Genomic DNA, 144,179 nt, shown 5'->3' on the forward strand with positions numbered 1-144,179 from the left:
CCCTGATGACAATAGCTGTCTCCAAGAGAAATATCCTCACTTATTAACTCTCTTTTCTTGCATCTCATTTTTATAGAGCTACTCATCCTTATTTGGAAAAACCAACAACAAAAAAGGCTTTTAGAAAATGGTTGTAAATCTGACTTCTTTGCAAGTAACTGTATATTGTAAATAGGTATAAAAGGCCTTTTTTCTAAATAAGGACTTAACTGCCTGTAACATGAAACTTCAAACTAAACCACTAACTCAATGAACTACTTATGGTTTGTCTGACATCCCTCACTTACCAATTAATTATAAATATGTTTTTTTAAATCCCCAAAGACATTATCTGTGGTCTTTTTTTCCTTTCAAGCTCAGCCTGTGTGCCTGATGTCATTTCTTTCAAGTTGCCCACAGTATCTCCACTTAAACTAGGCTAGTAACCAAAATAATGTGGACCTTCTTTAGGAACCAGCGTGGGAGAATAGGAGTCCAGCCGTAAGATAAACTGGAAATATTTGGGTGTCTTGTTCCTGGCTATGCACCACCTCAGTGTTGTTCCTACATAAACAAGGCCCCTTTTAAACTTGTATGTGGACTGCTGTTTGGTCAAAGAATACCTTGTTAGCATTGCAGAAAGGTGGTCAGATGACCAATGCAGTTCAGGAAACAGCCCTGTCTCAACTAATGGAAATATATTTGCATGTAACCCAAAATTAGCTTATCTTGCATAGAACATAATAAGTATGTGTCTTTCGTGACACGGATGTTCTGCTATAGCTTATTTTCAAAAAAGGGGTAAAAAAAGGAAAGAAAAAAGTGTACAGAATTAACATATAAACTTTGTTGTAAAACTGAATCATGTCAGAACTGCTTAAAATTAACCTTTACCATTTAATGTCATCTACCTGAAAACAGTGAGATTTATACTGTATCAATGTCTATTTTTTTGTTTTTGCTATGAATATAATTACAGTATTTTAATATTTAGTTATTTAATTTGTTCTACTAGTTGGATACAGAACACACAAATCCAGGGGGATTAAAGCTGGAAGGGGCTAAGAGATTAGTTTACAGAGAAAAGGCTTGGTGGTGGGATTTTTTTAAATGTGTGTTATGTACATATATATATAAATATTAAAAAATGAAACAGTTAATCTAGATTTTAACATTTTCAGAAACTTAGTGATAATATTATGAACAACTCTAAAAGCCCTGTGATTTGAAAAATGTAGAATCATTAATGGCCCAAGATAGGCCTTCACACCCTCACAGGTGCGAAAGGAAAGGCCTTCACATCCTCGCAGAGGTGTCATGCAAAGGACAGCGGCTTTGGCTTTTCCAACTTTCCGTCTTTAGGCCCTGGTGAGAGGCACACTTATGCACTAAAATGCACATATATGCACATGCATTCAAAAATAGGCATTTGGTACAATGGTGATCTTGTACCTGATGGGCTGAAACCAGCTTAAGAACAAATTTGTTCTTCCTGATACGATAACTAGGTCTCCAAGAGAAAATATAAAGGCTGCTTTAGTGCCTTACGCTTACTAAATTTAAATCTTTATTTACCTGGGTTTGAGCCTACAGACTATTTATGATTACATATCAAAATTGATTAAAACACTTCCATTTCTAAAAGTTCAAATATACTTGTTAATAAAAGGATTATCGGCATTAATACTTTAACTTAAAGAAAAGTTGTGTTCTGTTTTCCTTTCTGTGTCTTACTCCCCCCACACTGTCCCTCCCCCATCACCATCTTCAATTCTAATAAATAATGCTGATGTTCAACAGTTGCAGAAATTGTGCTATCACGTAACTGTGGGCCTTGCCCCTGTGTGGCCCTCTAGATGAGTTGTAGCAGTGTTATTCTACACTTTTTAAAAGAAGCGTCCTCCTTTTGTCCATGAATCATGTTTACCCCATACCCAGTGGCAGAGGTGTTCTTTAAAGACTTGAATATATGAATGTGTGTGTGTTGTTACTTAAAGGTTATTCCTCTTTGTAATAGGAAACTATATGAGATGAACACTTTTAAACTTTCCGACACAACTTTCATTACTAACTTTCTGACACGACTTCCATAACTAGAAGGTGGAAACCAAAACCCTCATGGTAGTATTTCCTCTGGCAGCTGGTGCTGTGGGCAACTGTTTTGTTCAATCGGGTTTCTTTTCTTTTTGACTCTAATGCAGAAATCAACAGAATCACTCACACATACAAGTACACTCACATAAACTAATTATTTCTCTGGATATCGTTCTGTGTTCCATGTAAATTTATTTACCAACATCTATTGTCAACATGTACATCTACCTTAGTGTGGTCTGCATTCTTTCTCTGAGAGTACCTCACAGGGCTCCTGCCTGATCTTCGTAGTTTGTTCATTCATCCATCCACCTGTTCATTTGTTCATCCATGTATTCTAACATTTGTGTGTAGTGTGCAACTGTAATGTCATGCTTTTGAAGAAGAGAATAGCTGCCCATAGCAGCCATCCGTCTGGATAATAGCAAAACACTCTATAGATAAGTTATTTTGCACTTTCTTATGTATAAAGTTGGTAGAAACTTATTTTTGCTTTGTATCATTTAAATACATTTTGTTTTGGTAAATGAACTGTGTATAAAATATTTATGCCGTTAAAACTGTTTTTAGAAAGTATTTTTAATTTCAGCAAGTTTGGTTACTTGTTGCATGACTATTAACACAGCTGACTTTTTGTGTCAGTGCAATGTATATTTTTTGTCCTGTTATTAACTTGTAAGCCCTAGTAATGGCCAATTATTTGTACAGCAACAGAAGTAAATTGAAGATACTGGCTAAGACTGGATTGATTGTGGACTTTTATACTATATTGCAGAAACCAATATGTTTCTTGGTTATGTAAAAGACCTGAAGAATTACTATCTAGTGTGCAATCTGTGATATCTGAATGTTCATTGTATATTTGTCTCTGAAGCAAAAAGGTAGAGTAACACAATTACAATACATGATTAAATGCAATAGTCCAGGTACTTAAGTAATTTTTTTTCATTTCAAATAAATACCCACTATTTACCACCAAAAGAAAGAAAAAGAAAAGTTGTTAAGTCAGTTATTCAGGGAAGGAAAAAAAAACAGAGATCTAATAACTCCCTAAACTTTATGTAGTTCTTTTCTAGTTGTAAATACTTCAGAAGCACCTGCATAAGATTGCAGAAGTATTGGCTGTTAAGGTTCCAGTTCCAGTTCTAGTTTGACCCATCCTTAAAAATCAGGCTTTCTGCAGTCTGAGCTTCTCAATTGTGCTGGATTCCCAGGGCTAATGAGTGTATGTGGGTGGCAGTAAGGAGAAGCAAGCCCCTTCTGGGAGATGTGATCCTCAAATTTGACTGGACCTGTAGAAAAAGACAGGTCTGCATGGTTTTTGCTCTTTTTTCCTGAGCTTTATTCTCTAGCCAAAATATGGTGAAAAGTAAGTAACAGTGTGTGTGTATATATATATATGTGTGTGTGTGTGTGTGTGTGTGTGTCTCTTGCACCCATACTATAGTCACAAAAGGAATATTCCAGTGTCCCCCCTCACCTGGAACTACAGCAGCCGCTGTTAGCAGCTAGTCTTTCCAGTTCAGCCTTCAGTCTGAGAGTGTTAGAACTCACAATCCATTGTTCTTGTTATCAGCTTGTTTGGTTTTAAAATAGCCTTTCCGTAAAGAAGAGTTTTTAAGTTTATTTAGGCTGTTTTGATGATTGTACTTTTTCTAAAGATGCTAAATTCATTTTAAGCTTGAATAGCAGAGCCCCAAATTTGAATATATTTTGCTTATTACAAATTTTACCTTAGTGCAACTCCACTTGAGTGGCAGAAGATGAAGGAATGTGAAGAACTAAAACAATACCAATTTCTTTAAAATTTTTTTTTACAAATGGTAAAAGAGAAAGCTTAGAGCAGTTCCCATATTATTAATGCTTTATTACTTACAGTTCTAGTGATGGGTTGCAGTCAAGGATGGGCACTGCAGAATTCTCAGATGCAGAAATTCAGAGTTTAAAAGAACAACCATGTAAATGATTTTCAGTGAGTCCCTTGTCAGCCATTTGCTTCTCATCTTCAACAAAATTTTCCCTACACACCTCACTTTTGACCATTTGATGGAATTGGCCCAGCACTTGGTTAGTTTTTTGCTTTATGAATATTCTCATTTCCTCCCACCTATTATAAAGCTCTTTTATTTTCTTTTACTTTTGCTAGAGACAGCATCAAGCCAAGCTACCACAATAACATGGTGTTTTGGAGATCCCTGAATAGGAATTACCACTGAGGCTTCAGTTCTAACCAGCTTGGGAATGTAGAAAGCCTCTTGTTTTAGCGCTCGCTCTCTCCAAAGGGTTTTCCTTTATCAGTAGCTGCCTGTGAGGATGGGAATGGTCTAAGATGGTGCTTCTTTAAACTTTTTGGTCTGAGAATTCTTTGATCCTTAAAAATTTTCAAGGACCCCGAACAGCTTTTGCTTATTTGGTTTATATCTATCAGTAGTCATTGTATTAGAAATTAAAACTGAGATTTAAAATATATATGTCAACTCATTTAAAAATAACAATGATAAGAGCATGATGTATTAACATAAATTATATATTTCTATAAAAAGTCTTTTCTAGCCGAGTGCAGTGGCTCACACCTGTAATCCCAGCACTTTGGGAGGCCGAGGTGGGCGGATCACCTGAGGTCAGGAGTTCAAGACTAGCCTGGCCAACATGGCAAAACCCCGTCTCTACTACAAACATACAAAAATTAGCCAGGCGTGGTGGTGCGCGCCTGTAATCCCAGCTACCTGGGAGGCTGAGGCAGGAGAATGACTTGAACCCGGGAGGTGGAGGTTGCAGTGAGCTGAGATCTCACCACTGTACTCCAGCCTGGGTGACACAGTGAGACTCCGTCTCCAAAAAAAAAAAAAAAAAAAAAATCTTTTCCAAACCAAATTTTTTGCAAATCTCTTTAATGTCTGGCTCAATAGAAGACAGGTGGATTCTCAAGTCTGCTTCTGCATTCCATCTGTTGTGATACTTTGTTTTGACTGGATTTTTGGGAAAAGACACATCTGCGTGGCTTTGGCTCGTTTCCTGAGCTTTATTCTCCAGCTATCATATTGTGAAAAGTGTGTCTATCGCACCCCTACTATAGTCACATCAGGAATATACTTTGTTTTGGTTGAAGCATGAAGAAAATCCAACCTCACACATGTATTGGTTGAAAAGGGGGTGAATATTTTTAATTTTTATGGGCTCATAAGTATATATTTATGAGGTACATGTTATGTTTTAATACAGGCATACAATGTATAATAGTCACTTCGAAGTTAATAGAGTATTTACCACCTCAAGCATTTATCATCCCTTTGTGTTAGGGACATTCCAGTTCCACTCTTTTGGCTATTATAAAATATGCAGTAAATTGTTGATTAGAGTCACCCTGTTGTGCTATCAAATACTAGATCTTATTCATTCTATGTGACTATATTTTTGTACCCACTAAACATCTCCACTTTCCACCCTCCTCCCTACTACTCTTTCTAGCCTCTCATAACCATCATTCTACTCTCTGTCTCCATGAGTTCACTTGTTTTAATCTTTGACTCCCACAAATGAGTGAGCACATGCAAAATGTCTTTTTTTGTATTTGCCTGGCTTGTTTCACTTAACATAATGTCCTCTAATCCATCCATGTTGTTGTAAATGACAGTATTTCATTTTTTTTATGGCTGAATAGTATTCCATTGTGTATATGTGCCACATTTTCTGTATCCATTCATCTGTTGATAGACTCAGGTTGAGTTCAAATCTTGGTTATTGCGAATAGTACTGCAGTAAACATGGGAGGGCAGGTATCTCTTTGATATACTGACTTCCTCTCTTTTGTGTGTATGCCTAGTGGGATTGCTGGGTCATATGGCAGTTCTATTTTTAGTTTTTTTAGGAACCTCCATACTGTTCTCCATAGTATGGAGAATTTATATGGAGAATCCATACTATATATTATACTCCATAGTATGGAGAATATGGTTGTACTAATTTACGTTCCCACCAACAGTGTAGGAGGGTTCCCCTTTCTCTATCCTCACCAGCATTTGTTCTTGCCTGTCTCTTGGATAACAGCCATTCTAACTTGGGTGAGAGGATATCTCCTTGTGGTTTTGGTTTGCATTTCTCTGATGATTTGTGATGTTGAGCATTTTTTTATATACCTGTTTGACATTTGTATGTCTTCTTTTGAGAAATGCCTATTCAGATCATTTGCCCATTTTTTAATAGGATTATTAGATTTTTTTTTTTCCTGTCAAGTTGTTTGAGCTCCTTATATATTCTGGTTATTAACCACCCTTGTCAGATGGGTGGTTTGCAAATATTTTCTTCTATTCTGTGGGTTGCCTCTTCACTTGTTGATCATTTCCTTTGCTGTACAGAAGCTTTTTAACTTGATGTGATCCCACTGTCCATTTTTGCTTTGGTTATCCGTGCTTTTGAGGTCTTAGCCAAAAAATCTTTGCCCTGACCAAAGTCCTGGAGAGTTTCCCCAGTGGTTTCTTCTAGCAGTTTCATAGTTTCAGGTCTTAGAATTAAATATTTAATCCACTTTGATTTGATGTTTGTATATGGTGAGAGATAGGGAGTCTAGCTTCATTCTTCCGCATATGGATATCTAGTTTCCACGACAGGATTTATTGAATGGATTGTCCTTTCCTCAATGTATGTTCTTGGCACTTTTGTCAAAAATGAGTTCACTGTAGATATATGGTTTTATTTCTGGATTCTTTATTCTGTTCCATTGGTCTATGGCTATTTAGACTATTGTTTTTACACCAGTACCAGGCTGTTTTGGTTACTATAGCTCTGTAGTGTAATTTGAAGTCAGGTAATATGATTCCTCCAGTTTTGTTCCTTTTGTTCACAGTGGCTTTGGCTATTCTGGGTACTTTGTGATTCCACATAAATTTTAGGATTATTTTTTCTATTTCTGTGAAGAATGTCATTGATATTTTGATAGGAATTGCATTTAATCTGTAGATTGCTTTGGGTAGTATGGACATTTTAACAACATTGATTCTTCCAATCCATGAACATGGAATATATTTCCATTTTTTGTGTGTTCTCTTTAGCTTCTTTCATCAGTCTTTTACAGTTTTCATTATAGAGATCTTTCATTCCTTTGGTTAAATTTATTCCTAGGTATATTACTTTATTTGTAGCCATTGTAAATGGGATTACTTTCTTGATTTCTTTTTCATATTGTTCACTGTTGGCATGTAGAAATGCTCCTGATTAGGCCGGGCGCGGTGGCTCAAGCCTGTAATCCCAGCACTTTGGGAGGCCGAGACGGGTGGATCACGAGGTCAGGAGATCGAGACCATCCTGGCTAACACAGTGAAACCCCGTCTCTACTAAAAAATACAAAAAAAAATAGCCGGGCGAGGTGGCGGGCGCCTGTAGTCCCACCTACTCGGGAGGCTGAGGCAGGAGAATGGCGCAAACCCGGGAGGCGGAGCTTGCAGTGAGCTGAGATCCGGCCACTGCACTCCAGCCTGGGCGACAGCGTGAGACTCCGTCTCAAAAAAAAAAAAAAAAAAAAGAGAAATGCTCCTGATTTTTGTATGTTGATTTTGTATGCTGCAATTTTACGGAATTTATCAGTTCTAATTTTAGGTTTTTCCCAAATATAAGATCATACCATCTTCAAACAAGAATAATTTGACTACTTCTGTTCCAATTAGATGCCTTTTCTTTCTCTTTTCTGATTGCTCCAGCTAGGACACTATGTTGAGTAACAGTGAAAATGGGCATCCTTGTCTTATTCCAGATCTTAAAGGAAAGGCTTTCAGTTTTTCGAGCTAGAATATTATAATTGCTTTTTCAGATCATTGCTTCTTAAGTCGTAGTTTTAAGTTTTTTAATAGTTTAAGTTTCTTAAAGATTAATTACTATGTGGACTCTGAAATGATGCCAATGAACTTCTTATATTATTATGACATTAAAATCCGTGGATCTGTCTTGCACTTTGAATTTATTTTTTTACCCATCCATAATTTTACAGCATCATGCATTGATCATTTAGAAAATTATTTTTAAATCTTGATTCAAGCACCAGAGACAGAAACAGTATATGTAGAACTTCTAAATGTTGACGTATATCATTAGATAATACCAAGAAATCACATTATCATATACATTAAAATACCACCAGCTGTATCAGAAAATTTTAAGTCATAGTGACAGACACAAATTCTACAAAAAATTCTTATTTTTGCTTAAAACCTAAATTGTTATCATTGGCAATAAATACTGTCTGCTGTTTTCTTTGAAGGGACAGGCTCACTTTGTTAATATTTGAGAACATACCATCCATAGAACTGTAGCTTGTCAATTGTTCTTTCAATAAAAATAGTACTCCATGAGAAAGGAAGAGAGTTCAGCTCACAATTCAGTCACACAAGTGCTTCTCTTTGAGACAAATGTTGTTCTTCAGTATGCAGGTTCTTTATGGGTACTTCTCATCTTGTGTCACTCTACTTAAGGGCCAAGATTTAATAAAAGTAATAATTTTTATTGCTTCTCCAAGGTCATTCTTAAGTCAAAGAGGCACTTGTGTTTTTACTGCAAGTGTTTGATTATGAAGAATATGATCATTACTACTAGTGGTTTGGTGCCACCATACTAAGGTTCCAGCAGTTCTACCCACCACTGCTTTTGTACCTCAATAAAAATATCAATGCAGCGAAAGGGTAAATAGTGTTTTAGTAGTACTGTGAAAACCTTGCAGACCCTCTGAAAGGGTCTCAGGTTTCCTGGGGGCCTGGAAACCCCTTGAGAACCACTGGTCCAAGAAGACATGAGATGAGGCTACCTAAATTGTAAAGTAGCATGCATGCAATCTCATTCAGTAATGATATTCCTAATCACTAATCCAGTGCTTCAACTGGGCTCCCATTGAAACCTCCCAAGAGCAAGACAAGGCCCTATCACATTGAAGTGTTTTGGCGGCCACCCCCAGCTACTGGGATACAACCTCTACAGCTCAAAAGCAGTTGGGGTTTCAAATAAGGACTTTTGAAATGACATTATTCAAGGCACTAAAATTTTGATAATGTAAAAGAAACTGCTAATACTAATCTTTTAATATTAGATACAGTTCTAACTAGTATAATAAACTATCAGGAGAGTCAGTCTGGCGGCTAAGCTCCCATTGTACCACTTACTGTGTAACCTCAGGTGAGTGACTTAACCACTCTAGGTCTGAGTTTCCTTATATGGAAAATTTGTATTAGGATACCTGCCGCCAGAGAATTGTTATAAGGATTCGATGTGGTAATATATATAGGAAGGGTAGTGCCTGACAAATACGTTGTCAGTACATTCCAGTGTTAACTCGGAAATACAAACATAAAAGGGATGATGCACTGAAACATCTGAATGCCAAATGAACGCCAATGGCAGGGAGTTAACCTTCAGTCAGATATACAGGAGGCAGAATGCTAGAATAGGAAGGGCTCTTCAAAGTCATCAAGTCCAAACCCTCATTTAGCACGAGAGGGAAGGGGTTCATACAGGTGTTTAGTGTTCCCAAAGCCAGGCTGCTTTTTAGGTAGAATTCCCAGCTCTGCTCCTAAGCATCTGACACCCAGGCCAAGGCTCTTTACAAACAGCTCCCAGTTAGTATTTCCCAATTTTCTTTTAGGTGATTACAGTGCAAGTGTACTTTGGATGTTATTTCAATATTATCCGTGCATAATTATGCCCTTCTTTATCAAGAAGATAGAGCATCCGAACTTCAACCTTGGCCTTCAGCTATCATGCTTCCTGCTCAACAAAGGCAAAGAAGAGTTGCAAGCTGCATTCCAGTACAGAGGACAGAGTTAAAGAAAAACAACTTGTTTAGGGTCTTGCCCTCAGGCCCTACTACAAACTTCAAACAAAAGCTATATCCTAAAAATGTTATTTCCCTGCATAAAGTTTCCCTTCATAAAAGGAAGCCACTCCTTTGCAAACTGACTCAAGAAATTCACCATGGAGCAAAGGTGAACTAAGCAGTCTTTGGTTATAAACTTGAGGATCCTTTGAGTCTGCTGCTGGCCGATTCTGCCAAGAGGAAAAAAGAAACCAAGTTCTCCTAAAGCAATGTTATCAAGTGTGCTGTGGTTCAAGCTCCAATCTGCGAATGTTGATGTCTTTTTCCTTCTAAGGTAGCAAATCTGTGTTTGTGCTAATACATACGTAGCTGGGCCTTGAAGATGATTTTTTACAATGATGTAAGTACCCTCTCCAAGAACTTTTTGGCCTATAAATGAGAGGCTTGCCTTCATGCAGGTTATCTGTAGATTTTCAGTAAGTGTATTCCATTCCTTACTGTTTCTAATTCAGTAATACTCTCTTCCACAATATGTTTTCTTTGCTCTGCACTCCCCATTTTCATATCATTGTTATCTGATCTTTGTCCTTTTTTGAATTATTGTATGATACCAGGCCTTCCTGGGAGGTCCTCCCCTATTCCCCCTTGTTCACTCCACTGCCCCCACCCCGTGACCCGCCACTGCATTCCTGGTCTTTTGCAAACTTTTGTCCTGCCTTCTTGCCTGCCTGCCTTTTACATAGGTGTCATGCCATTGATTTTCCTCTTCCTCTTTTAAACGTGGACTCCTGTCCAGCCTTTATGTTTGCTGTGATATACTGTGAGTGAATTCTCCTTAACATCATTCCCCCCTTAGTTTGAGGATTGGGTGTTGTGATTGGGTTTTGTGACACAGCAGTCACCGTGTGTGTGCTGCAATTGCCCATTCCGTGTCAAGCCCTGCAGGGCTCCTCACCTTCTTCTTACCCCTCACACCCTCTTCTATGTCCTGGGCTAGGGCCTCCTCCGCCACAGGGCCATGCCCTGACTCTGCCCTCTGCCTGCAAGGATCCTACTCCAGGTGTGCTCCTCTTCCTCCCTCACCTCCAAGTCTTTCCTCAAATGTCACCTTCTAAGTGAGGCCTCCCCTGACCAACCTACAGTATTTACAATTGCAATTTCCCTCCCTCTGACTTCCTCATAATCACCCTTCTCTGAGACCCTCTACAACATGCTATACTACTAGTTCTTTGTGTCTCTCTAGCAAAGGGTAAGCTACATGACCGCAGATACTTTTGTCCGTTTCACTCACTGCTGCAGGGAGTTCTAAAACTGTATCTGACAGAGTGGCTACTCAATAAATGTGTTGAATGAAGGAATTAGAGGCAGCCCTCGATTTGCCCTCAATGGTAATGCAATCTGTTTTTGTAAATATCTTACATCATCTTTCTTGTGTTGAATTTGAGCTTTCGAATACCACATGCCTGAACACATGTGCTTGAAATGCTCACTAGGGTTTGGTTTTTATTATTCTTTATTTTTTCAGACAGGGTCTCTCTCACCCAGGCTGGAGTGCAGTGGCGCTATCATAGCTCACTGCAGCCTTGACCTCTCAGGCTTAAGCCATCCTCCTGCCTCATCCTCCTGAGTAGCTGGAACCACAGGTTCAGGCCGCCCAGCTAATTTTTTTTTTTTAATAGATGAGGTCTCATTATATTGCCCAGGCTGGTCTGAAACTCCTGGGCTCAAGTGATCCTCCCACCTTGGCCTCCCAAAGTGCTGGAATTACTGGTATGAGCCACCACACCCAGCCTAGGGTTTGGTCTTAAACATTCAAAGTTTCTCATTCTTTGAAGATACCTTGAGCAAGGCACCCTCTGCCTATGAGAATCACCCACCCAGCACCCCAGGATAGAAGCCACAGGGTCTTTGTAGCAGTGCCAGAGAAGAAAGCCTCTTCCCCTCCTTTTCCTAGTCCAGCCTAACTGGGGAGGACGATATATTTCAGGGCAGCCCCCACCCCTCAACCCTGCCCAGCAGATGGATCCAGGAGGGGCTACTGGACCCATTGTGGGGTTCCCATTTGGGGTCAGCTGGCAGCCCTTCCCTGTCCCATACCCAGTCCTAGAATACTCCCCCATCCCACCCCTGCCTTTTCACCATATCCCATCATTCAGATTCTCCAATCAGCTTTTTTTAACAACTTCAATACATAATTAACATACTGTAAAAATCATCAAGTCTACAATTCAGTATGTTTTGGTATATTCAGAGTTTTGCCACCTGATATGGTTTGGCTGTGTTCCCACCTAAATCTCAACTTGAATTGTATCTCCCAAAATTCCCACGTGTTGTGGGAGGGACCCAGGGGGAGTAATTCAATCATGCGGGCCAGTCTTTCCCATGCTATTCTCATGTGTGAATAAGTCCCACAAGATCTGATGGGTTTATCAGGGGTTTCCGCTTTTGCTTCTCTCATTTTCTCTTGCCGCCGCCACGTAAGACGTGCCTTTCACCTCCTGCCATGATTCTGAGGACTCCCCAGCCATGTGGAACTGTAAGTCCAATTAGACCTCTTTCTCTTTTCAGTTTCCAGTATGTCTTTATCAGCAGCATGAAAACAGACTAATATAGTAAATTGGTACCAGTAGAGTGGGGCGTTGCTGAAAAGATACACAAAATATGTGGAAACTATTTTGGAACTGGGCAAGAGGCAGAGGCTGGAACAGTTTGGAGGGCTCAGAAGAAGCAGGAGAATGTGGGAAAGTTTGGAATTTCCTGGAGACTTGTTCAATGGCTTAGCCCAAAATGCTGATAGCAATATGGACAATAAAGTCCAGGCTGAGGTGTTCTCAGACAGAGATGAGGAAAGTGTTGGGAACTGGAGTAAAGGTGACTCTTGTTACGTTTTAGCAAAGAGAGTGGCGGCATTCTGCCCCTGCCCTAGAGATCTGTGAAACTTTGAACTTGAGAAAGATGATTTAGGGTATCTGGCAGAAATTTCTAGGCAGCAAAGCATTCAAAACATGACTTGGGTACTGTTAAAGGCATTCAGTTTTATAAGGGAAGCGGAGCATAAAAGTGTGGAAAAAATGCAACCCAACTATGTAATAGAAAAGAAAAACCCATTTTCTGGGGAGAAATTCAAGCTAGCTACAGAAATTTGTATAAGTAGCAGAAGCCTAATGTTAATCCCCAAGACAATGGGGAAAATGGCTCCAGGCCATATCAGAGACCTTCACAGCAACCCCTCCCATCACAGGCCTGGAGGCCTAGGAGGAAAAAGTGGTTTCATGGGCCAGACCCAGGGTCCCCATGCTGTATGCAGCCCAGGGACTTGGTGCCCTGTGTCCAACTTGCTCCAGTTGTGGCTGAAAGGGGCCAATGTACACCTCGGGCTGTGGCTTCAGAGGGTGGATGCTCCAAGCCTTGGCAGCTTCCACGTGATGTTGAGCCTCTGGGTGCACAGAAGTCAAGAATGGAATTTGGGAACCTCTGCCCAGATTTCAGAAGATGTATGGAAACACCTGGATGCCCCAGCAAAAGTTTGCTGCAGGGGTGGGACCCTCATGGAGAACCTCTGCTAGGGCAGTGCAGAAGGAAAATGTGGGATCAGAGCCCCCACACAGACTCCCTACTGGGGCCCTGCCTAGTGGAGCTGTGAGAAGAGGGCCACCATCCTCCAGACCCCAGAATGGTAGATCCACTAACTAACAGTTTGCACCATGCACCTGAAAAAGCCACAGACACTCAACACCAGCCTGTGAAAGCAGCCAGGAGGGAGGCTGTACCCTGCCAAGCCACAAGGGCAGGGCTGCCCAAGACCATGGGAACCCACCTCTTGAATCAGCATGACCTGGATGTGAGACACAGAGTCAAAGGAGATCATCTTGGAGCTTTAAAACTTGACTGCCAGACAGGTGTGGTGGCTCATGCCTGTAATCTCAGCACTTTGGGAGGCCGAGGCAGATGGATCACCTGAGGTCAGGTGTTTGAGACCAGCCTGGTCAACATGGTGAAACTTCGTTTCTACTAAAAATACAAAAAATTAGCTGGACATGGTGGTGGACGGCTGTAATCCCAGCTACTCAGGGGGCTGAGGCAAGATAATTGCTTGAGTCTGGGAGGTAGAGGTTGCAGTGAGCCGAGATCGTGCCATTGCATTCCAGCTTGGGCAACAAGAGCGAAACTCTGTCTCAAAAACAAACAAAAACAAAAACACAAAGAAACAAACTTGACTGCCCCGCTGGATTTCAGACTTGCATGGGCTCTGTAACCCCTTTTTTTTGGCCAATTTCTTCCATTTGGAATGGCTGTTATTTACTCAATGCCTGTACCCATTGTATCTAGGAAGTAACTAGCTTGCTATTGATTTTACAAGCTCATAGGCAGAAGGAACTTGCCTTGTCTCAAATCAGACTTTGGACTGTTGACTTTTGGGTTAATGGTGAAATAAGACTTTGGGGGACTGTTGGGAAGGCATGATTGGTTTTATAATGTGAGGACATGAGATTTGGAGGGGTCGGGGTGGAATGATATGGTTTGGCTATGTCTTCACCCAAATCTCAACTTGAATTGTATCTCCCAGAATTCTCATGTGTTGTGGGAGGGCCCCGGGGGAAGGTAAGTGAATCATGGGGGCCAGTCTTTCCCATGCTATTCTCGTAAGTCTCACGAGATCTGATGGGTTTATCTAGGGTTTCCACTTTCATTTCTCTCTCATTTTCTCTTGCCACCACTATGTAAGAAGTGCCTTTCACCTCCTGCCATGATTCTGAGGCCTCCCCAGTCAGGTGGAACTGTAAGTCCAATTACACCTCTTTTTCGTCGCAGTCTCGGGTTTATCAGCAGCACGAAAACAGACTAATTAATACACCACCATTGTCACAATCTAATTTCAGAATATTTTCATCACCCAAAAAGAAACCCCTTACCATTAGCAGTTACTCCCTATTCTCCTCCTCCTGCCCCCAGCCTCTGCCAACACACTAATCTACTTTGTCTATTTGCCCAATCTGAACATTTTATCTCATGGAATGATGCAATATGTGGTCTTTTGTGAATGGTTTATTTCACTTAACATTTTTGAGCTTCATCTATATCACAGCATGTATCAGTGTTTCATGCCTCTTGATTTCCAAGTAGTAGCCCATTGTATGGATAGACTACATCTTATTTATCCATTCAGCACATGGTGTTTAGCTTGTTTCCACATTTTTACTATTGTGAATCATGCTGCTGTAAACATTCATGTTCAGGTTTTTGTATGGATGAATGCTTACATTTCTCTTAGGTATATACCAAGAAATGGAATTGTTGGCTCATATGGTAACTCCATGTTTTACATTTCGAGCAGCTCTCAGACTGTTTTCCAAAGCTATTGCACCATTTTACATTCACACTAGCAATGTATCCAATCAGTTTTTATTCTCAGGGAACAGCACCAACCAACCTGTACTCCCTCTGTGCCCCCTTCAAGTGCTCATTAAAATGTAAGTCACTCTGATCTGGGGACAGGTCACTTTCCAATATACTTTCAAGAATGTATCTGGTGAGAAAGTAGTGACAGTGACAGCCTCTTCTAGCAGCCTCAGAATGCGCTGGGGTCTCTGATCCCGCCTGGGCTTTTCCTACCACCTTGCCTCACTCCCTGCTAGCTCCAGCCCAAGTCAGAGCTCCAACCCTTCCTGAGGTGACCACAATCACAGCACCTTCTACAATGTTTCTCCAGCTAATCTGCACATTCTTTTGAGGGAATTGGACATATTTAGTTATTTCAAATACTAAAATGATGTCTCATTCAAATATGGTTCTATATCCATGTTTAGTGGATATATGATATCCATCATTTAGTGAATGACTGAGGTTCTGGGGGTGGTGGTAATAAATACTCTTAGCAGTATATATTACATTCAAAGAAAAGGTACCCTCTTGAAATTCTTGAAAGCTGTATCTTAGAACTGAGTCGCCCTTCAGCGTGCCGACAATTGTGAGAAAGATGGAGGGGGGCCATGATTAGTAGGAAGGCCTCTTCTTGCCTTTGCCTTCCTGGGGGCCAGAGCTCAATGGGGCATGGGAGCAAACTGCCCCTTCCTTCAGTGAGGGCTCTCACTTAGAACTTCCATAAGTTATTTTGGCGTCGCTCTTAATATTAGTGCATACACTTGGTCACTACTCCTCAGCAGAGGAGAAGTAGTGTCGTCATACTTGGATTTGGATTAAGATCTGTTCCTTCTCTTCCTGCTATCAAGTAGAATTGTCAAGGTGGGACTTCCAGCTATGTCTGAGTTAGGGGGTGGCAAATCCTCTCCCCAAAAAAGCATCTATTAAAAGCTGGAGAAAATTTATATTTCCACACTCTAGAAATTGAACAAAGGTATACACTACGAAAAATGTTTATGCTTGAAAAACTAGGGCACAGTGGGTGTTTGTGGAATCCTTCCCAAGGGCTGCATGCATGCCCCCACCAGCTCAGCTGGGTTACAGCTTTAGTCAGGGCAGGACAGACTCTGAGGACTCCGACAGTCCAGTGGGACTTGTTCAATTTGCAACAGTGGACAATACTCATACCCAGAGAAGTCAGTGGAAGTGACAATCTCAGAGGATGAGAAGGGAGGGCTAATGGTACCACAAGCTGGGAATTGTGTGGTTGGGCCAAGCGCTTTCCTAGATGAGGCTGCACACGGGTGCAGAGGATACCTGGAGAGGGTCTGGGCAATACTTCCACTACTGGCTGCCCCTGAACACAGGAGCCTCAAGAGGCAAAGACGACTAATTGGATATCATTAAATTTAAAAGATGTTAAACTTCAAAAGACACTGTTAAGAAAATAAAAGATAAGCCAAAGCCTGAGAGAAAATATTTGCAAATTATATATCTGATAAGGTACTTCTATCCAGAATATATAAAGATTTCTTAAACTCAATAATAAGGAAAATAATGCCATTTAAAAATGGGCAAAAGAGGATGGATGCAGTGGCTCATGCCTGTAATCCCAGCAGTTTGGGAGGTCAAAGCAGGTGGATCACTTGAGCCCAGGAGTTTGAGACCACCCTGGCCAACATGGCAAATCCCATCTCTACAAAAAATACGAAAATTAAATGGGCATGGTGGTGGGCACCTGTAATCCCAGCTACTCAGGAGGCTGAAGAGGATCTCTTGAGCCTGGGAGGCAGAAGTTGCACCACTGCACTCCAGCCTGGGCGACAGAGCGAGACTCCATCTCAATAAATAAATAATAAATAATAAAAATTAAAAAAAATTAAAAATGGGCAAAAAGATACGAATATTTTTGTCAAATAAGATATATAGAAGGGAAATAAAGCACATGAAAAGACACACCACCACTAGCCATTAGAGAAATGCAAATGAAAATCACAATGAAATACCTTTATACATCAGCTAGAATGTCTATAATTTAAAAGACAGGTGATGGCAGGTTTGGGTAAAGATGCAGATAAACTACAACCATTGCAGATCACAAGTAAGAATGTAAGATTGTACAGCTACTTTAGAAAACAATTTGTTTTCTTTTTCTTTTTTGAGCCAGAGTCTTGCTCTGTCACCCAGGCTGGGGTGAAATGGCGCAATCTTGGCTCACTGCAACTTCTGCCTCCCAAGCGATTCTTCTGCCTCAGCCTCCCAAATAGCCGGGATTACAGGAGCATGCCACCATGCCCAGATGATTTTTGTATTTTTAGTAGAGACGGGATCTCGCCATGTTAGCCAGGCTGGTCTTGAACTCCTGACCCCAGGTGATCCACCTGCCTAGGCCTCCCAGCAGGCCTGAGCCACTGTGTCCGGCAAGTTATTTCTTTAAAAGAAACTTACCATACAATTAAGCAATTCCTCCCCTAGCCATCTACCCGAGAGAAATGAAGAAATTTCTGCACAGACATGTATGTCTACTCACATTCATAGTAACATTCTTCATAAGGGCCCCAAACTGGAAATAACCCAAATGTTCATCAACTGATGAGTTAGCAAAACATATGAATAAGGGGAGAGAAGTGCTAATACATGCAAAAACATGCCAGGAGCAAAACATACTATATAATTCAATTTATGTGAAATATCACACAGACAGGAAGCAGATCAGTGGTTGCCAAAGGCTGAGACTTGGAGTGAGGATTAACTGCAAATGGGCACCAGGAAACTTTTTGGAAGATCATGAAAGTGCTCTCAAACTGGATTTGGTGGTGGTGGCACAATGTTATGGTATGTAAATTATATCTCAGTAAAACTGTTGGGGGAAAAAACAAATGGAATTTCTGACAATTCAAATGTATAGGTCTTACCTGGACTAGCTGAAGCCTCTGTTTCCTTTTCTTCACAACTTTTTGAGATTTACTAAAACCAATGAAAAATATATTTAATAGATTACTCAAGAATATTCCCCAAACTCATCACTTGCCTAGGCCTCATCTGAAGCTTGAATTGTTGAACAGAAAATCACCCAGACCAGGTGCAGCGGCTCATGCTTGTAATCCCAGTACTTTGGGAGGCAGAGGCAGGCGGCTCTTTTGAGGTCAAAAATTGGAGTATACATATGTAACAAACCTGCACGTTATGCACATGTACCCTAGAACTTAAAAAAAAAAAAAAAAAAAATTGGAGACCAGCCTGGGCAATATGGTGAAATCCCATCTCTACCCCAAAAAAAAAAAAAAAAAAAAAATTAGCCAAGCATGGTGGCATGTGCCTGTAGTCCCTCCCAGCTACTCAGGAGGCTAAAAGATGATGATTGCTTGAGCCTGGGAGGTTGAGACTGCAATGAGCAGTCATCACGCCACTGCACACCAGCCTGGGGCAACAGAGCGAGACCCTGTCTCAAGAAAGAAAGAAAAGAAAGAAAAAGAAAAGAAAAAAGAAAATCATCTGGACACATTAAACTCAAGTCAGATGCACAGCAGAAAGTCTGAGAGTTAAACTCCAAGTCCTATACCCTGTTCATGTTACAAGTTGAGAGACAGCAGTTTTAAATTTCACTTTCACTAGAGGACAATGCGATCCTTAAGGTGCACTCTCCCTCAATAATTCTTCGGCTCTCTTGAGTGACAAGACTCTTGCTTCACCAGCCTTATCTTTTGTACACAGTAGAGAACAGGCTGGATTCTCTCCATTCCTTCTGGAAACTCACTTTGCCATCATCAGGAAATGCTCATCAACTTTTACTAAATGATGACTGATGCGTATCTGATGATTTAAGAAGGTTCTCCGTTTCTGTACAGGAAAACGATGAGATTAAGGTAGGAATGGCTTCTGATTTTGGCTAAATTATCTAGACCTGATTTTTCTTTGCAGCTACTAAAGATTCCCAAATCTCCACAGCCCCTCTTCAAGGAGTGAATTTTAAACTTTATAAGCTTCAAGAGGGGGGCAGAAAGATCTGGCTATAGACTATGGTCAGGAAAGACAGGTCTTATGGAGGTCAGATGGTGGTCACCTGTGTTCCCACACACCTGGTTTATATATCTGTCATCACTCTGATCAATATCCACTTCAAATGACATTCACTTCTGTCCCTGTCTGTTTCTGTGACTAGGCAGAAAACTACTAGTTCTAAGGTTTTTCGTCATGTGAGAACAAAGCATAGTGCTGGGTCAGGTAGTCATTTCGGGTTTGCTGAAGTGGATCAATGGTTTTTCTATCAGTCATGGAACACTTCCGTTACCCACCAGCTGAAGCAGACGTGGCCAAAGCGGTGGTTACTTTTCCGCTCAGTCCTATAACCTGTCGTTTCCTACTGCAGACAGGCAATGGAAGAGGAGCAGACAGGAAGGAGGGAAGGAAACTAAGAATTGCTAATCAGCTATTCAATGCTGGACAATATGAGTTTTCACTGAATCCTTAAAACAACCCTATTAGCTAGGAATAATGAGGCCCACCTTAGAACTCTGCAAAATAAAAGGTCTGGGGAAGGGGATAGGAGGTGTCCTAGAGACAAGAGGGAATGTGTATAGCTGGGTCTTTAGACCAAGCTCCAAGCTTGTGCATTTCAGAAGCTGGAGAGCCTACAGAGAGCAGGCATCATGCCAGACACTGGGTATGCAGTGGCCAACCCAAACCGACTTCATCTGGCCTCTGTATAGCTTAAAGCTCTAGTAAGGGACACACATTATTCAGAGATTCACAAAAATACACGTGTAATTACAAACTGTGCTAATACCATAAAAGTTCAGTACTCTTTGTATTAAGAGGACATTGCCTCTCAACAAATACAGATGTTTGGTAATCACCAGAACTTATTTTATCCCAGCCCTGAAGATGTCACTGTAGGTGCTGGTGATGGAATAGACACGATACAATACTTACATATATCCGTCATTATTCTGTAAATACTGGTTGCATATTTCTTCTCCAATGAGAAAATGGCACAACAAAGTCGAATATGATTTGTTTCAGTTTTATTTTCCTATCTCAGTTTCAGTAAAAGATTCAGAGAACTGATTGACACATATCATAAGCTATCACCCATATACCCTAAATATACACTGTTTATGCTTTTTCTTTTTCATGGAACAAGGTGACACTATCTTTGTTCAAACCAAAGTGAAAAGGAAGAGATACTATTAATTTTAAAAAGAGGGGCATGTATGGTCTTTTACTCTCAGATAGTGAACATACGTCACCACCAAAAGGAAAAAGCGTTGAGGAAGAATGTGCATCCCACAGGTCAGAGAGTCAAGCAGGAAGTACCAGTAGAGCACCTCCAAATATAGCAAATTTGGAACAATTAGGCATTACTGTGAAAGAACTTCCCAGTTTTTCATTTTTCTACCAGCATATTGCTACATTGGAATTTAAGCCCTCTTCACAGTGCAAACATCAAAATGAGCCAAGTCAAGAGTTTTATGGCAACCTTTTGCTAAAATATATTCTATTTCAATATACATGCTATAAAAGTATGCTGAAAAGGTCAATCGAGAGCTCCGTTAAAATTAAGAATTTGCTTTTTTACATATAGGATAACGTACATTCAACTCTAAAAGTATATTTGTGAAAAGCTATTACTGTGATCCCAAATATTTCTAGCTCCATATTTTGTTTATAATATTGACTTTATAACACACATATTCAGTAATGCTTTCTTATAATTCTGTATCTCAATGCCTCACCAATTATTTTAAATACAAATGTGGGGGGAATCTGTGTATCTCAAGGAGTTCTTACTCATGCAAACTACTGAGTTTTTAATGTACGTTCTTATCACAAAATTTTCATTTCATTCTTTAAACTTTAGTAGCTTAAATTTTTTTTTATGACCAACATTTGAAGCTGTAATGGGACAAATAAAAACATGAGATGTTGAAAATTAAACTTGTAAGTGGCCTGATTTTAAATGTGATCAATGCCTCCTCTACTAACATTGCCAGTACCAGTTTTAGATTTACACGGATAGTGTGAGATACACTGGCTGAACGCATGCAGTGATGATGAATCAATGGAGTGTATGCTGGACCATAAAATGCACTCTTGGTACTGAGTGCACCTATGTCTAATCACGTGTGCATGTGATGAGGCTGCTAGCTGACTGCATCAGTGGAACCCGGGTATAGCGGCAATCTTTTGTTTTAGGTATAGTAGTCAGACGGAAATATAAAATAATGGAAAGTTTTTGCTGATTTAAACAAAAATATTTACTCTTTTCATTAGCAAAACATTATTTAAAATATATCTATTTCTCCCCTCTGAACATTTAACTAGGAGCACTGGGCAAGTTTTGAAGGTTTAGTGCTGATTGTTTAATACAATAAATATGGCTGTGGAGAGCACACAGCAGCAGTAGCTTACATACGTCCACGGATAAGAAATTTACTCTCATCTGGTTAGTGTCCAGTCCACCAAAGGAAAGGTTTGGCATTCGTGTGCTTTTTTTTCCTTGTAGGAATCAATTCTGCTTGATTTTCATTCTTGGAAGAAAAAATAATCAGCTGATATCCTCAAATTTTATGACATGATGCAAAAGAGCAATGGGACAAAGATGACCTACGACCAAAAAGCTGGACTGGGATCAGGTCTCCAGGCAGATCTTCCTTCTTGCGAGGTCAGTCTACAAAGGGCTGCAGTAGAAGCCAGGAGTGAGGCAGCAGGGACACGGGGGCGGGTCACTCCCACTCGGGCAAGCATCTTCTGCTCTGCTGCAGCCACAACCCCGACTCACTACCCTACAGAACCATGGAAGCCAGTTCACAGGGCAACAAGGAAAAGTGAAACACATGACCAAGAGATGGCCCAGGCCACAGGTCACTGTTTGACGCTGCCTCCTGGGCTACTGTCCTCTGTTGAGATAATCTGCGGAGGATCCGTACACTGTGTTCTTCACAGCAGAATTCTTGTTTGTTGCTCTTGAAAAGTTTTTGCGAGGTCGTGATCTTCCAATCAATTTTATCAGAAGTAGTTTGACGCCTGCTCTAACAAACCAATCATGGCAAAAATTTCAGGCTCCCTCCCCTGAATTTTGAAACTACCTAAAAGCAGAATGTTTTCCCCTGGCAAATGGTTACTTCTTTGAAAAGCAGACAAACTTTTTTTTTTTTTTTAATCCAACTAAGCCCTTTAGAAAGTACTCCAGACTACATGAGGAGGAAGTGCAGGAGAACTGACTTCCTATTGTGCCTTGCATAAAACATTTTGCTAAAATTAAGAGCAGCTCCAAGTGCAGAAGTAAATATTTGTGCAAAAAGGCACAGTGCCAGGTGCAATCTTAAAACATCCTCAACTTACTCATTTTATGGTGTTTGACTCTTTTAAATACCAGTCTTTAAATTATGAAACCTAGCAAGTAAGGGGAAGGAAGTTCACATCAGAAAATACACTTTAGAAAAGGTACAAGACATTTTGCTGGCAATTTGCTACTTATTTCATAACATAGATCAAGTAAGTGTTTGTTAAATATTCACAGTAATTTCAGAGAGAAACATATCTCCAAAACTTCAATCTATTGCATTTTTAACTATTTTTCTGTACAATTTACAAAACATCTGTCAGTGTTTTTCTGAAGAATTCCTTCTTGTCAGTCCTTCCCTCTCTGGATCAAATTATACCTTCAAGGCGGGTTGCAGGATTCCTTTCTCAATGAGATGAGTCTTCAGGGTTTTATATATATTTAACTGCTGTTCTGGTTGAAGCACCAACAACTGCTGTAGCACTTTGCTGGGATTTGGGCCCCTAATTATAAGGCAAAGAAGACAGGTTTGTGTTATTTTAATAGGGATAAGTGAAGCGTATACCCCCAATTTAAAACAAACCATTCCTTTCAGTGTAGAGTAGCTGTTATTAAAGTGATAACAGCTCACTTTAATGTGCAGTGTTAGTGTCAAGGGGATAAACAGCCAGAACTATTCTGCTTTGAGAAGCATACAGCAGAGAGGGAGAAAGAATGCACAAACACAAAACACAAGAGCAATATAAGGCAACTGAAGGTGTGCAGATCTAAGTTCTACAAAAGTTCTTGAAAGGGCAACCAAAGTTAAAGGTGGGGATAAATGGCAAATCTTGAGATTGAATGAGACACAAAAACTATTCTCTAAGGAAAGGAGCCTGGTGAACACAGGACAAACCAAAAAGAGGGCATGAAAATATAATTGAAAATTTTAACTTCAAAGAAACTTCAGATGATGAAAGGTACTTTGTTGAAAAATATCTCCAAGGAGCTATGAATGTTCAAAGAGTCAGAACACAAAAGTTCTGAGCCTAGCACTGAAGCCCCTTACCAGTGATATAGGTGCCACGGTCTTTGTTCAAAGACAGTCCTAGGTAAACTCCAATAAAAAAAAAAAAACAAAATAAAAGATCTGCTTTAAAATCCAATGGGAAAAAGCAACATACAAGTAATGTACACGGATGGCACAGAATTCTAAGACAGACATTTATGTGGGTAAATGTATGACTTACAATAAAGATTGTTCACATAGAATTATAGGAAGTAGAAATTCCAGCAACAAAGAAATGTCTATTTAGTGTTACCACAATGAGGATGAGCAGAGGAACTATTTACTCTGAAAATCTTCGACTTAACAAATTGCACAAGAGCCCAGATGAGCCATCCCACCATGGGTCATCTTCACGCATGTGGCTCAACTCATCTGTCAAAAAACTGCAGCCATATGCCTTTCACACTCAGATCAGGACACTGTTCATCTTATTTCATTTCTTTAAAAGAGTCAGCAACTTCACAGCATAAACCCCGAGAAGTGACCCACAGAGAAAAGGAAGGCTGCTTTAGCAAGTTCAGCTAAATGCAAAATTGTGTCAGCAGGTGCTCCCAGCGAGTTGCATCCTGGCACTCTCACTGTCTTCTAACAGTCTAAATAGCTGCTTTCAAATGGTGGACAACATGGCTCAGCATGACATCTCCCTACTGAGAGAACAGCATTTTTTTTTGTTTTAAAAGAAAGCATATGAGTTAATGCCCTAAAAAGCTGCCATATTCTGAAAACAAAGTTCTAAGGATTTAACCACTAATTACCAATACCCAAATAGATCAATAAATAATATGCAAATAAGTTAAATAGTCCCATTAAAAGGATAAAGACTGTCAACTGTCTTATAAATAAAACAGGGGAAAAAATCAGCTATATGCTTACTAGAAAAAAGAAACACATATTAAATATGAGGAAAAGGGAATGTTAAAAATAAAAGGAGAGACAAAGAAATACCATGCAAACACTGACCAAAAGAAAGCTGATATTGCTATTCTAATATTCAACAAAATAGACTTTAAGGCAAGCAGTAAAGACAGACATTATATACTGACAAAAGGATCAATTCAATGGAGAGATATGATAATCCTAAATTTGTATATACCTAATGCAACCTCAAAATATATAAAGCAAATATTTGTAGAACTACAAATAAAAATAGATACATTTACAATCACAATGAGAGACTTTAACAAAGCTCTGTTAGTAAGTGATACAACAAGCAGACCAAACAAACAGAAAAACAAATAAACAAAAATCAGTACCGAAGATTTAATTAAACCTCACCTAACTGACACAGACAAAACTACAACCCAAAACTACAGAATACACCTTTGCACATGGAGCATGTACCAGAAAATAGATAACACGCTGCACCACAAAGTAGATTGCAAAAATTATAAAATACTCAAACCACAGAGTATGTTTTCCGACCACAGTGGAATTAAGGGAGGAAAGTGAGAAAATCTCCATTTGTTTGAAAACTAATGAATATGCTTCTAAATAACCCATGTGTTAAAGAAGATATAATACTGGAAATCAGAAAACATATGTAACTAAATAATGAAAACACAAATATCACAACTTGTAGGAAGAGGATAAAGCAATACTTAATAGTCTTCAATGGATAAATTAGACAAGAAGGCTAAAAATCAATAATCTAAGCTCATCTCCAGAATTAAAAAAAGAACAGCAAATTGAACATTTTAAAAAGGCAAAGGAATGAGATGAGAGGAGAAATCAATGAAGTAAAAAATTTACAGTAGAGAAAATTAACAAAGCCAGGAGTTGATATTTTTGAAAAGATTAATGAAACTGATAAACTCCTATCAAGACTGTCTCTCAAAAATAGTTAATATGAAAATTCTCACACTACTGTGGTACATATTTAAAATGTGTATTTAGGGTTCGCTAAATATGAATTTCCTTCCAAGTACTATGAAGGAAATCCATGTTTTCTATGGCTCAGGCACTATTATTAATAAGTGTTCCGCCTTCTGGGCCCCCAGTAGAGACCACAGAAAATAAAGTTAACATGCAGTCGATGTTAAGCCTTCACACCCCAGTTGGTATTTCAAGGCAGATCCAAAACATTAAGGTTTAATAACAAGAATAAACCACCCTTTACAAAATGGCAATATTCATCCACTCACCCAGCAGCCAGCCCCTACACACACAAGCATGATCCCCTCGGCCTGCGTTGTTTTTCTGTGTGACACTTAATACCATCTAACAAACTATATTTATTTGTTTATTGTCTCTTTCTCATCATTCTTCTTTCAACCTCCAAACAAGAAGCTATGGGGGCAGAGATTTGGTTTGTTTTGTCCTCTGCCATATTTGTCCCTAGAACATTCTACAATATGGCAGGCACTCAAGTAATAATTGGTAGACTGGATGCATTTCATTGTCTTCCTTTGTAATTTTTAGTATTCATGATCATTGCAATGCCCACAGTTAGGAAATTAAATCTCCTCAAGTTTCAAATCCTATACCATCCACATTAATTCGGTCTTTAACGTGGTCCAGGACCATAACAAATACTATCTTTTTTTAAGTTGTTCAAGTGTAGGTAAAATGATTACAAGTTAACCATCCTGCTCAAGACTCTAATTCCAGTAGCCACCACTTGCTTTAATATTGTAGATTACCACTGATGGAAAAAGTTACTAACTTACTCAAACTAATGTTGATGGAAATGAGAACTCAAAGAAATAATCTAAAAAATGTGTTAAATGTAAAAGTACCTTATAAAACTTGTGATGTACACATGTACAAAAGTTGCCATCAAATACTGACAATCAAATCTGTCCATTATCCCACCATGTCCAGGAATGGTATTTGCAAAATCCTTTAGAAACAAACAAATATATTAATAAATTTTCAAAAAATCACCTGCTACAAAATTCCTATCTGTGTCTCTTTGGCATCATGGACTCACTCTAACGAAAATACATTACTATTGGATTTTTTTCCCTAAACAAAAACTTATTAGAACACATCCAGCAGATTAAAACCACGACTTCCAAATACATGCTTCTTTTAGAATGATTTCTGAATTGACCCACAGCATTCATTCATTAAACATTAATTAAATCTAGCACTTACTTTTGTTAATAAAACTTCTAAATAAAAATTCTATTAGCTATTACTAATCTAATTTTGTTATAGCCTAGTTTTCTTTTTAACCATAAGCTGTTTGGGGAGCATTTTAGTGTTGTTAAAAGATGTACAACTGGTTCTAACTTGTTTATCCCAATAGTTCTTACTCTGAAATAAACATTTTACTACTATGATAAATATTTCTTCTTTTTTTAAGTGTTAGAGTAAAAAATAAAATTACAGTGAGCCCATCTGGGACGCATTAGTCCGTTAAATGGCCACCCTGAGGGAATGGGTAGTAAGCCTCTGCAAATTGCCCCTGTACAGGTAGGTTCCCATATCTGGGTGCCTGGGAAACAGACACGACTAACTGCTCTTCTAGTTCACTCGGGCACCCTAAAAATATTTAAACTACAACAGCAATAGCTGCTTGGTTTCCAACATGCAAAAAAAAATCTCACCATTTAACAAAAACCTTGGATTGGAGACCATTAAAGAAAATACCATTCTTAATTTAATATTTTTCTTTTTAAAACAATTACTGAAAAAGTCTTTGGTTAATTTTTGCCAACCCATTTCCCTCCTTCTCTTCCTTACTAGTCAAAGCATAAGAGAGCCACAGTAACCCAATGCCACTTTGCTGTTACAGCCTTTGCAAGATACTCATCCTGCACAGCTGTTGCTGTAGTTCTCTGGGGATGTGTATTATCTTCCCTAGTAGGAGGTGAACATCTTTAGAACAGGAACAACATCTTGTATGTTTTTGTATACTGCATTGCATCTTACATAGTAGCTTCCCACTGGCAAACGCTCGCTGAGTTCACTCATTCCCTGACCTGTAGGCCACGTGTGATCTGGCCCCACCAAACTCTGTGGTCTCATCTCCTGCTCTCAACCACAGCCACACTGTTCTTGCTCACCTTCAAACAGGCTAACCTCCTCCACTCCTCGGTACGCTCTGGAACTCTCTTCTTAGTTTTCTCTGCAGGACTTCTCTCAAATCTCACCTCCTCAGAAAGGCTTTCCCTGACCACCCCACTTTCCATAGCCACTCTCTAACCCCAGATGGTGCTTCAGCCATGTGAGGGAGGCTGAGATAAAATTGCTGAGATAACATGTCACTTTATGATGATCTAACCTAATACACAGGGATAATTTTAGGTATCTGGAACAGGGGTCAGAAAAGTATGTCCCATAGATCAGATCCAGGCCACGACCTATTTTTATAAATAAAGTTGCATTAAATGCAGCCATGCCCATTCATTGACATATTGTCCATGGGGGGCTTTCTGACTGCAACAGCAGGGTTCAGGATTGAGACGCTGTGATAGAATATATGGTCTGCACATCCTAATAAACTTATTGTTTGCCATTTACAGAAAGAGTGTGATGACACCTGACTTAGCAGAATGGACGGTTACACAGCCAAAGGTTCTTCTGTGTGTCCCTTCAAGTGAGACTGTAGTAAAACACTAAACTTCAGATGATTCATGGCTGGATTCTTGGGTGAGCACTTGAAAGACCAAGATTCTGGGTCTATTCCAACACTAAAGGACACATGCCATTTCTATAAAGGAAACTGACATGACACTTAAAATGTATTAACATAGTATCACAAACCTAACAAGAAAGAATACATTCAGATCAGCGTGGCAGCATTTCTGTGAGGTCCAAACAAACAGGATACAAAAGTTGTTGCCTAGGGGCTTAATGTAGATCATGAGCTAACCAAATTTCAACTAGGTTACATTCTCTAATTAGATTCTCTAATAATATAACACAGAATCTAAACACACACCTTGATTTTGAAGGCTCTTTTGAATCCACTGGCAAAGAAGCCTCCAAACGGGCCAATTAAAGATGCAAAGGTTGAGAGAGCAATGCTGTGGATCTGGAAAGGGTACAAGCTCACTCTTTCCTAAAGAGAGAGAAGAAGGGGAGGAGAGGGGCTAATTTCATTGAAATTGTATTTGAACATGCCACCTGATCTAAGAACCATTGTAAAAATAGTAAGTCACAGCATGTACCACATTTTTGTTAATTTTTCAAACTTTAAGGATCATAGAAGAAAAGTCTATTGTAAGCCTTCTGTACCATCCTCTACTTAGCCAGCACTTTCCCTTCTCTCTGTAAGCATAATGACAGGCAACTGGCACACTGAAATCTTGCAGCTTGGTAGTCTACCTTCCAGGTTGTCTAGGAACTTTACTTCTTACCAAGAATCAGCTGTGTTATTTTCCAAATTTTTTTAAACCAGTAATGTTTTGTTTCTGTAATTATATAATTTAACATTGTATTTCATTTCACTTTAATTTTATATGATAAAATAAGGGAAAAGTTGGACTTTTCTCTAAAACTATGACGAATGCTGTGGAAAAACACAAAAATAAGTTGCTTAAAGAAGATTATCAAAATGAGCATCAGTGAGACAATCACTAAAGATTTGGGGAGACAATCATAAAAAGAATTTTGTAGTCAAATTATCTTGCAAATTTGTAGTTCTTGCTCCTTTTTAAATAATCTGAAACTACAATTTATAGACAGTGCAAAATGGGTGTGGTTGAAGAAAGATTTTGAGACACCAAATTTTTTTTTTTTTTTTTTTGAAGTGGAGTTTCGCTCTTATTGCCCAGGCTAGAGTGCAATGGTGCAATCTCAGCTCACTGCAACATCTACCTCCCAGGTTCAAGTGATTCTCCTGCCTCAGCTTCCCAAGTAGCTGGAATTACAGGTGTATGCCACCACGTCTGCCTAATTTTTTATGTTTAGTAGAGATGGGGTTTCACCTTTTGGTCAGGCTGGTCTGGAACTCCTGATCTCAGGAGATCCACCTGCCTCGGCCTCCCAAAGTGCTGGTATTGCAGGTGTAAGCCACTGTGCCCGGCGGAGACATCAATTTTTTGACCTGTTCTCAAAGCAATAGCCTTGCTCCTAATCAAACACCAGCAGTATAAAAAGTTTTATAACAAGTAACAGATGGCTTGGACATTCAAAAAGTTCTTGGAAACCATGTACTGAGCACTCAGAGAGAGAAATAATTTGTTAAGTCGCTTCTCAAAAATTATGGATTTTACTTTACAAACGTGTACCTGTGTGCACACAAAGATACAAACACACATGCTATTATTTGATTCCTCACTTTAACCAGCCACTCACCAGACCTGATGACACAGATCAGGAGGGTTCTACTAGAGAGCATGTCGACATCCTCCAGTGCAAGGCCTCCAAGATACCTTTAAATGAAGGCACTGTGTGTTTGGAAGGAAAACTGATTTGCAGAAGCAGCAACTTTCTATCCATAATAAATATCCTCTAAAAATCATGGACTCGGTAAACTGGTGAATTTTAAGTTTTAAATTGAGTCAATTGATGTCAGTGATATGAGAAACACATTCAAAACCATTGGATCCATTTGATTTGTAAGTCGTTCTCATCCATTTGATTTAAGTTAACACTAAAACCACTGCTATATCAAGGAATTAAAAATTTTACAGAAGTCAGTTTCTTGTACAAATCTGAATCCCACTTTTAAAGAAAGCTTAATCTTCAGGCCAGGCACAAATGGCTCACGCTTGTAATCCCAGCACCTTGGGAGGCTAAGCAGGTGGATCACTTGAGGTCAGGAGTTTGAGACCAGATTGGCCAACATGGCGACACTTGTCTCTACTTAAAATACAAAAGTTAACCAGGTGTGGTGGTGAATGCCTGTAATCCCAGCTACTCAGGAGGCTGAGGCATAAGAATCGCCTGAGCCTGGTAGGCAAAGGTTGCAGTAAGCTGAGATTATGCCACTATACTCCAGCCTGGGCAACAGAGGGAAATTCTGTCTCAAAAAAAAAAACAAATTAAATAAATAAATAAATAATAAAAGAAGCTTAATCTTCAGAGTGAAAGATCTCTAACTATGTTTATCTTGAACTTTTACTCTACCTGTCTCAACACTGCCTTTAGAAAGGGTGGAAGGGAATAAGTCTGAAGCTGGAAAAGTTCTGAGGGCTCACATTCCGTCACGAAGGAGTTTACATCACTTCGGTATTCCACTGGGCAGACAAAGTACTGGTATTTGGATAACACATAGGCAGCCTGGTGTTCAAAACAAAACAAAACAAAAAACAAAGCAACAGTTCATGACACACTGACTAAATATATATCTTTTAAGGTATACATCAGAAGGGCCAGAGATAGAATGCCAGAATTTCTGTCTTAATATTTTGCTATGTATTTTCAAAGTTAAATGATCATAATTATCCTAGTAAAAGACTTAAAAGACCATTAGAAAAAAAGTTTTTTTGAAACCAATAAGATTGTAATCTCTGCATAATCACAATTATATGGTACAGAATAAAGAACTGAAGTATACTGCACAAAAGTTTATATTAATTTAATCAGCTAATAATTAACCAGTAATTCAACATTACATTGAAAATAGTACACAATACTACAGGTGAAAAACACCACTGTTCTTAGCCAGCCCAGAAAACTTTGACCAAATTATTTTTTCCCTGGCCACACCACTGCAATTTTTAAAACTAGATGTCCTCAGCCTTGGAAGTAAGATACATAAAATAAAATATCCTGTTATAAATTTAAATTGCTAGACAACAGCTTATTCTCTTTTTCTTGCAGCCATTCACCCTGTTATTCTGCTCGAGAATGATTAATAGAAATTCAAGACACTAGGAATGAATATAAACTGATTTTGCTTCCAAACAACCAGTTTATTTTATATATAAAATATATATTATATATATTATGTATATATAGTTTCTTATAGATGTGAAATTTCCTTCCCCATTATTTTGTCATGCTTATGAGGTAGCTCCTACTTTTCTTCCAATGATATGGCTATTCCTGTGGTATTTTTAAGATAGTCTTTGATAATAACAAATTCTTACACTATTTAACTTCATAATGTTTAATTATTCTCACTTTGTGATGTAAACACATTGGATGAGATTGGATCCTTTTGCATTCTTCTATCTGTCAATTATTATCTCATCAATATTCTACCACAAAAACATTGGAACAATTTTATCACATTTTATTAAAATTTTCATTGCAAATGAACTAAATTTATAAATTAAATGGAGGAATTCTGGTGGTTCCCCCATCCAGGATCATGGCACACTTCCATTTATTTGTATATTCACTCTCTCCATGCTTCATGTTGTTACTAGGTACTCTAGATTTGGATACAGAATGTAACTACAGCTGTCAGAAACAAGGAAAAATTAAGCTTCCTGACAGTACTTTTTTGTATATTTATCTTATATCCAGCTATGGTACTACACTCTCATTCTCACTGGACACCTTTTAATAAAAATCTAAATCCTATAACTGTAAACTAATTTGTAAAACATAAACAATAGCTATTTAACATGCTAAAAGCGAACATTAATAATTTATAGTTAACAGACTGTTTTTGCATGTTGGGTCCACAACAGTAACCACCCACTGAGCCAAGTGGCCACCATGTGTTTAAGAAGGCAGAGCTTTTCAACAGTATTTGCATACTCTGCTATTACTCAAGGCCACCACCACCTGTCCCAGTACTTGTGCCCCACACCTAAGGCAGAATAGCTGTTAGAAACTACCAAACACAACAGCACAACAGCATGGATGGCCATTAGAATTACCTGGGGGTGTTAATTGGCCTGGGATAAGGTTGAGACACAGATTTTGTTTAAGCTTCTCAGGTGATTCTATATGTAGCCAGGATAAGGGCTACTGAGGTACAGTACTGGTTCTTTTTAGTAGGTTTCAATAAATACATTATTAGCATTTTGTGGTTTAATTTTTCTAGGTTTAAAGTAGACTAATAAGCTTCATATCATATTTCAAAATGTATATAAAATAAAAATCTTAGTAATACTCACAATGAATCCAAACACAACTGTGGAAAAGAAACCACCAATGAATCCTTCCCACGTCTTTTTAGGAGACAACTAAAAAAGGGCAAATAAAATTAAAAAGCATTACTGCACTCACAAAACTCACATTATATATACATACAAACTCTGTTCAAGGAGTTTCCTCAATAACCTGTACATCTCTTCTTTCTTTTTCTCTTACTGGAATAGTTTAAAACCCTTTTTCCTTTTCTCTGATCTTGATTTACTACTGAAAATCTCTCTAATAATATTTAAACACATAGTAGACCCTCAAATATTTGACGCTGTGAATATGTGTTTGTTCATGTTAAATGACCTAAATTTGTTTTGTCTCTTAAAAGACTATAAACTCTATACTAAAATAACTGTCCCATGACTTTTATGCTAATTTAAAACCCGATAATAGTTGGTGTAAGTTCTTTGAATAAGAATGAGATATATTCGTTCCAAGTACACACAGTCAATATTGACCCGCTATTGGCCAAAAATAGAATGAGTACAACGAAACATGGACATTTTAGCACATATAATTTTCACATATTCCTAATATGCTATATAAACACAGACTTCCTTCTGATATGGCAAAATACTCCAGAACCCCAGATACTGTATTTGCTCAAGTATTCACATATCCTTCTCTTTTTTTTCACAACCTATGTCCATCTCCAAGAAGATAGGAACATGTACTTCAAAGAAGAGATATTGTTTGTGTTGGATTCAGGCTATTGCGGCCCAGTCAATGGACCATTCATGGAGAGAAATCCGGAAAAAAATCTAGAAGTTAGTGGTGTCGGGGCAGAAGGAAAAGATTCAGGAGTAGAAGGTGAAAGTTGTTGCCCAGGGGAGATAAAGAGATGTGTGGGGGGATTTGGTTATCAGGTCATTAATGAGGGACAGAAACCAAATATCAGAATGAAGTCTCTGGAGATTAAAATGAGTTATGGGTTAACCTATAGGAGCTCTTCACAGACTTCTTGTCCTGATATTCATAGAGCCCCAAACCAAATCAGTTGGCAGAAATCGTTTCCTGACAAATCTGACAACAATTCTGCCACAGAGAAAGGACAGACATACCTTCTCCTAGGGTAATTCACTATCACTGCCATGCAGGAGGAGCAGACTCAAATTCAAAAGTGCTGATTACTGTAAAGATAGCTTATCAAATTAAATTGATGCCTATCATATAGATTTAGGGGTTAATTGTTCAATTATCTAAGTATATTATACGACTAACCCAGCCTGATAAATTCACTGGAAGGCTGTGTTCAAAATCAGTTGCTAAGATTCTTCCACAGCTATAACAGCCTTTTTGAAGGCTTCTGATATGGTTTGGATCTGTGTCTCCACCCAAATGTCATGTCAACTTGTAATCCTCAGTGTCAGAGGTGGGGCCTGGTGGGAGGTGACTGGATCAGGGAAGCGGTTTCTAATGGTTAAGCACCATTCTCCTACTGCTGTCCCATGAGTTCTCATGATATCTGGTTGTCGAAAAGTTTGTGGCACCTCCTCACTCTCCCTCTTTCTCCTGCTCTGACCATGTAAGATGTGCCTGCTTCCCCTTCCACCAAGATTGTTAAGTTTCCTGAGGCCTCCCCAGCCATGCTTCCTGTACAGCCTGCAGAACCATGAGTGACTTAAAGCTCAGGCATTTCTTTATAGCAGTGTGAGAATGAACTAATACAGCTTCCCTAGCCGAAAAATTCTCAGTCTGGGTATAACTCTTGAATACATAAATCATGTGTTCTGGAGTAGCTTTAGAAACGTTTTAAAAATATACAGCTTGCTTACCAGTATCCTTATACAGCTCAGCCCAACGCTCTCTGTGTGCTGATGCTCTTAGCAGATGCTCTCTGTGAGCTCCTCCCCAAGAAGGGTAGAGTTTACAGAGGTTTTTGGAAGAACAGGCAGTCCACAAATTCCTCTGGTAATACAAAACTACCCTCATACCACTCTGAACAAACAGAAGGCTTTATATCTGAACAATTGTCTCAGTCCTTCCAAAACTGCCTTCATATAATAATATCAAAACAGCCAAGTAATAATATGTCTGTCAGAACATTATTAAAAACTTTGACCAATAATGTGAATTGTGTGAATCTTATCTGAAACTCCAACATGAAACGCTCTTTTAGGCCAGGTGTGGTGGCTCATGCCTGTAATCCCAGCACTTTGGGAGGTCAAGGTGGGCAGATCACTCGAGGTCAGGAGTTCTAGACCAGCCTGGCCAACATGGTGAAACCCTGTCTCTACTAAAAATACTAAAATTAGCCAGGCATAGTGGCAGACGCCTGTAATCCCAGATACTTGAGAGGCTGAGGCAGGAGAATCACTTGAAGCCAGGAGGTGGAGGTTGCAGTGAACCCAGATTGCACCACTGCACTCCAGCCTGGGTGACAGGGCGAGATTCTGTCTCCAAAAACAAATAAAAACAAAAAATAAAAATAAATAAGAGCTCTTTTAGAAGAAATCAGTTCTAGAAAATGATTTGATTTCCATGAAGAATTAGTTTATTTCTTCTCCCGAATGAGAACTATATAATTTAGTTCATTTCCTTCTTTACCTCCATTGCCCATAAATAGAACCAATTCCATAGCAAAACAACATGGCCTACTCAGGTGTATTTTCCTTTCCCTTTCATTATTATTTGTATTTTATTGTAGGGCCCCAAAATCTTTTGATATGAGTTTGGATATAAAAAGTCCCACAAATGGATATGAGGATGTGAAGGTGGTATTATATAATCTCTTTTAGAAAGTTTGGTAAAGAAGGGGACAGGTGAGGCTACAGGTTGAAGGGAGAGGAGAGTCAAGGAAAAGGCTTGTGTATAGGCCTGCTGGAAAGGAAGATGAAGAACTGCACCAATGGCCGAGAAAAAGAAGCCACAGAGCCGAGGGGCGGTGGCTCAGGCCTTTCATCCCAGTACTTTGGGGGGCTGGAATGGGCAGACAGCTTGAGCCCAGGAGTTTGAGACAAGCCCGAACAACATGGCAAGACTCTATCTCTACAAAAAATACAAAAATTAGCCGGGTGTGGTGGCATGAACCTGAAGCCCCAGCTACCCAGGAGGCTGAGGTGGGGGGATGGCTAGAGCCTAGGAGGTGGAAGCTTCAGTGAACCATGATAACACCACTGTACTCCAGCCTGGGTGGCAAAGCAAGGCCCCATCTCCTGAAAAGAAAAGAAGCCACATGAAGAAAGAAAAGAAAGACAGAAAGGAGGGAAGGAGGGAAGGAAGGAAAGAAGGAAGGAAGGACAACTGATGGAGTCATGCCCTTACTGAGGAGCCAACAGAAGAACCGATGAAGAACCCAGAAGGAAGTACTGAGAAATACGGCTTGCTGCTTTTGTACCATGCAGCTAAGGAAAATCAAAGCACCTCGGAAATAAAAGATGCACAACAGCACAAGTTGTTGGAAATGTCCTCCAGTGGCTAATCTTTAAGGTTATATAGTGGCTTGCTTATAAAATTTTTCCATTACCTTAATTAATGGAGTTCTCCCAAAAAAAAATCCAAAAAGGTAAGCAGTTATGTCATTGCAGATAACACTTGATATTGGAACAAGGAACCTGTTTTTTTTTAAAAAAAAAAAAAAAAAAAAGTCAGCAGGAAAAAGTTCACGTGAGTAAGTGGCAAATATTCGCACAGATTACGATTCATAATGAGGTATCAGAATAACCCTTTGGATTGCACTGCAGCCTAGCCAGAACATAACACTTGCCAAAACAGTAGAAATGAGAAATATCAACCAAATTTGCCCACTTACCAATTTAAACAGAGCAAAATCTAAAAATAAACTAACACGCTAGGAAAATACTGCTAAGGAAAATATTAAATTATTGATTTCTACAGTTATGGATGTTTTCATTTTAGCTTTATGAGGAACATGTTATAATAAAAAATAAAAGGCAGGCTGAAAGCTAATCTTAAGAAAACCAGCCTTTTAATATGAAAATGAGTCATTTCTTTAGACAGAGCATAACCTGATAAATTTATATCGAGTTCTTAATACATATTCTCAATTATTTTTAATTATATCTTAGCTTATGATTTCAGTAAACCCTACTGAATGTGCAGAACCTACTTACTTCAGTAACTGCCCCATCAATGAAAAGTCTGCATAATACATTAAAGACAATCTTAAAATGATTCCAATTACTTACACACACACATATACACACAGAGACACACAGACATACAGACACACCCACACCCTTGGTAAAAAGGCATAAAGCTGTCAAGGGAATACAATTTATCTTGACAAACCCCATCAACTGTAAAAGATTTTAATTAATGAGTTTTAAATGAGTGTAGGAAAAATATGGTCACTTTTTCTAAATCTTAAGCTTTTTCTCCATTCCAACTAATTTTTAAGTAATAAATTTTATGATTTTTACCTAACAAAAATGCATTCTGACTATGCAAGCCACTGCCATAGAGCAATTAACTTCTACAATCTGGAAACCCACTCCTACATAGGAGCAAAGGAAAAAACCTACCTACCTTTCACCTAGAAAAACATGCATTTCTTCACAGTAGTTACTAACAGGCAAAGTTTTATATTTTTTGGCATTCTATGTAAATAATATCTTAATAAATATTATATTTAAAGTCTATCTTTTGTGAAAAGTCACATTAGGATTTATTAACACCTGAAAATGTAATTAATTGTTTGGGTCTTTTATGGAAACTTCCTATATTTGGAACCTGAATAAGAATGGTATCCAGTTGTTAATGAAGCATTTTGTCTTTAGATGTCAAATAGTAAGCAAAACTCAGTAAGATAGTTTAATGGAATAGGAACAACAAACAGCATATTTTAGTAGAAATCTGCAAGACATTGTCCAATGTTAAAGAGCTATAAAAGTGCTAAGACATAATTATTAAGCAGCATAATTCTGTTGCCTTACCATATCATGCCTTCAAACAGATTTTGGATGACAAGGTGTGACTGAGTGACAGTTATCAATAAAGTGACATGAGTCCATGCGAACTGTTAATAGCCCAACAATACAAAAATTAGTGAACATAACTGATCAGTGCAGCTGAAGAAGCAACAGCGATTTTGAAACGCAAATTTCTACCATGACTTTTGGTCAAAATGCATACGTTAGAGTCATATAAAATAAACACCGTTAGTAAATTATGTTCCTTTTGTTGCCTACTGGAACCTTAAAATAATGAAAACATTTAACAGAGTAACCTTAATTTACATACAAATAGAATTCTAATAATAGATATAGTACTAAATTTTAAAACATATAAAACATAAACCATTATCTTGAATCATTAGATTTAAGTGATAATGAGAGATTTCTGTTGTTTTAGCATTTAAAGGGGAGCATTTTACTCTGGCTGCATTCTGCGGTTATTAAAAAATGCTAAAAATTCCTTTTCTTTCAGAGTTTATTATGGTAACTTTTTCCCATAAAGAGTTATTTCCAACTTTAAATTATTCAAACCAGCAGGGTTCAACTGCCCTTAAACTCTATCTTTCATACTTGAAGGGTGATCGCAACAGGTCTGTTCAATGACAGTATTCAATTGCAAATTTTTAAAGACCTTTGTGTTTTACCAATTCTAGCTAGCCTGAAAGATGGCCACTTTTAACACAATCAACAATATGGGTAGAATATAAACAAAAGAAGCCAAGGTTTCCATGTACTAGTCTTATAATTTTGATTGAAATTCATAAAATTACTTTTAAAAATTCTTAAAGAGTTTGATTTATTCTCCCCGGACCCCTGCCCTTGAGACAGGGTCTCACTCTGTCACCCAGGCTGGCGTGCAGTGGTGTGATCACAGCTCACTGCAGCCTTGACCTCTCAGGTTCAAGTGATCCTTCTGCCTCAGCCTCCCCAGTAGCTGGGACTACAGGTGCGTGCCACCATGCCCGTCTGATTTTCATACTTTTTGTAGAAATGGGGTTTTGCCATGTTGCCCAGACTGGTCTCAAACTCCTGGGCTCAAGGCATCTGCCTGCCTTGGCCTCCCAAAGTGTTGGGATCACAGGCATGAGCCATCGGTGCTTGGCCTTTTGATTTATTCTTAATAAACCTGTTTCCCATTTAAGCAACCATATTATAATGGTTGCTTTATTTTATTCGATTTTTATCTGCTTAAAAGATCCAATTCTCTTTTACCCTGATTGCTTAAAAATGCATAATTAATTTTTTTTCCAACAGATGCCATTTATATTTTCACTGGATATTCTATTACTTTTACTTGTCTTGTTTCTACATAAAATTCACTCAGAATTTTACTCTTCATGCTCAGATCCCCTGAAATAAGAACTATAAGAAACACAATTTCCCAGCAATTATGTTCAGCAGAATGTCTTAATGGAGAAAAGCTAAGCATAAAGAACAGAAAATATATTCCAAGTCCAAAATAAGCCTATTACATGAATTTACAGATCTGAATACTACATTGCATTGCACAGTCTTACTAGCTACAGTTTAAGAAAATAAGAAAAGTTCATATGTAAAGTGATACATTTCTTAAGACAGGCTTTGGTACATTGAACAAAATATCTTATGCCAGAAAGAATTACACAATTCTATGACTAACCATGACCACCAAGATCATACATGCTCTGCTGCTTTATGCTCACGCCAAGTGCAAGTAAACATAGTTACTTTCATAGAACAATATGACAGATGCTTCCCAGACTTCGTAACTGTCCAGGAGTAAGAAATTCTTCAAATTTCTACATATTTAAGGAACCCAAAAACTTTAATTTTATACCATTTGAAATTATTCAAAGAAAAAGTTCTCAGTAAACTTTGAAAACAGTTAAAATTTAAAAATCCTCACAAACTGCTCAACTTTAATAGTTTACATTTAATGATCATCTGAAATCCAAATATCCCTCACATTCATGCAAAACAACAGCTAGTAGATTAGACTGTATCTTCTCACTACAGAAAAAAAAAGTTAAGGGTTTTTATCACAGATAATGACTAAGGAATAATAGTTAATACACACCATATAAAACTGCAGACGATAATGTTTCTTCACCAAACTGAGTACAAACATGCAGAAACCTGTTCAAGAACAAAAAACACGTGCTCGTAGTACAATTTGGTACAAAGGGTTAAGATTCCCTGAGCCCAAATAAACCAATGTCCTATATCACAGCTACGCGTATTTTAGCCACTTACTCAGATGCCATCTCTCCTACTATCTTATATTAAGCATTTTAAGTAAGTTTTTTGAGGGAAACAATCTTGTACTCTCCAAAGTGCCTAATATATATTCCGTGGCACAAATTCAATAAACATCCTCTGCATTAATTTAATTAATTAATCCCTTGTTAATATGTGGGCATGGAAAACAGATCTTAAATTTAAATTAAATAGTATTTATTTGCTATAACAATGCATCAAGTATATGTACAGAATGTTTTCAATCTCTACATAATAGAAAAATGAATAATAACTATTATAGCAGCTGAAGTCTGTTGAATGCTTACTATTTCTAGGCTCTTATCTAAGCATTTAATCATTAATGATAATTAATCCTTTATTATCAATCCTTTCCAAATCCCTATAACATACTCATTATTAGCTCCATTTTACAGATGAGGAAAAATGCAAAAAAGGCTTTATTAATTTACTGAAGATCACAGGGCTAGAAAATAAACACTCAAATACTATTGACCCCTAAGAGTCCCATGGTTCCATAAACCAAAATCAGCAAAATTCAGGTTAAGAGCAATTTGCAATTTCTCAAAAGCACACAATAATTATAGTAAAATGTAATACTCTTAATAATGCAAAGATTTACAAACAGTATTTGTATTTATGTTTACATTTTACAAATTTATTACAATGAAAATTTATTAAATTCTAATCAATTAAGTGAAATCTAATAATCACACACTAAAATAATGGGAGGCAATATGAATCACTTCTTGCCAAAAATACCAGTAAACTTCTAAAGATAGGTTTATTTTACAGAGGTGGATATCGAAAAATACATAAACCAAATTTAATTTCAGATAAACGGCTATGTATGCATTCTATTCTGCAACATCTCTTTTTTCTTTTTTGAGTCAAGGTATCGCTCTGTGGCCCAGCCTGGAGTGCAATGGCACAATCACAGCTCACTGCAGCCTTGAACTCCTGGCCTCAAGTGATCCTCCCACCTTGGCCTCCCAAAGTATCAAGATTACAAGTGTGAGCCACTGTACCTAGCCTCTGCAGTATCTTTAAAGAGTGAGTTCTCCAAGAGAGAAATTGAATTTTCAGTTGATCAATTCTACATAAAATAAATACTAGACTTTGTACATCCAAGTTATACTTACCAAGGCAATTCTACCAGTAGAGTAAACAAGGGTACTACTACTCTTACCAAGCAAAGAATTCAACAGCAGCTGCCTTTCACTACTTTCGATGATCAATTTGAAATGTCAAAGCAGAAAGGACCATGACAAAATGAAGAGAACGAATACTGAGCCCCATCTCACCTCCTATTTGTCATCTATGAGGTAATCCAACTAACTGGCCTGCACAAGCAATATGGACACATTTTCTGAGTGGAGGCACAAATGAAAGCCAATATGTCACTTTATTGAGAGAAAGAAGAAAAGAGGGAAAGAATGAGAGAGAGAGATACTAAAACATGAAATTAATGGCATCAAAATTGCCAATTGTATAAAAGATTCCTTTAAAAATTCCTGCTTTTGAGTTGTTCTTCTACAGCAGATAAACTTATCTTGAAGCTCAAGTAATGACTTCTATGCTGTTTTGTGCCACTGATCCATAGTTAAAGGTGAACGTGGACTGGACTCAGTTCAAAGGCCAATGGGTAAGGGCAAAGCAGAGACACAAGACAGGAACAGTGTTTTCTGTCCAAACAGACCCCTTGACTCTCCCAGCACAGTCTTGGGAACTTCCCAATATCATTAACTATAAATTATCTATTCACAAATACTACTCCAAAATATATGATTTTCTCTTTCTTGAAATTATAACACCATTCACCCTTACTTACATTTCTTCAAACACAATTACCGGTAGAATCATTTAACATTTTCCTAATGGACATTTTATCCAGGACAACCTTGGCAACTCACGTTTACCTGATCCAGTTTTGCCTATGTGATAGAATTGTCTGACTCCTAGATACAGTAAGGTAATATAGTTCTCTGACTTGGAGGAAGGGGGAGGTATACAGTGTTTTCCTAGCATAGCTAAGGCTAACTATAGTCATCTCTCATTATCCCTGGGTGATTGGCTGCAGGATCCCCAAAGGACAAAAATCCATGGATGCTCAAGTCTCTTCTATAAAATGCTATAGTATTTGCATCTAACCTACTTACATCCTCCTGTGCATCTTAAATCATTTCTACATTACTTATAATTCCTAATACAATGTAAATTCTATATAAATAGTTGTTAGACTGTATTTTTCAGGGAATGATGACAAGAAACAAGTCTATACATGTTCAGTAAAGACACAATTATCCATTGTGTTGCTTTTTTTTTTCCCAGAATATTTGCGATCCACAGTTGGTTGACTCCAGGGATGCAAAACCCATAGATATAGGAGGGCCAACTGTACTAATTTTTAGAGAAAAACATTGTAAAAAAGAAACATATGAACTTAATCTTTCTCATTCACAACTATATGGACATATTAACATTTTATGTTTCAATACTTAAAAATATATTTATATTTTAATAAATCTGTGGAAAGGATCACTTTTTGTACACTTGGATCCATAGTTTCATTTTTTTCCCCTGATTGTTAACAAAGAATGCTTGCATGACTATTTCTTTTTTTTTTTTTTTTTTGGAGACAGAGTCTCACTCTGTCGCCCAGGCTGGAGTGCAGTGGCGCGATCTAGGCTCACAGCAAGCTCCGCCTCCCAGGTTCACGCCATTCTCCTGCCTCAGTCTCCTGAGTAGCTGGGACTACAGGTGCCTGCCAGCAAGTCTGGCTAATTTTTTGTATTTTTAGTAGAGACAGAGTTTCACCGTGTTAGCCAGGATGGTCTCGATCTCCTGACCTTGTGATCCGCCTGCCTCGGCCTCCCAAAGTGCTGGGATTACAGGTGTGAGCCACTGCGCCCGGCCTGTATATTTCTAAATTAAAATCACAGAATGTGTTATAGTACTATAAATAAAAGTACTGAAAAGGCATCCTAATATATAGTTCTTTATATAGAAGTTATACTTATTATTTATCTACATAGTATTGTGCCTGGTGTTCTCAATACAAAGATACGTATATCTCGTTGCCCAGCAACAAAGAGTTCTCCAGCGATTAAGCAGAACCAGTTACCCAACAAACTAAAGAGAGGTATATCCCAAAAGAACAAGAGGCGAGGCGTGGTGGCTCATGCCTGTAATCCCAGCACTTTGGGAGGCCGAGGCGGGTGGATCACGAGGTCAGGAGATCGAGGCCATCCTGGCTAACAGTGTGAAACCCCGTCTCTACTAAAAAATACAAAACAAAATTAGCCGGGTGTGGTGGCGGGTGCCTGTAGTCCCGCCTACTGGGGAAGCTGAGGCAGGAGAATGGCGTGAACCCAGGAGGCAGAGCTTGCAGTGAGCCGAGATCGCGCCACTGCACTCCAGCCTGGGCGACACAGCGAGACTCCGTCTCAAAAAAAAAAAAAAAAAAAAAAAAACAAGAGAATCCAGGTGCAGTGTCCTATGCCTTTAATCCCAACACCCTGGGAGGCCAAGGAAGGAGGACGGCTTGAGGCCATGAGTTCAAGACCAGCCTGTGCAACACAGCAGGATCCTGTCTCTATGAAATAAAAGTAAAAATTACCTGGGCAGGACGGCACATACCTACAGTCCCAGCTACTTGGGAGGCTGAGGCTGGAGGATCACTTGAGCCCAGGAGTTTAAGACTGCAGTGAGCTATGATCAAGCTACTATACTCCATCCAGCCTGGACCACAGAGCAAGTCACCATCTCTTAAAAAATTTATTTAAAAAAGAAAAAGAGGATGAAGATTTTTAAGGGGGTCAGGAAAAGTAAAGGAAAAAACACAAGATACTGAAAAGCCCAACAGATGAGACAGAGGGAATTTCAGAAAAATAGATAAAAAATATTTATTAAGCACCTTTGATATGCCAGAAACAAGATGCAAAAATGAATAAGATAGGCACTGCCATTCAGGAGCTCTTACTCTTGTTGAAGACACCGAAAACAAATGAAAATAAAGTTGTTTTTTAAATTTACCATTGATGATTAGTCAAAATTTAGTAAACATATAGCCCTTAATTCAAAAAACAGACAGTAGGATGGGCCCAAGATTGAATACTAGAGCTTCCGACTCATCCTCCATTCTTTCACTTGGTTATATTCTTCATTATACTTGCCTAAACCATCAAAACTTTCTAGCATCAAATTAAAAAAGCATTGTGTGCCTTTATTCAGACACCAGGCTACAACTGAGTTGTTCTGAAAAAGTTTTAAACGAATATGCATTGTAGAGATTACCATACAAACCAATCATCATATTGGTTAAACATTTTAAAAAGTTTTCTATTAATCTGAATGGTTAGTCTAAGGTTTAGAACCAGGACTAGCATGTATATAGAGTTTAGTAGTCTTTAATTCAGAAATTTTAAGTAGTTTTGGAGACACAGTCTTTTGTGAATTATTTGTGACATTTTTCTAAAGATTTCATTAATATCCTCTGATATAAAAGAAACTCAGGATGTTTGGGGAAAATATCTTAATTATGCATTAATATTGGCTATAACTTAGTTTTGTATGTCCATCAATTTTCTTGAACTGAAAGCATTACATTCAAGTCATATTATCTCCCTAAGAATTTTAAAGAAATCAAAATAGCTATGCATGCACAAATACAAGCAAAAAATAATTTATTAAACGTAATATGCACATCACTATAGTTGAATAAAGAAATGTAAGGTGATGATATTAAGGGTCAAATACCTTAAGTTTGTCGACATATCACTGCTAACCATGTAATTGCATGACATGAGGGGTCAGAATTGGAGATACCTATATTTTATTTAAATAAAATTCAATGTCAATGAAGTAGTTTGAACTGTCTCTGCTTTTTAAATCTGGTAAGACATACATTTTCTGAAGTCACTTGACCACTATAATAGAACTAAAATTTTCACAGGGCCCTTGGAATATTGTTTAACAAAAAGACTTCCAAAGATATCCACAGCATAATTTGAAAGAAAGGTACAAATATCTCAATGTTAGCACACTCTCTGTTTCCATAGTCCTGTTTCAAAGCTTAACTCCATTTGCTGGACTACGCTCACAAATGTTGCTAAGCACTTCAAAAGTAGCCACTAAGGCCTCAAGACTCAGCAAACAAAACACTGATACTAAGAAAATATCATTAAGAAGCACTGTGTGTGGATGTGCATGTTCTCAGCCTTTTAATCCTTTATCCAACAAATACAGAGTCGGACCCTCTGCACTGCGCTCTGGGAATTAAACGAACAAGAGAGGTACACCATGGGTACTTTTGGTCTAACCGAGCCATTTTTAGGCCACCCTTAAAATGATAATAGACATATAGTATTCAAGTATTCTATGCCTGTTTTATACTGGAAGTTACACCATTTAACTGAGTAGCTCCTAGCTTACTATGAGGCTGCATTTTTAAAGTATACCTATAGAGCGGGGCATGGTAATACACGCCTGTAATCCCAGCTACCCAGGAATCTGAGGCAGAAAGGTAAGTTGAGTCCAGGAATTCAAGACCAGCCTGGGAAAACAGTGACATCCTATCTCAAAATAACAAACAAAAAGTACATTTGTGTGACTATAATGATGTCAATATCCTGGTGTGATGTACTATAGTTTTGCAAAATACTATTATTGATGATAACCGAGCAAAGTGTAAAAAGATCTCTTATTTCTTACAACTGCATGTGAACATGCAATTATCTCAACAAAGATGTGCATTTTAAGCCAATAACCTGTGATATATAAACAACTTTTCATAGACTGTCATAAAATAGCAGTTGGGTTCTACGATCAGCCTGTGGTATTTTTATTTTCTAACTTATTACTCATTTAGTATTAACTACACACCGGAAGAGTTTAGGTCCTTACTACATTTAGTAGCTTCCTATCTAGTCTGCCTGATAATGTCTCCCAACCTACTTCATTTAATTACAAATCTGGTTACATCATTTCTTAGCTTAAAATCCTCCAATGTTTTCCCAGATATAAAGTCCAAATCCTTCCTATGACATAAAATTTTCTCAAGATGTGGCTCCTGCCTACCTTCCATGCCTCCATGAACCCAAAACATGCAATCCTTTCTCATTCTCATGCCTGCACAGCTGTTCCTCTGCCTGGAATGGACTTTTCTACTATCTGATACCTGGCAACTGCCTGCTTGCTCTTTCCTTTTAATGAAACCTGTCATCTCTTCTCAAAGGCCCTCCATGGCCTTCCTTCCTCTTCTTCATGCTCCTGCCAGAACTTGTTCACATTTCAGCAATGAACTAGAAGACTCACATCTCACCAGCTTCAAGACCCTGGAACGCACACAATCGCTTCATTTCCCTTTATATCCTCAACATCATTCACAGTACCTAGCATTTGAAAAACACTCAAATGTTTGCTCAAAGAATGACTTTAAAGACTTTCAGTAAGTTTCTGTGATTCTGAGTGTAAAATAAGAAATGGTAAAATATGTCTATGGTAGAAATAAGTATACTGTTAGAAAAATGAAGAAATACCAGGCCAGACATGGTGGCTCATGACCATAACCCCAGCACTTTGGGAGACCAAGGCAGGAGGATCACTTGAGCCCAGGAGTTAGACACCAACCTGAGCAACATAGTGAAACTCCATCTCTACTAAAAACACAAAAATTAGCCAGGTGCAGTACCACATGCCTGTAGTCCCAGTTACTTGGGAGGCTGAGGCAGGAGAATCATCTGAACCCAGGAGGCGGAGGTTGCCATGAGCCGAGATAGTGCCACTGCACTCCAGCCTGGGCAACAGAGTGAGACTCTGTTTCAAAAAAAAAAAAAAAGATGAAACACAGATTGTATTTTTATAGAAGTAGAGTCCCAAAGTCATACATGAAACAAAGAATTACTAAAAAGGGGCTGGCTGGGAGGCGATAATCAAAGACAAAATATATAAAGAAACAACAAAGAAAATGAATTACACTATTGGTCCACACTCAATTGAGATGTTATTCTCAAGCATAAATTATAGCAAAACAAAGGGGAAAACAGTAATCACCTTATATGCCGACATTCTACCTCTCAGCTATTGCTGTATATCAATATAGATGTAACTGCAGATATGGATACAATGATAGGTGTAGATGTGCCAATATAAATCCATCTATAAGCTATTAATGTATGAAGTGAAAAATGGTACAGAAGAGATACTCTTACTTGTATAAGAAAAAGGGAAGGGGGATGTACACATAAAAGCTGGAATACTCAGACAATTTCTGGAATAACAGTAGTAAGCCTCCAGATATTGTAAGTAAGGCCCTGAGGTGGAGAAAAGTTTCATCAAATACTCCTTTCTAGTCTAAATTTTTATCATGGGCATATATTTTCATTAAAAAACAAAAACAAAACAAAACAAAACACTAGTTTAGGCCTCTTGAAACACCTGGCTCCTGGCATGCTCCCCATTCAGAACCCAGGGTGCCTGTCCCCCCATCCCAGCCACATGGAGGGGCCACAGGTCAGTGCCCAAGTCAGCAAGCGGCACGAACTGCAGTCATGAAAAGGAGCCATCTTTGATGTCCAGCACACTTAAGACATGAGCACCGGCCTCTGTCTCACGGCAACCACGTGAGAGGCCTGGGGTTAGAACTGCTCAGTTAAGCCTGCCAAGCCGCAGGACTGTGAGCAAAAATAACAAATTGTTCTAAGCCAAGGGAAAAACAAAACTAGTTAAGGCTTTTTGTTTTTAAATGACAGTTTGTATTCTATCCTGGTGTCCCTGCAAAATAACATTAAAAGAAATTAAGGGGAAGCCCCACAAGAACAGAGAAAACTGAAGAAATGTCAAGGAGAAAAGAAGACACATGTCTACAAAATTTGGAAGCTAGAAAACAGATAGAAAACTGTTAGTAGACCTAAGAAATTACAAGTGCCTAAACATATTTTCTAGAGAAACTAAGGAGAAAAGGCCTGGTGGAAGGCAAGACTGAGGCCTAGGCTTCTGACTTGGATTATTAAGTAAAAGTCTAACAATAAGTGTGAGCCCTAGCCAAAGCAATCAGCTGTGAGAACAGACCAAAGGTATCTTTAGAAATGCACAAACATAAGACATCTACCTTCTACACATCATTTCATAAGAAACTACAGCAGGCCATGCCTCAGCAAAGTGAGGGTGTTAACCAAGAGATGGAAGACCTGGGATGGAAGAAATGGGCTCAAATCATGAGCACAGCTCAGCAGTGGGCCCAAATGCAGCCAGCTCACACAGGAACCGGAATGCAGAGGTCTCTCGCATAGAAGTCTCCAGGAAAAAAGGCAACTGATATACTATCTGACTTGTGTAAACATCTGAAAATACTACCAACAGACATGGGGCAAACCTGAAGGAAAAATTAAAGATCTCTACACTAGCAAATTAAAGATTTCTACACTAGAAATTAGCAAATATGGGAAAGAGAAGGTGAGGCAGTTACTCAGTTCAGGAAAAAAAAAAAAAAAAAAAAAAAAAAAAGGAAATGTAATCATAGATACTATTTGGTTCTATAGGAAGTGATATTTTAAGTACCTACTTAATGCAAACTGTGACTATAAAAAAACTGAGTATGAAGAAGTGAGGTAGGTTATAACAGGAAGTCAATAGATAATGCCTAAACTAAACTAAGAAATAGGCCTATTACTTAGAAAAAAGGAAAAAATCTCAAAGCGGTGTGGTGCAGGGTTGCTGTTTACATCATAATTCTTTTGAAATTCAGTTTGAAAACTAATATGCATATATTAATGACATAAATGATTTATGTTTTAATTAACCACAATTGTTCTTTTTTTATTATTATTTTCAGATGGAGTCTCGCACTGTCGCCCAGGCTGCAGTGCAGCGTCATGATTCTTCATGTTGGTCAGGATGGTCTCAAACTCCCGACCTCGGGTGTTCCGCCCACTTCAGCCTTCCAAAGTACTGGCATTACAGGTGTGAACCACAGAGTCCGGCCGGAAGTGATTCTTAATAAGCACTTTTTAAACCCACTATAAGGGAGTAATTGCTATTTAAGAACATGATGAAAGAAATAGCTTTTAGGGCCGGGCGCGGTGGCTCAAGCCTGTAATCCCAGCACTTTGGGAGGCCGAGACGGGCGGATCACAAGGTCAGGAGATCGAGACCATCCTGGCTAACACGGTGAAACCCCGTCTCTACTAAAAAATGCAAAAAACTAGCCGGGCGCGGTGGCGGGCGCCTGTAGTCCCAGCTACTCGGGAGGCTGAGGCAGGAGAATGGCGTGAACCCGGGAGGCGGAGCTTGCAGTGAGCTGAGATCCGGCCACTGCACTCCAGCCTGGGCGGCAGAGCGAGACTCCGTCTCAAAAAAAAAAAAAAAAAAAGAAAGAAATAGCTTTATACATGAGAAACAATGAAAAAGAGAGGCTGGAATAAAATGTAACCAAAAAATTACGAATTTAAATAATAGAAATAAAAATAAACATGGAAAATGTGTTAGCTACATATCAATACAGAATATTCCTTAACTTACCTGCCAGATAGAGGGCAAATGATATAAATCTGTGGTAGCGAATGAGGAACTGAAGTTGTTCTTCTCTTTGAACAAATGTAGCAAAATAATCAGCTACAGTCTCTCCATAGAAAAAGTAGTTGACACACAATAGAAAGTACCTATAATTTAAAAACAATTAGCTTTTCTATATTTGAAGCTTTCCTTCCCCTCAAATTCAACAAAATTATTTTCTACATTCTGATGACACAAAGATCAAAACCAGGCCGGGCGCGGTGGCTCAAGCCTGTAATCCCAGCACTTTGGGAGGCCGAGGCGGGTGGATCACGAGGTCAGGAGATCGAGACCATCCTGGCTAACACGGTGAAACCCCATCTCTACTAAAAATACAAAAAACTAGCCGGGCGTGGTGGCGGGCGCCTGTAGTCCCAGCTACTCGGAGGCTGAGGCGGGAGAATGGCGTGAACCCGGGAGGTGGAGCTTGCAGTGAGCCGAGATCGCGCCACCGCACTCCAGCCTGGGCGACAGAGCGAGACTCCGTCTCAAAAAAAAAAAAAAAAAAAAAAAAACAAAGATCAAAACCAAGTTCAGAAGACCAATTCAAGATATATTTCACTAAAATGCTATTTTCCTGTTTTAAACTTAATTTCAAATTTATCGATTAGCAAAAATTTACCGAATATAAATCATACCTTTATTTAGCTGAAAATCTAATGCCAGAGATAATTAGGAAACAATGTAGAAAATACTACATACACACAATCCTTCACCCTTGGGAGGTGGGAGCAGTGCGTGTGTGTGTGTATAAATTTAATACTTTGTGTGTAGTATAATGTGTGTGTGTGTGTATGATTTTAATACTTTGTATATATGTATAATGTGTGGGTGTATATATTGAGGTATTAAGTTCATAATGAAAATTAACTCCTAACTACTCATAGCTCTAATGCTTTTTAATAGTAGAAGTCCTAAGACAAATCCCCACCTGTCCTCAGGAAGATTAAGAAGGAAAGAAAGAAGAGGTAATTCAACCTGTCTCCCCACTGCCCTGCACGCACTGGCATCTCCCCTCTTCTAATGCTCCTAGTGGACTCTAAATGAGCTGGGATTCTTCCTCTGTAAGGCAATCAAGGCCTAACCTGGTCTACCAATCCAACTATTTACCCACTATCCGCTAAACAATACCCTCTGCTCAGAAGGGCCAGGAATATCTCATCAGCGGTAGTATAAATACGTTTGTCCCACATCTAGAAACTGATGGGTGCTACATCCCCAACCAGAAAACTCTTCTTCATCCAAAACTTGTCTTCATTTCAAATACCAGTTTATCTTTTACCTCTTGTTTGACACCTTCTACAATCACCGGAGCCCATCCTTATTTATCTTCTCTTTTTTTTAATACTTAGAATCAATACTGCATGATTTTACATTTATTTATTCTCCAATTTCTTTATCTATCTAACATTTCCTATATACTTTGCCACTCATGAACAAACCTGCTACAAGGAAAAATCAGCTCTCACCAAAATCAAGACACTTCTTTCTGACCATCCTAAACCCCATCTGCTATAATGAGACACTGACTACCTGGTTGATATTAATCAAATATATTAAAAAGGATGGCTACTTGGGTTAAATATGAACTATAACGTTATCATGTTTCCTAGCCAAGGTTCTGATAGCAATGATTTATACATGAAAAGTTTTAAAAGATGTAAAATTTTGAATGTTAATATCATTTGGTGATTTGTCACTAACTTTACATGCATTTGTGTGTATACAATATGTTGTATATTATCACGTCAACTGAGGGGAAATGAAGAAAAATGAAGGAAAAGATTATATGCAAATATTTTGCTAAAATTATTATTGTAAAAGATACAAAAATGTTTCCAACACAATGTTTAGTTTTTTATTTTAGAAAAAGGACAAGAATGGTATATATATTCAACACATATTAGATATCTCTACAAAGACTAAAATATGAGATCTGAAAGAAGTTGTATCGGAGTGGGAAAGACAAAGGTCATCTTCTTTTCAAAATTCAACTATATTATTTTTATTTATCTTTCTCTAAAATCAATCTAGAGGGTAAATTGAGTGGATACTGACTGATCAAAATGCTTCCTTTACAAACTTCAGAAATTAACTTTTCATATCTGAAATAGTTTCAAGCTTACTTACCAACTCAGTGTTCTAAACCATGGTAGATCATAGGAGTGATAGACTCTATAACCTATAGTGATAATTTCATGGAAGCATTTCACTTGGATGCCCAGAACCTGAAACCAAGAGAAAACATTAACATACATTTCTCAATGTTTACATTTGTGCTTAATCATTCAATAAAGCAGTTTGTCATATGTATTTGAAAAATCTTAATCTACCAATTTTTAATTATTCTAAATGTCAGTTAAAAAAATGCAATATTCCATGTCTCTAAAATCAAGTGATGCCTCAAAGGGGTGGACAAAATAATGTTTTACTCAAAAAGGCTTGGAAGATCCTTCCTGGGGTGGGGAATGGCACTGGAGTTTAAAGGTTGAGGGATATAATCTGGTTGGCCACAGTTGACTAGGATTTATCCCTCATTACTATTTCATTATTGAGACTGTCCTTCTCAAGATGGAGAATCTTTTTGTCCAATCTGTCCATTATGTTTCTTGAGATACCCTAAGAAAATCATACATGAAAGTTTGCTTGTAACTATGCATTGTTATACTTGCAAGTAATAAAGATACTGTCAGGACAAACAGTTAAAACACTTTCTACCCAGTCACCCTGGAATGGCCTTTTCATCCTCCCAGCTGTGTCAGCCCTTCCATAGCCAGCTACTCACTGGTCAATCGAAGCTGGGCTACCTTAGCAAAGTATAAGCAACCTTCCACATTTGAAGCCACTTTGGCCAGTCAACTGAGTTTATGCATTTCTGTTTCCACAGTGTCCTGACTGCACACCTATTAAATGGGTTTACATTTATAAATCCCTTTTTGATGTACTATTTTGTAGTCCTTCAAACGGCTTCATTCAGCAACCTGGATGAAGGTAATTTCTCAAGATGTAGCATCACACCCAGTGCTTGACCTGTCAATTTCAAGACTCAAAGAGCAAATGGCAAGTCGAACACTTATTATCATGAATTAAGAGGTAAAAATCTTTGTGAATATGGCAGACTAGCTTTTCTGTCTAGAGAGCACTCTCCAGGGGCTTGCTTTTATGCTGTCCTTGAGCTAAGAATGGATTTTATATTTTTTAAAGAGTTATTTTAAAATCAAAGATTATGTGACTGAAACATATGCAGCCCCTTAAAGCCTAAAATATTACTATCTGGTCCTTTAACAGAAAAACCAAACTCTGTCAGAGGATATATTTTGGAATTTCCTTTTAAGATTTCCACAGGTTAGTTTTCCAAAACCTACCATTCAGGGTATTCTTAAGCTATTTTTTCCCATTATACTGATTACATGTCCAATCACATACTTTAAAAACTAAATGTCTCTTTTCAGCCACATGATAAAGAAATGTATGTGAAACCATAAACAGTACTTTTAGCGAAAAGTCATAAATGTGTTATAAAGACAGGAGGAAATCTAAGGGTCCTTCTTCAAATAACATTTGTATATAATATCAAGTCATTTCTAACAAAAATAAAGAACGGAGACAATGTTTAGTATTAAGATAAAACAGTAAAGCAAAGTTAGTCAGATCCGAAGGGCTTTTTTTAAAAATTATTATTATTATTTTTATTTTATTTTATTTTATTTTACTATTATACTTTAAGTTCTAGGGTACATGTGCATAACGTGCAGGTTTGTTACGTATGTATACTTGTGCCATGCTGGTGTGCTGCACCCATCAACTCGTCAGCACCCATCAACTCATCATTTACATCAGGTATAACTCCCAATGCAATGCCTCCCCTCTCCCCCCTCCCCCCTCCCCCCTCCCCATGATAGGCCCCAGTGTGTGATATTCCCCTTCCCAAGTTCAAGTGATCTCATTGTTCAGTTCCCACCTATGAGTGAGAACATGCGGTGTTTGGTTTTCTGTTCTTGTGATAGTTTGCTGAGAATGATGGTTTCCAGCTGCATCCATGTCCCTACAAAGGACACAAACTCATCCTTTTTTATGGCTGCATAGTATTCCATGGTGTATATGTGCCACATTTTCTTAATCCAGTCTGTCACTGATGGACATTTGGGTTGATTCCAAGTCTTTGCTATTGTGAATAGTGCTGCAATAAACATACATGTGCATGTGTCTTTATAGCAGCATGATTTATAATCCTTTGGGTATATACCCAGTAAAGGGATGGCTGGGTCATATGGTACTTCTAGTTCTAGATCCTTGAGGAATTGCCATACTGTTTTCCATAATGGTTGAACTAGTTTACAATCCCACCAACAGTGTAAAAGTGTTCCTATTTCTCCACATCCTCTCCAGTACCTGTTGTTTCCTGACTTTTGAATGATCGCCATTCTAACTGGTGTGAGATGGTATCTCATTGTGGTTTTGATTTGCATGTCTCTGATGGCCAGTGATGATGAGCATTTTTTCATGTGTCTGTTGGCTGTATGAATGTCTTCTTTGGAGAAATGTCTGTTCATATCCTTTGCCCACTTTTTGATGGGGTTGTTTGTTTTTTTCTTGTAAATTTGTTTGAGTTCTTTGTAGGTTCTGGATATTAGCCCTTTGTCAGATGAGTACATTGCAAAAACGTTCTCCCATTCTGTAGGCAGCCTGTTCACTCTGACGGTAGTTTCTTTTGCTGTGCAGAAGTTCTTTAGTTTAATTAGATCCCATTTGTCAATTTTGGCTTTTGCTGCCGTTGCTTTTGGTGTTTTAGACATGAAGTCCTTGCCCATGCCTATGTCCTGAATGGTATTACCTAGGTTTTCTTCTAGGGTTTTTATGGTATTAGGTCTAACGTTTAAGTCTCTAATCCATCTTGAATTAATTTTCGTATAAGGAGTAAGGAAAGGATCCAGTTTCAGCTTTCTACTTATGGCTAGCCAATTTTCCCAGCACCATTTATTAAATAGGGAATCCTTTCCCCATTTCTTGTTTTTCTCAGGTTTATCAAAAATCAGATGGCTGTAGATGTGTGGTATTATTTCTGAGGACTTTGTTCTGTTCCATTGGTCTATAGCTCTGTTTTGGTACCAGTACCATGCTGTTTTGGTTACTGTAGCCTTGTAGTATAGTTTGAAGTCAGGTAGCATGATGCCTCCAGCTTTGTTCTTTTGACTTAGGATTGTCTTGGCAATGCGGGCTCTTTTTTGGTTCCATATGAACTTTAAAGCAGTTTTTTCCAATTCTGTGAAGAAACTCACTGGTAGCTTGATGGGGATGGCATTGAATCTATAAATTACCTTGGGCAGTATGGCCATTTTCACATTATTGATTCTTCCTATCCATGAGCATGGTATGTTCTTCCATTTGTTTGTGTCCTCTTTTATTTCACTGAGCAGTGGTTTGTAGTTCTCCTTGAAGAGGTCCTTTAAATCCCTTGTAAGTTAGATTCCTAGGTATTTCATTCTCTTTGAAGCAATTGTGAATGGAAGTTCATTCATAATTTGGCTCTCTGTTTGTCTGTTACTAGTGTATAAGAATGATTGTGATTTTTGCACATTGATTTTGTATCCTGAGACTTTGCTGAAGTTGCTTATCAGCTTAAGGAGATTTTGGGCTGAGACAATGGGGTTTTCTAAATATACAATCATATCACCTGCAAACAGGGACAATTTAACTTCTTCTTTTCCTAACTGAATACCCTTGATTTCTTTCTCTTGCCTGATTGCCCTAGCCAGAAATTCCAACAATATGTTGAATAGGAGTGGTAAGAGAGGGCATCCCTGTCTTGTGTCAGTTTTCAAAGGGAATTTTTTCAGTTTTTGCCCATTCAGTATGATATTAGCTGTGGGTTTGTCATGAATAGCTCTTATTGAGATACGTTCCATCAATACCAAATTTATTGAGCGTTTTTAGCATGAAGGGCTGTTGAATTTTGTGAAAGGCCTTTTCTGCATCTATTGAGATAATCATGTGGTTCTTGTCTTTGGTTCTGTTTATATGCTGGATTATGTTTATTGATTTGCGTATGTTGAACCAGCCTTGCATCCCAGGGACGAAGCTCACTTGATCATGGTGGATAAGCTTTTTGATGTGCTGCTGGATTCGGTTTGCCAGTATTTTATGGAGGATTTTTGCATCGATGTTCATCAGGGATATTGGTCTAAAATTCTCTTTTTCTGTTGTGTCTCTGCCAGGCTTTGGTATCAGGATAATGTTGGCCTCATAAAATGAGTTAGGGAGGATTCCCTCTTTTTCTATTGATTGGAATAGTTTCAGAAGGAATGGTACCAGCTCCTCCTTGTACTTCTGGTAGAATTCGGCTGTGAATCCCTCTGGTCCTGGACTTTTTTTGGTTGGTAGGCTATTAATTATTGCCTCAATTTCAGAGCCTGCTATTGGTCTATTCAGGAATTCAGCTTCTTCCTGGTTTAGTCTTGAGAGAGTGTAAGTGTCCAGGAAATTATCCATTTCTTCTAGATTTTCTAGTTTATTTGCGTAGAGGTGTTTATAGTATTCTCTGATGGTAGTTTGTATTTCTGTGGGGTCGGTGGTGATATCCCCTTTATCATTTTTTATTGCATCTATGTGATTCTTCTCTCTTTTCTTCTTTATTAGTCTTGCTAGCGGTCTATCAATTTTGTTGATCTTTTCAAAAAACCAACTCCTGGATTCATTGATTTTTTGGAGGGTTTTTTGTGTTTCTATCTCCTTCAGTTCTGCTCTGATCTTAGTTATTTCTTGCCTTCTGCTAGCTTTTGAATGTGTTTGCTCTTGCTTCTCTAGTTCTTTTAATTGTGATGTTAGAGTGTCAATGTTAGATCTTTCCAGCTTTCTCTTGTGGGCATTTAGTGCTAAAAATTTCCCTCTACACACTGCTTTAAATGTGTCCCAGAGATTCTGGTATGTTGTATCTTTGTTCTCATTGGTTTCAAAGAACATCTTTATTTCTGCCTTCATTTTGTTATGTACCCAGTAGTCATTCAGGAGCAGGTTATTCAGCTTCCATGTAGTTGAGCAATTTTGATTGAGTTTCTTAGTCCTGAGTTCTAGTTTGATTGCACTGTGGCCTGAGAGACAGTTTGTTATAATTTCTGTTCTTGTACATTTGCTGAGGAGTGCTTTACTTCCAATTATGTGGTCAATTTTGGAATAAGTGTGACGTGGTGCTGAGTATAATGTATATTCTGTTGATTTGGGGTGGAGAGTTCTGTAGATGTCTATTAGGTCTGCTTGCTGCAGAGATGAGTTCAATTCCTGGATATCCTTGTTAACTTTCTGTCTCGTTGATTTGTCTTATGTTGACAGTGGGGTGTTGAAGTCTCTCATTATTATTGTACGGGAGTCTAAGTCTCTTTGTAAGTCTCTAAGGACTTGCTTTATGAATCTGGGTGCTCCTGTATTGGGTGCATATATATTTAGGATAGTTAGCTCTTCCTGTTGAATTGATCCCTTTACCATTATGTAATGGCCTTCTTTGTCTCTTTTGATCTTTGATGGTTTAAAGTCTGTTTTATCAGAGACTAGTATTGCAACCCCTGCTTTTTTTTTGTTCTCCATTTGCTTGGTAGATCTTCCTCCATTCCTTTATTTTGAGTCTATGTATGTCTCTGCATGTGAGATGGGTCTCCTGAATACAGCAGACTGATGGGTCTTGACTCTTTATCCAGTTTGCCAGTCTGTGTCTTTTAATTGTAACATTTAGTCCATTTACATTTAAGGTTAATATTGTTATGTGTGAACTTGATCCTGCCATTATGATATTAACTGGTTATTTTGCTCGTTAGTTGATGCAGTTTCTTCCTAGCCTAAATGGTCTTTACATTTTGGCATGTTTTTGTAATGGCTGGTACCGGTTGTTCCTTTCCATATTGAGTGCTTCCTTCAGGGTCTCTTGTAAGGCAGGCCTGGTGGTGACAAAATCTCTAAGCATTTGCTTATCTGTAAAGGATTTTATTTCTCCTTCACTTATGAAACTTAGTTTGGCTGGATATGAAATTCTGGGTTGAAAATTCTTTTCTTTTTCTGGCTTGTAGAGTTTCTGCCAAGAGATCTGCTGTTAGTCTCATGGGCTTCCCTTTGTAGGTAACCCGACCTTTCTCTCTGGCTGCCCTTAACATTTTTCCCTTCATTTCAACTTTGGTGAATCTGGCAATTATGTGTCTTGGAGTTGCTCTTCTCGAGGAGTATCTTTGTGGCGTTCTCTGTATTTCCTGAATTGGAATGTTGGCCTGCCCTACTAGGTTGGGGAAGTTCTCCTGGATGATATCATGAAGAGCGTTTTCCAACTTGGTTCCATTTTCCCCCTCACTTTCAGGCACCCCAATCAGACGTAGATTTGGTCTTTTTACATAATCCCATACTTCTTGCAGGCTTTGTTCATTTCTTTTTCTTCTTTTTTCTTTAGATTTCTCTTCTCGCTTCATTTCATTCATTTGATCCTCAATCGCTGATACTCTTTCTTCCAGTTGATCGAGTCGGTTACTGAAGCTTGTGCATTTGTCATGTATTTCTTGTGTCATGGTTTTCATCTCTGTCAGTTCGTTTATGGCCTTCTCTGCATTAATTATTCTAGTTATCAATTCTTCCACTCTTTTTTCAAGATTTTTAGTTTCTTTGCGCTGGGTACGTAATTCCTCCTTTAGCTCTGAGAAGTTTGATGGACTGGAGCCTTCTTCTCTCATCTTGTCAAAGTCATTCTCCGTCCAGCTTTGATCCGTTGCTGGTGATGAGCTGCGTTCCTTTGCAGGGGGAGATGCGCTCTTATTTTTTGAATTTCCAGCTTTTCTGCCCTGCTTTTTCCCCATCTTTGTGGTTTTATCTGCCTCTGGTCTTTGATGATGGTGACGTACTGATGGGGTTTTGGTGTGGGTGTCCTTCCTGTTTGTTAGTTTTCCTTCTAACAGTCAGGACCCTCAGCTGTAGGTCTGTTGGAGATTTCTTGAGGTCCACTCCAGACCCTGTTTGCCTGGGTATCAGCAGCAGAGGCTGCAGAAGAAAGAACACTACTGAACAGCGAGTGTACTTGTCTGATTCTTGCTTTGGAAGCTTCGTCTCAGGGGTGTACTCCACCATGTGAGGTGTGGGGTGTCAGTCTGCCCCTAGTGGGGGATGTGTCCCAGTTAGGCTACTCAGGGGTCAGGGACCCACTTGAGCAGGCAGTCTGTCCATTCTCAGATCTCACCCTCCATGTTGGGAGATCCACTGCTCTCTTCAAAGCTGTCAGACAGAGTCGTTTGCATCTGCAGAGGTGTCAGCTGCTTTGTTGTTGTTGTTGTTGTTGTTTAGCTGTGCCCTGTCCCCAGAGGTGGAGTCTACAGAGACAGGCAGGATTCCTTGAACTGCTGTGAGCTCCACCCAGTTCGAGCTTCCCAGCAGCTTTGTTTACTTACTTAAGCCTCAGCAATGGCGGGAACCCCTCTCCCAGCCTCGCTGCTGCCTTGCCCTTAGATCGCAGACTGCTGTGCTAGCAATGAGGGAGGCTCCGTGGGCGTGGGACCCTCCCGGCCAGGTGTGGGATATAATCTCCTGGTGTGCCCGTTTGCTAAGATCCTTGGTAAAGTGCAGTATTGGGGTGGGAGTTACCCGATTTTCCAGGTGTTGTGTGTCTCAGTTCCCCTGGCTAGGAAAAGGGATTCCCTTCCCCCTTGCGCTTCCCATGTGAGGCGATGCCTTGCCCTGCTTCAGCTTTCGCTGGTCAGGCTGCAGCAGCTGACCAGCACCGATTGTCTGGCACTCCCTAGTGAGATGAACCCAGTACCTCAGTTGAAAATGCAGAAATCACCTGTCTTCTGTGTTGCTCGCGCTGGGAGTTGGAGACTGGAGCTGTTTCTATTCGGCCATCTTGCTCTGCCCCGCCGAAGGGCTTTTAAAATATCATACTGATGTAATTTTTATGAACGTATTTGCTAGGGTACATCCACTGGCACTATAAATTGTATTTATTTTACTGAGAGGGGAGAATAAAAGTGTTTTTAATAGCACACATTATATTTATATGATCAACTATAGTTTGCAGGGACAATTAATATGGAACTTCTAGGAAAACAGAAAACAAAAGTTTTCCAAATAGTATTGTCGAAATCTTTAAACTCTATGTGTATCTTCCAGGACTGGAGGATTACACAGACATTAATACTCCACACCATCAATACTGGTAGCAATGTACACTCAAAGGACTCTGTTGGCTCAATTAATGTTTTAAGAACCTTAAAAACAATAGTCAGTATTTAAGTGTCTATTCTTTACTAGTTATTGAGGACTTATAGAAATAACATAGGGCATCTGTTCACAGAGAGGTACGTCTCTCAGGGAGGAAACACGACTACAACCCATGTGAAATAGGCAAATGGACGTGTGTAGAGGCAGACACACCTGTGGCAGGGACAGGGGGTGGGCAACGGCAGAGCCGGAGGAGAAGGATCTGCAAAGTCACCGCCTGTAGAGGGAATGGGGCTTATTAAGGGAACTACTAGGAGGGTGGAGTTGCTAGAAGACAAAAGTGGGGTTAAGAAGGAGAGAAAGAGATGAGCCTGGTCCCGGAATCCTAGGAAACAGCAGGAAGCACTGCACCGAGGAGTTGAAAGGACATGACTGGACATGAGAGTTCGGGAGAATAAAGTGGAAAGAATGGACTGGGGAGGTGACAAGAGTAAAGGCAGTCAGGCAGGCAAGATGCCACTTCGCTATCCAGCTGAAGTGGTAGAGGAGTAGAGAAGAAGACAGGAGAGAAGTAGAGGGGGCAGAACTGACTAGACCTGGTGGGTGAGGAAATTGAGGGGCTAAGGGAGAAAAGGGAACACAAAATAACACCAAGAAAGAGTTGGGAAAGTAGACAGTACTAAAGAATTATACAAATTGTGTCAATTGTCATATTCAACTAAAATCAGAGTTGAGGAGCCAAGTGGAAAAAGCACTCAGGGCACACAGCACCTGCTCCACGAATTATCCAAAGCTCAGCTGCTGAAACAGCTGGCCATACCCTCAGACCAGTTTTACTTAGTGGCTGCTGAAACAACAATGTGCCATGACTCTAAGACTAGTTTTACCTGCCACTACTGTCGCTCATCAATCAGAGCCTGCCAACTCCCCAAAACTTTACTAGTGCCAGTGGGCTTTCTTTCAAAACAGTATGTAGCATTTATCTCTTTAGTAAAACTCCCAAGGTTCTCTCATTAATAAAACTCCCAATCTTCTCTTTGTTCTTTAGACATACCAAAGACAACCCTGGTCTGGGTGTATGCTCTGAAGTGCAATTCTGTTTTTTTAAAAAATATATATACATTCCCAAATAAAATGCTTTGCATAGAGATTTGTCTGTGTGTTGTTATTTAACTTTGACAACAGATTTACTCTGGATGGCTGAGGTATGGACTAGAAGTTCAGATCTGGACATTTTGAGTATGAACTATAGTATCTATGGGTTATCCAAATAAGTGTCTATTTTCACTTTGCAAATCTTTTCTAAGAAAATACTCCTGCATATAAAGTTAGAGCATATTTATGTTCTAATATGTTCAGGATAGTGTTATTCACACACACACACAAAAAACAGAACATAACCTGAATGTCTAAAAATAACACAATGATTTGAATAACTTCAAATGATGCACTGAATGAATTCAGATATTCATTCACTTTAAGTGAATAACTGCATGATGAATTACATCCCATCAAGCAGACAATCTAGTAAAGCTAATGATTATAAAGACCACAGAACAACACAAAACTTTTTTTAACAAGTTTGTTTTTTTTAGAGACAGGGTTGTGCCACGTTATCCAGGCTGGACTCAGACTGGAATTTCAGGGCTCAAGTGATCCTCCTGCCTCAGCCTCTCGAATAGCTGAGACTACAGGTGTGTGCCACCGCACCTGTCCACAAAATTTTTGATGTGATATTTAGCTTAAAAAGCAGGATGCACAATGTTAGTCACATTATTATTATGACCATGGTTTTAAAAACACAAATTAAGCAAAAAGTGATGAAATAAAATACACCAAATAACACTACTAATTGCATTTTGGTAGTCAACAACAGGGTTGGAATGATGACTTTTAATTATCTATTTTCCAAAGTAATTTGAACACACTTATACAATTCTCATAATGGGAAAAAGTAAACACACCATTTAAAAGTAAATTACATAGCATGAATTAAAACTTCATGACAACAGTTTCCAAGAAGGCAGGGGGAAAAAAAAAACCTCTTTCAATATCTTCTATGTGTTCACATCTGTCTTTAAATCAAAACATGCTTTAGTAACTCCATCACTTGGAAAGTACGATTCTAAGCCATGAATACAACAATTTAAAAATGACAAAAGAAGCCTTTTAAGGAACATGGGTATGCATTCCATATTAAAATAGTAGCTGTAATTTCCTAGAAGTTTTGTTTGTTTTTTGAGACAGAGTCTCATGCTGTCTCCCAGGCTGGAGTGCAGTGGCGCCATCTCGGCTCACTGAAACCTCTGCCTCTTGGGTTCAAGTGATTCTCTTGCCTCGGCCACCTGCGTAGCTAGGACTATAGGTGTGCGCTACCACATCCAGCTAATTTTTTTGTATTTTGAGTAGAGATTTTGGAAGTGCAAAATTGAGGGTTTCACCATGCTGGCTAGGCTGGTCTTGAACTTCTGACCTCAAGCAATCTGCCCACTTCGCCCTCCCAAAGTGCTGAGATTACAGGCATGAGCTACTGTGCCTGGCCTCCTAGAAGTTTTTAATGAAACTATATTGAATTAGTCATTTTTGAGTGCTGACATTTAAGGCAACTGTAAGCTAGATACAATGTGTCCTTCTCAAAATATAAATGATCTAGTTAAGAATAGGAATAGAAATAAGGTTTTAAAACACATAAAGTAATATCAATTGAGTACCAACTATATGTGTGAATCATCCATATCCTCTTAACATAAATATCATATAAACATTATATGTGTGTATATATATATGCATGTATGTGTATGTAATAAACTTAAATAACCAATAACAGCTCAAACCTACTTTACTTAGATCTTTAATATTCTTTTTTGCTTTTTTTGAGACAGGATCTCACTCTGTCGGCCAGACTGGAGTGCAGTGGTGCAATCTCAGCTCACTGCAACCTCCACCTCCCAGGATCAAGTGATTCTCCTGCCTCAGCCCCCCAAGTAGCTCAGATTATAGGCACATGCCACTACCAGCCGGCTAATTTTTGTATTTTTAATAGAGACGGGGTTTCACCACTTTGGCCAGGCTGGTCTCGAACTCCCGACCTCAAATGATCCACCTGCCTTGGTCTCCCAAAGTGCTGGGATTACAGGCATGAGCCACTGCACCTGGCCAGATCTTTAATATTCTTATTTTCTTCTTTAATTAAACTCACCAATTGAAGCAAATAACTTGTAATAAGATCATATTTTCCTTTCAAAGTAGAAAAAAAATAAACAAAAAAACTCAGGTACTGTAGGCACACTTATGGTTCTCTTAAAAAATCAGAATCCAAATGTATGCATGCATGCCTTTAAAACCGTCTTGAATTTTGTCATAAAGAGTGGTTAGAAAATAGTTTTTATCCACAAATTCTTGCTGTAGTTATTATACTCAACAGTTCAGTTTGGAGAAACATGTAAATCACAGGGGAACCCACCAAACCTGCCTACGTCAGTGTATCTAGGATATTGGTGGTTTCTGATATCTTAGATCAAAATTTTCTTCTTACTCCTTACTTCTCCCAAATAAATTCTTAATTCTTAATTCCAAATAAATTCTCCCAAAATACTTCTCCTCACTGCTTCCCAAATAAAACTCAAACTTCTTCACATAGTATTGCAAGGCCCTCCAGAATCTGATCTCTAATTATTTTTCGGCCCTGTGCTCAAGGAAGAAGCACCTTTTTCTGTCACCCAGGGAACGCTGTGAGCAAAGGTCCAAGTGGCACTTTCCGCCACTTGGACCTTTGCTCACAGTGCTGCCTCCACCCTGATACACGGCTCAAGGTCATACTCAAAGGTCCCTCCACCCACAAAGCCTTGTGTAACTCCCTGCTCTCACTTGCTCCCTTCTTCCTCGAGCCTGCCCACTCACCTCGAGCCTGCCCACTGAAAAGTGCTCTGCAGACACTTGCTTCTTAAATGCCCAAGTCCCAGGGCCAGTGGTGGTCATTTTAGTCCTTGGCACGTTCAGCGACAGAAGACTGGGAGCTGGGGGGCCTCTTCCTGGAATCAAACCCAGACAATTGCCCACGCCTGCCCACTTGGCTTTCAAGCTCAGCTTCCTCTGCCCTCACATTAAGTCTATCCTATGTATTATCCATTTTTCCTTTGTGAGAAACAGCACTTTCAGATCTTAGCAAATTAGCAGAAAAAGAAATTAACTTCTTCTCATTTTCATTACTTGATTTCCCCAAGGAAGTGCAAAATTAATGAGAGGACAAGAAGAGAAGTGAAAGAGGCTTCGAGGTGCTTATAAAAGCCACTTTAAGTGGCTTCAAGAGCTGATAGAATTTTTTTCATCATGTCTAATTTCACATCAAAACTTATTCTTTTATAAAATAAAAGGAAAACCATATCATATAGCTCATAAGCTTATGAGCTACGAATATAATTGAACATGGAGGGAGACTGGCAAAATGGATAAACACATTTCTAAGCGGGCAAGAGAAACCAGAGATGAAGGAGATGAGAACATAAGAAGAGCCTGGATTAACTGAGAAGGAATGAGAAAAAGTAATAACGATGATAATACTAATAAAGAAGGCCACAGGGCACCCCAGAGAGCAGGCTCTCACTGTGTGCTGTCAAACCATGCTCAGCACTGCCTAAGTGCTTGATGAGTGCACTGAACAAATGCATTTCTCCTTGATTCCAACACTTGTGGGCTTCGAATGTTTCATGCTTTAAATATCTGGGCTTTTGCACACAGGAATCCTCTGCCTGTGATGGTCCTCCCCCAGACTTCATCGTTTACCTCGTTGATTCCCACTCAGCCTTCAGATCGCAGCCCATGTGCTTGGCACTGTGCCTCTGCAAAGGCTCCCAGCTCCGTCTTTGCTCTCTTAGTACTATTCTTTTTTTCAAATGCTTATTGTAGTTTGTGATTATATATAGTCGTGTGTTGCTTAACAACAGGGGTATGTTCTGAGAAATGCATCGTTAGGCAATTTTGTTGTTGTGCCAACATCATAGAATATACTTACACAAACCTAGATGGTATGGCCTCCTATACATCTAGTCTATATGGTATAGCCTATTGGTCCTAGGCTACAAATTTGTACAACATGTTACTTTACTGAATACTGTTGGCAATTGGAATAAAATCACGAGGCAATAGGAATTTTTTGGCTCCATTATAATCTTATAGGATTTCTATCGTATAGTTGTCCATCACGGACCAAAATGTCATCAGGTGGCATCTGACTGTAAATAATCAACTCTTTAAAGTGCAGATAGTATGCTCCATGAGGGCAGAGAGAGGTACATTTTTCTCAGTACCACTGTATCATCCATAGAACTAATGTAATGCCTGGCATATAGCAGGCATCTTGGAAGCATTTGTTACACGAATGAATGAAGGGTTAAAATACTTATTTGGCTTCCTGACTTGTTGAGCTTCCCACACACACCAAAATCCACAACTCCCAGAATGGTTTTTCCTTGCCTCTCCAGTGCCCTACAAAGACACCCTCTACACGTACAACTTGCAGATCTTCCAATGGACCGCATCCTCTCACTCCCTCCTTGGCCTGCCCAGGATGTCTCCACTTTGGAATTCCTTTCCCTGTCCAGTATTCAGGACTCGGCTTCGGTACCGTCTCTGTTGGAAGCCCCTCCTCATCTCTCCCTCAGACTGGACTAGGTGCTTTTCTACTGTGCACTCCTAGCATGTTCTATCATAGAACTTATCTTGCTTATTTAGCATACTTTTATTCATATGGTTACTTGTATGTTTCTGCCATTACACTGAGTTCCTTGAAATCAGGGATCTAGCTAATAGTCACATGTTCATGTTACGCGTGTGTGTGTGTATATATATATATATATTTTGTGTGTGTGTGTGTGTGAGATGGTTTCACTCTGTTGCCCAGGCTGGAGTACAGTAGTACAATCACAGCTCACAGCAGCCTCGACCTCCCGGGCTCAAGTGATCCTCCCACCTCAGCCTCCCCAGTAGCTGGGACTACAGCCATGAACCACCACCACCTAGCTTATTTTTTAAAATTTTCTGTAGAGACGAGGTCTGAGGCTCATGTCATATCTTTTATAAAATATGCTTGGCACAATGTCAGACACATAGACATGTGCCTGTTACACAAATTTGGTCTCTGCTGAATGAACACATTGAATAGTCATTTTGCAAACAGAAAAGATTAAGTCAGATCATCATGAAATAAAAGACACTTAAAGGAACTAAATATGCTATGACTGAGTGTTGAATTAACTTATTTTTTATGATATGCTCAAATTACTTCAATCATATATAAATGTTGAAAAACAAAGCAAGAGACACTCAGGGAAAAGTCAAACACTTACAAGAAGCATCAGCATGAAGGATCCCATATAGATGATCAGGAAAAACAACGAGATCATAGTTAGAGTGAGAATTCCACGTATCCACCAGTTTTTCCACCTACAAAGAAAATGGAAAGTTAGTATTTAATGTGTTCTTAAGGTTTTTTTTGTGTGGTTTCAGTATTGATTTGCCAGATTTATGAATTTTCCTTAACTATACTTTAAGATTCCACTACTTCACTTTATATAATAACAAACAACAAAAACAAAAAGCAAGTAGCATTCATGCACCCCACCACCACCACAAGCCTCACACTTCACCCCCAGTGTGCCACACAAATATCACTCCTTGTGTGACCATGTCATATAAACTGTTGGCAGCCTTGTATGAAAAATCCAGAATAATTCAAATACATGGATGGTGATTTCTGAATGCTCTTATACACAAATGATGACATCTATATTTAGAATTGTTGCTGTTTTTCTTTAGGACTTTTCTGATTTTTATTAATTCAACTGGTAGCACTTAAATTATGTTACAAGAGATTTTGATTCAACTTCAAGTCTAGTAACATATATGCAGTGTATTCTAAGCACAAGTCCTCACTCCTTTTTTAAAAAAAATAAAGACAGGGTCTCACTATCTTGCTCAGGCTGGTCTCTAACTCCTGGGTTCAAGTGATCTTCCTGCCTTGGCCTCCCAAAGTGCTGGGATTTCAGGTGTGAGCCACCATGCCCAGCCCTCATTCCCTTCTTAGAACAGAAATATTAGCTGCCTTCATAAGATATAGAATCGCTTCAGCCCTGGAGTTTGAGACCAGCCTGGGCAACGTGGTAAAAACCGAGCTCTACAAAAAAAGCAAAAATCAGCTGGGCGTGGTGGTACTCGCCTGCCTGTGGTCCCAGCTACCGAAGGGTGGTGGCAGTGGGGAGGGGGACAGGAGGCAGGGCATGTCAGGGCTGAGGTGGGAGGAACACTTGAGCACAGGAGGTCAAGGCTGCAGTGAGCCATGATTGTGCCACTGCACTCCAGCCTGGGTGGCAGAGCAAGATACTATCTCTTAAAAAAAAAAAAAAAGATTACATTCCTTGCTTTCAACCACTCTCCAATATAATTTAAACACTTCCAACAAACACTCTTTTCAAATACTCCTTTGAAGGATTTAAAATACCAACATACCAACAACATATATTTTTTTCCAGTTTCCAATTTCTTCATAAGGTAGTCAAATTGCACTCATTCAACTTTGTTTCCCTCTATTAACAAACTATGTAGGCACAAACTTCTCATGAAAGCTTGAGCATGGGGCAGAACTGAAAATGAGTGTAGAGTCAAAAATGCTATGGCTGAAAGGCTCCATGTAGTTGTACAGATACAACTGTTTGCGGATTAATGGATGGATTAGGAAACTGGGCTAGGTCACAAATCTAGTCAGAGGTAAATAAAGCACAACAAGCCAAGGCAAAATCCTGTCTCTATAAAAAATACAAAAATTAACCAGGCATGGTGGCTCACGCCTGTAGTCCCAGTTACTTGGGTGGCTGAGGTAGGAGGATTGCTTAAGCCTAAGAGGTAGAGGTTGCAGGGAGTTGAGACTGCGCCACTGCACTCCAGTCTAGGCAATAGAGGAAAACCCTGTTTAAAAAAAAAAGTAAAGGGAGGGCAGAAACCTTGACCAAGGGATTTCCCTTTAGGACTTTATCCTAAGGAAATAATTAATGGATGTTAAACCAAAGTGAGCTACAAAGAAAAATGTTTAATGTAGAGGTATTTTTAATTGTGAACATTTAGTAATAAACTAAATGCCCAGCAATAGGTGGTCAGTTGGATAAACTAGACTACAGCCATACAACAAAATATGTCATAGACATTAAAAATGTCTCTGAAATATATTTAGGATCCTACATAAAATGTTGTTCCTAATAACACTATGGAACGAAAATGAAAACAGTAAGGTAGAAAACAGTACAATCCCATTTTTGCCTTACACACATCCATACACACACACACACACACACATACTGCACAAAAAAAAAAGCCTCAAAGAGTAAACACCAAAGTATTCTAAATATTAATGTCTTGGTAGGAGAATTATAGGATTTTTTTCCCCACAAGTAACGTACATTTCTCATGTAATTACTATATTTAATCCTATGTATCTACAAATTCTAAGTCTTTGCAGGACAGTCTGTTTTCTTTTTTTTATTATTATTATACCTTAAGTTCTAGGGTACATGTGTACAACGTGAAGGTTTGTTACATATGTATAGATGTGCCATGTTGATGTGCTACACCCATTAACTAGTCATTTACATTAGGTATATCTCCTAATGCTATCCCTCCCTGACACCCCCCACCCCACGCAGACCCCGGTTTGTGATGTTCCCCACCCTGTGTCCAAGTGTTCTCATTGTTCAATTCCCACCTATAAGTGAGAACATGTGGTGTCTGGCTTTCTGTCCTTGTGATATTTTGCTCAGAATGATGGTTTCTAGCTTCATCCATGTCCCTACAAAGCACATGAACTCATCCTTTTTTGTGGCTGCATAGTATTCCATAGTGTATATGTGCCCCATTTTCTTAATCCAGTCTATCATTGATGGACATTTGGGTTGGTTCCAAGTCTTTGCTATTGTGATTAGTGCGTCAATAAACATACATGTGCATGTGTCTTTATAGCAGCATGATTTATAATCCTTTGGGTATATGCCCAGTAATGGGATGGCTGGGTCAAATGGTATTTCTAGTTCTAGATCCTGGAGGAATTGCCACACTGTCTTCCACAATGGTTGAACTAGTTTACCGTCCCACCAAGAGTGTAAAAGTGCTCCTATTTCTCCACATCCTCTCCAGCACCTGTTGTTTCCTGACTTTTGAATGATCGCCATTCTAACTGGTGTGAGATATCTCATTGTGGTTTTGATTTGCATGTCTCTGATGGCCAGTGATGATGAGCATTATTTCATGTGTCTGCTGGTTGCATAAATGTCTTCTTTTGAAAAGTGTCTGTTCATATCCTTTGCCCACTTTTTGATGGGGTTGTTTGATTTTCTTCTTGTAAACGTGTTTAAGCTTTTTGTAGATTCTGGATATTAGCCCTTTGTCAGATGGGTAGATTGTAAAAACGTTCTCCCATTCTGTAGGTTGCCTGTTCACTCTGATGGTAGTTTCCTTTGCTGTGCAGAAGCTCTTTAGTTTAATTAGATCCCATTTGTCAATTTTGGCTTTTGTTGCCAATGCTTTTGGTGTTTTAGTCATGAAGTCCTTGCCCATGTCTATGTCCTGAATGGTATTGCTTAGGTTTTCTTCTAGGGTTTTTATGGTTTTAGGTCTAACATTTAAGTCTTCAATCCATCTTGAATTAATTTTTGTATAAGGTGTAAAGAAGGGATCCACTTTCAGCTTTTTACATATGGCTAGCCAGTTTTCCCAGCACCATTTATTAAATAGGGAATCCTTTCCCCATTTCTTGTTTTTGTCATGCTTGTCAAAGATCAGATGGTTGTAGATGTGTGGCATTATTTCCAAGGGCTCTATTCTGTCCCACTGGTCTATATTTCTGTTTTGGTACCAGTACCATGCTGTTTTGGTTACTGTAGCCTTGTAGTATAGTTTGAAGTCAGGTAGTGTGATGCCTCCAGCTTTGTTCTTTTGGCTTCAGACTGTCTTGGCAATGTGGGCTCTTTTTTGGTTCCATATGAGCTTTAAAGTAGTTTTTTCCAATTCTGTGAAGGAAGTCATTGGTAGCTTAATGGGGATGGCATTGAATCTATAAATTACCTTGGGCAGTATGGCCATTTTCACAATATTGATTCTTCCTATTCATGAGCATGGAATGTTCTTCCATTTGTTTGTGTCCTCTTTTATTTCATTGAGCAGTGGTTTGTAGTTCTCCTTGAAGAGGTCCTTCACATCCCTTGTAAGTTGGATTCCTACGTATTTTATTCTCTTTGAAGCAATGGGAGTTCACTCATGATTTGGCTGTTTGTCTGTTATTGGTGTACAGGAATGCTTGTGATTTCTGCACATTGATTTTGTATCCTGAGACTTTGCTGAAGTTGCTTATCAGCTTAAGGAGATTTTGGGCTGAGACAATGGGGTTTTCTAAATATACAATCATGTCAGCTGCAAACAGGGACAATTTGATTTCCTCTTTTCCTAATTGAATACCCTTTATTTCTTTCTCTTGCCTGATGGCTCTGGCCAGAACTTCTATCACTATGTTGAATAGGAGTGGTGAGAGAGGGTATCCTGTCTTGTGCCAGTTTTCAAAGGGAATGCTTTCAGTTTTTGCTCATTCAGTATGATATTGGCTGTGGGTTTATCATAAACAGCTCTTATTATTTTGAGATATGTCCCATCAATACCAAGTTTATTGAGCGTTTTTAGCATGAAGGGCTGTTGAATTTTGTCAAAGGCCTTTTCTGCGTCTATTGAGATAATCATGTGGTTTTTGTCTTTGGTTCTGTTTATATGCTGGATTACGTTTATTGATTTGCATATGTTGAACCAGCCTTGCATCCCAGGGATGAAGCTCACTTGATCATGGTAGATAAGCTTTTTGATGTGCTGCTGGATTCGGTTTGCCAGTATTTTATTGAGGATCTTTGCCTCGATGTTCATCAGGGATATTGGTCTAAAATTCTCTTTTTTTGTTGTGTCTCTGCCAGGCTTTAGTATCAGGATAATGTTGGCCTCATAAAATGAATTAGGGAGGATTCCCTCTTTTTCTATTGATTGGAGTAGTTTCAGAAGGAATGGTACCAGCTCCTCCTTGCACCTCTGGTAGAATTCGGCTGTGAATCCATCTGGTCCTGGACTTTTTTTGGTTGGTAGGCTATTAATTATTGCCTCAATTTCAGAAACTGTTATTGGTCTATTCAGGGATTCAACTTCTTCCTGGTTTAGACTTGGGAGGGTGTATGTGTCCAGGAATGTATCAATTTCTTCTACATTTCCTGTCTTATTTGCATAGAGGTGTCTATAGTATTCTCTGATGGTAATTTGTATTTCTGCGGGATCGGTGGTGATATCCCCTTTATCATTTTTTATTGCATCTATTTGATTCTTCTCTCTTTTCTTCTTTATTAGTCTTGCTAGCGGTCTATCAATTTTGTCGATCTTTTCAAAAAACCAGCTCCTGGATTCATTGATTTTTTGAAGGGTTTTTTGTGTCTCTATTTCCTTCAGTTCTGCTCTGATCTTAGTTATTTCTTGCCTTCTGCTAGCTTTTGAATGTGTTTGCTCTTGCTTCTCTAGTTCTTTTAATTGTGATGTCAGGGTGTCAATTTTAGATATTTCCTGCTTTCTCTTGTAGGCATTTAGTGGTATAAATTTCCCTCAACACACTGCTTTAAATGTGTCCCAGAGATTCTGGTATGTTGTGTCTTTGTTCTCACTGGTTTCAAAGAACATCTGTCTTTCTTCTCATTGGTTTCAAAGAACATCTTTATTTCTGCCTTCATTTCATTATGTACCCAGTAGTCATTCAGGAGCAGGTTGTTCAGTTTCCATGCAGTTGAGCGGTTTTGAGTGAGTTTCTTAATCCTGAGTTCTAGTTTGATTGCACTATGGTCTGAGAGACTTATAATTTCTGTTCTTTTACATTTGCTAAGGAGTGCTTTACTTCCAACTATGTAGTCAATTTTGGAAGAAGTGTGATGTGGTGCTAAGAAGAATGTATATTCTGTTGATTTGGGGTGGAGAGTTTTGTAGATGTCTACTAGGTCTGCTTGGTGCAGACCTAATAGTGAGTTCAATTCCTAGATATCCTTATTAACTGTCAAGACAGTCTATTTTCAATATTAGACTAAAAACAGGATAAAAATGTATAAAACAGATTACATGTAAAACATTCATGTAATCTTTGTAGAAAAGTTTCTTGAGAAGATTGAAACCATTATACTATCTACTGTTCATTTTCTAAAACCAATTCACTCATAAATAGCATAGATAAGAACACAGGCATTGAAGCCACAGTACTCAGGTTCAGAATGTGGTTCCATAACTTACTAGCTACATGACCCTTGATATATAATATCTGTCTACGTTTCCACATTTATATACTTGTGTTATGAGGTTGCCGTGAATTAGTTAACACATATAAAGTGCCTGAAGCAATGGTAGTACATAGTAAATGCTAAATAAATATTAGCTGCTAGTATTTGCTATTGTTACTTTACATCAGAAAAAAAAAAACTTCCTGATTAAGGAAGATCTTATGAAAGACACATACAAATCTGGCATCATTCTTATAGAACATCAACTACACAAAATTTCAGGTCTGAGATAGACTTGATGAGATTTTAACACAAAGTAACATCTGTGAATTAGGTCATGAAAACAACTGGGAACAAGAACTATTAAAATAATCATGCTTTTAATAGCAGATCAAATATATGTTCTATTGGTCAAAAAGTATGAAAATTTTGCTTTTAACCAATGTATTCTAATATGGTTATCCCTTACAAAGTAAAAAAAAAGAAAAATTCATATTACATTTACTAGATACAACTAAACTAGTGGTTTTCAGACTGCAGGCTATGACCCAAGGGTAGTAAAATCCATTGAGTAAGTTACATGTAGCATTTTTTGTTCAATAACATAGAACAGCATCAAACAGAAAAGAAATCAGAGGGTATCACAGTAATGGGAAGAACTGTTTCATAACATTTTTGCAGCAGTTAAAATATACATTTGTGTGTCTTGGAATGTGGTATACAACGTATCTCTCACTGTGTCATAGTGTCAAAAAGTTGGGGAAACATTGTTCTTTCTATACCAATGTGTAACATTTCATACATTAATCTGGACAAAAGCTTAGGTTTATTTTGCTTTTATAAATTTTATAATTCATATTACTAAAGTATACAATGAAGGGTAATATAATTAGCTGAAATTTTGTGGTCATTAAACATTTTTAAATGTTGCACAAGTATAAAATGGTAATGGGTTGTGGAGATTTAGACAATAATCTTAAACTCAGTTAAAAGAAAAAAAACATACTGGCCTGGTGCCATGGCTTACACCTGTAATCCTAGCACTTTGGGTGGCCAAAGTGGGCAGACTGCTCGAGTCCAGGAATTCAGGACCAGCCTGGGCAATGTGGTGAAACCCCGTCTTATTTAAAAAAGAAAGAAAGAAAAGAAAAAAGAAAAAAATACCTATTTCTGTCTGGCATTTGAAAAATAGGGAACAGAGACTATGGAATTTTCTTTATTAGGTGTTCTAATACCAGAAAAAGCAACGTGACGTGATAAATAGATCATAGACTTCAGAATCTGACAGCCCAAGGCAAGAATCCCCGGTCTGTATCTTACTAGCTCTGTAGCCTTCAACAATTAACCTCTCAGCCTTGGTTTTCTTGTACTTCACAAGGTTTTAAGGGTGGATACACATTAAATACATAGAACTATACCTCAGATATTAGGTGACCTCTTTGATCACCTAATACCATAGCTGGAAAACTTACAAAAAGCCAAATTTCTTACATGGACAATGATAACCTCAAAGCCTATCTTGTGCACTAAGATATACTCATCTTCATCCAATCATACCTGGAAGATAAACCAGATAGAGCTTTCTTGAGAATCTCAGGGGTTCTATCTGAGGATGCTGGAATTTCTGGAATATCAGAATCTGTTCTGGAATCCAAATCTCCATATCTGTCATCAATATCTGTTTCCTAAAATTAAAAAGACAAATTACTTTGCAAAATCATGTTTAGAAAAGCACATGCTTGCCAATACATTCATTTATTGTTCAGTGTGTCACATCTCAGTTACACAATCTGAAACAAAGAAACAATTATTAATTTATCTTGAGTATCTTAGCACTGTTATACTTCTTTGTTAGGAAAGTTTGATTATCTTTGCTAAAATCTACTATTAATAATATGAAGGATAACTTTAAACAAAAGAAGCTCCCATATTTTCTAAATCAGAAATATATCCCTAAAATCAGATACGTATTGTTTTGCCACTTACCTGGGAGATCCCGGTGTTAGTTCCATGTAGATTCTGATCAGCTGTTAAGAGTCCCTTTTTAAATTTGATTTCAATTAAACCATCAACAATAAGAGTAATATCTTACATGAGCGTAGCATTTCACATATATTTTTAAACATTTCAACTTCCATCATTTTTATTAGATCCTCAAGAGAGAATCCCAATTGAAGCAGGTCAAATGGACCTCATCTCTACTTTACTGGTAGGTAAATTATGATCAACAGCATTTGGTGATGAGGTTTTTAAAGAAGTTATTTAAAACACAAACTGACTACTGAGTGCATGTACAGGAGCTACGTGAGGATGCTGGAGATGGCAGGGAGCTCTAGGCCTTTAGACAAAGGTAGTCACTGCAGAATTTCCAGGGATAGCGTGGTCAATGCAGTTTTCAAAACAGAAATGTCATCTAATGCTGTTTTAAAGTTGCTCATTCTGCCATAAGTCTCCACTGCCATGTTCTTTCCTCTTCTACAACGTCTCCCTCCTCAGGCCCTACCCTTTCCATCCTATCCTGGCAACCTTCAGTTATGAGTGGTAAACACACAGACACCTTGGGAGAATGGCTTACAGAGGAGGAAACTGGAGTGAGGGCATTGAACTGGGATAGAGGAAAAAGAATATTCCCTGGAGGCAAATACAAATAGACAGAGCACTGAGCAGGATATAGAGCCTGAAATAATCCTAGGAATAAAAGTGCCCAACAGTTCAGAATGTTGAGGATGTGCAACCCAAACTCAGCCCTTATTAGCTCCAAAACATCAGCAAATGTCACCGCCCCTTTGAACTGTTTCTTCATCCCTAAAATGAAGCATTTAGTACAGTGCCAAGGACTTAGTAAATTCAAATAAGCAGTAAGATAATATTATGATTGAATCGAGTCTTCTAATTCCTCATTAGGAGGCTCATCAAATATAATGTTAGCCTTTGGGAGTATTTTCAGTTTTCATAAAGCACTAATACACTTTAGTTTCCTCACTTTTTAAGTATACAATTACGAAATTAAATGTGTCAATGTACCCTAAATGACAAATGAGAAATAGAAATGTCAGATTCCCACTGTGACACGAAGAGTCAGTTGGCCCCGAAGCTGCTTAAATACAGAGAGATGGTAACTAATAAACAACCAGACAGAACATCCCCTCAGAAAATGGCATGCCACCTGCTGTCAGTCTGATAAGCCACAGAGCTTGGACATCTGGAACAAGGGAAACACATCAGTTTTGTTTCGCTTTTTTTTTTCCTTTTCCCTGCCATTTTCTTTTCACCTTTAATAACCCAGAGTATTGACAGGGGTGGTGTGAGGGGTAGTGGGGATAGTGACTAATGGAAGTGGTTCTCTAGGGCAGTATCACTATCCTACAAAAAGAGCATGAGACTAGGAATCAGGAGTTACCAGCCCTAATTCTACCTCTGCCCTAACTAGCAGCAAGACAAACAGCAAATCACTTAATCTGAAGGGAACTCAGGCCTTGGTTTCCTTATTTATAAAATAGTAAAACCATCCAGACTAGCATTCAAGTTGTACTCCTCAACATACTAAAGTTTTCTGCAAGCCACTTTAAAGCCCACTTGGCAATAATGGTGACGTGCTGCAACCCTACCCTCCCTACCCTCAACAAGGCTGCCCTGCTTTTATTTACATTATTTAAGCTTCTGGTTTCTATTTTATACCCTTTAGAGAAGCACAAAATAAAAACTTAAATTGGACTAGGAGTCTATTTCATTCTAGTAATTAAAGAACACAAGATAATTTCCAAATAGTGGCATTTTGGAGCAATGTTACTCAATTATGAGAATGAGTAACAGGGGCCCTTGTTTTACTGTATTTAATATATAGACTTTGTTACAAAGATGCCAGACTTGAAAAGGAAAATAAGAGTGTGAATGGAAGTCAGAGAAAAGAAGGAAGTACTATAATACTTTTAATGATCAAATAGAGCTATGCAGCATTGTGCACGTTGAATGAAGGTATTTTATTTATTTATTTATTTATTTATTTATTTATTTATTTGAGATGGAGTCTCACTCTGCCACCCAGAATGAAGTGCAGTGGTACAATCTCAGCTCACTGCAGCCTCCACCTCCCAGGTTCCAGCAATTCTCCTGCCTCAATCTCCCGTGTAGCTGAGATTACAGGTAAGCCCCACCAGGCCCAGCTCATTTTTGTATTTTTAGTAGAGATGAAGTTTCGCCATGTTGGCCAGGCTAGTCTCGAACTCCTGACCTCAGGTGATCCACCCATCTCGACCTCCCAAAGTGCTGGGATTACAGGGGTGAGCCACCATACCTGAATGAAGGTATTTAAAATGTTTACAAGAACCTAAAAATTCGTAGCTGCTTCTTCTCAAGCTCATAATTTAAAGATAATGATCTTCAACTTTCTGTCTTGGGCCTGTGTTCTCCCACCACCATGTGATCTCCCACGGACCCCGTACACCAATGACTCCCTGTAAACTTACATCTCCAGCTTCCAACATGCCATCTCCAGGTGGTTTTCCACTGGCATCATCTGAAATTCAACATAAGCAATGGACTTCTCTGTCTTCCACATCAAAATGCTGCCTCCTTCTATAATTCTTTCTTTGGAGAAGATACCACCACCAATCCAGTTAACCAATTACTCAGGTCAGAAACTTAGGCATCACCTTAACACTTGACATCTGCCTCCTTTAACCAACACATTCAGTCGGCACCAAGTCTGTCATTTGTCTTTCCCTCCATTTCTTTTTCTTTTGGTTTTTTTTTTGTTTTTTTTTTTTTTTTGAGACAGGGTCTTACTCTGTCACCCAGGCTGGAGTGCAGTGGCGTGATCTTGGCTCATGGTAACCTCAGACTCCTGGGCTCAAGCCATCCTCCCACCTCAGCCTCCTGAGTAGCTGGGAGTAAAGGCATGCACCACCACACTTGGCTAATTTTTTTTGGCATTTTTCATAGAAATGGTGTATCACCATATTTCCCAGGCTGGTCTTGAACTCCTGGGCTCAAGCAATCCACCTGCCTTGGCCTCCCAAAGTGCTGGGAGTACAGGTGTGAGCCACTGTGCCCAGCCTCCCTTCATTTCCATTCTCATTCACTGCTGCAAGCCTTGCTGACCATCACCTTCTTCTGTAAACACCTCATAAGGCTTTTTTGGAGAAAATCTTCTAAAATTTCTATGAAAATGCAAAGAATATAGAAGAGCCAAACAAGTTTGGAAAAAAACTAAAGTTGAAGGACTTATATTACCTGTTTTCAAGAGTTCTTATAAAGCTACTGTACTGTACTGTATGTGGTACTGACATAACAGACAAAATAATCAATGGAAAAGAATAGTCCAGAAGTAAATCTACATACATATGGTCAATGGATTAACAACAAAGTTGCAAAGGTAACTCAATAGATGGTACTGACACAATTTTAATGAAGAACCTTGATCCATGCCTCACACTACAGATAAAAATTAAATCAAAACAGATCACAGACATTTATATAAAGCTATAAATCTTCCATAAACTTTCTGAGACCTTGGTTAGGCAAAGATTTCTTAGTATGATAACAAAATTATTATCCACCAAAAAAATGAGAAATATAACTTCATCAAAATTAACAGTGTCTTTCAAAAGACACTGTTAAGAGAATGACAAGACAAGTCACAGAATTAAAGACATTTTCAAATCACGTATCTAATAAAGGACTTGTAATCTGGAATACATAACGAACTCTCAAAATTCAACAAAGAACAACTCAATAAATGAACAAAATATTTGGGCAGACATTTCGGGGTAATACACAGATGGTAAATAAATACATGAAAATATGTTCAACATTATTAGTCATTAAGGGAATGCAAGTCAAAATCACAATGTGATTCTACTATACATCTATCAGAATGGGTAAACTTTTAAAACTGAACACACCAAGTTTTGGAGAAAATGTGGAGGAACTGAAAGGCTTGCACACTGCTGGTGAGAATATAAAATAGTACAACCACTTTGGAAAACAGTATCACAGTTTTTTAAAAAATTACATATACAACCAACAACTGAACTGGCCATTTCACTCCTAGGTATTCATCCAAGATAATGAAAGTGTAGATACAAGCAAAGACTTGTGCAAAAATGTTCATGGCAGCTTTACTTGCAATAGCTCCAAACTAGGGACAACTCAAATAGCCAACAGGGAAATTGACAAATTATGTTACTTCCATACAGTGGAATATTCTCTTGTGATAAAAATAAGTGAGCAATTGATACATGGATGAATCCCAAAATAATTATGCTGAGTAAGAGGTGCCAGACAAAATGTACATAAAATATGTATATATATGTATACATATATATGTACATATATACACACATGTATTACATTATTCCATTTATACAAAATTGCAGAAAGTGCAAACTCATCTATGGTGCCAGAAAGCAGATTAGTAGGTGTCTAGGGATGAAAGAAGAACTACAAAAAGGGGAAAACTTTTAGTGGTGATAGATTAGCTCATTATCTTGACTATATGATGGCTTCATAGTCATAGGCATATATACATATATATATATATATGTCAAAATTTGCCAAATTATATTTGCTATGGACTGAATGTTTCTGTCCCTGCCAAAAAACAAATTATACAATGAAGTGCAACTTTCTAATGTAACGTTATCTGGAGGTAACCTTTGTAAGATTATGAAGTCAATTAGGGTGGAGACTCATGAATGGGTTTAGTGCCCTTATGAAGAGGCACAAGAGATAATCTCTCTACCACATGAGGACACAGCAAGGTGTCAGTTTGCAAAGGGCTCTCAACAGGAACCAAATTGGCCAGCATGTTGATCTTGAACGTCCAGCCTCCAGACTTATAAGAAACAAATTCCTGTTGTTTAGGCTATAGTATTTTCGTTATAACATCTTGAGCTAAGATAGCACTTTAAGTGTGTTCAATTTAGTGAATGTCATTTATAGTTCATGGGGACTCTTAAAGAGCAGTCCAGGAAAGAGAACTGAGGTGCTTTCCAATACTGGGGACAGAAAGGACAAGAACAAGGACATGGGGCTCAGGGAACAAAGGATACAGTTCATCAAGAGGATGATTCCATCATTACACACTGTACACAGGCTTCAAGATATGACACTGTGCTCCATAAATATGTACAACTATTATGTCAGTTAAAGTAAAAAATAGCTGGGTGCAGTGGCAAGCAGCTATTTCCAGCTATTCAGGAAGCTGAGGTAGGAGGGCCTCTTGAACCCAGAAGTTAGAAACCACCCTGGCCAACATAGCAAGATCCCACCTCAAAATAAATTAATTAAAATAAGAATCAAAATTTTAAAAATAGATGATGGCTCCAAAAGGAAGTCTCTGAACAAATGAAGGTAAAGCAGTGGTTTAAAAATAAAACAAAGGATTATATATTAATCACTCACACTTTTTGTCTCTTTTACAACTGGCCCCTTAAAAAGTGAGTTAGAAAACCAGGGTCAGCTCTTCCGTCAAGGGTCCCTTGATGTGCACACTGATCCTTGTAGCTCAGTTCAGCATTAAGATTTGCAATTAAGCCAAAGGAAACCCACAGAGACATACAGCTCCACACCTGAAAGGAGGCAGCCTTTTAAAAATCTTGAAACTGAACAGTTTTACTTGAAAGAACATGAGGCTATGTTCCTGATTTCAGCATTTTCTGTCTGTTTCTTCACGGTTTTCATATAAGCATGGATTTCTTCTCTTTCTCCCAGGAGTGGAAGTGAAGAGAAGGAACTGCTTTCTATCTGTGCTGGGGAGAAGGACTAAACTGATTTACTTCCTAGTGAGTCAGCAGTTTGGTGAACCAAGAGTGAGGAGGCTCAAGACCTCTATAAAGATAGAGAATGGTCAAGGGACTTAGTAACACTGTTTTGTTTCTTTCGAGACGGTCACCCAGGTTGGAGTGCAGTGCACTATCAAGGCTCACTATAACCTCACCCTCCCAGGCTCAAGTGATCCTCTCACCTCAGGTACCCAAGCAGCTGGGACTACAGCTAGAGCCACCACACCTGGCTAATTTTTTGTTATTTTTTGTAGGGACAGGGTCTCCCTATGTTGCCCAGGCTGGTCTCAAGCGATTCTCCCACCTTGGCCTCCCAAAGTGCTGGGATTACAGGTGTGAGCCATTGCTCCCATAACACTGTATTTTATAGACAGAAATCTGGTTACCTCATTCATCAGCTCTGTGGTCCTATCCTATACTAATTAATTATAATTGATAAAAACTCCTTATTTGTTTAAATTTGAACTGCAAAGGGAAAAACTGGTCCCCAAATCTTTCTCTGCAGCCCTGTTCTATTCCCCACTGAAGGAAGGAGGTGACTGGTTGGTTCAGAGCACCACCTTAGTAATCCAATCAGGAGTTACACTTTGTGGTGGATCCCAATGCCTGGATAAGAGAAAAACAAATGTGTCTCAGCATAACATAAAATGCCTGAGTAAAACGCAAATCTGATTACATCATCCACCCACCTCCTCATCACAGGGTATAAACCCAGCCTCCTCTTACTCTCCAGCCAGGGCGTTGGCCACACCCACCCAGCCACTCCAGGCTCTGCAAAACTAAAGTTTCTGCGCTCCCCAGAGTGTGAACAGTCTCAGCCTCTCAATATTGTGCTACAGTATTCCTCTATTTATAACTTACGCTCTTCCGCTTTGAGCCTGGCTTTGCCTGACTGGTGCCTATTTATCTTTAAGGTATCGACCTAGATGTAATTTCTAGAATACTCTTCTACAGGGAGCCTGTCATGGGCAAAATATGCTTCCCTCCCCACTCTCCCCACCAAGATATTCACGTCTTAATCCCAGAACATGTGAAGATGTTGATACAATGCAAGGGAAAATTAAGGAAGTGGACAGGATTAAGTTTGCTAATCAACTGATCTTGAGGTGGTGAGCTTATCCTGGATTTTACAGGTGAGTCTAATATAATCACAAGGGTCCTTATAAGTGCAAGACTGGAGGGTCAGAGTCAGAGAAGAGATGACAGAAGCAGAGGTACAGTGATGCTGGTTTTGAGCAAGGAGTAAGGGGCCACCAGCCAAGGTATGCAGTTAGCCTCTAGAAGCTAGAAAAGGCAAGGAAACAGATTTTCCCCTACAGCCTGCAGAAGGAACACAGTCCTACCAGGACATCTTCACTTTAGCCTAGGGATAGCCATTTTGGACTTCTGACCTCCAGAACTGCAAGGTAAGGTTATATTGTTTTAAGACACTGAGTTTTTAGGGATTTGTTTTAGCAGCAATCAGAAGCTAATGGAGCTCCTCAGCCCATTTTGTGCAGTTCTTTGCATGCCAACATTTGTATGACATGTTTTGATTGCCTATTCACCCAGCAGTCTCACCCACCATGGCCATTCCTGCAACCAGGAGCTTGGTGAGTATGTGCTGAGGGAATTATGGCTGTCATCTCTCTATCCCCAAATGGAATCGGGCCAAGTCTTCCAAGCTACAATATTGCTGCTCTGTTTTTTGCCATTCCTAAGATGCTATCTACAATATTCAAATCTTACTTAATTTTAAGGCCCATTTTAAGACTTTCCTAAATGTTTGGCTCCTTCTGATCTTTCTCCAGTAATATCCCTTTCTATTATACATTAAGATCATACTACTTTGTATGGTTTCATGTATGTAAGTCTTAAATTCCAAATGAAGAATAAAGATCACTAGAAGAAAAAAAAAATCCATGGAATTACACAAAAGAACGGAGAAAATTAAGGAGTTTCACTCAAAATCTGAATGATTACTGTCATCCCAAACTTGTTTTTTACCAGGGATCTTATTAATGATTGGTCCTCACAGGTATATCACTTTTTCAGGGCTAAGATAAATAATGCCTCCAGCTTTTCTGCCTTGCATTTATTTAGAGCAAAATAAACAAGGATGGTTTGCCCCCTCACATTTGTGGGTTCCATATTCACGAATTTAACCAGCCTCAGATGAAAAATATTCAAAGGGGAAAAAAAGATGGTTGCATCTGTATTAAACATGTAGAGTTTTTTCTTGTCATTATTCTGTAAACAATACAGCATACTATATTCTACAACGACAGTATGCAATTATTTATGTAGAATTTACATAATGTATTATGTATTAGGTATTATAAATAATTGAGAAATAAAAATAAAAGCCCAAGCCCCCCAACTGACTGAACAAACTGCTTCTTGGCCAAAGGGACACCAGAGAAACTTCAGAAACTGAGTTCCAGCCACGATGGGACAGGAGGTTGGACATGCCTCAGTATGCCCCTTCCTCATTAACCTTTAGCCAGAATTCTTTCTGAAGGAGTAAGCAGAAACCAGCTCTAGAAAACAAGAAACAGAGTACCCTTTCTTTTATCACCTTTAGCCAATCATCTGAGGCTGCTACTGGACTCTCCCTCTTTGCAATTTTGATATGACAGCTTGCCAATTTCACAATGCATCCCTCTCCTAAAAACTGACCATCACCAGACTGATTTTGGCCACCTCTTGGACGATATGCATTGAGGGTTTTCATGTCCTATGCTTCACCTTTGGGAGCACTTGGGGAGGCCGAGGCAGAAGGATTGCTTGAGCCAAGGAGTTTGAGACCAGCCTGGCCAACATAGGAGACCCCATCGCTACAAAAAAATTTAAAAATTATCTGGGCATGGTGGTGCATGCCTGTGGTCCCAGGTACTCAGGAGGCTGAGGTGGGAGGATCACTTGAGCTTGGGAGGTTGAGCCTGCAGTGAGCCATGACCCATAGATATGGAGAGCCAACTGTGTATATATGGCAAGATAAAGTAAACTTAGCAATCTCTTAATAACAGTTAAGTCCTAGGTATACTGAAGATCATTGTCCTAACCTTTTAACATTTTTATATTATTAAAAAGTTACAATAAAAAGGTAGGGAAAACTTCAAAACTAATATTGAGACTCAGGACATACTACCCTAAAATATGACTATAGGGAACTACAATATGCCACCCCAAAATACACTTCTTTGGTATATTTCAAGATTATAATTCTGAGAAACTGTAGACACATTAGTAGCTCTGAAATGTTGTTATTTCATAAAAGAAATTTATATCTATAAAGGAAATCTACATTAGTAAAGTATTTGTATAAGGAAGATGGCTACTCTGAGACTGCTTTTATTACCTGAGAGATTAACCACATAACAAGACAGCCTTTATTCACCATGCATTTCCTCCCCTTACCCTCCCAGAACTTATGTGGCCAGAACCCCTTAGAAGCCTCAGCCCCTATTCCTTTCAGTATCTCAGGGTGCTATATAAACTTCAAAAATCTGACACTTCTTTCCTGTTTTGTTTTGGACATATGTAATTAAACAAGAGAAAAATGGTTTTTCTCTTAATTGTCTTATGTCAATTTAATTTGTAGCCCAGCCAAGAAACCTGGAAGGATTTTCACTCCCCTACACTAAACAATATATTGATTGAGGTGAGAAAAGAAAAATAGCTCTGAGCTGACCAGCTATGTGAGGCATGTAAAATTTATCAGGCCCCGGAGTATGGGACTTCAGTCACACCCCACACCCGTGCCTGGGAGCAATTACTTAAAGGCATTTGTTCCAGACTCGCTGCCTCACCCCTTATCTTCCTGCAATTTATGATACAAAGAACAACGTGTAGCCAATCAATAGTTTATTTTAATCTAAATTCTTATTAAACAACTTAGGAACTGCCTTTTCTTTTTTCCTTAAAAATCCACGTGTAGGCCAACATGGTGGCTCATGCCTGTAACCCAGCACTTTGTGAGGCCGAGGCGGGTGGATCAGTTGAGGTCAGGAGTTTGAGACCAGCCTGGTCGACATGGTGAAACCCCGTCTCTACTAAAATACAAAAATTAGCCAGGCGTAGTGGAGCACGCCTATAATACCAGCTACTCAGGAGTCCGAGGCAGGAGAATCGCTTGAATCTGGGAGACGGAGGTTGCAGTGAGCCAAGATTGCATCACAGCACTCTATCTTGGGCGACAGAGCAAGACTCTATCTAAAGGAGAAAAAATAACAACAGCAACAACAACAACAACAACAACAAAAACCTTGTAACTGCTGCTAATCAGAGTGTATACTCAAGGCAACTTGAATCTAAGCTCCAGAATGGCCATCCTCAAGCTTTAGGATCAAATAATCATACATTCGAAACTCATTATTTAAGGTGACAGAGGATGCAAACATATGTTGTAAACCTATCAAGACAAGGAAGGAATACCTCTGAGAAGATAAGCCAACCAGGTCACTAGCTGGTATCCTTATCTTCTTGTATACTTTGTACACCTTTTTGTATCAACTTCGTATTTATTAAAAGCAGTATACATTATTATAAATGAGACTACTACCTGCAGCATTCCAGGGCACTATCTACACTGACTTCTACATGAATAGTGTCCCACAGAATTGTTCGAAGCCTCAACTTTGAGACGGTTCAAGTACAAGCACAGTATAAGTAGGTGAAAAAATAAAAAGCACAGCCTTGAAAGACGAGCCCAATTTGGTTTCCCAAATGTGGATTTTTATATATTAACATAAAATGTGAAGTTCCAGATGGGCTTAATATATATTCATTGACCCACAGACAGCCCCACATTGTTTGTGAAATGACCTGCTTGGGACTGGAAGGTAGCAGTGAGTCAAAACTTAACTGTCAAGGTGTCTGGTCCCACCTGGGCCACACGGGTGATGAAGTCAGATTGGCCACATCAGCCTTGCAGAAAGCTCTTAAATAGCTGGCCATGGTTTCCGGCAAATAAAGGGAACTGCAACCATAGCCAGGAAGCAAAAAAGCAACACTGCTTTCTTAGCTGCTAAGTTTGCAAAAAGCAGCTATAATTTCCATAGATATGAGCTCCTCATTCTGGACTGGACTCTTTTTTCTCCCATCCTGTGCCTTTCAATTTCATATTTTAAAAGTTTAAAATCTTGATAGTTCTGAGAAAGTCTTAAGCAAACAAACGTTCAATGACATGTCCTGAAAAATATCTTTCACCTCTTTTTGAGGATAAGAAAATAAGTAAATACTTAGATCATAAACTTGGCGTATCTCAGGACAATCAAAAACCAATTGGTCGGCCAGGCACAGTGGCTCATGCCTGTAATCCTAGCACTTTGGGAGACTGAGACAGGTGGATTACTTGAGGTCAGAAGTTCAAGACCAGCCCAGCCAACATGGTGAAATTCCATCTCTACTAAAAAATACAAAAATTAGCTGGGCTTTGTGCTGCGTGCCTGTAATCCCAGCTACTTGAGAGGCTGAGGTGGGAGAATTGCTTGAAATGGGGGGGGGGGGGGGGGGGGGGGGGGAGCTTGAAGTGGGCCAAGATCGTGCCACTGCACCCCAGCCTGGGTGACAGAGTGAGACTCTGCCTCAAAAAAAAAAAAAAAAAACAAACAACAACAACAACAAAAAATTGGTTATTAATGAAATTACTTCCTCTCCATTTCTAGAGTCGTTTCAAAATGTGATGTCATTCTCATTAGGTTCTGAAACATTTCTCAACCAAATAAAGTATAAACAGCTATAAAATAAAATAAAAGCTAATGATTTCTTGTAATTGATCATAAGTAAGCGAGGAAATACTTGAAGTGTTGTTTTAAATCTAGGCACCTGAAATCACCCAATTACATGCTTTCAGCTAAAAATTTCTAATTCAATGCCAACATTTCATAGACACAAAAAGACCAAATTAGTCCAAAATCACACAAGGTAGTAACAGAGTAAGATTTTTTTCAATGTTTTAATTGATTTTATACATTTAGGACCACACATCTGATTTATCATTTACATTTTTCAATTCGAAAATGTAAGGTAAATCCTGGCTCTAAATACCATGATGCTGAGCAGGGCATTTAGGCTGTCAAATTCCAATTTTCTCATATGTAAACTAAACCTATCTCCCTTGCCTATATAATTGTTAAGAGACTAAAATTAATTTTAAGTATAAGCAAGTATTTTGCAAATTATAAATTATTTTGCACTAAAAAATTAGTTTATATCATTATTCCATGCAGTGAAAGTCCATAATTCAAGAGACTAATATATTCTACAATTAGTTGTTGAGCAACAAACAAATCCTGACACCACCTCTTTTCTCAAAGAGTATTAAAAACCCACAAAAAAATAACATTCAAGCAGTGTCTTGCTTATAATAGGCACTCAACAAGTATTTACTGAATGCACGGAACCAAACCAAGCCTTAAGAAATATGTTTATAATTCCCTAAATGACCTATGTTCTTTACACTGAACTAAAATCTGTATTTTTGGAAAAGACATCCCCAAATATAGAATGGTTAAAGGAAAACAAACACACCAAACCCCTGTATTTATCTGTGTTATCTGGGAAGAAACGTGACAGCCTGTTTTACAAAAATGAAATTCATTAACACATAAAGAATACTCATACTACGTGTATATAATCTTAATTTTTCTTCATAATTTTCCAGAGCACATTAAATTGTCCCACTTTTCCCCAGTATATTTTGACAAACTATTGTTCGCATTAAAAGGGAAAAGAAACTTTTATTTTGAAGAATACGAGTCTCATTAAATTATCAAGCCCAGAGAAGCGTTTAAAACATGTCAACAGTCATGTCTCTCACCGTTTGAGCTAAACAACATAGCCACTTACTATGTTGGCTCTGGACTGATACCAAGTAGCCATAAAATACCATATACTAGACACTGTAACTCACACCTTACGTTTTAAAACTGAATAGCCAATCACTTATCAATATTATCTCTGTAAGGCAATGAGAATTCCTGTCAAACAACTTTGTACCAGCCCATTCTTTGCTACCTTTTGCCTTTAAAAACTTGCTTATAAGAAAGGCCAACCAAGGCACTCACCCAGGCAACCTGGAAGTATGTCCCAGGCAGTGTACTCACTTTGGCTCAAGTGAAGTCTTTAAAGTTGGCTCAGGTATTGTCTTTAAATTCTATGTTGCACCTCAGCTTTTTCCTCAGCATGACAGCATCAAAAAAACCCACTGTGGTACACATCCAAAGCTTGATGTAGTTGATGACATTCTATGGTAATTTCTCTCAAAATAACAAGAAAATGAATTGTTTAAAGATCATAAACAGCAAGTAAAAATTCATGTGGTAACCCTCAGATATTCTTTAGCAATCTCAAGTTAACTACCGTTCCTAACCTGCACAGAGCTTACTATTACATTACCATGCCTTTAGATTCACTCTTTCGTTAGTATAACTTGAGTATTCCAGGAAACTCTTGCTAGAAGTTCATGTTATTTACAAGAATTTCTAAAAGACACATCAACTCTTTGAAAGGAAGCATCAACGAACAGTTTAGTCCTAAGACTCTTTGAAACCTTTTGCCTCAAAATCCTTATCTGGCTTATCCACCAATCCCAAACTGTTATATTGTGACCCTTACCCAAACCTAATCAATTCCCCACATTGAAAGACCTGTCTTAGGCCAGGTGCGGTGGCTCACGCCTGTAATCCCAGCACTTTTGGAGGCCGAGGCGGGCAGATCACAAGGTCAGGAGATTGAGATCATCCTGGCTAACATGGTGAAACTCCATCTCTACTAAAAATACAAAAAAATTAGCCGGGCATGGTGGCAGGCACCTGTAGTCCCAGCTACTTGGGAGGCTGAGGCAGGAGAATGGCATGACCCGGGAGGCAGAGCTTGCAGTGAGCTGAGATCACGCCACTGCACTCCAGCCTGGGCGACAGAGCGAGACTCCGTCTAAAAAAAATTAAATAAAATAAAAAATAAAAGACCTGCCTTAAATCAAACTTCCAATTCTCAAATAAGTTACACCTTGCTTCTCCCCCTCTGAAATACTACCAAGGCTCCGTGGAAGTGTTCCTCACTGCAGTAAGCTAAAAACCTAGCTCTGTCTTATCACTTGGCTGGGTTGCTGATATTTCAGAAGCCAGCATTTTTTTTTAAATGTTATTAAATGAAATGAATATGCTGTGCATGATAAAAGCTGAATCATGGAAAATTACTTAGGTGGTAATACTGACTGATAATTCATCAACAGTTAGGGAGTATCAGCCCAAATGGTAGTCCAGAAATCTAGATCTAAGCCATAATATTTTATTAATGGCTTAGATCTAGATGAAAAACTATAGAAAATGTTCATTACACTTACAGGTGACATTAGCACAACCTATAGTGAAGTGCACCAAAATGAAAAAGTAATTTACAAAAACACACTAAGGCTTTTACAAAAACAAAATAAAGTAGACAAAATGCAGTGCTGAATCCCGGATTGTATTCCAGGGCAGTAAATGGACAGTGGAACAACCAGTGAATTTCCGAATAGTATCTGCAGTCTAAGATGATATTATAGCTATGTTAATTTCTTAAGTTTTGACCAATGTACCACGGTTATGCAAGATACAAACCTTAGAGGAAAGCTGGTGAAAAGTACACAGAAACCTTTGTAATGCTTCTGTAAATGAAACCAACCATCTTTACAAAAACTATAACAGTGAAAAAAAATCTGACCTAACCAACTCTATCTTGCCTTTAACCTTCAAGATGCCCATGGTCATTCCCAAGTGAGGACCAAGCTACCTTTGGAAGAAATTTAGTTTATAGGTTAAATGGTAATAGCTCTTCCCTAAACTAAACTGCCTTTATAAAACTAATAACAGGTCACAAATTTAGGATTATGAGAGGGGACTGAATTTTGCTGTGATTACATGTAAACAATTACCAGCCACTGCTCTGGAAATCACAAGATTTGCAACTTCTACAATTCCTTCTCTACATAATATCACTATTAAATAAGCTAAGATTGGCCTTTTAAAAGACAGACTAATTTCAGATTTTTATATTTCTGATGACTGGGTAAGTCCGCCAAACCAGCAACTCCTGTGGCCCCCCACCCAGAAGTGGACTCAGCATACAAGGACCGTTTTCCATACCCCTGTAATTTGCCTCCCCAACCAGTCAGCAGCACCCATTCTCTAACTGCTGCACACCAAACTCTCTTTTAAAAAGCCTAGCCTCCAAATTTTAAGGGAGGTTAATTTGAGTAATAAAACTCCGGCCTCCTGTTTAGCCAGTTCTGTGTGCATTAAACTATTTTTCTCTATTGCAATTATCCTGTGTTGATAAACCAGTTCTATCTGGGCAGCAAGCAAGAAGAACCTGTGGGGTGGTTACATAAATCAAAGTTGTTCCAAAATTAAAAGTTTATTTGAAAATAATAATGTATTTATGAAAGAAGCTGCACACATCTCAAATGGAGGACAGAAGTTAAATGATCTCTGGATTGCTTTCCCCTCAACTTCACAAATCAAAATCTCTAAGTAGCAGCCCCATGCACAAACACACAGGGACCTCACCTGAAAACACACTATTCCACGTGTGCTCCCCTTGACTGGCTACAGCTTCAATGTGCACCCTCTTTTCTCCCACTTCAGGGTCTAGCAAGTGAAGGAAATCAGAATATTTCACCCCAAATTATACTTCTTTGACATATTTTGAGATGGCTGTTCTGAGGGCCTGCAAACAAATAGCCCTGCAAAGCTGTCTGTTGTGAGGGAGATTTGCATCTGTAGAGAAAATCTGCATTGATGCAACCTGGCCTTCTCTGAGGTTCTCTCTTGTCTGGATCTAGGAAAGATTAACTGAGAGTCTGACACCTTTAAAGGTCTGAAAGAAATATTCACCATCTATTCTCTCTGAGGGCTGCTCCCTATGAGGTTTCATCTACATGACAGGACCACCTTTGCCTCAAGATGGTATACGAGCTTCTGTGCCTCCTTCTGGGGTTCAGGTAATCACTCTGTCTCCCTCCTCCCATCCCACACATTAATAAATTTGTATGCCATTTCTCCGATTAATCTGCCTGTTGTCAGTTTTTTCTGGCAAGTCTTCAGAGGGCGGAGGGGAAGTTCTCCCTTGGTCTCTACGTAAGTCAGGTCTTAGCTCTTTCCCTTTCAATGCTCATTCCCACTCAACCCATCAGATCTTCACCAGCCCACTTCCCTGCCGAGCTGAATCTGTGGTCATTCACAGGACCTCTGGCACTCCCCAGGCCTAAGTCACTCCCATTGTTTTTCTTCTTCTCAGCTATTAAATGGGGATATTCCTAACACACAGTCACACAACACCAAATGCGACTGGAACACATTTGAACTGTCATTTTTGGGAAATGTGATAGGAAATGACCAAAAGGTAACTATTATAGTACTATACAGAATTATCAAACTCAGTGAAGATTCAACTGAACACAAATTTATTGTTTATAATTGTATATATACCAAACTATATATAAATATATACAAATATATACGAACTGAGTTAAACCAAGTTGTTTCTAAGATCCCTTGAAGCTCATTGGTTCTGAGTTCCTACCTTACTAACTGAAGGCATCGAACACTTGATCTTCTCCTTTCTGCTTTTCAAAATGTTCCTGTATCCACCCTTCATTCCGTCTTTCTTTTCTTAAGGAAGGGTCATGCATCCCTCTTTCCTTTCCTTGGATATCCCAATAATCCAGTCTCTACCCCATGTTTGCTTTCTTTTTCCTAGGGCTTACCCATTGTCTTCAACATCTTTACTCATTTGACTTTCATACAAATATATATCTCCCCTCCTCTGAAAAGAAAAATCTTCATTAATCCTCTTGTCTCTCTAGCTGCCATCCTGTATTCCTTTCACTGCCACTTTATAATAATAACTACCAACATTTCACCTCTCAATTTCCTCAACCTAAACCTGCTTCTACTTAGACCTTTTGCTAAACTCCATGTTCTGTCTCAGCCCTTATTCTTAAGTACTACTGATGATGTCCTCTAAGCCAGGGGTCCCGAACCCCCAGGCCACAGATCAGTACCGGCCTGTTAGGTGCTGGACCTGTTGGGAACCCGGCTGCACAGCAGGAGGTGGGTGGCCTGTGAGCGAAGCTTCCTCTGTATTTACAGCCACACCCCATCACTCAAATTACCACCTGAGCGCTGCCTCCTGTCAGATCAACAGCAGCATTAGATCCTCACAGAAGCCTGAACCCTGTTGTGAACTGCACATGCAAGGAATCTAGGCTGCATGCTCCTTATGAGAATCTAATGCCTGCTGATCTGTCACTGTCTCCCATCAACCCCAGGTGGGACTGTATAGTTGCAGGATAACAAGCTCAGGGCTCCCACAGATTCTATATTATGGCTAGTTGTATAATTATTTCATTATATATTACAATGCAATAATAATAGAAATAAAGTGCACAATAAATGTAATGTATTTGAATCATCCTGAAATCATCCCCCCGAACCCATCCGTGAAAAAGTGTCTTCCACAAAACTGATCCCTGGTGCCAAAAAGGTTAGGGACCACTGCTCTAAGCAATGCCTCCTCCTTTTGCTCTCAGGACCTTCATTATCTCTTCCTCTGTATCTCCAACCCTCTGCCTAGAATGCTGATTCAAGAAAAAAACCCAACATGTCCTTTGCCTGGAACACCCAACCCAAATCCTTGTAAACCTGGTGAGTCCCAGGAATCTTTTCACTTCCAGTTCAATCCTCACCTACTGTTTAGAGCTTTTCCGGCAGTCTCCAGGTAGAGGCCATGCCCTCTATGCTAACAATGAACCTTGTACAGACTTCTAATAAATCTAACTCATATATGTCTCCTGCAGGGTGCCTTGAAGGGGTCCCTTGTCATTTTTCAAGTACCACTCCAAAATTTAACACTTGGGAACATTCCCCTGCAGGTAATAAGTATTTTTTTCACTTGCTAATTATCTGGAGTACAGAGCCTTCCCTCAGCACAAGTCACCAGTCCCAACAAAGGGAGTGTCATGTTAATAATAACACCATTATTAAAAGACTACAAAATGGCAATGCATGGGAGTGTATTATAATAGCAGAATATAATGTACCTCCTTCACTTCTTTCACTAATTCCCCAAGAGTTTTGCCTTTACTGCAATAGAACAGAGAAGGCCCTTAATGAGTTTGAATTGACCAACTATTAACCAGCCTCCAGTGTGCAAACTGATTTTAAAATAGCCCTTGACCTAGAAATATAGGTGTATTCAAATACACACCCTGATAAGAAAGGACAGACAGGGATAGAGTTCAACATCTATAAGCTTGCCAAGTCAAAAGTTCCTTGTGATAAACTCTAAAAGTAGAGCAGTATTTTAGATACGGTTTGAATATGTTCATCCTTGTCTAAGAAATCTTGACAAAACAGGTTACATATAGCAAAGTCTACTTTCAGAAAACAAAATCCAGCTGGACATGTGTTAATGAAAACCAACAGTACTGCACTGATAAATAAATAAATATGCAGCGAGGCAACCCAGTCACAGATAGCTAGAGACAACAGTTCTAATGAGTCAAATCACACCACAGAAGTAGTTTCCATTCCATTTTAAATACATTATGGTGTAAAAAAAAAAAAAAAAACCTTAATTCCAAAGGTATTTTATGCATGGCTTCCTGAACATCTTTTATCTTAATAAAAGGTTGTTAGTTTTGTCGAGTTAAGGGAGTCAACATAGAGAAGCTGGTATTTCCTTGATACTAAACTATACCGGTGCTAAAAACAAAACAAAAAACAAATCCCAACCTAATTAATTCTATTTTGGGTCTAGCTTCCAAGGCAGTTTTCACAAAGACTATTCTCAGCTCACTGTTTCTAGTTTTGTAACTTCAACCTTCAGTAGCTGGAAATTGTTATATTTTGGGTAATTCCTTGACACATATGTTCTATTACAGACTCATTTTATTCTACTTACTATCAAGGGTAAGGGGAAAAAAGTGTCACTCCATTGATTCTAAAGTTTTAGTTTCTAAGAATCACATTTGTGTTTATTTCACGGTATCATGTGATATGTTCCTATTAGGGCTTTGTAATTTGGGTTACATCAATTTCATCAACATCAACTTTCAGGTGGAATCCTTCCCAAATCAGAACTGCCAGCCAGTCTCAGCAACCACATAAATCAGAAGAAAAGGAATCAGGAAACAGATTCTAGTTTCAAGAGGCACGAACTTGACCTTGGGCAATTCACCTCACTTCTGTAATTCAAATGGCAATGCCTGCTTCCAAAGTATGCTTCCAGAAACAGTTTACATGTTTTGGGTTTCTCAAATAAAATGGAATTTTCTAAACAGATGGTTTGATACAACAATCTATTCTCTGGCCCAATTTCCCAAACCATCCAGTCCATAAGGTCATAAAACTGCATTTCTTCACAAGTTCTTACTTGCACCACTGTATTACCAAACACGCCCGAACTCCTTTTCTAGCTTTAAACAGATGGTAATATCACATGTACTTATTCTTAAATGTGAAAGAAGAGTAATCTATAGAAAAGGGAGTGAAAAGTCTTCATGAATTAACGTGTCGGGTTAAATGAAATCTACTGGTAGACAGAAGAATTGCACTGTCTGCCGTGTACTCAAAAGAAGCTGGAAGATTACTATAATGTCACGTGCATGATACTCTCAAACCTCCAAAATCTATCATAGTGAAAAAGGACGGAGAAAATAAAAGTGCAGATGGGATAGCGCGAGAAGCCAAGCCTCCCGCGTCAGGATCCAATGAAATGATAGAGCCGGTGGCACGTCTCTATAGAGTCCTTACTAACTTTGTTCCCTCTACTGAGAAGAGGGGTGAGGTGGCAGCTACTAACTGCAGCCCCTAGGAGGGCAGGTTCCATTCTGATTCCAGCGTCGGCCCCAGATCCTGAAGAAAGGACCGGAAGGGGATGAAACTAAACTGTAAGCCGTGTTGAGTAACCCATTTATCTCAGGCAGCGGCCGCGGTCATCCTGGGAACCGCACCGCCACTGGGATCCCGGGTCCCGATCCTCTCTGGGAAAGGAGGAAGCAGTGCCAGGCAGGGAGGAAGGTGCACGAGCAGCCTGCAGCCTCACCTGACGCTCGACGGGCCCCACCCTTGCTCTCAGGTGTCCCGCTTCCAACCAGGACCCAGCCAGGGCGCGGCGTCCGCCTCTCGCGGCTCCACTTACTTTGTCGCTGGTGCTCTCGGTTTCGTGGTCGCCGCCGGCCGCCTCTCCCTCACGGGGTGGCGGCGACACCGCTTCCCCGGGGCCGGGGCAGCTTCCCCGGTACCTCAGCTCCAACATCTTCCGCTCCCGCGCTGCCGTGGTGGCCTCCTCAAGCACCCCGAAACCCGAGCTGCGCGCGGGGTTCTGCAGGCGGGGCGCCCCGCCACCTCGCAGCCGCGCCCTGGAGTCCCGCGGAGCCGCAGCCACTAACGCGGCCCCACCATAGAGCGGCCGCCGCGCCGGTCACCTCCAAAACGGCATCAACGAGAGAGCGCTCGAGGCCGCCTGCAGCGAGCGCGGCTCCGGCGGAGGTCCCGGGCAGGCTCGGGGAGCCAGGCGCGAGCCGAGAAGGCGGAGACGCGGCCTCCGGTTGCCAGGTGCGCGTCTCCACGCAGAGGCCCAGGTGGGAGGAGGAGAAGGGGCGGGGAGAAAAGGAGGACACTTGACCCGCTTTAGCGCTGCGCTGGGCTCCCGCTGCCGCGCCAGCCCCTCCCGCCCAGCCCCCCGGAGCCGGACTCGGAGCCGGACTCGGAGCCGGCGGGTCCCAGCCCCGCACACTTCTCCCTGCCCAGGCCTCCCGCACCGTGTCTCGCGCCGCAAGCCCCGCCCCTCTGCGCTGCACTGCGGTTCCCACAGCCCCGCCTCCCCGCAAGGTGACGTCACGATCCCGGCCCGCGGCCCCGCCCCCGCCTCTGCGTGCTGGCAGGTGGGGCCTGAGATAAGGTGGGAGCGGCGGGGCGGGAGGAGGCTGGAGGAGCTGGGAGGCGGAGGCGGAGGCGGAGGCGGAGGCGGAGGCGGAGGCGGAGGCGGAGGCGGAGGCGGAGGCGGAGGCGGAGGCGGAGGCGGAGGCGGAGGCGGAGCCAGTGCGGGCTGGAAGTGAGCGGTGAAAACTTGCAGACTTGTCCCTGGGCCGCTGCGAGGACTGGAGGACCTACTCAAAGACGCCCGCTAAATGTTGACAGCACTCAACACTGCTCCTTCAAACGCCACCCCGACCATGTCAGCTCGACAACGCGCGGCGGGTCGGAGGCTCACCGGACCAGAAACTTGTCTGGCAGGACCGACTGGTTGGCCCCGCGGCATTCCCGCCCAGTGTCATCACCTTGAAAACAGGAGATGCTTTTGCCTCGCTGGGCGTCCAGAGGTGCGTCGGCCAACAGTTCTAATCACAACCGCAGCGCCATCTCCCAGAAACTCGGTACTGAATCTTACAAAGGTCACCACCTAGGATCCCAACACAGTGTGAGATGCTGTGGGGCGCAGTTGCCCTCCAGCTAGTCTCTGAGCAGTGGTGGACCTTGGGCTGCCAAAGAGGGAACAGGAGGGCAAAAAATCTGCGTTAATTCTAGTCCTAATCCTGTTAGAAGGTGATTAGTTTTCTTGACATGTATCCGCCACCTGGTCATTACTGACAAGCTAACAAATGAAAAAAAAAAAAAAAGAGCAAAGAAAAAAGGTGGGCCTTCACACAGGGCAAGGTTCAGGAAAGCACCCTTATACAAAGAGATCAACTATATAAATTCCTCAAGGTCATTACTGACACGGTAAAAGTAAGTAAGGTGTTGAAAATTTACTAACAAATGAGCAAACCCAAAAGTCAAAGTAGGATGCATTGAAAAGCAGAACACAAAGACATCATTTTACCTCACCAAACGGATCTTTGAAGCTGTGCGGTTAGTTTGGATTGCAACGTTTCCAAAAGGATGTCAAGAAACCCTAATTTGTTCCTTATGGGGAGGATAGCGGAAATGACAGAGAAGAGCTGAAAATAAGTCCCTACTGAACAGAGAACTATGGGGTGACTGCATTAATAAATTGTCCAATTGTTTGGAGGATCAGAAATGAAGGACTGCTTGATAGTGAAGAAGATAATCAAAATAATGACTGAAGAAGCTAGTGAAGCCAGTAGTAGGGTTTCCCTCTCTGGCTACCACCCTACTCTGCAAAAAGGATTAGAAGTGCTCCATTCTAACTCTCTGGAAGTCAAGAAGCCTGAGTTCTAGTGCTGCCAATGCCACTAATTGCATGGCCTGGTAAGTTATTAAGCCTCAGTGTCCTCAGCTGTAAACGGATAGTAAGGATGGCCTCTGTGGTCCCTTTTAGCTTTTAGACGGTCAGAATCCAGCCTTTGGTTTTCCCTATAGCCCAAGAAAAGGAGACCTAGTACACAAGGTACCTGAACAACTTCCTGTTTCCCCTTTCCCTAGTCCACTCATGGCCTCTTTGACTTTTTCCCTTTGCTGCAGGAGGAAAAAAGAGAGTGAGAGGGGTGACAAAGGGGAGCAGCAGAGGACAGTAGCGCATGACAGAAGAAACAGTATTCCCCAACCCAGGAAAAGTGGGACCAATGCAAAGACCGCCAAAATAGAATGTGAGGTTCTACTTACCTCACCTTTCTTAAGCTCTGCTCCTTCTTGTATTGTAGCTAAGACAGCAATTTCTTTCAATCTTCTTCATTATAGTTATTACCACTAGTTGAGTGAACAGACTGAGCCCAGACAGCAGGAACCGGCTTATTCATCTTTACAGGTCTAGCTCTTTCCACAGTGCCAAACACCACCCTTCTATAGGTAACAATGTTTGCTGAAGAAGTGAATGAAGAAACGATGGGATGGCAAAGGTACAGCCTAACAAGGAAATATATACACTCATGTGTTGTTTAACAGTGGGGATACATTCTTAGAAATGCATCATTGTGCAACATTACAGGGTGTACTAAACCTAGATGGCATAGCCTACTGCACACCCAGGCTGCATGGTAAAGCCTATTGCTTAGACAACTCTACACAACAGTAAGTATTTGTGTATCTAAACATAGAAAAGGTACTATAAAAATATGGTGTTGTAATCTTATAGGCCACAGTGGTATGTGTGGTCCATTGTTGACCGAAACATTGTTATGCAACCCATGAATGTATAGTATTTATTGTTTCTTCATTTAAAGTCTGTTTTAGACTTACATAGGTACTCACTTTTCTTCATTTTCACTTTATATGAGAGAGAAGTTGATTTTAATACTTATTAAGAGGGATTGTAGTAATGACTTTACTTAAGATACAGCGCAACATACTCAACCACAACACAACTGTGTTCTCAGACTTTTTCAATGTCTTTTTTCTTATTCCTTTTTCTTTCTTTTTTATCTTTCATTTTCATTCAGGGAACTTTTGTGTTCTAAATTTATTGTATTTATGTTTGGTGACACAAAATCTGGCGTGTAATGGTTTCTAAGGCTTTACCTGTTAACTATTCTTGAATTTATCCTGCTGAAGGGCTTCATGGAAACCCTAAGCACGTGCATAGGCCTAATCACATAGTACAACCCAGCCAGCACTTCTTGGATTGATTTTATGATTTTCCAGCCAGGCGTGGTGGCTCACATCTGTAATCCCAGCACTTTGGGAGGCCGATGCATGTATATCTCTTGAGCCCAGAAGTTCAAGACCAGCCTGGGCAACATATAGAGACCCCATCTCTACACAAAAATTTAAAAATTAGCTGGGCATGGTGGCGTGTGCCTGTACTCCCAGCTACTTAGGAAGCTGAGGCAGGAGGACTGCTTGGGCCTGGGAGTTCGAGGCTGCTGTGACCCCTATTCACTCTACTGCACTCTAGCCTAGGTGACAGAGTGAGACCCTGTCTCAAAAAAATATATAAAAATTAAAAATTAAAAAAATAAAAAATTTTCAACTTCTAATGAGGAATTTGCTAGAGAGATTAGAGAGTGCTAACATTATTGTTTATATGGTTTTTATTTTAGATTACTGTTTACCTTCTCTTTTGCTGGAAGTAATAAGAGCATAAGATGCAGAGACGTTGCCTGAAGTAGTGAGAGTAGGAGATGAAGCAATTTGTTACTACTCTTCCCTGAATGTCCTCAGAATGTTCCCAGACTGATAAACATGCCCTTCTGGGGTGGGAATGTGAATCTGAGCTGCTTTTCACATCAGAGGCTCAAAGGTGCCCTGTTGGAATGTCCCCAGCTTGCCAGGGGCGGAAGAAATCTTCCTCAGCCAAGCATTTCCAGTTGCTTAGCTACCCAAGTTACAGCTTTTGTCGCTTGACCTATCTTTCTCTGTTGCCCTCTGTCAGCTTTGTTTATAAGTTGGAGGTAGGAATTTCTGATTTAGGCCACCAGAGAAACATTTTATGGGAAAATCTTGAAGTATAACTTATATTTACATTTTTATTTTTAATGGAACTGCATAGGAAAACAATGGTGTACTATCAAGTATTGTAGTGACAGAGTATCAGATGAGAGAGTGCTATGGTGTAGTTAGAAGTATGGGGTTTATGTACCAAGAACTTGGGTTTGAATCATAGCTTGAAGCTAGCTTGAATCATAGCTTGAATCTAGCTGTGACCTAATTTGCTTTAAGCAACATTTTCATCATACACAGCTGAAGCTGTATCCTGACATGTCCATTCAAAGCTTAAGTAATAATTCTTTACATAACACTTTACAAAGCACTTTCGCATACATTATTTCATTTGTTCTACTCAACAATCTGTAAGCTAGGCATAACAAATATTACTCCTGTTTTATAAGAAAAAAAATCTGAGGTTCAGATGTAAAAGGTTAGAAAGGAAATTTGGGAATGAAAGCTAAGTTTTTATACTTCAAATTCTGCCTGGTTCATAATGTAGTACAAATATATAGCAGCAGAAACAAGCAACTTCTAAAGTTGGGGGTGGGGGATAGTTTGTTATAACAGGCACGTAAATTCTGAAGCTAGCCTGAGTTCAAATCCCAGCTCTGCCACCTACTGGCCTTAGGCAATTAACTTCAGTGTCCTCATGTGCAAAATGAGGATAAGGTAATATTTTCCTCCTAAGATTCTTATGAAGACTAAATTGGTTAATATATGTAAAATACTTAGAATAGTGTCTGGCCGTCGTGAAGCACTACGCAAGTGTTACCTATTATTATCATTCATATTGTTGAAAGCTACGTTTCTTGAGGAGAACAATATTTGACTTCTAAACTCACTAAACTGCAACACCCCAGAGGACTGTGAAGAAGTAAGAATATGCTGATATTGCTTTGGTGAGGTAGGTAGAAATTATGAAATAGGGTAGGGAGATTTTGCAAACAAGTACAAAGAAATCAGCCCACCCAACAGTTAACCCAATTAGTTAATTTGTGCCTTATCCTTCTGAGGTAGTACAATTAATGAATTTGGCTTTCCCCATTATTAACTGAAATCAATTGCTACTCGTCTACCTTGTATATAATATGATGACTGTGGAATTCCTCCCACTTCTAGGTTCTTCACTGAATCCTAGTAGCTCTAAGCAAATTACATTTGTTGATTTAATTTCTTTGTAAAGTAGGCAACATATTCTAAAATTTTATAAACTGTGCCTTTAAAATGGGTGTATGTGAGCTTTTTATACTGCATGGTTCAAGTATTCTGTTATTGTTGAATATGGCTATATATATATATATAGAGAGAGAGAGAGAGAGAGAGAGGATATCATTTGGAGAAGTGGAAGAGATTGGTAACTGTCTTTAGAAGGGCCGGATCACTGATTTGCTTCAAACTATATCAATTATTCCTCTTCAACAAATTGCAGAAATCCAGAGGTATCAGTTAAAGTATGTGGCAAAAAACACTGCTTCTGGTTGAGTTGGGCAGACAAGGAACTTATTGAAAGGATGTTAAGAAGTTCACAGAACTCTTGGAAGAACTGAAGAACCCAGCATAGAAAACTGAGAGAAACAAAGGATTTCAAGCAACAGCCAGGATTACAGTCAAAATTATTCCTAACACCTCAATTGAGGCCACCATTGCTAGATCCACTGGAACAGGATATGACAGCTTGCTCTGCCACTGAGGTAGGCACCAGTCACTGGATGCCAGAGTTGCAATTTCTAATCCTTTCTTACTTATGTTTTTTCCACCACAAACTCTTTTTTTATTATTAATAATAGTTTAATAGGAGGAATCATATTCTTGTAAAATGCAATAATAGCCTAAGATCTCTGTGAAAAGAGCCTTACTAATCAGATAAATAAAAGCTTCAGTTTATATCTTTTAGAAGAAATAAACATTATACTTCTCTTCTAAGACATCCTACTTATTTATGTATTAACTCCTCTAAAATCACAGTGCGTCTTACAGTTGGTGAAATAAGAAAACATTGGGTCATAGTTTTATTGGCCATTTTATTTTTCTTCACAGTACATAAAATAACGGTGCATTTAAATCATACATTTATAATGATTTAACTGAGTCTATGAAGTACAACACTTTAAAAATTATTGTTAGGAAGATCACATATCTTGGATTTTTCCAGATAGTCCCAATTACATGTACGTTTTTCTTTCAATGAAGAGTATTTATTAAATATGTAACTATATACATATTTTATTTTGAAAACCTTTTCACATCTGTATATTCCCATAGCAAAAAAAGAATTTCCCAGACTATATGAGGCCTCATTTTTAGTTTGAAAAATATAGTCAGTAATAAGTTTTTAAAATTATTTCACTAGTGAATGTATTTTATTCCTGCAAATTACAAAAGACTTTTAAAGTTTACATACTTCTGGTAATACCTATTGTTTGTTGCAATTGTCTCTTTTCTCATAGTTTGATTTAGTAAAAAATAATTTTGTCATATTTTCAGAAATGTCATTGATTTGCCCCCCAAATTATACTAATATCCCTAATGATTATGGAGATTAATTTCCCCTAAACAACAATAATTTATACATTTGATCATTTTGCATTTGATGCATTTTTATACATTTAACTGGGAGGAGTTGATGAATGGGAGTGGTGAAGACTGTGGCCTCCAGACCGTTGGGAAAATCCTAGAACAGGAAATCTGTTTCAGTGTCTTTGAGTGGACTAGGACTGGTTGTTAACCTAAGATGCTTAAGAAAGACCTAATACAGCAGTGGCATTCTTTTGCTTTATGTTTTTGTTAACAAACCTGGCTTCAGCAACATACCGGGCAGAGTGTAAGTTCTGTACTATTGCTTTTAGAGAACAAATGCCACAATGATTTACTTCAATTAGGTTTTGCCAAGTTATTTCCAGAATGTTCGAGGAAGAGATTAATGGTAGAATGAAAACATCTTATGCAAGGACACTTTGAGATTTCATAAGGCAAAGCTTTGCATTACTTACTTACTTGCTTACATTACTTACTTGCAAAGCAAATTTAGACAAATTTGGTGATCTTGTTAAGAGAATAAGTGAACAGTATCAGTCTGTATATATGTAGACTAAACAAATTTTTCAGAACTATGGAATCCTTGACAAATATTTATTCATTTGTATTGTTTTTTCTTTTCTTTTCTTTTTTTTTTTTTTTTTTTAGACAGAGTGTCACTTTGTCACCCAGGCTGGAGTGCAGTGGTGCAATCATAGCTCACTGCGACCGCAAACTCCTGGGATTAAGGGATCCTTCTGCCCAAGCCGCCCTAGTAGCTAGGACTACAGGCAGGTAACACCATGCCAGGCTAACCTATTTATTTATTTGTAGACAGTCTTGCTATGTTGCTCAGGCTGGTCTTGAACTCCTGGTCTCAAGTGATCTTCCTGCCTTGGCCTCTCAAGGCACCAGGATTACAAGCTTGAGCCATCACCCCAACCCTGACAAATATTTAAAAAGTGATTCATAAATATTCCAAAACACCAAGAACACATATTATTGTTAACATAGTAGTGTTGGGAAAAATTGATTTGGAAATGAGCAAAAGAAATTTCTGGCTATTCTTACAGTGGGCCTTAAGCTTGCCTAGTGGGCTTGCTAGGCACTATTTGATTTCATAGGGGGATGCACCAATTTTTTTAAAGACGGGGTCTCACTATGTTGTTCAAGCTGTGGTACAGTGGCTGTTCACAGGCTCAGTCATAGTGCACTACAGCCTTGAACTCCTCTTGGACTCAAGTGATCTTCCCACCCCAGCTTCTGGAGTAGCTGGACCGCAGGTGCACACTACCATGCCCAGCCGGGGGTGCACCTTTGATTGTCTTTGATCAAATAGGCTATTTCGCAACTCTGTTGTAATAAAAAAAGTGCTTTCTGGAAAACTGATAACCATGTTCTTGTTCATGGCAATGTAAGTGAATTTTGTCTGATAGAGAATATAAGTCATTTTAAGTCAAAACCCATTTGAACTAATTTTTAATATATCTCTAGTTCTCTCATTTGTAAATGCATTAAATAAAATCTTTGATATGTGTTCATTTTATATTTGTATAAGATTTGTGATTTTTGCACTTTTGGAAATGATACTTTAGCTATAGTAATAATGCGTGTTTGTTTTTATTCAATAAATATTCATCTACATACGTAACAAATATTTATTGAGTACCTACAATGTCAGTGCTAGGCACTATATAGCATATATATATACATGTGTATATACACAAATGATACATAAATACACACTAGAGTTAAAAAGTTAAACAATACAGTATTATCTAGAACATATAACAACATAAAGTTGATTTTCCATCTTTCTGGAAACACTTCTTTCCCTAGAAATAACCACTGTTGTTAACTGTTTGCCAGAGTTTCTTGCAGATCTGTTTCTTATGTAAGTATATATGCACATGTATATATTCTACATAATGTTCTGTGACATAATTTTTTATTTAATGTTATGCCTTAAAACTTTGTTTGTGTTTATAAGTACGTTCTAATTATTTAAAATCATTATATATATGCATGGTGTTACTGTACCATATTTTATTTAGCCATTTGTACAACAGACATTTAGGGATTTCCCCGATTTTGTAATTATTAAAATAACACTGCAGTAAACATCCTTGAACAGATATTTATGAAACATGTGCAATTCTATAGATACCTAAACATGGAGCAATAGATCAAAGAATATGTGCATTCAGTGCTTGGATAAATTCTACAGGATTTCCCTCCCAGATGGCTGTACCAATTGTTATATGTTGATTAACTCAGATTCCTATTATAATGCCTCTGAGGATGATGTGGGGGTGGAGATAGAAATATGTTAGATAGAATAGGTTGTGCCACTAACTTGTCTAACCGGTGTGTGGGCTTGTCCTTTCTTTAATTCTAACACCAACTGCGAGAATTGCTTGTTTTAGAACTTCCACTCGAGAAAGCTGAGGCCGAATGCAGGAAATTGCAGTTTTCGCAGTTTTCTTTCATTTCCCCTCACCCGCCTACTCTGCTATCACACGGAGATCCAAGTTACATCAGATCCTTCTCCTCTCCCAGCTCCATTACTTACCAACAGCCATCTCAGGCAGGCTGGGTTTTACTTTGTGTCTTCCTCCATTCAGGGTGCGGTAACAAAGTAACATAAACAGGGTGGCTTAAACAATGTATGCTTATTTCTCACAGTTCTGGAGGCTGGGAAATCTGAGGTCAATGTCCTGGCAGATCTAGTGTCTGGTGAGGGCCCTCTTCCTGGTTTGCAGATAGCTGTCTTCTCATTGTACCCTTACAGGATGGAGAACAGAGAAATAGAGAGACAGAAAGAGAGAGATAGAGAGAGAGAATGAGAAAGAGAACATGCTCATGTCTGTTCTTCTAAGGGCACTCATCCTATCATGAGGACTGCACTCCAATAAACTGATTTTCTCCCAACGGCCCCATCTCCAAATACAATCACACTGGGAATTTTAGGGTTTCAATATGTGAATTTGGAGGTGACGCATTTAGTCCATAGTACTTTGTTTTAGAGTTTTTTCTCCAGACATGAGTCTGACAGCACATACCCCTGCTGATGTGGAGGAAGAGTGGTAGACAGTTGTGGCCCCATACTTTGAAACCAAGGATGCAGCCCTGATGAATCACCTTTGAAGTCATTCTTTCCTTTTCTTGAAGAATAGTTCCTGTTTGCAGTCAAATCGCTCTATTGTAACTGTCCTGTAGAATTTAAGTCCGGTGAAACCCCGTCTCTACTAAAAATACAAAAAAAAAAAACTAGCCGGGCGAGGTGGCGGGCGCCTGTAGTCCCAGCTACTCGGGAGGCTGAGGCAGGAGAATGGCATAAACCCGGGAGGCAGAGCTTGCAGTGAGCTGAGATCCGGCCACTGCACTCCAGCCTGGGCGACAGAGCCAGACTCCGTCTCAAAAAAAAAAAAAAAAAAAAAAAAAAAAAGAATCTAAGTCCGACAGCCTTTCTTCATTTTGTCCTGTCTCCATCTCCTTCAGTTCAAACTGGTAGTATTTCTGCTAATATAATTCTATAATCTTTTTTATCAAGTGATAGTCTAGCCACACTCTTGGTGTCCTCTTCCAAACGTGCCTTCACATATTTTGCAATACGGACAGGCTGAAAATTTTCCAAATCTTTAAGCTCTGGTTCCTTTTTGCATAACAATTTCTTCTTCAATTCATTTCTCACTTCTTGCATTTTACTAAGCAAGAGGAACCAAGACACACCTGTAGCACTTGGCTTAGAAATCTGCATAGCTAAATGTCCAGTTTAATCGCTTGCAAGTTCTGCCTTTCACAAAACACTAGGACACAACTCAGACAAGTTCTTTGTCATTTGGTGACAAGAATCACCTTTCCTCCTGTTTCCAATAATTTAAGTTCCTCTTTCCATCTGAGATCTCCTTTAACACCTATATTTCTGTCAACAGTCCCTTCATGACCGTCTAGGATTTTTTTCTAGCATGCACCTCAAAACTCTTCTGACCTCTACCTGGTACCCAGTTTTAAAGCCTCTTCCACATTTTCAAGTATAGTTTGCAACACCCCATTCTATATACCAAAATCTGTATTAATTAGCTTGGGCTGCCATCACAAAATACATAGACCGATGGCATAAACAACAGAAACTTATTTTCTCACAGTTCTGAGGCTGAAAGTCAAGATCACAGTACCGGCATGACTGGTTTCTGTTGAGGGCCCTCTTCCGGGCTTGCAGACTGTTGCCTTCTTGCTATGTCCTCACACGGTGAAGTGAAAAGGAGAGCTATCCGGTGACTTTTCTTATAAGGACACTAATCCTATCAGATCATGGCCTTACCCTTATGACCACATGTAACTACAATTACTTGTCATTACAGAACAGAATATTTAAGAGGCTACAAGAAGTGGAATCAACATATATTGCTGAACAGCTGCATGTGGGAAAGAGGTGGGGGGGCGGTGGTGAGGAATTAAGAACCATAGGCACGTTTTAGACTTGTGTGGCCGGGTGGTGTCGTTCCTGGAGACTGGGACTACAGGAGGAGAAACAGGGTTGAAGGAAGATGGAAGAGAAAAAATGAGGTGCCTAGTAAGTATTAGGCACTATTGGTCATTTTACATATGATATATTTAATCCCTACCACAGACATGTAAGGTTAATCTACTGATCATTTAGATGAGGACAAGGAGAGAGTCACTTCCCCAAGTTCAAACGAGAATCAAGAATCAGTACAGAAGTTACATCTGCCGCCGAGACCCTGCCCTCTCTGCTCTGCCCACTGGCTGGCTCTATGTCCATGCTCACACATGGATACTTCCAGGAGGCTGTGACACATCTCGGGCAGGTGGCAGCAGGAAGCCGAACTTGCTAGTTTTAAGAGCTGGAGATACTTACTTGCAAACCATTAGTATAAAGACAGTTATAGAAGAAGTGGTCAGAATAAGAAAGTAAGATAATTTCTTCATAATAAGCCAAAATGTAAGGGCCTCAATCATATCCTATCTCATATCAAAAGCATCAGGATATTTTCCGCATTCTATGAAGCACTTTGATCAGTTATAAGTGGCAGTTCGAATTTGGGCAATAAGCTAATTGATAATTTCCTACCAGATGGCTGCATTGGGTGTTTTATAAAGAGTAGCTGGAAATGTAGGATTACCTGTGAATTCCCAACTGTTTTCTGAACACAGTAGCTTCACTTATTCAGAGATGTAAAGATAGGTATTTCAAAATTTATTTTTGCAACTCTCATAATTATTATTAAATATTGTTTTTATTCATAATGTTTAATAGTTTAATCTCTTTCACATTTTAGGAACTATTTCATGCATATTGCTTAAATGCATCATATTTGAATAACCAAGTATCCTAACGTGGAACCTGGGATATTTATTCATTTCACAACTATTCATTGAATTTCTGTTCTGTGCCACATACTATTCTAGGTGTGGATCTATGACAGCTAACCTGACAGACAAAATCACTTACCCCTTGGAGCTTATATTCTTGGAAAGGTGGAGAGAGGAAAGACAGACAATAAACAAATGAATATATAAATTTTTAGCTGGTAGGTTCTATGGAGAAATATAAAACTGCTAGATGGGAAGGTAGGGGATTATGATGGGGTGGTAGGGTAAAATGGGGGAGGGCAGGGGTATTCTATTTTATTTAGAGTGGTTAGAGGAGACCTCACTTGTCAGGTGCAATTTCAGCCCCAGACTGAAGGAAGTGAAGTAGTGAATCTCGTGAATAATCCAGGTAAAGAACAATCAAGGTAGAGAGAACAACTGCAAAGGCTCTGAGGCATGAGTTTGCTAAACATCATCTGGAATCAAAAAGGAGGTCAGCGTAGCAACAGCTGAATGAGTGAAAAGAAGATGATCAGGGGCTAGCCTGACTTGGAGCGTGTGTTGCTGGATCATGTAAGCCCTTGTAGAACTGATTAAGGACTTACACTCTGAATGAGATAAGCACCCAGAGATAGGAAGCCATCAGAAGGTTTTGGTTTGTTTTATTTTTTGTAGAGACAGGATCTCACTATGTTGCCCAGTCTGGTCTCAAACTCCTGGCCTAAAGTGATCCACCTTGGCCTCCCACAGTGCTGGGATTACAGGTGTGAGCCACTGCATCTGGCCCACTGGAAGATTTTAAGAAGAGGGATGGCATGATCACCTAAGTTGTGAAAGGATCGTCCTGGTGCCATGTGGAGCATTGACTGTAGGCGTTAAGATAGAATCAGAAAACCAGTTGGGAGGCTTCTGAGATGATGGTGGCTTGTGCCAGCTTGTAAATTAAGGAGGTAGTGAGAAAGCATCAAATTCTTTATGGTTTGAAGGTTGAGCCAACAGAATTTTCTTTTGGTTTGGAGGCAGGATGTGACAGAAAGACACCAGGGTTTTTGGTCTGAACAACCGGAAGGATGGGACGTCTGTTAGAGAGATGAAGACTATAGGGGCAGTGGGATGTAAGTTTGTGCGGTCTTAACCATGAGTCTACCTGTGAGCATGTAGTTGTTAAGAAGTATAGACTATGAAATTAAGTCTTTGTATCCAGAAAGTAGGGTCTGGCTGTGAAATCTCTGGGCTCCTCACATGGGCTTAGGAGAAGCAGGGGACACCTCAGTATCTACACAGCTGCAGTGGGCCCTACAAAGAATAATGTGCTCATATACTTGTAGAAAACTTCCAAGGGATGTGTGGATTCTGAGCCTCCCCCTTTTAAATTTCAACTGTGGCATTATATACATATAGTAAAGGTCACATATGTTAAGGGCAAAACTTGAATTTTTACATATGCATACACCCATGAAACCAGCATCCCAAATCAATGTTTAAAATATTTCCATTGCCCAGAAAAGTTCCCTCAGTGCCTTTGCCAGTCTATACGGATTCCCCTCTTTCTGCAGAGGTAGCTACTATCCTAACTTCTGTCACCAAAGATTTCTTTACTTCTTGGACTTTATATAAACAGAATCATACAGTATGTGCTCATTTACATCTGATTTATTTTAATCATCTTATCTATGAGTTTCATCCACGTGATGTGTGTAGCAATAGTTCCTTTTACATATTTTATATTTTTCAATGATGTATAAATTGTATAAATAAACCAAAGTGTACTTATTCATCCTGGTGTAAATGGACATTGGCATTGTTTCCAGTTTGGGGATATTATTCATAAAGCTACTGAAAGCATTCATAGAAGTGTCTTCTGGTGGACTTGCACTCATTTTTCTTGCATATATACCTATGAATGAAATTTGCTGAGTCATTCCCTCTCTTCTTTTTTTTTTTTTTTTTTTTTTTTCTTTTGAGACAGAGCCTCGCTTTTGTTGCCCAGGCTGCAGTACAATGGCATGATATCTGCTCACCCCAACTTCTGCCTCTCGGGTTCAAGCGATTTTGCTGCCTCAGCCTCCCGAGTAGCTAGGATCACAGGTATGTGCCACCGCGCTCAGCTAATTTTGCATTTTTAATAGAGACGGGGTTTCGCCATGTTGGTCAGTCTGGTCTCGAACTCACGACCTCAGGTGATCCATCCACATCGGCATCCCAAAGTGCTGGGATTATAGGCATGAGCCACCGCACCCAACCGAGTCATTTGCTTTTAAAATGTTTGTAACTTGGCCGGGCGCGGTGGCTCAAGCCTGTAATCCCAGCACTTTGGGAGGCCGAGACGGGCGGATCACAAGGTCAGGAGATCGAGACCATCCTGGCTAACACGGTGAAACCCCGTCTCTACTAAAAAAATACAAAAATCTAGCCGGGCGAGGTGGCGGGCGCCTGTAGTCCCAGCTACTCGGGAGGCTGAGGCAGGAGAATAGCGTAAACCCGGGAGGCGGAGCTTGCAGTGAGCTGAGATCCGGCCTCTGCACTCCAGCTCGGGCAACAGAGTGAGACTCCGTCTCAAAAAAAAAAAAAAAAAAAAAAAAAAAAATGTTTGTAACTTGACGTCATTCTTATTCAAATGAAACCTGTATTTTTTTTAAAAAGTCCCCTATCAACCAGAACAAACCTCTGTACTTCAGCACTTTGTCACATCTCCTACAGACAAATCTACTCCTCAAAGAATTTTTAATAATAGGTGATTTAGTATTAATGTACACACTTTTATATAATTATTAATATCTACACTTTTATATTATAGGCCAGGCACCATGCCACATTCTTTGCTTGAGCTCATGTAATCATCAGAAGAACTCTTTGACGTACACACTATTATTTTCCCCATTTTACAAACAAGGAAATGGAGGCATTAAGTTGAGGGATTTGCTTGCTGTCTTGCAGGTGCTAAATGGTACAGCCAGGATTCAGCCAGGTCCCATTCTTACTGCAAGAGTTTGTGGGAAGTACTTTTGTTTTCTCCCACAGCTTACCTTCAGCTACCTGTTGCTACCATGTTCTCCTCAGCCTTGCCTTGCAGCATCTCCACCTCCCACCCTCCACCCACTTGACGCCATTCCTCTTCCTTTTTACACGGTACAATTCAGCGCATCCCAGCTGTCTCAGTTGTGCTTCTTACTCTTACTATTTCAAATATGCAAAAGCCTTTATCCTGAAGCTGACTATTCTCAGCAAGCAAAGATACCTCAATTACCAACCAACATCCACCTTCTTGAGAAGGGCAGATGGGGTGTTTGTATGGGAAAAGGGGAATACTTTGAAATAATATAAGTTGTGTTTTCCTGTCAGATGTGTCTTTGAAAAGATGTTTGTTTTGTTTTTGTTTTCAACCGTTTTCTTTTCACTTCTCTTTCCCTGGTGTGTGGTAGGTGGTCTAGTATTTTGGTGATTGATGGGACACGAAGGATGATAGAAATAGATGTGGCAAAGATGACTCCAAGGCTTTGATCTCGGGGACTACTAGAGAATGACTCTGTTTGCCAACGGCAGGGAAATTGAAAAGAGCTGCTCATTCCTCCCAACCCCCAAAGGAATTAGCAGCTGTGGGAGCTGAGAATTTTTTCGGGACATGGAAGTTTGGAGAGGATAATGCAACACTGCAGTAAACACATTCAGGTCGTGGTAGTTGTGTGAGACTGTGGTACAAGTGGAGAAATGAAGATTGCAGATAGAAGACTTAGGAATTGCCAGCATAGAGGTGGGGGCTGAAGCAGCAACTGGAAAGTATTCTTTAAAGAATGAGGGTGAAAAGGGCTGACTGAGTGGGGCAAGGAGAACTGTGGGAATCCAGGAATGGTAATAAGAAAAAAAACAAAAACAAAAAACAGAGATGGAGAGGTAAGAAGAGAATCTGAATGTTATAGCATTATGGAAGCCAAAGAAGAAAAATGTTCAATAACAGCAGCTAACATTTATAAGCCTTTAATAATGACATGCATTATTTCGGTTAAAATTCTCAAAAACCATATGATCGAAATACTGTTATTTCACCTGTCCTCACTGATGGACATAGTTTATTGAGGTTAGATAATTTGTCTAGAGTCATACAGCAAGTAATCATATCAAGATTAGGTGGACCATAGGATCACGGCCTGTAAGTACTCTATAGGATGCATTAGAGAAGCCAAAGTTTAGATACAATGGCTAATAGTTATATAATCTTTATTGTGTCCCAGGCTCTGTTAGATGCTTTTTTATACTTACTGAATTCTGACACAATTTTCAGATCTGCTATCCCCAAACCAAGGCGTAAGGATGTATTGCATGACTCACCCAAGACCACACAGTTGTGAAATAATGGAATTGGAATTAGAACCCTGTCAGTTTGTTTCAGAATTTATACCAAAAAAAAAAATAAAAATGTTTAAGAGGGGGAAAAAGTCATCTTTCCATTTTAGCAGTTAAAAAACATTCAGTCTTTTTGTTTCCTACAGTAGATCTCTTCAATCTCTTCAATTTATTCCTCGTATCTAACTGAAATGTTCTATCTTTTGATCAGCATCTCCCTAACCACTATTCTCCATGACCCCAGCCGCTGGTAACCATCATTCTACTCTCTGCTTTTATGAATTCATTGTTTTTGTTGTTGCTGTTGATTTTGAGACAGAGTCTCTATATGTTGCTCAGGCTCGAGTGCAGTGGTATGATTTTGACTCTCTGCAACCTCTGCCTCCTGGGTTCAAGCCATTCTTGTGCCTCAGTCTCCCCAGTAGCTGAGATTATAGGCATGCACCACCATGCCCACCTAATTTTTTTTTTTTTTTTGTATTTTTACTAGAGATGGGGTTTTGCTATGTTGCCCAGGCTAGTCTCAAACTCCTGGTCTCAAGTGATCTGCCCGCCTCAACCTCCCAAAGTGTTGGGATTATAGGCATGAACCACTGCACCTGACCTTGTTTTTTTTTTTTTTTTAGATTCACATATAAGTGAGATCACACAGTATTTGTCTTCCTGTGTGCGGTTCAGTTCATTTAACATAATGTCCCTGTTTTTGCTGCAAATGCTAGAATTTCCCTCGGTATTAAGGCTAAATAGTATTCCATTATGTACATATATCACATTTCCTTTATCCATTCATCCATTGATTCCATATTTTGGCTATTGTGAATAGTACTGCAATAAACATAGTGCAGATGTCTCTTCAACAAACTGATTTCGTTTCCTTTTTATATACACCTAGTAGTGGAATTGCTGGATCTGAAAGCCACTATCTTAACCTCTGTTAGATGTCTCTTATACTTTCTCTCTCTGCTCTGTGTCCACCTTGCAGTCTTAGTCTCTAGAAAATCATATCCATTTCATGACTGCCTGCCATCTTCCCCCTGCCATCCCCAACTTTTTCTTCTCAACCATAGAAAAGAACTTGGAGTTTCTGAAGGGCCAGTAGTCTCAGTTGAGCAGATTTTAATTATAAGTGGAAAATCGCTGACTGCCCTAACGTGGCAAAGATGTTAATCATGTAGGTAAAATTTTCTTCTATCCTTTCTCATTTGTTTTCTCTCTGATGAAAGCCAGGACGAATATTATATATTTCTCACTGCTTCTTAGGTGAGAAATGCCACCTATGAATGGTTAGGGGAGCAGTGGTTAAAATGGAAGTTTATGTGTTTATTATAACCAGAATGTAGACTTGCCAGGTGTAGCAGATAAAAATACAGGATGCCCAGTTGAAATTGAATTTCAGTAAAACCATGAATAATTTGTTTAGCATAAGTATGTCCCATGTAGTATTTGGAACATACTTAAGTTATTAAGAAATTATCTTAGGCAGTTACAGAGGGTAAAAGAGTTCTCGGTGAAATTTTCCTTTAATAAAAAGCAGCCCCAAACCACTTCTTTTCTAACAGAAAGCAGCCTGAAAAGTCAAGTTGCAAGCATAGATATGCAAGCTAGAAGCTTGCATATGTAAATGTTGGCAGGTGTACCTGGAAGCCAGGTATATTCAATATGGCGATCCCTGCTCCCTTTTCTTTGTCACCACATGTGTCATGGCACCGGCCAGGTAAAGACACATATGCAGATGTCATGGTGACAGCCAGGTACAAGCCGCATTTGCTTAATAAAAGATCAGGATGGGAGGGCCAGTCTTCTGCAGGCTATGTAAATGGCACACCTGGTCAAACCAATCCCCTGGGCCTTATGTAAATCAATCAGCACCTCCTCAAGCCTCTGTATAAAATCAGTCAAATCTTGCCCCAACCTGGAAACCATTTTGGGCAACCGTTTTTTCAACATGAGGAAACTTTCTCTCTTTCTCCTCTTCTTTGTCTATTAAACTGTCCACTCCTAAACCCACTCCTTGTGTGTGTCCGTGTCCTAAATTTTCCTGGCGCGAGACAACGAACCCTGGGTATTTACCCCAGACAATGGAGCCATTTCAAAATTTCACTGGACATCTTGTATTTTATCTGGCAACTCTACCAGACTGTGAATTCACATCAGCTTTTCTCTATTTGGTATTTAAATTAATTCAAGCTAGCAATTCATGGCACAAAATGAGAAATGGTACAAAATGTTGTCTCTGGAATTTTGGTCCCTTTGAACTCTTCTGGAGATATTTATAAACTGTACTTTCTGAATATTCTGATACTATGAGCAGCAGGAGACAGGATGCACACATTTTCCAGAGAATGGGACATGCAGATGGATCTAACACTCAACAAAATTATGTTTATGTATGCTATGGTCCGAATGTTTATGTCCCCCCAAACTCATATATTGAAATCCTCACCCCTAAGGTGATGGTATTAGGAGATGGGACCATTGGGAGGTGATTAAGTTTTGGGGATGGAACCCTCGATAATGAGATTGTGCTCATATAAAAGAGGCTCAAGGGATACTCTTTCCTCCTTCCAGCATGTGAGGATGGAGCAAGAAGGTGCCACCTAGAGCCAGAACACAGTTCCTCCCCAAATGTAGAATCTGCTTTGATCTTGAACTTCCCAGTCTCCAGAACTATGACAATGAATTTCTATTATAAGCTACTTAGTTTATGGTATTTTCTTATAACAGATTAAGTAGACTAAGACAGTGTTATGATTTGAGTTTCAGCGGCTCATGACTGTCTGGTTTCACAGTGAATTTGAGTATTCACTGGCTATATCTATCTAACTAAAAATAAGGGTCAATTCTGTGATTTTTGTATTTATTTAAATCAGACAAATAACTATTCAAAGTCTCCCCCAATGCCTCTCCTTTTTAGTTTTAAATATCTGATTTAGTCTTGACATAACCTACTTTTCTATTGTTACTCACTTTTTCATTTTCTGTAGTACTCTACTAATTTCAGACCCCCTCCCCTTTTTTTTTTTGAGACAGAGTCTAGCTGTGTCACCCAGGCTGGAGTGCAGTGTTGTGATCTTGGCTCACTGCAACCTATGCCTCCTGGATTCAAGCAATTCTACTGCCTCAGCCTCCCGAGTAGCTGAGATTACAGGCACATGCCCCCATACCTGGCTAATTTTTCTATTTTTAGTAGAGACAGGGTTTCACAATGTTGACCAGGCTGGTCTCGAACTCCTGAGATCAACTAATATGTCCCCCTTGGCTTCCCAAAGTGCTGGGATTACAGGTGTGAGCCACCATGCCCAGCCCAGACCCCTTTTCTTATGTATAAAATCAATTAAAGATACCTGATTAGAAACAAACACTATTGCAATTGTGATGGGTAGAATTTGTATGCTGATGTGTGATTTTCCTAATGTGGCTTCTTTTGCTGATAGATACAATGTTTTTATACTTTTTGACAGTTAAGAGTACCTATTGTATCAGTAACAAGTCCAAAAGAGAAATAAAAGGAATTGATTCTTTGTCATTTATTTATTTAGACAACAAATATTTACTCTGAGCCTGGTGGATACAGCCGTGAAGAAGAACAGCTAGTCTTTATTTGTGCTATCCTTTTCCCAGAGCTTTCCATGTCAGTCATTGAACCCTCACAATGCTCTTATGAATGGGTACTTCAGTAATCATCATCTGTTTTACAGATCAGGAACCAAAGCAAGAGGAGGTTGAATAACTTGCCCAAGGGCACTTTCTTAGAAAACGTCAGCAGGACACATGCAGTTTAGTGTTAAAGCCCATTCTCTTAAAATTCACAGCTTCTAGGTGAACAAAACAGGCATGGTCCTTGCCCTTAGGTAGCTTACAATACTCTCAGGTGCTATTTGCTTTAATAAAATATGCTATTGTGAATAGTGCCACAATAAACATACGTGTGCATGTGTCTTTATAGCAGCATGATTTATAATCCTTTGGGTATATACCCAGTAATGGGATGGCTGGGTCATATGGTACATCTGGTTCTAGATCCTTGAGGAATCACCATACTGTTTTCCATAATGGTTGAACTAGTTTACAATCCCACCAACAGTGTAAAAGTGTTCCTATTTCTCCACATCCTCTCCAGCACCTGTTGTTTCCTGACTTTTTAATGATCGCCATTCTAACTGGTGTGAGATGGTATCTCATTGTGGTTTTGATTTGCATTTCTCTGATGGCCAGTGATGATGAGCATTTTTTCATGTGTCTGTTGGCTGTATGAATGTCTTCTTTTGAGAAATGTCTGTTCATATCCTTTGCCCACTTTTTGATGGGGTTGTTTGTTTTTTTCTTGTAAATTTGTTTGAGTTCTTTGTAGGTTCTGGATATTAGCCCTTTGTCAGATGAGTAGATTGCAAAAATGTTCTCCCATTCTGTAGGTTGCCTGTTCACTCTGATGGTAGTTTCTTTTGCTGTGCAGAAGCTCTTTAGTTTAATGAGATCCCATTTGTCAATTTTGGCTTTTGCTGCCGTTGCTTTTGGTGTTTTAGACATGAAGTCTTTGCCCATGCCTATGTCCTGAATGGTACTACCTAGGTTTTCCTCTAGGATTTTTATGGTATTAGGTCTAACATTTAAGTCTCTAATCCATCTTGAATTAATTTTCGTATAAGGAGTAAGGAAAGGATCCAGTTTCAGCTTTCTACTTATGGCTAGCCAATTTTCCCAGCACCATTTATTAAATAGGGAATCCTTTCCCCATTTCTTGTTTCTCTCAGGTTTGTCAAAGATCAGATGGCTGTAGATGTGTGGTATTATTTCTGAGGACTCGGTTCTATATCTATATGTTCCATTGGTCTATATCTCTGTTTTGGTACCAGTACCATGCTGTTTTGGTTACTGTAGCCTTGTAGTATAGTTTGAAGTCAGGTAGCGTGATGCCTCCAGCTTTGTTCTTTTGACTTAGGATTGTCTTGGAGATGCGGGCTCTTTTTTGGTTCCATATGAACTTTAAAGCAGTTTTTTCCAATTCTGTGAAGAAACTCATTGGTAGCTTGATGGGGATGGCATTGAATCTATAAATAACCTTGGGCAGTATGGCCATTTTTAGACTTGGAATCAACCCAAATGTCCATCAGTGACAGACTGGATTAAGAAAATGTGGCACATATACACCATGGAATACTATGCAGCCATAAAAAAGGATGAGTTTGTGTCCTTTGTAGGGACATGGATGCAGCTGGAAACCATCATTCTTAGCAAACTATCACAAGAACAGAAAACCAAACACCGCATGTTCTCACTCATAGGTGGGAACTGAACAATGAGATCACTTGGACTCGGGAAGGGGAACATCACACACCTGGGCCTATCATGGGGAGAGGGGAGGGGGGAGGGATTGCATTGGGAGTTATACCTGATGTAAATGACGAGTTGATGGGTGCAGCACAGCAACATGGCACAAGTATACATATGTAACAAACCTGCACGTTATGCACATGTACCCTAGAACTTAAAGTGTAATAAGAATAAAAAATAAATTAAAAAAATAAAAAAAATAAAATAAAATATGGTATGTGTAAAACCCAAGACTGATTAATTCAAGGTAAATATACCTACTGACTTTCAAAGCATGTGAATGTGTATTTGCACTTGTTAGTTTTTCATCTTATTATGGGGGAGTAATATTTTAAAAATCACAGCTATTAGTAAAATATTCAGTAATTTTGGTCTAGTCTAAAGTGCTTATGTTTGATTATGCATATTTGTTAAATATGGACAAAAATCCAGGAAGACATTAAAATACAAATCAATCTGAGCTTTATATGAAACTATTCTTATTAATGTGACATCTATGCAGAAACATTTCATAAATACTTATGAGTTGAAAGGTTAACATAATTTAGTAAACCATGACTAATCACCCATTCAGCCTGTTTTCCATGCTAAGAATTCTTAGAATTCAGATCTCCACTTCTCAGAAACCAATCAGTCTTACTTACCCCAAAGTCATTGAACTAGTGGGCTAGATATCTGTCTTGAGGTACTGTGCACCATAACTATCTGGTTTATTTGTCTACGTAGAATAATTCACTTCATCTCTTTCAGAATAATAATGTTTTTCAAATTTCCTTGCACATATTGTATAAAGACTTTTAAAGGATCTTTCCTATTTTTTTATTTATAGGTAGTATTTGAGTTTTCTCCCTTTCCACTTATTCTTTTAAAATAAAGTATTCTGAATTTTATGATAAACCCAATATGTTTTTTAAATCTTAATTCTCCACTTTCTGACTCCTCAATTCTTGCATGTTCTTTGTAGGGTGTATTCTCTGTACTTATTCAAAATAAATATCAAGAAATCCAAGTTTGCCTGGATTAAAACACACACACACACACACACATACCCATTGCCCTATAAATGAATGATTTATTTATAGTATTACTTTAAAGAGCAAGTTTCTCCTGGCTTATTTAAAATCTTGCCCTAAACACACGTACTTTAAAGAAGATATTTATTTTTTGACCTCAATCCATCTGACCTAAGGAAAGTTAAACTTTCCAATAATTCTAGACTTTCCCTGGTCATCATCACCATGCATAGGAGGGCAGTAGTGAAGATGGTAGAGGGAGGGAGGAAAAACCCAGAGGTGGGAAGCTTGACCTGACAACTTAAGCCATTTTGGAAAATTGGCTTCTAGCAGCTGACAATGGTAAAGCTATGTAATCCAGTGGTTAGGGGCATGGGCTTCCCAGGCAGACGGCCCTGGCTGTCTGTTTTGCTTCTGACTGTTTTACTTCCCTGCCATGGGCTTTAAGCAAGCGATTTAAGCTCTGTAAACTTGGTTTTTTATCTGTAAAGTTGAAGGAATAGTACTGCAGTCTTCATAGATTTGGTCTGAAGTTTGTAATATAACAAATAATTTCTATTTATACCAGTATTTAAGACTTGTTATTCCAATTAACAATTTCATTCAGGTATTGCAGTTATTGAATACCATTGTCTAGCTCAATTGAGCAGGAAAGAAAAGACATTATTTTAGTTGTATCTAGTAGGATGGTATCACTTAAACACATTATTCCTGTTTTCACAGGCTGCCCACAAAGTCATAAATAATTTGGTGCCCCCCCCCCAAAATCCTTAAGTACAAACAGTGTTTCTTTCAAGGAGAAAGTTAAAAGCAGATAATAAGAGCCTACCTTCTCTAAACTCATTTCAAAATGTTTGTTAGGAAAAGATTTCTTTGCTTTCTTCTTCTTGAGACTTGCATTCAAAAGAAAAGACTAAATTTAAAGTATCAGCTACCTGCATAACAAAAATAAGTTGGAGTTCCATCTATCATTACTCTGCCAACTTGATCTTCAGACTCATCCAGAAACAATCTTAAAGATCTATATCTAAATCCAAACCCAAAGTCCATAAATCAACATGTCTTGTGACTAGGGAGATGAAAGGAACAATGGCAGCCTAAGGGTTATTTATTTAATAGTTATCAGAATAATTACTTTAATTTTTTTTTCCTGGCCAAAACTGAATTTTATGGGGTTTTGGTTGGTTTGCTTATTAATTGTTAGCCTTTGGGATGGTTATATTCTTTTTCCAGGATTTGGATTTCCATGAGATCTTGGGAAACTCTTACATAGTGTTGAGAACAAGCCCCCCAAAATCTGGCCATAAACTGGCCCCAAAACTGTCCATAAACAAAATCTCTGCAGCACTGTGACATGTTCATGATGTCCATAACGCCCACGCTGGAAGGTTGTGGGTTTACAGGAACGAGAGCAAGGAACACTTGGCCCGCCCAGGGCAGAAAACTGCTTAAAGGCATTCTTAAGCCACAAACAATAACATGAGTGATCTGTGCCTTAAGGACACACTCCTGCTGCAGTTAACCAGCCCAACCTATTCCTTTAATAAGGCCCATCCCTTCGTTTCCCATAAGGGATACTTTTAGTTAATGTCTATAGAAACAATGCTAATGACTGGTTTGCTGTGAATAAATATGTAGGTAAATCTCTGTTCAGGACTCTCCGCTCTGAAGGCTGTGAGACCCCTGATTTCCCACTTCACACCTCTATATTTCTGTGTGTGTGTCTTTAATTCCTCTAGTGCCACTGGGTTAGGATCTCCTTGACCGAGCTGGTCTCAGCAAGTGGTGTCCATCATGGGAGCTCGAATCCAGGTCGAAGGGTCACCAGAGTGATGGTTGGAGAACATGGAACTAACTGGAGGACACCTAAGTACCCTTAAAGCAACCCCCATGGTGAGTAAGAAGGGGAGCTCAGAAGTATCAGGGTAACAATGGGATAAGTGTGGGGTCTAGTTTCTTTCACCTTGAAACTGTTTCACACTAATGATGAGGAGGAAGGACAGTGTAATGAAGTAACAGAAGAGGTTACAGAGCAGGTTTATTTGCCAGCTAAAGCTAAAGTGGCAAAGGAAGGAGAGGTTCATCCCTACCCTTCTGCATCCCCTCCTTATTATTTTGAAGAAAAAGACCCTCCAGATCTTTCTTTTCCAGAGGACACTGGGAGAAAGGTAGTTGCCCCAGTGACTGTTTGAGCAGCACCTCGAGCGACCGCTCTTGGTTCTATTCAGGCAGGAATTCAGGAAGCTAGATGAGAGGGTGATTTAGAGGCTTGGGAGTTCCCTGTTAGAATACACCCCCCAGATCAACAGGGAAATATTATAGCTACATTTGAGCATTTTCCTTTTAAATTCGGGAAAGCACATTTAGTCGATTATATCAAGGCCTGTGATGGTATCGGAAGTAATCTGCATAAAGCTACTTTGTTGGCACAGGCAATGGCAGTACTGAGAGTGGATAAAGGAAGTATTCTGTTTCCTGAAGCTTGTTTTAACTGTGGGAAGCATGATCATACTAAAAAAGAATGTAGAAAAAAATCATTGAGGCTGCCAGACAGGGGGAAAAAGAAAACTGCTGATCCTGAAAACATAAGAAAGGAAAACACTGGGCTAATCAGTGTCACTCTAAGTTTGATAAAGGTGGGAACCTGATTTTGGGAAATGCCATGAGGGGCCCACCCCGGGCCCCATTCTAAACCAGGGCATTTCCGGCTCAGGCCATTCCCTCACCCCCATACAACGGTCTGTTCTCTGCCACAGCTGGTAGTGCCGCAGTAGATTTATGCTGCACAAAAGCTGTGAGCCTTCTGCCTGGGAAACCTCCGCAAAAGGTCCCAACAGGAGTCTGTGGACCCTTGCTAGCAGGGACAATAGGATTACTTTTAGGAAGGTCTAGTTTAAGTTTAAAAGGGGTACAAATACATATAGGAGTCATTGATTCAGATAGCAACGGGGAGATTCAAATTGTATCTACTTCTGTTCCCTGGAAAGCAGAGCCAGGAGAGCACATAGCACAGCTCCTGATTGTGCCGTATGTGGGAATGGGAAAAAGTAAAATTAAAGGAACAGTAGGATTTGGAAGCACAAATAAACAAGGCAAAGCAGCTTGTTGGGTAAATCAAATTACTGATAAACGTCCCACCTGTAAAATAACTATTCAGGGAAAGAAATGTAAAGGTTTGGTAGATACAGGAGCGGACATTTCAACCATTTCTCTACAGCACTGGCCATCCACATGGCCAATTTAACCTGCTCAATTTAATGTGGTTGGAGTTGGTAAAGCTGCCGAAGTATATCAAAGTAGTTTTATTTTGCATTGTGAAGGGCCCGATGGACAACACCTGGGACTGTTCAACCAATTATAACTTCTGTACCTATAAATTTATAGGGAAGAGATTTATTACAACAATGGGGAGCACAATTCTAATTCCAGAACAATTATATAGCCCTCAAAGTCAACATACAATGCATGAAATGGGGTATGTCCCTGGTATGGGACTAGAAAAAAAGTTGCACGGTTTGAAAAACTACTTCAAGTGGAAAGACAAAGTTCCTGCCAAAGATTAGGATATAATTTTTGATGGTGGCCATTGTTAAACCTCCAGAACCTATACCTTTAAAATGGTTTACCGATAAGCCAATTTGGATAGAACAATGGCCGCTAAGTAAAGAGAAACTGGAGTCTTTAGAGAAATTAGTTACTGAACAATTAAAAAATGGCCACATAGTTCCAACTTTTTCCCCTTGGAATTCTACAGTTTTCCTAATTAAGAAAAAATCAGGTAAATGGAGAATGTTAACTGACTTAAGAGCCATCAATTCAGTTGTAAACCTGTGGGAGCATTGCAGCCAGGATTGCCTTCTCCTGCTATAATTTCAAAAAATTGGCCTTTAATGGTCATAGATTTAAAAGACTGTTCCTTTCCTATCCCTTTAGCTGAGCAAGACTGTGAATGGTTTGCATTTACAATTCCTGCAGTAAACAACCTGCAGCCTGCTAAGTGTTTTCATTGTTTCACAGATGGGTCTAGTAATGGTAAAGCTTCTTATTTCGGCTCAAAAGGTAAAGTTTTTCAGACGCCCTATACTTCAGCTCAAAAAGCAGAGCTTGTAGCTGTAATTGAGGTATTGACTGCTTTTAATATGCCTATTAATGTGATTTCTGATTCTTCATACGTGGTTCATTCCACACAGTTAATTGAAAATGCTCAGTTATGAGTTCATACAGATGAACAACTGATGACTTTATTTACCCAATTGCAAACAGCAGTTAGAAGCAGAATGCACCCTTTTTACATCACTCACATTAGGGCTCATACCCCTCTTCCAGGATCTTTGACTGAAGGGAATCAAATGGCCAATCGCCTAGTTGCTAATGCAATATATAATGCTAGACACTTTCACAATTTAACCCATGTTAATGCCTCTGGTCTCAAATGCAGATACAGCATTACCTGGAAAGAAGCTAAAGCTATTATCCAGCGATGCCCAACTTGCCAAATGGTACATTCCTCATCTTTTACAGGAGTTAATCCTCGAGGATTGGAACCTAACTCTCTTTGGCAAATGGATGTCACACATATTCCCTCGTTTGGGAGACTAGCATACGTACATGTATGTGTGGACATCTTTTTTCACTTTGTATGGGCTACATGCCAATCAAGAGAGTCTTCTGCCTGTGTTAAACATCACCTTTTGCAGTGTTTTGCGGTGATGGGCATTCCAACTTCTATTAAAAGAGATAGTGCTCCAGGCTATACTAGCCGAGCTCTAGCTACATTTTTCTCTATGTGGAATATTAAACACATTACTGGTATCCCATACAATTCTCAAGAACAAGCCATAGTGGAAAGAATGAATCTCTCCCTAAAACAGTGGTTGCAAAAGCAGAAAGGCGGAGACAGAGAATATGGAACACCTCAGATACAACTGAATCTAGCATTATTAACTTTAAATTTTTTGAACCTGCCCAAAGGCTAGATGTTATCAGCAGCTGAACAGCATCTACAGAAACCAGCTACAAAGACAGAAGCAGAACAATTGGTTTGGTGGAGAGATCGAATAACAAAAAGTTGGGAAATAGGTAAAATAATAACTTGGGGTTGAGGTTATGCTTCTGTTTCTCCAGGCCAAATAAATAGCCGATTTGGGTACCATCAAGACACCTGAAACCTTATCGTGAGCCAGATGTCGAGGAAGAGACTCTGGGAGGATCCCGAGGACCCCCCTGTTGCAGCCATGTTGAGGCTGATGGTGAGGAGGACCCCAACTGTCACGAGCAACACCTGTTGAATACAGCCACCTACCTGGGGACAGATCAAGAAGCTGTCACAGATGGTGGAAGAAAACTTGCGGAAAGCGGGACAACCAGTCACAACGAGTAATTTAATGGTAGCTATGATAGCGGTTGTGAGTATTCCTTCAACAAGGGCTGACACAGAGAACAATTATACTTATTGGGTGTATTTATCAATCTTGGCTGGTAATAATGCCTGGATATAATCACTCTGACACAGTTACACATGCTTTCTGATCTCAGTATTTACCATAATAAATCTGCTCCTATAATTGAGGCATACCACCCTCAAAAACCTATTTGTAAACAAAATTGAACCTGGCCAGAAAAAATGAACATACTTGTTTGGGAAGATTGCATTGCAGAACAGGCAGAGTTGCTATGCAATGATTCCTATGGAATCACTATTGATTGGTCCTCTAAGGGGATGTTTAGCTTAAATTGCACCTTTCAGTCTGTGTGCCATGGCCACACTATGTTCAGCTGGTCTGAACAGAACAGTCAGATGGTAGAAATGGCAAGAAGTATGGCAAGAGTTCCTATTATCTGGAACCATGGCAGTATAGTGGCACCTCAATCTCAAATGATATGGCCCGCTCTAGGAGCTTAACATAAGGATTTGTGGAAACTATTAAATGCTCTTAATATGATCAAAATTTGGGAAAGAATGAAAAACATCTAGAAGGACACTCTACAAACTTGTTTTTGGATATAGCAAAATTAAAAGAACAAATATTTGAAACACCCCAGGTACACCTGACCTTAATGCCAGGAACTGGAGTGCTTAAAGGAGCTGCAGACAAGTTAGCAGCTAGTAACCCATTAAAATGAATGAAAACACTTGGAAGCTCTGTAATTTCAATGATGATTGTGCTTTTCATCTGTGTTGTTTGTCTTTGTATGGTCTGCAGATGTGGATCCTGACTCCTGTGAGAAGTAGCTCACCATGAAAAAGCTGCCTTTGCATTTATTGATTTGCAAATCAAAGAAGGGGGACACGTTGGGAACAAGACCCCCAAAATCTGACCATAAACTGACCCCAAAACTGGCCATAAACAAAATCTCTGCAGCACTGTGACATGTTCATGATGGCCATAACGCCCAAGTTGGGAGGTTGTGGGTTTACAGGAACGAGGGCAAGGAACACCTGGCCTGCCCAGGGCGGAAAACCACTTAAAGGCATTCTTAAGCCACAAACAATAGCATGAGCAATCTGTGCCTTAAGGACGGGCTCCTGCTGCAGTTAACTAGCCCAATCTATTCCTTTAATTAGGCCCATCCCTTCGTTTCCCATAAGGGATACTTTTAGTTAAATGTCTATAGAAACAATACTAATGACTGGCTTGCTGTGAATAAATATGTGAGTAAATCTCTGTTTGGGGCTCTCAGCTCTGAAGGCTATGAGACCCCCGATTTCCCACTTCACACCTCTATATTTCTGTGTGTGAGTCTTTAATTCCTGTAGCGCCACTGGGTTAGGGTCTCCCTGACCGAACTGGTCTCAGCAAGATATGAAAAGTGAAAGATATGAAATATTGAGTATAAAAACAACACATAATGATTGGGAAAGTTTTGGAAAATATAGAAAAGCATTAAAAAAAAATAGATCACTCCAAGATCTCACAACCCCAAGTTTACCTTTGCTAATCTTCTGGCATACTTCCTTCTTGTCTTTTATAATACATGTGGTATTATATCATAAATGTATATATACATATTATATCATATGAATATAAACATTATGTACTATATAATGCATAATATAATATATTGTATAATATATAATATTAATATATATCAAATGTGTATATATTCTATCTTAAATATAAATATTTATGGGTTATACTCAATTAAAAAATATATATGCATGTACACACTGTATCCATACACTGCATTTTATGCTTTTTCTCCCCTTTTACTTAATAGTATATCATAAGCATTTTCCCAAGCACAATCTTTTTTTTTTTTTTTTTCAAGACAGGTTCCTTCCTTCCTTCCTTCCTTCCTTCCTTCCTTCCTTCCTTCCTTCCTTCCTTCCTTCCTTTCTTTCTTTCTTTCTTTCTTTCTTTCTTTCTTTCTTTCTTTCTTTCTTTCTTTCTTTCTTTCTCCTTCCTTCCTTCCTTCCTTCTTTCCTTCCTTCCTTCCTTCTTTCTTTCTTTTTCTTTTTTTCTTTCTTTCTTTTCTTTTCTTTTCTTTTGCTTTCTTTTGTTTTCTTTTCTTTCTTCAGGTTCACTTTCTGTTGCCCAGGCCAGTCTGCAGTTGTGTGATCACAGCTCACTGCAACATCGACCTTCCCAGCTCAAGTGATTCTCCCACCTCAACCTTCTGTAGCTGGGACTACAGGCATGTACCACCAAGCCCAGCTAATTAAAAAAAAAATTTTGTAGAGACTAGGTCTCCCTATTTTCCCTGTGTGGATCTCAAACTCCTGGCTCAACCAATCCTCCCACCTTAGCCTCCCAAAGTGCTGGGATTACAAGCACAACAGTCCCAAGTACAACTTTTTAAGAACTGGATTACATGCATGAATTTTACCTTCCAGTTCTACTGGTGTGAACCATTCCCTCAAGCATCTGGTTTGCTGTGACAATGTCATGTCTGTGACTGTGCTGTGTGGAGTCTCGTGGTGTCAGTGTGATCCATCTGCTTGTTGCTGGTTTCCCAGCTCATCCACTTACATGGCCCATCCTAAGGGGACACTTAGCCTCACATAATATGAAGCCTGGATAGTTTAGCCATTCAGTCCTTGTTTACCAAGTGGCTCCTGCCCCCACACTGGTTAGTGTGTACAGTACATTTGTGAAACCTTCTTGGAGATGAGAGAAATGGAGGAAAGGAATGCCAGCCAAGTTCATTTTTTTAATCATGCTAAGGTCCCACAGCCCAGAGTGTAGTTGCCAATTATGTTTATTCTGCCTTAGTGCAAAGTAGACAACCAGTCCCATCACCGATTCCAGTCTTCCTCCATTTCCCTCAAATAGCAGGCAATGCAAACCAAAGGAGAGTTTGGGGTTTTTCATCTGCATGGTCAGAGGAGGGGAATATTAGATACTACATGAAGTAGCACTTATTGAGAGGCTATTATTGGCCAGACACTATACTCAGAGATTTACCTACATTTTCTTTTAAGCTTTACAATAGCAACATATATTGTCATTATTTTATTTGTGGCTAAGCTGAGTTTCTGAGAAGGTAAGTAAGAGAATCACCAAAGACTTAACTAGTAACCAACAAAATCAGAGTTTGAACAAGGTCTGTCTTATGCTAATGTTTTGTTCTTTCCACTATGACAATCTGAGTCCCTATATATGGATGTGTTTTTCTCTTTATTTTATGAACTAAAAATACATAAAGAAACAAAAAACAAACAACCCCCCCTCCCCACAAAGTATATAAGAATATAAAGAATTCTCTTTAGCAGTGTTGTTTTTCTTTTTTTTTTCTAACTTTTATTTTAAGTTCAGGGGTACAAGTGCAGGTTTGTTACATAGGTAAACTTGTGTCATGTGAGTTTGTTGTACAGATTATTTTTATCACCCAGCTTTTAAGCCCAGTACTTATTAGTTATTTTACGTGATCCTCTCCCTCCTCCCACCCTCCATCCTATAGTAGGCCCCAGTGTCTGTTGTTTCCCCTCTATGTGTCCATGTGTTCTCATCATTTAGCTCACACTTATATGGGAGAATGTGCAATATTTGATTTTCTGTTCCTCTGTTTGCTAAGGATAATTAATTCCAATTCCACCCATATTCCTGAAGAAGACATGGTCTTGTTCTTTTTTAGGGCTGCATAGTATTACATGGTATTACATTACATTATATGTACCACATTTTCTTTATCTAATCTGTCATTGATGGGCATTTAGGTTGATTCCATGTCTTTGCTATTGTGAATAGTGCTGCAATGAACACAGATGTGCATGTTTCTTTATAATACAATGATTTATATCCCTTTGAGTATATACCCAGCAATGGGATTGCTGGGTCAAATGGTAGTTCTGTTTTTAGGTCTTTGAGGAATCACCATACTGTCTTCCACAATGGTTAAACTAATTTACACTCCCACCAACAGTGAAAGCATTCATTTTTCTCTGCAACCTTGGTAGCACCTGTTATGTTTTGACTTATTAATAATAGCCATTCTGACTGGTGTAAGATAGTATCTCATTGTGGTTTTGATTTTTATTTCTGTAAAAATAATGATGTTGAGCTTTTTTTCATATGCTTGTTGGCCACTGCATGTATGTCATCTTTTGAAAACTTTCTGTTCATGTCCTTTGCCCACTTTTTAATGGGATTGCTTCTTTTTTTCTTACAAATTTGTTTAAGTTCTTTGTGGATTCTGTGTGTTAGACCTTTGTCAGATAAATACATTGCAAAATTTTCTTCCATTTGTAGGTTGTCTGTTTACTCTGTTGATAGTTTCTTTTGCTGTGCAGAAGCTCTTTAGTTTAATTAGATCCCACTTGCCAATTTTTGCTTTGTTGCAATTGCTTTTGGCATCTTTGTCATGAAATCTTTGCCCATTCCTATGACTAGAATGGTATTGCTGATATGATTTGGCTGTATTCCCACCAAAATCTTATTTTGAATTTCTACATGTTCTGGGAGGGACCAAGTAGGAGATACTTGAATAATCATGGGACAGGTCTTTCCCATGCTGTTCTCGTGATAGTGAATACGTCTCATGAGATCTGATGGTTTTAAAAATGAGAGTTTCAAGATGGCTGAATAGGAACAGCTCCAGTCTGCAGCTCCCAGCAAGACCAATGTAGAAGGCAGGTAATTTCTGCATTTCCAACTGAGGTACCCTGTTCATCTCATTGGGACTGGTTAGACAATGGGTGGAGCCCATGGAGGGCCAGCAGAAGCAGGGTGGGGCACCACCTCACCCAGGAAGCACAAGGGGCTGGGGACTTCCCTCCACTAGCCAAGGGAAGCCATGAGGGACTGTGCCCTGAGGAACTGTGCTATGCAACCCAGATACTATGCTTTGCCCATGGTCTTTGCAACCCACAGACCGGGAGGTTCCCTCAGGTTCCTAGACCACCAGGGCCCTGGGTTTCAAGCACAAAACTGGGCAGCTATTTGGGCAGACCCTGAGCTAGCAGCAGGAGTTTTATTTTTTTGTACCTCAGTGGCATCTGAAATGTCAACAAGACAGAACCTTTCACTCCCCTGGAAAGGGGGCTGAAGCCAGGAAACCAAGTGGTCTTGTTCAGCGGGTTTTACCCCCATGGAGCCCAGCAAGCTAAAATCCACTGGCTTGAAATTCTCGTTGCCAGCTCAGCAGCCTGAAGTTAACCTGGAATGCTCAAATTTGGTAGGGGGACAGGTGTTCGCCATTACTGAGGCTTGAGTAGGTGGTTTTCCCCTTAAGTGTAAAAAATGCCGCCGAGAATTTCGAACTGGGTGGAGCCCACTGCAGCTCAGCAAAGCCACTGTAACCAGACTGCCTCTCTAGATTCCTCCTCTCTGGGCAGGGCATATCTAAAAGAAAGGCAGCAGCCCCAGTCAGGGGCTTATAGACAAAACTGCCATCTCTCTGAGACAGAGCACTTGGGGGAAGGGATGGCTGTGGGCACAGCTTCAGCAGACTTAAACATTCCTGTCCACTGGCCTTGAAGAGAGCAGCCGATCTCCCAGGATAGTGTTCAAGCTCTGCTAAGGGACAGACTACCTCCTCAAGTGGATCCCTGACTTCCATGCTTTCCCACTGGGGGACACCTCCCAGCAGGGGTGAACAGACACCTCTTACAGGAGAACTCTTGCTGGCATCTGGCAGGTGCCCCTCTGGGACAAAGCTTCCAGAGGAAGGAACAAGGAGCAATATTTGCTGTTCTGCAGCCTCCACTGGTGATACCCAAGCAAACAGGTGTTATGCCCAGACCGTTTGTTCCCCAAAGAAGACCACCAGAGTCCAGAGTCAAAGCCAAGCGGCAAGGATCTTTACTACAAGTTCGAACTTGGTCCCTCCATTCCACAGCATACAAGAGGGCCTCGAGCAATGCGAGTGTTTGCTTTTTATAGCCCGATGTAAACAGGATATGTAAAGTTACAGGGAACAAGGTAATTCTCTCGGTTACAGCATTACAATTGGTTAACATTATACATTTAGCATTCCTTATCGGAGATCTCCCAGGTGATGTTTTTCTGAAGTTTGAAAGAAATATGGAGGAATGTGTTTGTGCTGGGCTCAGGAAGTTGGGAGATATATGGGGGATGTGCCTCATTCCTTTCACAGGTTCTGGAGTGGACCTCCAGCAAATTCCAGCAGACCTTCAGCAGAGGGGCCTGACTGTTAGAAGGAAAACTAACAGAAAGCAGTATAATCATCAACAAATAAGACGTCCACGCAAAAACCCCATCCAAAGGTCATCAGCATCAAAGATCAAAGGTAGATAAATCCACAAAGGTGAGGAAAAACCAGTGCAAAAAGGCTGAAATTTCCAAAAACTGGAATGCCTTTTCTTCTCCAAAGAATCACAGCCCCTTGCCAGCAAGGGAACAAAACTGGATGGGGATGAGTTTGATGAACTGACAGAAGTAGGCTTCAGAAGGTGGTAATAACAAACTCCCCTGAGCTAAAGGAGCATGTTCTAACCCAATGCAAAGAAGCTAAGAACCTTGATAAAACGTTACAAAAACTGAAAACTAAAATAACCAGTTTAGAGAAGGACATAAATGACCTGATGGAGCTGAAAAACAAAGCATGAGAACTTCACGAAGCATACACAAGTATCAATAGCTGAATCGATCAAGCGGAAGAAGGGATATCAGAGATTGAAGATCAGCTTAATGAAATTCAGTGTGAAGACAAGATTAGAGAAAAAAGAATGAAAAGGAATGAACAAAGTCTCCAAGAAATATGGGACTATGTGAAAGACCAAACCCACAATTGATTGGTGTACCTGAAAGTGACAGGGAGAATGGAGCCAATTTAGAAAACACTCTTCAGGATATTATCCAGGAGAACTTCCCCAACCTAGCAAGAGAGGCCAACGTTCAAATTCAGGAAATACAGAGAACACCACAAAGATATGCCTTGAGAAGAGCAACCCTAAGACACATAATCCTCAGATTCACCAAGGTCGAAATGAAGGGAAAAAATGTTAAGGGCAGTCAAAGAGGAAGGTCAGCTTAGGTACAAAGGGAAGCCCATCAGACTAACAGCAGATCTCTCTGCCAAAACCTTACAAGCCAGAAGAGAGTGGAGGTTAATATTAAACATTTTTAAAGAAAATAATTTTCAAGTCAGAATTTTATATCCAGCTGAACTAAGCTTCACAAGTGAAGGAGAAATCTTTATAGACAAGCAAATGCTGAGGGATTTATCACCACCAGGTCTGCCTTATAAGAGCTCCTGAAGGAAGCACTAAATATGGAAGTAAAAACCAGTACCAGCCACTGCAAAAACAAACAAAGATATAAAAACCAATGACACTATGAAGAAACTGTGTCAACTAATGTGCAAAATAACTGGCTAACATCATGATGACGGGATCAAATTCACACATAACAATATTACCCTTAAATGTAAACGGGCTAAATGTCCCAATTAAAAGACACAGACTGGGAAATTGGATAAAGAGTCAAGACTCATCAGTGTGCTGTATTTGGGAGACCCATCTCATGTGCAAAGACACACCTAGGCTCAAAAAGGGATGGAGGAATATTTACCAAGCAAATGGAAAGCAAAAAGAAGCAGGGGTTGCAATCCTAGTCTCCGATAAAATAGATTTTAAATTAACAAAGATCACAAAAGACAAAGAAGGGCAACACATAATGGTAAAGGGATCACTGCAACAAGAAGAGCTAACTATCCTAAATATATAGGCATCCAAAACAGGTGCACCCAGATTCATAAAGCAAGTTCTTAGAGACCTACAGAGACTTAGACTCCCACACAATAATAGTGGGAGACTTATCAACCCACTGTCAATATTAGACAGATCAATGATACAGAAAATTAACAAGGATAATCAGGACTTGAACTCAGTTCTGGACCAAGCAGACCTAATAGACATCTACAGAACTCTCCACCCCAAATCAACAGAATATACATTCTTCGCAGCACCATGTAGCACTTATTCTAAAGTTGACCACATAATTGGAAGTAAAACACTCCTCAGCAAATGCAAAAGAATGGAAATCATAACAGTCTCTCAAACCACAATGCATTCAAAGTAGGCCTCAGGATTAAGAAACTCACTCAAAACCACACAACTACATGGAAATTGAACAACCTGCTCCTGAATGAGTACTGGGTAAATAACAAAATTAAGGCAGAAATAAATAAGTTATTTGAAACCAATGAGAACAAAGACACAACATACCAGAATCTCTGGGACACAGCTAAAGCAGTGTTTAGAGGGAAATTTATGGCACTAAATGTCCACATGGGAAACTGGGAAAGATCTAAAATCAATATCCTAACATCACATTGAAAAGAACTAGAGAAGCAAGAGCAAACAAATTCAAAAGCTAGCAGAAGACAAGAAATAACAAAGATCAGAGCAGAATTGAAGGAGCTAGAGACAGAAAAACCCTTCAAAAAAATCAATGAATCCAGAAGCTGATTTTTGGAAAAGATTAACAAAATAGATAGTCCATTAGCCAGACTAATAAAGAAGAAAAGAGAATAATCAAATAGACACAATAAAAAATGATAAAGGAGATATCACCACTGATCCCACAGAAATACAAACTACCATCAGAGAATACTATAAACACCTCTACACAAATAAACTAGAAAATCTAGAAGAAATGGATACAATCCTGGACAAATACACCCTCCCAAGACTAAACCAGGAAGAAGTCAAAACCCTGAATAGACCAATAACAAGTTTTGAAATTGAGACAGTAATTAATAGCCTACCAACCAAAAAAGGCCCAGGACCAGACAGATTCACAGCCAAACTCTACCAGAGCTACAAAGAGGACCTGGTACCGTTCCTCTGAAATGATTCAAAACAACAGAAAAAGAGGGACTCCTCCTTAACTCATTTTATGAGGCCAGCATCATCCTGATACCAAAACCTGGCTGAGACACAACAAAAAAAGAAAACTTCAGGCCTATATCCCTGATGAACATTGATGCAAAAATCCTCAATAAAATACTGGCCAACCAAATCCAGCAGCACATCCAAACGCTTCTTCACCACGATCAAGTCAGCTTCATCCCTGGGATATAAGGCTGGTTCAACATATGCAAATCAATAAACGTAATCCATCACATAAATGGAAGCAATGGCAAAAACCACATGGTTATCTCAATAGATTCGGAAAGTCAGCATTCCAGGACTGTTGGCCAAGCTGTGTCTCATAATAGCTCACTTGAATAGTCAGTAAGAACCCTGCCCATAAAGGATGTCCTAGTTCTGAAGAAAATATGAAGGCAACGGCTTTACTTACTTCTTAAAGCTTGGTAAACGATCATATATATTACTTTTGTGGTGTTTCAGTTTGTCTCTTCTAGAGCTTTTGTAAGTTATTGACTTTCTCAGTACAGAGGTCATGATATTTCTCATTTTTTACAAAGACATTTTGCTTAGAGGGCATGGATAAAATTCAATTTGGTGGTTGGGAAAGATGGAGATATTATGGATTTAGGAAAAAAATGATCCAAAAATATTTACTCAGAAGAGGAAGAAATCTAAAGACAAAATATAATAAAGCAATTCATGTGGAACTAATTCACATGATTAGTTTAGGTGACTAATTATGGACTGAAATTATTTCAACATTTCATTTTTGGCTATTATGGCATAATAAGGAAAATGCAGAGGCATTTGGAGAGCTGTTATAGTGAGTCCCTTGCTGACACTTAGTTCTAGTCTTTCTCATTTCCTTGAAATGAACCTGATTTGATGAAATGGTTTGATAAGACAGATTTGCTTCTAAATAACCCAGTGTAGGGGGTGGAGGGAAATGAGTGGGTGTATAGATTAAACAAGATTGACCACATGTTGATAATTATTGAAATGGGCTTAATGGGTTCATTCTGTTCTTTCTTCTTCTGTAATTTTGAAACATTTCATAATAAAAGTTTGAAAAGAGAAGTCACTTTTAAAAATAGATTTTATTATTTAGAGCAGTTTTAGGTACACCACAAAACTGAGCAGGAGGTACAGATTCCTACATACCCACTGCCCCCACACATGCACACCCTCCTCCGCTGTTAACATCCTGCACCCGATTGGGACATTTGTCACAACTGATGAACCTGCATTGGGTACATAATTATCGACCAAAATCAGTAGTTTAAACTGAGGTTCACGCTAGGAGTTCTTTGTTATATGGATTGTGACAAATGTATAATGACAAGTATTCACCATTTAGTATCATATGCAACAGTTTCACTGCCCTTAAAATCCTTCTGCCTATTCATGCTTCCCTCCCCACAAACCCTGATAGTCACTGATCTTTCACTGTTTCTATAGTTTTTCTTTTCCAGGATGTTATATAGTTAAAACTGCAAATCACTTTTTAAAATTTCTACTCAAAGTTAAAATCAGTGTATGGCACATTACATCCATTATTTTCGTCCAAACAAAAAGAAAGTGAATATAATGAAATTTAAAAATTTTAAACTTTTCTACAAAAGGATACATGGGAAATATGTAAAAAAAAAAAAAAAAAAAAAAAAAAAAAAACCATCTCAGAGAGTGGTGCCTTCATCTCAGGAATGAATACAAATCAACCTCCTTTTTCTCTACTTGAATCGGCTTATCGTCTCTTTGTCTTCCAAGATGCCTCCTGGTTTTCTTAGATTCCTTTAGATTGAAGACTTGCATTGGACTTGTTTTCTTGTCTTGGCCTTAACCAGGCCCCAGTCCACGTGGGTGACCCAGGTAAGATCTTTGTTCATCTGTCCCTACAGTGGAACAGATATTAGGCTTAGAAATAAGCCAGGCCACACATTTCCTAGCTAAGAAAAGACCCCATTTGTTATTTTCATGTTTGCAATGATGGATAATATAATAAAAAGAAAATTTTTTTGAATGTTAAACTCCGTGTCTAATTTAATCCTCACAACAGCCTTAACAAGGTAAGCGTTAATATTATTTGTATTTTGTAGATAAGGACACTGAGGCAGCTAGGGATTAAGTAAGTGGGTCACATTTGCCCCGCTGGTATGAGGTACATGAACCCTGGAATGGGAATTAGAAGGCCATGTTCTCCTTTTGCTTCTGCTGCAAAGCAAGTATGCTCATTCAAAGGGGAGTGCTTCTAAAGGAGACATGCCTAGGCTTCACTGAATCTCTTTTGGGGGCATTGGTTTCAGTTAACTTTTCAACTAAATGAAATGTGTTCAACTAGTGTAAAGTATATCTCTTTACCTTTTTTCTTTCATTCTTATATCCCTGTCTTAGTCCATTTTGTGTTGCTATAACAGAATACCTAAGACGGGGTAATGTATAAAGAAAAATGGTTTATTTGGCTTATAGTTCTGGTGACTGGAAATCCAGGATTAGGCAGCTGCATCTTGTGAGAGCCTCGGGCTGCTTCCACTCCTGGCAGAAAGTGGGCGAAGTACATGTGTACAAACAAGTGACATGCGAGAAAGGAGGCAGGAGGCAAGAGAACAAAATCAAAGAAGCCAGACTCTTTTTAATAACCACCTTCTTGGGTAGTCCATTCTTGAGACAGAAAGAGCTAACTCGCTACTGAGCCATGCATCAAACCATTCACGAGGGATTCACACCATGACTCAAACACCTCCTGCTGAGAGACCCTGAGCCAGATCTACCCAGTTAAAATGCACCTAAATTCTGGGATAATTTGTGAGGTTTTTCTGTTTTTGTTTTTTGTGTTTTTGAGACAGTGTCTCACTCTGTTGGCCAGGCTGGAGTGCAGTAGCATGATCACAGCTCCCTCCTGTCCTCAAGCGATCCTTCCACCTTAGCCTTCCAACTAAGTGGGGGAACAGGCACAAGACATCACTTCTCGCTTATTGATTTGTTTGTTTGTTTGTTTATTTATTTATCTATTGAGACAGTGTCTGGCTTTGTCGCCCAGGCTGGAGTGCAGTGTGTGATCTTGGCTCACTGTAACCTCTGCCTCCCAGGATCAAGCCATCCTCCCACCTCCTGAGTAAGCCTATTTATTTTTATATTTTGTAGAGACAGGATCTTCCTATGTTGCCCTGGCTGGTCTCAAACTCTTAGCTGTAGCAATCCTCCTGCCTCAGCTTCCCAAAGTGCAGTGGTTACAAGCATGAGCCACCATGCTCATTTGTTATGCATCAATAGGAAATTAATTTTGCAAATGAGAAAACTGAGGTATGAAAAAGTTGAGTGAGTTTTCCAAGATCACTCAGTTAACAAGTGGTATTGCTGAGTAAAAATCATAATGTATTTTCTCTTCATTTTAACATCACTTATCAGTAGCACATTTTCTTGGTCACTTTTTGAAGACTTTTTCATGGGGATGGGGCTAATAATATAAAACAGATTCTTGTTACTCTATTTTTTTTTGAGGTTGAGTCTCACTGTGTTGCTCAGGCTGGAGTACAGTAGCACAATCTTGGCTCATTACAACCTCTGCCTCCTGGGTTCAAGAGATTCTCCTGCCTCAGCCTTCTGAGTAGCTGGGACTATAGGCACCTGCCACCACACCAGGCTAATTTTTGTATTTTTAGTAGAGACACGGTTTCACCATATTGGCCAGGGTGGTCTCGAACTCCTGACCTTGTAATCTGCCCACCTCAGCCTCCCAAAGTGCTGGGATTACAGGCGTGAGCCACAGCGCCCGTCCTTGTTATGCTTTTTTTTTTTTTTTTTTTTTTTTGAGACAGAGTCTCGCTCTGCCGCCCAGGCTGGAGTGTAGTGGCGTGATCTTGGCTCACTGCAAGCTCCGCCTCCCGGGTTCATGCCATTCTCCTGCCTCAGCCTCCCGAGTAGCTGGGACTACAGGCGCCCGCCACCTCGCCCGGCTAGTTTTTTTTTGTATTTTTTAGTAGAGACGGGGTTTCACCGTGTCAGCCAGGATGGTCTCGATCTCCTGACCTCGTGATCCGCCCGTCTCGGCCTCCCAAAGTGCTGGGATTACAGGCTTGAGCCACCGCGCCCGGCCCTTGTTATGCTTTTAATTAGTAAAGTTATTCATTGTTCATTGAGCAATGAGGAATTTAGGTTTCTAATATTTTTAGCCTTTATTCCAAAAGAATAATTACACAAGAATTGAAAAAAATGAAGGCAAATTTAAAATGACTTTCATATATTTGCGACATGTGTGGTACCTAATTGGGGAGTGAACACATGTTCTTAGTGCAGTCCTGGTTTATGCCTGTTTTTTGGTGTAATTATGAATGGTACTCCCTTTTACACTCAAAAGTGGACTATAAATCATATGCTTACTGTGGGTAGACCAAGTGAACAAATTAGTAATTGTTTATTTCCTATAACATCAGCTCCCATTTCAACCAGAGCTACCTACTTGGTCCCTAAAGGCTTAAGCTCATTCATGGGCATTCTCAGATTGGTTCTGACCAGAACAGGCCATCCGTAGTGAGTTCTCGTGTAGAACACCTTTAGCTCAGAATCAAGCTACACCTTTGGGCTCATTCTCCTGTTGGTGGAAAGAGTGGGCGTTGCAGTCAAACAAATCTCTTAAACCACAGCTCCATGACTTACCAGTCACAGGATTAGGCTAAGTTATTTACACCAGGCTTTCCAATAGCACTTTTGCTGTAATGGAAATGTTCTAGAACAGCACTGTCCAATATGGCAGCCACTAATCATATGTGGCTACTGAGCCCTTGCAGTGGGGCTAGTGTGAATGATGAACTTGATTCTTGGTCTTATTTAATTTAATTAAAATTTAAGAATAAATCACCACATATGGCCAGTGGCTACCATAGTAGACAGTGCAGAATCTTTTTCAGCCTCAGCATACTCTCTTAAAAATAGAGATAATAATACCTAGTTTCCAAGGTTGTAAAAGATTTCAGAAAATGTTTCACATGTAATTGGCACTCAATTTTCATTATATTTATGTAGACTGCTAGATTCTGTTCTCCAACTGAGTTGACTAGCTCTTTGTCTCCTTACCTTGACATATCCTTCTCTCTCACTGCCCTTATACTCATCCCCAGCATTAGTGTTCTGGATTTTGACCATTCTAATAAGTGTATAGGGCTATCTCGTTGTTGTTTAATTTCATTTAATTTAATGATTACATATGATGTGGAACATCTTTTTCATATGCTTATTTGCCATCTATAGCTCTTCTTCAGGAGGTGTCTGTTAAGGTCTTTGGCTCATTTTTTTAAAATATTATACTTTAAGTTCTGGGATTCATGTGCAGAATGCGCACATGAGATAATGTCTTTTGCAGGGATGGATGGAGCTCAAAGCCATTATCTTCAGCAAACTAATGCAGGAACAGAAAACAAAACACTGCATGTTCTCACTTATACATGGGAGCTGAATAATGAGAACACAAGGACACAGGGAGGGAAACAACACACACTGGGGCCTATTGGTGTGGGGGGCGGGGGAGGGAGAGCCTCAGGATAGTACCTAGATGACGGGTTGATAGGTGCAGCAAACCACCATGGCACATGTTTACCTATGTAACAAACCTGCACATCCTGCACCTGTGTCCCAGAGCTTACAACAAAATAAAAGAAAAAGAAAAAATTTTTAAAAAGACTATGTGCTCTGGAATCTGATAACCAATATGGATATAGAACCCAGCTGTGGTGCCTTGGGCATCTCCTGGAGAACATTCCAAGCCTCATTTTTCTCACCAGTAAAATGGGTGTAACCATATTTTAATGTTTTATGTTGTTAGTTTTATATGTATTTATACTTTAGTTAGCTGTCTAGTAAATTTTATTTTATTAACACCCTTTTATAGGTTCTGCTCTTTACAAATAATACTTTTGTTTCCTTTATGAAGTCTCTACAGGTATTATTAAAGAGAAGATGAGAACCCTGAACTGAGAGGACCTCACAAGTCTATAGTGAAGGAAGATCCTGTTGCCATGATGAGGTGAGATTGGTCTCTCCTTAATGAATGGTTAGCCTTCTAGGGAAGGGGCTAGAGATCCAGACCTGTTTGAAGAAATGCCAAGAGTTGGTAAAGCTGGAGGACACATGGCAAAGTACATTCATGGAGGACCACCAAGTGTTAAACTGAAGAAACTAAATCTTCATCAGGATGTAGAGATGATGGTGATGTTGAGGAGCTTCCAAGGATGGGTATAAAATCAGAGGCTGACACACACAAATTCAGGAAACAAAACAGGAACAAGTTGGGAGAGATTGAGCTTTAGATGTGAGCAGGGCTGAGTCACCCAGAGCTCCCCTTATTACTGTGTGCTGGCTATATGGCAGATGAGTGGCTTAGCTAGGGTGTAAGAACCTGTGTCCCAACTGGAGGGCGCCTGAACTGATGTGATGTCTGTGCGGGTGTCTAATCCATGGCAGATACATCAGCTGCTTAGTCAGACATTTCCCCATTTGAAGGCTCTTTCTTTACCCTTACCCCTTCCCACATTGCTATTTCCAGGTTTTAACCTGCAAACCCCTTACTGTTTGTATTAGTCAGAGTTATCCAGAGAAACAGAATAAATAGGGTATGTGTATGTGAGTGCGTGCGTGTGTGCGTGTGTATGAGAGAGAGAGAGAGAGAGAAAGAGAGAGAAAGAAGGAGAGGGAGAGAGGAGACAGAAATTTTTAATTTTTTTTCTTCAACTTTTATTTTAGGTTCAGTGGTACATGTGCAGGATATGCAGGTTTGTTATATAGGTAAATGTGTGCCATGATGGTTTGCTGCACAGATCATCCCATTACTTATATATTAAGCCCAGCATCCATTAGCTATTCTTCCTGATTCTCTCCCTTTCCCCACAACCCCCTCCAACAGGCTCCAGTGTATGTTGTTCCCCTCCCTGTGTCCATGTGTTCTCATCATTCAGCTCCCACTTATAAGTGAGAACATGTGATATTTGGTTTTGCTGAGGATAATGGCTTCCAACTCCATCCATGTCCCTGCAAACGACATATTCTCATTCCTTTTTATGACTGCATAGTATTCTATGGTCAACATGTACCATATTTTCTTTATCTAGTCAATCATTGATGGGCATTTAGGTTGATTCCATGTCTTTGCCATTGTGAATAGTGCTGCAATGAACATTATGTGTGAATGTATCTTTATAATAGAATGATTTATATTTCTTTGGATATATACCCAGTAATGGGATTGCTGGGTTGATTGGCAGTTCTGTTTTTAGGTCTTTGAGGAATCACCACACTGTCTTTCACAATGGTTGAACTGATTTACACTACCACCAACAGTGTGAAAGCGTTCCTTTCTCTCTGTAACTTTGCCAGCATCTGTTCTTTTTTGACTTTTTATAGTCATTCTGACTACTGTGAGATGTTATCTTTTTTTTTTTTTTGAGGCAGAGTCTCATTCTGTCATCCAGGCTGGAGTGCAGTGGCATGACCTTGGCTCACAGCAGCCTTCGCCTCCTGGATTTCAGCAATTCTCCTGCCTCAGCCTTCCAGGTAGTTGAATTACAGGCATGTGCCACCACATCCAGCTAATTTTTGTATTTTTAATAGAGATGGGATTTCACCATGTTGGCCAGGCTGGTCTCAAACTCCTGACCCCAAGTGATCCGCCTGCCTCGGCCTCCCAAAGTGCTAAGATTACAGGAGTGAGCCACTGTACCCAGCCTGTGAGATGGTATCTTATTGTAGTTTTGATTTTCATTTCTCTAATGATCAGTGAAGTTGAGCTTTATTTCATATATTTGCTGCTGCATGTATGTCTTCTTTTGAGAAGTGTCTGTTCATGTCCTTTGCCCTCTTTTGGATAGGGTTGTTTTTTTTTTCTTGTAAATTTCTTTGAGTTTCTTATAGATTTTGGTTATTAGACCTTTGTCAGATGGATAGATTGGAAAATTTTTCTCCCATTCCGTAGGTTGTCTGTTCCCTCTGATGATAGTTTCCTTTGCTGTGCAGAAGCTTTTTAGTTTAATTAGATCCCCTTTGTCAATTTTTGCTATTGTTGCAATTGCTTTTGGTGTTTTCTTTATGAAATCTTTGCCTGTGCCTATGTCTTGAATGGTATTGCCTAGATTTTCTTCTAGGGTTTTTATGGTTTTGAGTTTTAACTTTAAGTCTTTAATCCATCTTGAGTTGAGTTAATTTTTATATAAGGTGTAAGGTAAGGGGTTCAGTTTCAGTTTTGTGCGTATGGCTAGCCAGCTCTCCCAGCACCATTTATTAATTAGGGAATCCCTTTCCTGTTGCTTGTTTTTGTCAGGCTTATAGAAGATCAGATGGTTGTAGGTGTGTGGTCTTATTTCTGTGATGTCTATTCTGTTCCATTGGTCTATGTGTCTGTTCTTGTACCAGTATTATGCTGTCTTGGTTACTGTAGCCTTGTAGTGTAATTTAAAGTTGGGTAGTGTGGTGCCTCCAGCTTTGTTCTTTTTGCTTAGGATTGCCTTGGCTATATGGGCTCTTTTTTGGTTCATATGAATTTAGAATAGTTTTTTCTAATACTCTGAAGAATATCAATGGTAGTTTAATGTGAATACCATAAAATCTATAAATTACCTTGGGCAATGTGGCCATTTTCACAATATTTATTCTTCCTATCCATGAGGATGGGAATGTTTTTCCATTTGTTTGTGTCCTCTCTGATTTCTTTGAGCAGTGGTTTATAGTTATCCTTGAAGAGGTCCTTCATGTCCCTTGTTAGCTGTATTCCTAGGTATTTTATTCTGTTTGCAGCAATTGTGAATAAGAGTTTATTCCTGATTTGGTTCTCTGCTTGCCAGTTGTTGTTCTATGGAAATGCTAGTTATTTTTGCACATTGATTTTATATCCTGAGACTTTGCTCAAGTTATCAGTTTAAGAAGATTTTTGGGCTGAGATGATGGGGTTTTCTAGATACAGGATCATGTCTTCTGCAAACAACTATATATATATAATATATAGTTTATATATATACCATATATATACACACTATATATATCCACTATATATATATATATAACTATATATATTTATATAGTTTTTTCAGATACAGTCTCACTCTGTTGTCTAGGCTGGAGTGCAGTGGCATGATCTTGGCTCACTGCAACCTTTGCCTCCAGGCTCAAGTGATTCTCTTGCCTCAGCATCCCAAGTAGCTGGGACTATAGGCATGCACCACCATGCCTGGCTAATTTTTATGTTTTAGTAGAGATGGAGTTTTGCCATGTTGGGCAGGCTGGTCTTAAACTCCTGACCTCAGGTGATCCACCCACTCGGCCTCCCAAAGTGCAGGGATTACAGGCATGAGTCACCGTGCCCGCCTGAAAACAAAGATAATTTGACTTCCTCTTTTCCTATTTGAATGCCCTTAATTTCTTTCTTTTGCTTGATTGCCCTGGCCAGAACATCCAATACTATGTTGAATAGGAGTGGTGAGAGAGGGCATCCCTGTCTTGTGCTGTTTTTCAGGGGAAGTCTTCTAGCTTTTGTCCATTCAGTATGATATTGGCTGTGGGTTTGTCATGCTCTTACTATTTTGAGGTGTCTTCCTTCAACACTTAGTTTATTGAGAGTTTTTAACATGAAAGAATGTTGAATTTTATTGTTGGCCTTTTCTGCATCTGTTGAGATTATCGTGGGGTTTTTGTGTTTAGTTCTGTTTATGTTATGAGTATGAATCACATTTGTTGATTTGTGTATGTTGAACCAAACTTGCATCCCAGGGATGAAGCCAATTTGATAATGGTGGATAAGCTTTTTGATGCGCTGCTGGATTCAACTATCCAGTATTTTACTGAGGATTTTTACATTGATGTTCATCAAGAATATTGGCTTGAAGTTTTGTTTTTTTGTTGTATCTCTGCCAGGTTTTGGTATCAGGATGATGCTGGCTTCATATAATGAGTTAGGGAAGAGTCCTTTCTTTTCAATTTTGTTTGGCATAGTTTCAGTAGAAATGGTACCAACTCTTCTTTGTAGTAGAATTCAGCTGTGAATACATCTGGTCCTGGGTTTTTTGTTCTTGTTTTTTTTTGGTTGGTAGACTACCTCCTTTCCAGAACTCATTATTTGTCTATTCAAGGATTCAGTTTCATCCTGGTTCAGTCTTAGGAGGATGTATGTGTCCAGGAATTTGTCCATTTCTTCTAGATTTTCTCGTTCGTGTGCATAGAGGAGTTTATAGTATTCTCTGATGGTTGTTTGTATTACCACTGTGGGATCAGTGGTAATATCTTCCTTATCGTTTCTGATTGTGTTTATTTGATTCTTCTCTCTTTTCTCATTAGTGCAGCCTACTGACCTATTTTATTAATTTTTGGAAAAAAAAAAAACCCAACTCCTGGATTCGTTGATTTTTTTTGTAGGGGTTTTCATGTCTCTGTCTCCTTCAGTTCAGCTCTGATGTTGGTTATTTCTTGTCTTCTGCTAGCTTTGGGGTTTGTTTTCTCTCGGTTCTTTTGTTCTTTTAGTTATGATGTTAGGTTGTTAACTTGAGATCTTTCTAGCTTTTTGATATGGGCATTTAGTGCTATAAATTTTCCTCTTAACACTGATTTAGCTGCATCCCAGAGACTCTGGCACATTGTCTTTGCTCTCATTAGTTTCAAAGAACTTCTATATTTCTGCCTTAATTTTATTATTTACCTAGGTGTTGTTCAGGAGCAAGTTGTTCAATTTCCATGTAGTTGTGTGGTTTTGAGTTAGTTCCTTAAATTTGAGCTCTAATTTGATTGCACTGTGGTCTGAGAGACTGTTTGTCATGATTTCAGTTCTTTCACATTTGCTGAGGAGTGTTTTACTTCTGAATATGTGATCAGTTTTAGATTAAGTGCTGCGTGACAATGAGAAGAATGTACATTCTGTTGTTGTGGGGTGGAGAGTTCTGTAGATAGCTATTAGGTCCACTTGATCCAGAGTTGAGTTTAGGTCCTGAATATCTTTGATAATTTTCTGTCTCAGTGATCTGTCCAATATTGCCAGTGGAGTATTAATGTCTCCCACTCTTATTGTGTGGGAGTCTAAGCTCTTTGTAGGTCTCTAAGAACTTGCTTTATGAACCTGGGTGCTCCTATATTGGGTACATATATATCTAAGATAGTTAGCTCTTCTTATTGAATTGATCCCTTTACCATTATGTTATGCCCTTCTTTTTTTTTTTTTTTTTTTTTTTAAATCTTTGTTGGTTTAAAGTTTATTTTGTCAGAAATTAGGATTGTGACGCTTGCTTTTTTCTGTTTTCCATTTGCTTGGTAAATTTTCCTCCATCCCTTTACTTTGAGCCTATGTGTGTCTTTGCACTTGAGGTGGGTCTCTTGAGTCTTAGCTCTTTATCTAGCTTGCCATCTGTGTTTTAATTGGGGCATTTAGCCCATTTACATTTAAGGTTAGTATTTTTATGTGTGAATTTGATCCTGTCATCATGATGCTGGCTGGTTGTTTTGCAGACTTGTTGATGCAGTTGCTTCATGGTGTCACTGATCTGTGTGCTTCAGTGTGCTTTTGTAGTGGTTGGTACCAGTTTTTCCTTTGTATATTTAGTGCTTTCTTCAGGAGCTCTTGCATGGCAGGCGTAATGGTGATGAATTCCTTCAGCATTTGCTTGTCTGAAAAGGATTTTATTTCTCCTTTGCTTATGAAGCTTAGTTTGGCCGGATATGAAATTCTGGGTTTAAAATTCTTTTCTTTAAGAATGTTGAATATTGACCCCTACTCTCTTTTGATTTGTAGGGTTTCTGCTGAGAGATCTGCTGTTAGTCTGATGGATGCCCTTTGTAGGTGACCTGGTCTTTCCCTCTGGCTGCCCTTAACATTTTTTCTTTCATTTTGACCTTGGCAAATCTGATGATTATGTGTCTTGGGGCTGATCTTTTTGTGGAGTATTTTACTGGGTAATATGATTTGGCTGTGTCCTCACCCAGATATCATCTTGAATTGTAGCTCTTATAATTCCCATGTATCATGGGAGGGACACGGTGGGAGGCAACTGAATCATGGGGGCAGGTCTTTCACGTGCTGTTCTCATGATAATGAATAAGTTTCAAGATATCCGAGATCTGATGGTTGCATAAAGGGGAGTTCCCCTACACATGCTGTCTTGCCTGCTGCCATGTAAGATGTGACTTTGCTTCTCATTCATCTTCTGCTTTGATTGTGAGTCCTCCCTAGCTACGTGGAACTGTGAGTCAATTAAACCTCTTTCATTATAAATTACCCAGTCTCAGATATGTCTTTATCAGCAGTATGAGAACAGACTAATACACTGGGGTTCTCTGCAGTTCCTGAATTTGAATGTTGGCCTGTCTTGCTAGGTTGGGATGTGCTCCTGGTTGATATCCTGATGTATGTCTTCTAACTTGGTTCCATTCTTCCCATCTCTTTCAGGTACTCCAATCACTTGTAGGTTTAGTTTTTCTACGTAATTCCGTATTTCGGAGAGGGTTTGTTCATTCTTTTGTGTTCTTTTTTCTCTATTTTTGTCTGCCTGTCTTATTTCAGAAAGATAGTCTTCAGGCTCTGAGATTCTTTCCTCTGCTTGGTCTATTCTACGATTGATACTTATGATTGCATTGTGAAGTTCTTGTATAATGTTTTTCAACTCCATCAGGTCAGTTGTTTTTGTCTCTAAACTGGCTATTCTGGCTTTCAGCTCCTGTATTGTTTTATCATCATTCTTAGCTTCTTTGCATTGGGTTACAAAATACTTTAGCTCAGTGAGGTTTGTTATTACCCAACTTCTGAAGCTTACTTCTGTCATTTCAGCCATTTCAGCCTCAGCCCAGTTCTGTGCCCTTGCTGGAGAGGGGTTGTGGTCATTTGGAGGAGAAGAGGCACTCTGGCTTTCTGAGTTTTCAGCACTTTTGCATTAATTTTTTTTTTATCATCTTTGAGGTTGTTGACCTTTGAATGGGGATTTTGGGGAGTCCCTTTTGTTGATGATGTTGTTGTTTTCTGTTTGTTTGTTTTTCTTTTAACAGTCAGGCTACTCTATCATAAGGCTGCTGTGGTTTGCTGGAGGTCCACTCCAGACCCTAGTTACCTCAGTTTTTCCCATACCTGGAGATATCACCAATGAAGACTGTGAAAGAGCAAAAACGGCAGTCTGCTCTTTCCTCTGGAAGTGTCATCCCAGGGGTGTACTGACCTGTTGCTGCCCAAACATACCTGTAGGAGGTGGCTGGAGACCCCTGTTGGGAGGTCTCACCCAGTCAGGAGGAACAGGATCAGCAACCAGCATAAAGCAGTCTGGTTGCTTTTTGGTATAGCAAGTGTGCTGTGTTAGGGGGTACCTTTCCTTCTCTGGCCCATTTGTATTCTCCAAAGCTGGCAGGCTGGAATGGCTGAGTCAACCAAACTGCAGAGATGGCACCTGCCCATCCCCCCTGTGAACTCAGACCTGTCTCAGGCAGATTCCAGTCTGTTGCCATCAGCTGGCTGGAATTCTAAGCCAG

The 144,179-nt window shown here is 39.4% G+C and overlaps 2 protein-coding genes across 2 annotated transcripts in view; one reads left to right on the forward strand and one right to left on the reverse strand.

Annotated features, from left to right (window-relative positions):
* The window catches only part of WDFY3 (WD repeat and FYVE domain containing 3), a 309,424-nt gene extending 306,433 nt beyond the window's left edge, over positions 1 to 2,991 (forward strand). The window contains exon 68 of the mRNA XM_025385326.1: positions 1 to 2,991. This exon is cut by the window's left edge and continues 376 nt beyond it. The gene's annotated coding sequence lies outside the window, so the exon portion shown is untranslated.
* A 17,242-nt stretch (positions 2,992 to 20,233) lies between these two features.
* On the reverse strand, positions 20,234 to 94,337 carry CDS1 (CDP-diacylglycerol synthase 1). The gene is made up of 13 exons (XM_025386586.1): positions 93,712 to 94,337; positions 73,316 to 73,443; positions 65,780 to 65,876; positions 51,387 to 51,484; positions 49,224 to 49,363; positions 39,526 to 39,584; positions 37,449 to 37,531; positions 36,020 to 36,107; positions 32,526 to 32,594; positions 30,580 to 30,732; positions 28,448 to 28,567; positions 26,295 to 26,398; positions 20,234 to 23,014 (listed from the first exon to the last, which is right to left on the reverse strand). The coding sequence occupies exons 1-13, from the start codon at positions 93,826 to 93,828 to the stop codon at positions 22,885 to 22,887; spliced, it is 1,386 nt and encodes a 461-aa protein (XP_025242371.1). The 5' UTR covers positions 93,829 to 94,337; the 3' UTR covers positions 20,234 to 22,884.
* Between the last annotated feature and the right edge of the window lie 49,842 nt (positions 94,338 to 144,179).

The sequence above is a fragment of the Theropithecus gelada genome, chromosome 5 (assembly GCF_003255815.1).
Source record: "Theropithecus gelada isolate Dixy chromosome 5, Tgel_1.0, whole genome shotgun sequence".
In the NCBI taxonomy this organism is placed as follows: Eukaryota; Metazoa; Chordata; class Mammalia; order Primates; family Cercopithecidae; genus Theropithecus; species Theropithecus gelada.

What these genes read in the sequence shown, in the direction of transcription:
- CDS1 (XM_025386586.1), bottom strand. Translation starts at nt 93,828, where the DNA reads ATGTTGGAGCTGAGGTACCGGGGAAGCTGCCCCGGCCCCGGGGAAGCG. An exon ending in ATTTGCCCTCTATCTGGCAG is followed by an intron (nt 39,585 to 49,223) that starts GTAAGTTAAGGA and finishes GTTCTTGAACAG; the next exon opens with GTTTCTGCATGTTTGTACTC. An exon ending in ATCGTCTGCAGTTTTATATG is followed by an intron (nt 37,532 to 39,525) that starts GTGTGTATTAAC and finishes GGCTATTAACAG; the next exon opens with TTCGCATGGACTCATGTCAC.